The 144,179-nt window shown below is 44.0% G+C and overlaps 4 protein-coding genes across 5 annotated transcripts; 2 read left to right on the forward strand and 2 right to left on the reverse strand.

Moving 5' to 3' along the window:
- The first annotated feature begins 16,778 nt into the window (after positions 1 to 16,778).
- On the forward strand, positions 16,779 to 36,320 carry Alg5 (ALG5 dolichyl-phosphate beta-glucosyltransferase). 2 transcript variants are annotated; one of them, XM_028873366.2, is made up of 10 exons: positions 16,779 to 16,887; positions 20,016 to 20,187; positions 20,497 to 20,543; positions 22,100 to 22,168; positions 22,839 to 22,931; positions 26,035 to 26,148; positions 26,558 to 26,617; positions 31,837 to 31,988; positions 34,204 to 34,289; positions 36,007 to 36,320. In XM_028873366.2, exons 1-10 carry the CDS (start codon positions 16,807 to 16,809, stop codon positions 36,120 to 36,122), a joined length of 990 nt encoding a protein of 329 aa, XP_028729199.1. In that variant the 5' UTR covers positions 16,779 to 16,806; the 3' UTR covers positions 36,123 to 36,320. The 2 variants fall into 2 exon arrangements, with proteins under 2 accessions (XP_028729199.1, XP_037062496.1); XM_037206601.1 differs by lacking the exon at positions 16,779 to 16,887 and adding an exon at positions 19,629 to 19,755.
- Positions 36,321 to 40,982: 4,662 nt separating this feature from the next.
- On the forward strand, positions 40,983 to 87,405 carry Smad9 (SMAD family member 9). Its single transcript, XM_028873368.2, has 6 exons — positions 40,983 to 41,156; positions 68,920 to 69,537; positions 74,792 to 75,049; positions 77,629 to 77,850; positions 80,647 to 80,903; positions 86,858 to 87,405. The coding sequence occupies exons 2-6, from the start codon at positions 69,126 to 69,128 to the stop codon at positions 86,999 to 87,001; spliced, it is 1,293 nt and encodes a 430-aa protein (XP_028729201.1). The 5' UTR covers positions 40,983 to 41,156; positions 68,920 to 69,125; the 3' UTR covers positions 87,002 to 87,405.
- Positions 87,406 to 92,360: 4,955 nt separating this feature from the next.
- Positions 92,361 to 97,768, reverse strand: LOC114695874 (regulatory factor X associated protein). The gene is given in 4 exon segments (XM_028873369.1): positions 92,361 to 93,864; positions 94,613 to 94,720; positions 97,110 to 97,313; positions 97,316 to 97,768. Coding segments are annotated over 4 exon segments (621 nt in total). The 5' UTR covers positions 97,514 to 97,768; the 3' UTR covers positions 92,361 to 93,753.
- An 11,183-nt stretch (positions 97,769 to 108,951) lies between these two features.
- On the reverse strand, positions 108,952 to 110,255 carry LOC114695875 (ubiquitin carboxyl-terminal hydrolase 12). The gene has a single exon (XM_028873370.2). It carries the CDS (start codon positions 110,211 to 110,213, stop codon positions 109,101 to 109,103), a length of 1,113 nt encoding a protein of 370 aa, XP_028729203.1. The 5' UTR covers positions 110,214 to 110,255; the 3' UTR covers positions 108,952 to 109,100.
- Between the last annotated feature and the right edge of the window lie 33,924 nt (positions 110,256 to 144,179).

Below are 144,179 nucleotides of genomic sequence, written 5' to 3' on the forward strand. Positions count from 1 at the left end.
ACAAAAAGACAGATTCAGATGGAATAAACCTCTAAATGGTTTATGTTATGTATAAAAATACATATAGGCTTGGAAGAGAGAGGAAAAGGAAGCTAGACAGTTATATAAACAAATAGTTTTAAAAAAATAAAGTCTTTAAAGAGACAGTAAAAGTAATATAAAAAGTAAGCCATGTAAAAATGGAAATTACACAGTCTTGATTATATTGACCTTGGGATTTTTAACTGCAGAAAGACATTTGATTGTAAAGCCTGCTGAGTTAAGCTAATGTATATATATTCACATATATATTAAAGGTATCTTGACTTCAAAATTTGTGTCTAAGAATACATTGCTTTGGAAAAGCAGTTCTGCTTTTGTTTCCACAGAAGATGGGGACCTATGGATTGCTTCCAAGCTAATGTGGTTTGATCAAGGAAGACTCCCTGAGAGGTCTCCAAATGTTCCAACATCCAGAACAGTTTCAATGCAACTGGCTCAGACTATTCAGTCTCACAGACTACTCCAGTCAGAACTTGACCATAATTCTTAATTTTCTCAGGATTCCCATAAGATTGCCAGCACCCCCAACCAGCAGGAAGTAGTATGAGAAGCTACACCCAAATTCCCAAAATATTGTTTATAAATGTTTATTTTTATTTAAAGGGGGTTAATTATAAATACAATCTTTCTAAAAAAGAAAAGGAGCTAGTATAGATAGGATAAAAGCATAGATTATTGAACCTTTTAAAGAGCAAGAACTTGTTTAAAATGTTTTACATTGCTATGGATTTTAGTTTATTGATACAAATTTGAAGTTAATTTTGTTATCCTGTATGTATATTTCTACTCTTGTTTAAGGTATTATGTTTGTAGAGTTCATTTGAAATTGTAAAGTATAATTAAGAAATACAGATTAATAGTCATCCATGATAATCAAACATATAGTCATGTTAGTTAAGTTTTCTAGATATATGTAGATATATTTGAGTTAGGTAGGTAATCTTCAAACACTTCAAAGAGTTACAGAATATGGCATTTAAATGTTTTAAAAACTTAGACTTTCCTGGACAATGAGACACATCTGCTCCTGGAAGCACCAATTTACTTAAAAAGGAAGAGGGGCATCGAAGACACTCCATACGGAGTTTATCTTCTTGGCAGAACTGGCCATTTGGACAAGAAACTGTTCTTGCCTGGACTCATTGACAAAATGTTATATAGACTGAACATGCAGGACCTATGGAAAAATGACCACTAAATTTTGCCAAAACAAGGCAAGATGATTCTTCAGATTCCTGCTTCACAGAGGAGACTGACAGACATTCTACAGGACACAGGGAAAGCAACTAAAAAAGCTCTAGACCTATGGGCTGAAGATGGATGCCCCAACATTGCAGAGGAACTTTGGGTGACTGTCCAGGCAGCCAGCTGTCTCTGTCATTCTAGATTTTTGGAAGTTGCTTACAACACACTTCCTGTTTACTTGGGTAATATATCCTTCTGGGGTCTTTGATGTAGTTGAAGACTAAATAGTTATAGTTATAATTCTCCTTGGTTATGATAAAAGATAAATTAGACATGAAACTTTAGACTCACAAATATAGGATGATAGAATATTTTCTTTAATTTTTCCAAATACAAAGAGACTAGATAGTGTAACTGTAATTCTTGCTTGGTAACTATTTTATTATATGTAATATTACTATGTTAAAGCTAAAACCTTCCTTTTTGATTAGCTAGAAAAGGGAATAAATGCTGTGGCATGTCTTTCTGTACACTGTGAATATATGTTGTTCACATTGGTTAATAAATGAGCTGCTTTGGCCTATGGCAAGGCAGCTTAGAGGCAGGAGGAAATCCAAGGAGAGAGAAGGAAAGAAGAAGTGCAGAGGCAGAGAGACACAAGCCCGCTGCCAAAGGAGCAACAAGATGTCAGCAGACGGGTAACACCATGGCCACGTGGCAACATACAGATTTATAGAAATGGACTGATTTAAGATGAAAGAGCTAGCTGGCAAGCAGCTAAAGCAATAGGCCATACAGTTTGTAAATAATACAAGCCTCTGTGTGTTTACTTGAGTCCAAGCGGCTGCCAGACTGAGGGTGAGAGACATTTGTCTAGACCGTGGGGGCAGGGCAGGACCCAAGAAACTTCTGTCTATGTCCATACCTTATGATTATTTTGAAGCCTGTGTCACATGAGGAACACAGAGGAATCAAATAAAAGATGCTTCGTTACGTTACCATTCACTGTGACTGGTTTATGCTTGAACCCTTGTGTTGTAAGCATCAGAGGGACCTTTTGGCTTATCAGACTTCTATTATTCCTGTCTACTATCCTTCAAGAATAAATGTGATGAGGGAAACTACTCACACAGATTGAGAGGAATCCTGAGTGTAGAGTATAAAAGAACTCCCCTCTCTTTAAGATCGATGCCACAACAGGGACATTTTCGTTGTTCAAGTTCACTTCTGTCCCAGAATCCAACCTTTCTTTTAGGGCTCAGAATGCTCACATTTTGTCAGATGTTCTGAAGATACCTTCAGTGATTGGCCCCTTACACTAATAAAGGATAGTATGTCCTGAGAGAAGAAAGAGAAACACCTGTCACTCCACTGGCAACACAGAGCAGGATTTCCTTCTTCTCGAGAACCAGGCTAATGGTGTGCACAGGTAAAATGCCAGAGCTGACGTGGATGAAGAGGACCTGAACTGGTTTTGGTGTTTCTATCTCCTGTTGTACCCATCCCACCCTAATGTTAACCCTGAAACCTCAGGCAATGTTTATTTGTAATTGGATTTTCCACTACAGTAAAGTGATTTAATCCAACTTTTCCAAGTACACCGTTTGTGGCAAATAGCCCTCTTCTTACCTTCCTATTCCTAAGCCAATGATTTGATGCACACTTGTTTCTCCACTTGATGATAGAATTGAAGGGGTTATTTAGAAGCAGGATTTTGTCCTTAGGAAAGTCAGAGAAAAAAACATGTGAGACCTAGCAGAATTGCTGTGGGTAGATTGCCATCCTCACAAATGGCAGTCACATCATTTCCTAAGAGTTTTCCTGTCTTCACAACTGGTGAGGACATGCACACTTGGTCCTGGTGGGGCACAGAGCCCTTTTGGAACAACCAAGATATGAAAGGCCATCTTCTCTTAACGGTTGGCTCCTCTGTATCTAAAGAGATCACTACATGGAGTAGTTTAATTTATGCAACTTTTGTCAGAGATTTCTAATTGCATAAGGTACCTGTTGCAATGCATACAAAGAGGCTATCATTTCTGATATAAAATTCCCCACATTCTTAAAGTGGTTACTCATCGTGTTATATGTGTATGTATATTCTTCCCTATACTCTACATGGTTCATCATGGAGACCTGATCTGAGTGTTCTTCTATGGGAATTCTCACAACACAACGCTGTCTAACCCCCACATTACATCATGAGGTACTTGATACCTAGTTAACATGATTCGTGAGTTTTGTCCCATCAGAGGCCTTGGTGTCATACCCTTTTTCACAGCCACCCTCACTGGTATTCACATCAAGCAGTGTTCTTGTCCTCCAGTGTCAGAGTGAGGCTCTTCCCATTCCTAGCACTCTTGCTGAGCTTTCTTGGCATTTCTTAGCTTTCTTGCTGAGAAAAAAGAACTTCATTCCCTCTAAGATTGGCAATCTTTAACTCTGGTGTGTACATATGACCAAATAATCTCAATTATTTTTTACCATAGAAAATGTAAATTGTCTAGAGAGACTAAAAGTATAGCTCAAAACCATTGAGTTATGAGTTTCATTCACATGAACCTTAGACAAATATTCAAGAAAAATGTCCCTCTAAAATCTATCAGTATATCTTAGATGCTTCAGTTCTAAAAGGAGATTGTAAAATATGATTTGTAAATTTATCATAATCAAATGTTTTCTGTATATCTTTATATACACATTTGCACATATGTGGATCTCAAAAACAAAACTCAAGTTTAAGTCAAAGTAGCTTGAAAGTAACTTACAGGCATCCTTATCAGAAGTACTAGCTTCTTAATAACATCATTCACTGTCTTTTGATCTGTTGTTGTTACATATAAAGGCTATAAAAAGTGCAGAGAAAATGATATAAAATAACTTGAAAGCATATAATTAATAGAATTCATTATTGTCTAATCTTCACTTATAATCTATGGGTTGTAATGACAACTCTAATGTAGAATAAAATATTTTGTTTTCTTCCCTTTTTATACCATAACCCTAGAAGACTGTCAGTCTAACATTTATCTTCAATTTAAGTACTTTGGTTCTGAGTACTCAAACACAGCAGGTAACTGGTTGTGTGTGATAAAGGGAGACTGTGGAGCCATGGGTGCTGGAGCTCAGCATTCTGAATTTTCTTTCCTTATGGGGGGTTTAAAAGAGGGCTGAGACCTTTCAATATCATTGAAACAAGGCAAAAGGAAACAACTCCATAAGTCCCTTCTTTCAAGGCATTTTTATTTATTATCCTTTAACTGCTAGGCATAACCAACTAACTTGAGTGTGCATGCAGTGCTGAAGATTGACACGAGACCCTACCGTAATATGCCAGGTTAATTGATTTTTATGAACAAGGACATCTTACACTCACTGATTTCACATCTTACTTACCTTAGGCTAAAAATTACGGAAAAGCATCTCAAAATCTCTGGCCAGAAAGATAGAACAAGGCTAACAAAGCATCCATGATGGAAGGAACAAGACAACCAACTCCTGCAAGATTTCTTCTTATTTAACATTGGCATTTTAACACACATGCACACACTAGACCACCACACACACACACACACACACACACACACACACACACACACACACACAGAGAGAGAGAGAGAGAGAGAGAGAGAGAGAGAGAGAGAAATACCTTTAAAGAAAAGAAAAGCTTCTGATATTTTATTGAATGTGTGAAAATTCTTCTCTATAATTTTAAAACAGTGAAGTATATTTTATAGAAAAAAAAGTGTGATACGGTAATAGGGTTTTATTCATATGATTGTAAGATATTGTATTTTCAAAGCATTTGAAACATTTTAAGATCTAAATAATGATTGCAGGGATGTGTACATTCCCTCTTGATGGTGATTTTCTTCATAAAACAAATACATTTCAAGAGATAGTCTTTTTAAACAAAACATTTCTGAAAATAAGATTTATTAGAGAATTAAAAATGAAAATAACAGAGTTTTGCTGGATATGTTAAAATATTACTTGACATATAAAGAACCAGGGATATGTAAATAACTCAAGAGTGAAGACCAACCTCACAATAGCTCACACGTTGAAACTATGATGATTCAAAGAATTGTCAAACCTCAACAGGCCAAATTATAAATAGAAAATCAAAGAAAATCATCAAAGAAGTAGATAAAAATATGTATGAAGGACCATTGCTGACTACTCACTGGAAAACATGGAGAAAGAAAAATGATGGATGATATTGAAGAACTAAAAAAGTCAGGAGGATGTTCTATGTTCTGAGAATATGTCTCTAAGGATAAAAGGGAAATAAACACATTATCACAGAAAAAAACTGAAAGACATCTATAGACAATCACTGCACTACACAAAATTGTACTGGAAATTACTGCAGGATAAAATATAAAAGCAACAGAATCTTGGATGAAAATTGGTAGATAATTTTATTTTAAAGGAATTAGGTCTCAATTACAATGGTGTTTTAAGGTATCAGGGAGATTTCTTGTATACAATACTGAGCATTTGCCACAGATGAAATCCAGCAAGCCGGGCAAGAGAACATTTCCTTACTGGACAGTCTGCTCTTCTCTGTCCTGAAGACACATCTGGTTCAGCAAAGCTAGCTAGAGTGTTCTCATGATTTACATTACAGACTAGAAATTACTTTTATACAACATTTTTCTCCTTAAGGACTGTTGTGTATGATGGGGACCTGGTATGCAGAACCAATTGCTGCATGATCTAAAACTATCTTCATCAGACACACCTTGGTTACTCTAATTCAATTTTAACAGTGACATGTTAGAATATTGACTCTAAATGTGTTTTATATAAAAGTAAGAAAGGTGGTGATCCTTTCAGCTAGATTCCATCCTGTTCTATAGTAGAAAAGTTTTTTTCAATGCTCAGCATTCTACATAATAGCCAAATTGCTGATCTTCAATGAATACACTAGTGGAATGGGAACAAAATTAGAAAAATTAGAAAAACATTATATTAATAGATATGGTGTAATTCAATGACAGTACAACTGTCTAGTATGTATGAAGTCATGAGATTTATCCTAAGGACTATTTATACATATGATCTCTCTCTCTCTCTCTCTCTCTGTCTCTCTCTCTGTCTCTCTCTCTCTGTCTCTCTGTCTCTCTCTCTCTCTCTCTCTCTCTCTCTCTCTCTCTCTCTCACACACACACACACACACACACACACACAGAGCAATGTTAAGTGTCTAAAGGTGGATTCTAAACTGAAGTTACATGAAAGGATGTCCTTATGTCTTGAGATTCATATGATAATGTAGCTGTTCTTCAAAAGCAGTTCAGAGAATGCACAGTGAGAGACAAAGAGAAGGAGCAGGGGACGGGTTCATAGAGGTCAATTGTGATCAAGCAGGTGAGTATGGAGAGTGAGAGTGAATAAAGTTCTTGATAATATTTTGTTTAAAATTTGTTTATGATAATCCTCTATTATTAGAATTATTTATTAGACAAAATGTTTTAAAATAAATAAGGAATAGTAGAAATAACACATAAAGAAACATTACTAAAGCTTAAATCACACATCAAACGCCACACACTAGTAGTGGGAGACTTCAACACATCACTCTCACCAAAGGACAGATCTGCCAGACTGAAACTTAACAGAGAAATACAGGACCTAACAGATGTTATGACTCACATGGACTTAATAGATATATAAAGAACATTCCAGCCTAACACAAAAGAATATACCTTCTTCTCAGCACCCCATAGAACCTTCTCAAAAATTGACCACATGCTCGGTCACAAAGCAAATCTCAACAGATACAAAAACATTGAAATAACCTCCTGTATCTTATCGCACCACCATGCCTTAAAGTTAGATTTCAACAACAACAAAAACTATAGAAAGCCTACAATCTCATGGAAACTGAATAATGCCCACCTGATGCACCAATGGGTAAAGGAAGAAATAAAGAAATTAAATATTTCCCAGAATTCAATAAAAATGAAAGTACAACAGATCCAAACTTATGGGGCACTATGAAAACAGTGCTAAGAGGGAAATTTATAGCACTAAATGCACACATAAAGAAGTTGGAGAAATCTCATACCAATGACTTAACAGCACAACTGAAAGCTCTAGAACAAAAAAACAAACTCACCCAGGAGGAATAGACTCCAGAAAATAAATTGAGGGCCAAAATCAATGAAACAGAAACAAAGAGAACAATACAAAAAATCAATGAAACAAAGAGTTAGTTCTTTGAAAAAAATCAACAAGATAGACAAACTCCTAGTCAAATTAGCCAAAAAGCAAAGAGAGAGCATCCAAATTAACAAAATCAGAAATGAAAAAGGAAACATAACAAACAATGAGGAAATCCAGAGAATTATCAGGTCATACTTCAAAAACCTGTACTCCACAAAATTGGAAAATCTGGAAGAAATGGACAATTTTTTGGATACATACCACATACCAAAATTAAATCAAGACCAGATAAACTATTTAAATAGACGAATAACCCGTAAGGAAATAGAAACAGTCATTAAAAGTCTTCCAACCAAAAAAGCCCAGGACCAGATGGTTTCAGTGCAGAATTCTACCAGATTTTTAAGAGCTAATTCTAATACTCTTCAAAAATTTCCATACAATAGAAACAGAAGAAACATTACCAAACTCTTTTTTATGAGGCTACAGTTACCCTGATACCCAAACCACACAAAGATACAACAAAGAAAGAGAATTACAGACCAATCTCCCTCATGAGCATTGATGCAAAGATACTCAACAAAATATTGGCAAACTGAATCCAAGAATACATCAAAACAATTATCCACCATGACCAAGTAGGATTCATCCCAGGGATACAAGGATGGTTCAACATATGAAAATCTGTCAATGTAATACACCATATAAACAACCTGAAAGAAACAAAACACATGATCATCTCATTAGATGCCATTAGAAAAAGCCTTTGACAAAATACAACACACCTTCATGATAAAGGTTTTGGAGATATCAGGTATACAAGGAACATACCTAAACATAATAAAGGCAATTTACAGCAAGCCAACAGCCACCGTCAAATTAAACAGAGAGAAACTCAAAGTGATTCCACTAAAATCAGGAACAAGACAAGGCTGTCCACTCTCCCCATATTTATTTAAAATAGTACTTGAAGTTCTAGCTAGAGCAATAAAACAACAAAAGGAGATCAAAGGGATAGAAATTGGAAAGAAAGAAGTCAAACTTTCACTATTTGCAGACGATATGATAGTATAGATAAGTGACCCCAAAAATTCTACCAAGGAACACCTACAGCTGATAAACTCCTTCAGTAAAGTGGCAGGATATGAGATCAACTCAAAAAAATCAGTAGCCCTCATGTATACAAATGATAAAAGGGCTGAGAAAGAAATCAGAGAAACATCACCCTTTACAATAGCCACAAATTATATTAAATACCTTGGGATAACATTAACTAAACAAGTGAAGGACCTGTATGATAAGAACTTTAAGTCTCTAAAGAAAGAAATTGAAGAAGATATCAGAAAATGGAAAGATCTCCCATGCTCATGGATAGGTAGGATTAACATAATAAAAATGGCAATCTTACCAAAAGCAATCTATAGAGATTCAATGCAATCCCCATCAAAATCCCAACACAATTCTTCACAGACGTGGAAAGAACAATACTCAACTTCATATGGAAAAACAAAAAAACCCAGGATGGCTAAAAGAATCCTGTATAATAAAGCAACATCTGGAGGCATCACCATCCCAGACCTCGAGCTCTACTATAGAGCTATAGTAATAAAAACAGCTTGATACTGGCATAAAAACCAACATACGGACCAATGGAATTGAATTGAAGACCCTGACATTAATCCACACACATATGAACACCTGATTTTTTACAAAGAAGTCAACACAATACAATGGAAAAAGAAAGTATCTTCAACAAATGGTGCTGGCATAACTGGATGTCAACATGTAAAAGATTACAAATAGATCCATATCTGTCACCATGCACAAAACTCAAGTCCAAGTGGATCAAATACCTCAACATAAATCCAGCTACACTGAACTTGATAGAAGAGAAAGTAGGAAGTACTCTTGAATGCATGGGCACAGGAGATGACTTCCTAAATATAACACCAGTAGCACAGACACTGAGAGGAACAATTAATCAATGGGACCTCTTGAAACTGAGAAGCTTTTGTAGGGCAAAAGACATGGTCAATAAGACAAAAAGATAGCCTGCAGAATGGGAAAAGATCTTCACCAACCCCACATCTGACAGGGGACTGATCTCCAAAGTATATAAAAAACTCAAGAAACTAGACATTGAAATACCGAACAATCCAGTTAAAAAATGGGCTATAGAGCTAAACAGAGAATTCTCAAAACAAGAATCACAAATGGCTGAAAGACATTTAAAGAAATGCTCAACATCCTTAGTCATCAGAGAAGTGCAAATCAAAATGACTCTGAGATACCAGCTTACACCTGTCAGAATTGCTATAAACAAAAGTACTAATGACAGTCTATGTTGGAGAGGATGCAGAGCAAAGGAAGCACTCCTCCACTGTTGGTGGGAGTGCAAACTTGAACAACCACTGTGGAAATCAGTATGGCAGTTTCTCAGAAAATTGGGAATCGATCTACCTCAGGACCCAGCCATACTACTCTTGGGCATGTACCCAAGGAATGCTCAATCACACCACAAGGATACATGCTCAACTGTGTTCATAGCAGCATTGTTTGTAATAGCCAGAACCTGGAAACAACCTAGATGCCTGAAAACTGAAGAAGGGAATAAGAAAATGTGGTACATATACACAATGGAGTACTACTCAGCAGAGAAAAACAATGACATCATGAAATTTGCAGGCAAATGGATGGAACTAGAAAAAATCATCCTGAGTGAGGTAACCCAAACCCAGAAAGACAGTTATGGTATGTACTCACTCATAGGTGGATTCTAAATATAAAATAAAGAACAATCAGACCACAACCCATAGAACCATGGAGGCTATATATATAGCATGGAGGTCCCTAGGACGACTGTGGCTTATAATAAATTTCAGTTTTACTCAATTATTGAAAAAAAATAGCCAAATGAATGGAAACACATGAACTATGAACCAAAGGCTGAGGGGCCCCAGCTGGATCAGGCCCTCTGAATAGGTGAGACAGTTGATTGGCTTGATCAGTTTGGGAGACAACTAGGCAGTGGGACCAAGTCCTGTGCTCATTGCATGAGTTGGCTGTTTGAAACCTGGAGCTTATGCAGGGACACTTGGCTCAGAGGAAGGGACTGGACCTGCCTGGACTGAGTCTACCAGGTTGATTGCAGTTCTCGGGGGAGGACTTGTCCTGGAGGAGGTGGGAATGGAGGGTAGGCTGGGGGTAAGGGGAGGGGGTAAGATGGGGAGAATAGGGGAACCCATGGCTGATATGTAGAACTGAATGGTATTGTAAAATTTTAAATATATATATATATTTTAAAAAAAGATTAAGACATACCATTTTTAAGTATCTCTTCCTGAGAAGAATTAGCTATATTGATAAAATAAATAAGGATGTAAAAATTAAACCACAAATAATTGTATGCACATTTTTCTAAAATTGTTACCAATATCTTAATGGTTCAGTTAGCAGTTAGTTCAGAACCAATACTGTGGTATCATGTTTTCCTTGCATGACATCTAAGACTGCACAGAACATGTGTATAAGAAGGGGTCTGAGTCAAAGTCAATAATCCTAGAATTAGGCCAAAAGCAGAATTCAAAGTTTTATTTACTCTACTTTGGTACTAACACAGGTTTGTAAGGACCTATGAAAAGGAGAGAGGAAAATACTTTTAACTGTAGTTACTTTACAGCTGTTACATCTCAGTTTTGGGATTCTGACAGAACTCTTAAAGGCCCTGGATTCAATCCTCAGAATGGCAAAGAAAGTTAGAAAGCAATCAACTTTTGGGACGGTGAGTTTGTAGATACTTCCGTGGTCACTACTCTCATTTCCATACACTAAATACACTTTTCATCTCATAAAGGAGTGAAGTTACTCTGCAACAGTAATCTCTGTGACTCTACAGTCATACAAAGACATCTTCAGTATAGTTGGTTTTAGTGTATGTGCTGCCGAAATGAATATCATATAGGTTTTGTTTTGTGAGAGGAAAACTTTGCATACTTCTTTCACAATATTCATGTCTGAACTCTTTATGCAACATCCCTCTGGTTATATCATTTTTATTTACCAAATAATTTAAAGTTACTGGTTCCAAATTTTTATTGACTAATTTGTATTTTAAAGAAAATGAGTATATACTTTCTCTAGCATATAACAATATGTGATCCTTTGATATAACTTGCAGCAAATATTAGTTTATGGAATCTTTATATTCATTTTGGGACAATATTTTAAATTTTGATGGAATAAAAATATTTTTAATAATAAAATTATATTGGATAGAAATCTATGAATTAAAATAATAAAAGAATGTATTTCATATGATCACATATATAAATACTATATTTTCCTTACATGTAAAATGCATTACATTTGTCTATGGGTTTAATTTGTGTAAGTACAGGAACAACATTAAATATTTTCTTATGAATTTCATTAAAATCATTAGAAACACTTCAAAATTCATGAACATCAATAGAATAGCTGTGACCCCAAACAGGAAAACACTGACAGAAAACAGTATGTACACTTTGAAATTACTAAGAGATCAAACTGAATGAATAATAAGCAGTATATTTTTGACAAGGTAAAATAAGAATGAATATATTTCAAGATTATGAAACTATCAGAATACCTTCTATAATCTTGAGTCACATTGTGTGGCATTCAGACATAAAATAGATCCCGAAGTTGTGCTGAAGTTTCTTTCTGACCTCTCTGGCCTGTATGTAAAGCAATCATCTTCTCTTTTTTTCTTTTTTTTGTTAGAGTTCATGGCAAAGGAAATGACTGGCTTCATCATATTCCATCAAGTATGAAGTTTACCTGGATCATACTCACCTCCCATGTTTTGATCCTTGTGTGTGTGTATGTGTGTGTGTGTGTGTGTCTATAAATGTGGTAAAGGTATGGTTACATTTTTCTGTAGTATCCTTTATTTGACTGAAGGAAATTCCTTCAAGGTTGATTCCACTGTTCCAGACCCTTCCCTGGGGGTTTCTTCATATAACCCAAGGAAGCTACTCACTGAGACAAGAATAAGCTGAAAAGTGTCACTATGCCTAGACAGACTTTTCATATCTACTTGTGAAACTCAGAATAGCAGGAGGGCTTTACAGGACAGGGATCTTAGCTCTCAGAAAAAATGTCCCCACCTTCTCATATGCCAGGGGAAATTTAACCAAGTGCTTGTCTTCACCTGGGTCCATTAATGTTCTCTAACAATGATCTGTTATCTCTGGAAGTGGCCTACACCCTTCTTTGCCCTGCTGTCTTTAAACAGGGTTGATATATGTCTGATTTCATTCTTTTCTGACTAACCATTACCTCTGCTTCCCGTGTGTTTTGAATGCTAATCATTAGTATCCTTTTGTCCTGTTCAACCTTTTCAGCACACTGGAACACTAGGAGAGAAGGAAATAAATCTCTCTTTCCTCTAAAAGAGGAAAATAACACAAATTTCTTAAAATATCAAGTCACTAATATAATTAATTATCTATATCTATTCTCAATTAACTCTCTCACATTTGGCATGATACATGCATTCTCTCTTTTGAGGATACATTGACACTCTTGCCAGAAAGGTATTTTATTCTTGAGTTCATGGCTTATCCTCTTTCATATATATGAAGAATTGTGTGGTCTCTGTTTTGTTAAATAAAAGGTTCACTTTTATGTCATTTTTATCACTTGTAAATATCAAGGATCTGATATTTACCTATGTATTTCACGTGGCTTACAAAAAATTACATTGTTTATATAGTATGTTTTTGCAAGAAATTTCACTAATGCAATGGCTTATTCTACTGCTATAGCAAGGATAATAATTTCTAATCAATTCTCAACAAATGACTTGTAAGTCTGTAATATTTATTTTTTAATTATATGTATATATGTGTGTGCATGTGAGTATGTGCAGTGAGTGATGGTGCCCTTGAAGGACAGAACAACTTGGGGAGGAGACGGTGAAAAGAGAATGGAAGAACTAGATGGGTAAGACCTGGATAAAATGGGCTGGAGAGATGGCTCAGCGGTTAAGAGCACTGACTGCTCTTCCAGAGGTCCTGAGTTCAATTCCCAGCAACCACATGGTGGCTCACAACCATCTGTAATGAGATCTGGTGTCCTCTTCTGGCCTGCAGTCATACATGCTGTATACACAATAAATAAATCTTTAAAAAAAAAAAAAAGAACTGGAGAAGAATGAACTGAGATAGTGAAGAACTAGACTGAAGGGCTAGAAGAGAGCACTAGAGGAACGAGATGGAAGATGGGGAAGAGCCAGGTGGGGAAGAACAAGACGAGAAAGGAGATGGGAGGAGCTGAGATGGGAAAGAACTAGATGGATGAGAACCTAGATGGGGCAGAACTAAGATGAGAGAATTAAGTTTGACAATAGAGGGAAGAGCAGATAAATGTAGAGAGAAATCAGGCAAGAAAGGAGTGAGGCATGAGAACAGAATAGAAGCTGTGTAGAGAGAGAACTGACTCAGAAGAATAAAGAAGTGTGTGGACTAAGGAGTTTCCTGTACATCGTTTCATTTCTTTTCGTCAAAGATTAAATTATCAGCTGGTTGAAGATTCCTCCCAGACCCTGGGAGGGGACTATCAAGGGACTGGATCCCATAGTCCTCGTTACCACCCCACCCCAAAAACAGCTATGTGACTTGTCCTACAACCTTAGAAGTGTGTTCCTCATTTGTTGGGCCCTGTTATTCCTGTGCATTGTCAGAAGGATGACTTCTTCCAATACTGTGCAATTCTGGTGAGTAAAAACAAGCCCTCATAGTTCAAGCCTTTGTTCCACAAAATGGCGAGAAACTTTGAAGCCTGTTTTCCATATTTAGCTAAGCTGACAGGGCAAGTTAGCCAGACTAAGTATCTCTGTGTAAGGATCCCAAGTCAGACTTTTACAGATATTATTCAAGGACAAAAGTACAGATGTCTCAAAGTCTTTTGGGCACAAAAGCAACCTAAATTGCCCTAATTTCCCCAACCAGTTCCAGCTGATAATACACGGACTGGCATCTGGTGGAATTCCCTAAGCAATTAACACTTTGCACATACTTCTAACCTGTTTATGGTACAAGATTTTAAACTCAGTTAATTGTTTAAGTCCTGGATTTTATGTGGCTAGCAGGTAATTAACCAGTTAATCAATTAACCAAGTCCAGAGAGAATCAGCTTTGTGCCCAGTTCCTGTGGGAGAGGCTCCACAAATCAGAACTGCAGAGAATGATCTGGTCCCATAGACCTGAATAAAAGTTCCAACTGTCCCCTCTTGTGCTCTGGGCTGTATGCAGGATGAGAAAAGATATCTTTAGACTTGAGATGTTTTTAGTGCCAGCCAGCTTTCGTCAAAAGTGCTGATAAAACTTGGCACTGTTCGCTTGCTTTATGCGGGTTGCCGTGGTTACTCATAGTTCCCTGGTGCTTTTACATTTTGCTGAATACAAAATGTTGTCCTGTAATGCTAATTTCACTGTAGAAATGCAGGTTTGTGCATGATTCCTTTACTCCTTCCTTGATTCCCTATGGTTCAACCTTTCTCCTTTGTAACTCTTATAGCTGTCTCCTTAAGAGATACTGTTACAAGGTAAACTTTTTCAACCACAGCTGCAGCTGTCCCTTATCGCTTACAAAGGCATTCACCTTGACCCTGAGAAGCTTTTGTAACCTTCTTTATCCCTAGAATTTGCTGTTGTATGTGTATATAAGCTATGGAAAGTTGAAGCTAGAGCAGAAGAATAAGAGAGCATGACAAACAGTTTGTGTGTGAATTTATTATGGATAAGAAATTTTCCCAGTTCCCTCTACTCTGAAAACCATTCTTTTCTGCTACGCTGCATGCAGACCTGACAGCTGGTCTTTCAGGCTGCAATGGCCTCTGGAACTTTTCACAGGTTCAGGTCAAACGGTATTACTACTTGATGTCTCAATTTCTTTTCTTCTGTCCCCCAATTTGAACTAACCACATTTAGATAACTACAAAGCTGGTGCAATGATAAAAATCTCTTAATATCTTTAAATGCCTTAGGCAGAGTAGAACTGACTGGAAAAAAGTGGCACACAGGATGTGGGGGAGGGTTGTCGCACCAGCTGAAATGAAGTGTGTCTTCACCTATGTTGACAGTTGTGGTTCTGAATTCACCAAGTTCTCTTCCATGGGGATGGCAGTTTTCTTCCTAAATGTTTATAAGGATACAGATTACGAGTGTATTTCACTTATGAAGGAGAAAACACATTAAGCTCTAATTTAATGAATTGAAAAACTATGCCTTGAAGCATGGCATTTTTATCAAAAACCCTTTACTAACCAGAAACCACCTGTGGTTCCACAGTTCTCAAACATGTTAAAAATGTGTTAAAGTCAGTGCATCCTAGAGCATGAACCCAGAACCCAGAGTGTGGTGCCGAGACAATAATCTCCACACTCTAAGGTTTTAATCATATTTATAAAAAGGGCGGTGGTGGCGCACGCCTTTAATCCCAGCACTCAGGAGGCAGAGGCAGGCGGATCTCTGTGAGTTCGAGGCCAGCCTGGTCTACAGAGTGAGCTCCAGGAAAGGCGCAAAGCTACACAGAGAAACCCTGTCTCGAAAAACCAAAAAAAAAGGGGGGGGCTTACAGCAACAACCAGTCTCCATCGGGTCACTTAACTGCGCCCTAGTCAAGAGGACTGGAGTCCAAGGCCCTTGACACACTCAGAAGAGGATGAGTTTGGGTGTCAGTCACGTGACTCTAGTTCTGAAGCAGGCAATGCAGCATCTGAAGTCATGGCACGCGCCACACCCGCGCCTCCGTGCGCGCCGCCACTCACTTGAACCCGGCCGCCATCTTCCCGCCCGCGCCGCGCCTGCGCAGCCCGCCGCGCCTGCGCCCTTCCCTCTGCAGGCGTGTCTCCAGCCCGGGGGACTTGGAGGAGTCCTGGGTGAGAGAAGCTCCTCCTTCCGTGGAGGCTGCGCGTTCCCGGGTACGGGGCGTGAACTCCAGCTCCGGCGAGCTCGAGAGACCCACGAGCAGCTGCTTAGGACCAGGCCTGTTGGGGACAGCCGGGTCGGTGCGGCTCAGAACCCCCACGGGCCTGTGCGCACGTGCACACACGCACACACACACGCGCGCGAAATAAACGGGGAGGCTGTAGCAGTCCATGGTTCCCGGCATCATTAGATGGCATGGGTGTGAGGCTGGGAGCGCTGTCAGTTTGCAGATGTCCCGCGCGTTGCACTCAGGGGCCGGCTGTGCAATCCTCCGTGAAGCCGCGCGAGGGCGCTGTGGGTGGCGTCGGGTACCTGCCGTGGCGGGGCGCGGCCGCGAGGTGGCGCTGTGGGCGGCGGCCTTGGGCCAGCAAGGCCTCTCCTGTGGGGCGGGGCGGGGCGGAACGGGGCGCGGCGTCGCGGGCCGCTTCCGCGAATGTGGAGCTGCGGGATGGCTTCGCTGCTGCTGCAGCTGGCGGGGCTCGGCGTGGCGCTGGCGGCCGCCGGGCTCATTTTGGTGAGACCGTGGTGGATTCCCGTGCTCCGGGCTTCCTTATCCGCACTTCCCACTCGTTTTCGGGCCTCTGGCACCCAGATCCTCTGCAATGCTTGACCGTTTCCCCTTCGGAACCTTGTCTAAGTGACCAGTCTCCACCCAGCTTCCCCGGCCCCCTGCTCGTGGACCCTCGCCGACCTAGCCTTCATCCCCCAGCCTTCATACTGGGCCTCCAGACTGCAGTTCTGACCCTCCTGGTGTGCCATGTGCTGCAGCCAGGAAGAGAGCTGGGGACCCAGTGGACTAGGGACTGTGAGTGAGCAAGAGACAGGCCCAGACCTTGTTCTTGTCCTTTCGGCCAGGGGTCGTTTTGTCCCAGAATCAAGCACCTTAGCATTGCCTTTGCCATTCTTATAGAAACGTTGCAGACCCTTGCTGGTATGTAGAAGTGGGCAGATTTGCCTACCGAACTCTGCCACACAGTACTGAAATAACCTGCCACTCATTCAGTAAACGGAGATTCTGAAAAGCTTCCTTGGTGTTAGACAGTTGGCCAGGAAGGCCTTTGCCGCCTTGCCATGCATGTATACTCACAGTCTAGGAATGGTATAGCCTGATGACTTTGTTGCTGTGTGTCTGGGTGAGCCAGGAGCCCTCTTCCTAAAATGCCTGCCTTAAAGGCTTGAGACAGATCTGGATTTTGTTGGCACAGTTCTGAGTTGAGGCTGCCTTACTTTGAATGTGCTGCGCAGATTTAGATGGGTGGGTGCACGGTGGGGTTGTGTGGACTGTATTAGATGCCACTGGCTGGGAGTGGAAGAGGTCCCCTTTATTTCACTGCATGCGTGCTGCACTTGGCATGCAGTGAGCTGCATCTTGAAACACATTGTCCGTCCACTTGCTGTCATCCTTTCTCTCCACGGTGTCCCACTTCTTGAAGTCATTTAAAAACAAATCCAAATAACATTTCAGCTGTAACTCATTTGCATTCATTTCTGTCAGGACCCTCTTTTAAAACTGTGACTGCAACAAGGTAATTCCAACCGTCTTTAAAAACCTAACTATTTCTGAGGTTCTAAAGACCCTGTCAATTTAAACACTCTGGGTTTGCCAGTGTGGATTTCACAGATTGCCTCCCCAAGCGTCTTTAACTTGGTCTGCCCTCCAAATTTCTTGTAGGATCTGGAGATTTCATTACATGCACGTGTGAGTCTTTTGTGGGGGTGTCCCCAGGTTTCTAGTGAAACACCTTTTATATCCGGAAGGTCAAGTCTTTAAGATGCTGAGATGTTTCCCTGGTGTCTTAAAACGGTGGCCAGCTTTTATTCTTGTATTATTAGAGACTCCAGGTTTCCTACATGTTTCCAGCCACTGCAGTGATTATTCATGTGATACTGCCATTCCTACCTCACAGGCCCGAGAAGCACGAATAGATTTTGCTTTCTGTATAACATGCTGTGTTAACATACACCTCCCCAGCCCGGATCTGAGTTAATTGTCTCTTAGGAACATTGATTGCTTGCTGGGAAAACTGCATTCAGAAGTCACAACCTGGACAATAGTGTGCACAGCCAGACTCTTCATTTTTTTTTTTTAAGATTTTTTTTTAAGTGTGTGTGTGTGTGTGTGTGCCTGCACATGAGTGCAGAAGTCAGAGACTGTGGGTCCCTGGAGCTGTACTTACAAGCAGTTAGTTGCGAGTCTCCACATGGGTGCTGGGAACTGAACCGGGTTCCCTGCGAGAGCAGCCAGTGCCCTCCACCCCTGGCTCAGAGGACCCCTAGCTGTCATCGTGGCTGCTGCCCCTGTGCTCACACTCGTCAGTGCACACAGTGGGATACTCGAGGTAGTCGTCCAAGTAGAATACAAACGTGTAGCTTCTCTTCAAACAAAGTTCTCCAGTGAACACGGTGATACCAATTATGGCTCATCTCCAAAGCCAGCTGCCCGAGTGCTTGTAAAAGGCACTCATGAGTTTGTATGTAATATTTATTTTTATTTTGTGTGTATGAGTGCTTTGCCTGAAGGTATGTATGTATGTATGTATGTATGTATGTATGTATGTGCAGTGGGTGCATGCCTGGTGTCCTCAGATGCTAGAAAAGGCTGCCAGATCCCTTGGAACTGGGGTTACGGATGGTTGTGAGCAGCCTGTGCGGGTGCTGGGAACCAAACCTGGATTCCTTGCAAGAACAGCCAGTGCTCTTAACTGCTTCAGCCCCAGGAGCCTACAAGTCTTACACTTTACTCCAGAAGATGCTGTGTTCTCAATTCAAATTAAGGATAAGTATCAGGATACATTCTTAAGTGTTAGGGTCTCTGCTGTGGGGCTCCAAGGAACTTTCCTTCACAGGCTGAATCAGTTGGGACCTTCGTGTTACAGCTGCCATATGGATTTGTCCTCTCACATACATGCTCAGGCAGGAAATGGTACCTTACTGTCCATTTCTTGTTGTTGTTGTTGTTGTTTTTTTTAAAGATTTATTTATTTATTTATTTTATTTTTTTTTCTGAGACAGGGTTTCTCTGTGTAGCTTTGCGCCTTTCCTGGAACTCACTTGGTAGCCCAGGTAGCACAGAGATCCGCCTGGCTCTGCCTCCCGAGTGCTGGGATTAAAGGCGTGCGCCACCATCGCCCCGGCTAAAGATTTATTTATTATGTATACAGTGTTCTGCCTGCATGCCAGAGAGGGTGCCAGGTCTCATTACAGATGTTTGGAAACCACCATGTGGTTGCTGGGAATTGAACCTAGGTCCTCTGCAAGAACAGCCTATGCTCTTACCCGCTGAGCCATCTCTCCAGCCCCCTTTCTGTCCGTTTGTAAGAGTGGGCTGGACGTCCTGTGTTGACTCTTGGATCTGGCATAGAAGAGGCCTGAGGAATGAGAGGTAGAAACAAGACCTCCTAAAGCATTTAACACATTACTAATGGGGTCAAGGACAGTCATCAGTTCATAAGGGGCTGATTAGGGGCTTGCTGCCATGTGGCAGCACAACCACCTCCAGAACACTGTTAAAGAGTCAAACCTGAGACTGCATATTCTCCCAAACAACGAAATGAAAATAAAAAAAAAAATTGTGCAAATGATGTTTAGCACAACAAATATTCAAAGAGATCAAAGTAACCTGCTTTTCATGTCTTCCTTTAGGTTTCTGTCATTGCATTTATAACTGCTACAAAAATGCCACCATGTCGCCAACATGAAGAAGAGAAATTCTTCCTCAATGCCAAAGGCCAAAAGGAAACTTTACCCAGCATCTGGGACTCACCTACCAAACAGCTGTCTGTTGTGGTGCCTTCCTACAATGAAGAGAAACGGTGTAAGTTCTGCTTGAGTTCCTTCCCTAATGGGTCCTTAGGGAAGAAAAGGAACCATGCAGTGTTCACACTCACTGAGAGGAGTGTGTGGTTGGCAGCTGGGGTTGGGAAGAGGGAAAGTGAGATGGCAGGATTGAGGTTTTCTAGAGAAGTCCTAGGATGAGAACAAGAGATGTTCTGGGTGAGAATGGCCGGAGTGACGTCCCAGAGGCTCTTGGTAGGTGACAGGCACACCTTCCCTATGTGAATGGAGTATGCTGGGCTAGCTAACTCATTTTCAAAAGCAATCTCTAAAATATTTTTCCCTTTAGTGCCTGTGATGATGGATGAAGCCCTGAACTACCTAGAAAAGAGACAGGTATCACACTTCTCTTTCAATGTCACACCTCCAGTTAAAACTAAAGCAGGTCACCAATTGTAGACCCTGAGCTAGGAGCACTGTGGGAGGCAGGCCCAGCATGCAGCATGCTCCCTCCAGAGGCAGACAAACCAGGAAGCTGGTATTTCTCTGATGTACCCTCCCCCACCTCCTAATTCTCTCTTGCCTGGTGATATATTATAGAATGTGTGCCAGTGAATGTGTGCGGGCTCACTTCTGTGACATCTTTAAAAAGATACATATGTGTGTGCATATATTCATGTGTAGAGATCCATTGGAGTCTTTATGGCATAGTCTGTAGAACTTTGTTTCTCAAATGAATTCACATTGATTATATGATACAAAGGTACAGTCTTAAATTTTTTAATTATAAACTAATCACACAAAAATAAAATATTATAATACAACCTTCCCTCAGAAACAATCCCAATATTGGGCTTATTTGCATCTAAACATGCATGCAGGCACTCAAACATCCTAGGCAGGCATGCTACAGGGGCTGTATATCCAACCCTAAAAGATGTCTGTTTTTTAATGCTTGCACTTTTTATATTCAGAAGCACAGTAATTCATATCTTTCTTTGGAGTCATCTTGGCATAGTTAAAGATGGAGTGAGCTTTATACCTCATCTGTTTCTATCTCTGTCTAGAACTTTCCTTATATTGCTGTGCTTTGCTTTGTGTTTTAAGACAGATTTCTTGACTGAAAAGGACTATTACAGACTTGAACTTGTGTGAGGTAAAGCAGAGGTGAACTGGGCTCCTCCTGTAAGGCTGAGGATTGGCGCACACATTGAGTCTCCCTCTGCCCTAGACCTCAGGGACTTCTTTCTCATACATGGCTCTCCTCCCTGGCCTGCCTTAGCATCACAGACACATGCTGCCTCCACTCATGTGTTACAGGGCAGATGTCTACCCATCATCTGTCCTGTTCCTTCTGAGCCTTTCGTATTTCATGTGATTTATTGCTACTATTTATATTTGTCCCTAGCAACACTACAACACCTGATGCTTAAATTATAACCTTGTTAGGACTGGGACGATGTCTTAGCAGGTGAAGTGCTTGCTGAAAAGTCTGATGGCCTGTGTTCATTCTGAGACCCACAGTGGACGGAGAGAAGTGATTCCTGCAAGTTGTGCTCTGACCTCCATGCATGTGCACACCCACGTGTGTGAGTGTGCACACACACACACACACACACACACACACACGTACAATATTAAAATTAATTTGAAAGAAAAGTGTTTTTTAAATTACAGTTTTACAGGCTGGCAAGGTGGCTCACTGGGTAAAGACCCCTGCTGCCAAGCCTGATCATCTGAGTCTGATCCCTGTGAGTCACATGGTAGGAGAGAGCCGACCCCCACAAGTTGTCCTCTGACCTGCGTATGTGCACCATGATTATCCCCCCACACACACATACACACGTATACATCCACACAAATGTTAAAGACAATTTTTAAAAATAGTTGGAATTTTATTAATCTCTATCATAATCTTTCCAGTTATGAATTGTTACTTTTGCTTCTTGTAGGAACAGGACCCTAGGTTCACTTACGAGGTGATAGTAGTTGACGATGGCAGTGGAGACCAGACTTCAAAGGTAAATGTGTGCTTTTAGAACGGCTGGTCGATAGGAAACTTGGAGTCGTTTAGGACGTGTGGCTATTTCCACTTGCTGGAGGAACCCAAAGCTGTGCTCATTACTTCCTGTCCTATTTTCACGTCTGTTGTTAATAAAATGCCCTGACCAAAGAAGCAACTTCAGGGAGAAGGGGTTCATCACAGCAGGGAAGTCACAGAGGCAGGAGCGTGAGTCAGCTGGTCACATCACATCCACAGTCGAGAGCAGAGAGGAATAGGTGCCCCCACACTGCCTGCCTGCTTGCTAACTTCCTTCAGTCATACAGTGTTCAGGCCTAGAGAATGGTGCCACCCTCAGTGGGCTGTGTCTTCCAATGTCAGTTAACGCTCAACACAGTCCCCCCATTGAAATGCCAAGGCCACTCCATCACAAGAAGAGTGAGCTGCAGAGGTGGTGTCTGTGCCCAAATGAAAACCCCCAAGTCTGTTTGATTGTGGAATCTGAGTTATTGCTCACCTTTCTGTTTATATTGATGATGTGCACCATGACTGACAGATGGTAACTGTACATGTGTATGGGGCACAATGTGGCATTTCGGTACATGCATGTAACATGTTCTGATCACATCGGGATAGCGCATATCCGGTTCTCCAAGCTAACTGTATTCTGACTTTCATGTCACCAACAGGTCGCTTTAAAATACTGCCAGAAATACGGAAGTGACAAAGTGCGAGTGATAACGCTGGTACGGAATCGTGGGAAAGGTGGCGCTGTGAGGATGGTAATAATTCTCATTTTTGTGTAAAATATAACGTGTTCTGATCACCTCCTTTTCAGCCTGTGATGCCTCGCATCGATAGCAGTGTTTGAAGTGATCAACAACTTTAATAATTCCATATTTGATTTGATAAAGTGTAAGCTTCATGCTCTGTCTGTAATACACCAGATGACACAGAGAACGTTTGTGTTTGTGTGGAGTGTCATTGTCAGCTCTGCCGAGGCCAGAGTGGCAGCTCACAGAGGACGGCGCTCTCGTGTGTTGCGCTTTCCTGCGGAGGCACCACAGAGCCTGGAAAAGTCAGGTGACTCCGGGTCTGCTGACGTGGAGCCCTGTGCAGCAGGGAAGACAGGCCTCTGCACAGTGGAGTGGAGATGGGTAGCCGGAGGAGAGGCTCCTGGGGGGAGCCTACAAGGCCCGAGCTCAGGGCCAAGGCCTGTGAGGTAGAAAACGAGTTAAACGGAAAAATGGACAAAGATCCAGTGTGTGTGGAAGGAAATCCAGACAACACCCTGAGATGACTTAGGGTTTCCCCCAAAAGAATCCCCGAGCCAGCAGTACGGACTCTCCTCAGCTCTCCAGGTTGTCAGCAGAGGCCCCGGCTCTCACCTTTCACTTCCCTTTCCTCCGGAACACAAAGTGACTCTGGGAGCGCTTCTGTCACCTCCACATCCTATACAGAAGGGGAAAGGTGCTGCTGGCTGCTTTGCCCCTATAAAGTACTTTCCAAACCCCCCTCCTGATCACTTGTTATATCTCAGGGGCCAGGAAAGTGCCACAGGCCATCCCACTTCCCAGAGAGAGCAAGGACTGTTTTCTTCATTTCCAGTTTTTCTTTTTCTTTCCTGGTTTACTGTTGTTAGCTGGCCATGAACTCAGAGCAATTCTTCTGTCTCAGCCTCCCTAGTGCTGAGATTGCAAGTTTGTGTCACCATGCCTGGTGCGAATTTTTGTTGTTCTCTTATCATTTTCATTCTTGAGAAAATTTTTGTTTTCTTTCTTTTTTTTTTTTTAAAGATTTATTTATGTATTATGTATACAGTGTTCTGCCTGCTTGTATCCCTGCCCAGCAGAAGAGGGCACCAGATCTCATTACAGGTGGTTGTGAGCCACCACGTGGGTGCTGGGAATTGAACTCAGAACCTCTGGAAGAGCAGCCAGTGCTCCTAACCTGAGCCATCTCTCCTGCCCTAAAACTGGGCTACTTTTTGAAAGGAGGAGGTCTTGAGGTGTGATGTGAAGTTCTTGTAGGTGACTGAGCAGGGTCGGCCTACAGGAGGACTATGAGGGCCTGGGATTGCAGATCATGAACTTTGAGCCAGAGAGCATGCCTGCTTGTTGTATTTATTTATTTGTTTGTTTATTTTTTCTGTTTAAATAAAATATTAAACCTGGAGAGATGGCCAGGGAGCGAGCTTGGTTGCTTGTTTGGTTGCTTGCTTGATTTTTGCTGTTTATAGTTTTTTTTTTTTTTTTTTTTTTTTTTTTTTTTTTTTTTAAAGATTTATTTATTATGTATACAGTGTTCTGCCTGCATGTACGCCTGCAGGCCAGAAGAGAGCACCAGATCTCATTACAGATGGTTGTGAGCCACCATGTGGTTGCTGGGAATTGAACTCAGGACCTCTAGAAGAGCAGCCAGTGCTCCTAACCGCTGAGCCATCTCTCCAGCCCCGATTTTTGCTGTTTAAATAAAACATTAAACCTGGAGAAATGACCCAGCAGTTAAGAGCACTGCCTGTTCTTGCAGAGGACCTAGCTTTGGTCCTAAACACTCACATGATGACTTACAACCATCTGTACCTCCAGTTCCAGGGGATATAGTGTCCTCTCTGGCCTCTGCAAGTACTGTGTATGCATGGTACATGTACATACATGCAGGCAAAGCACTTAAACAGGTAAAATAAAATTAAATCTTTTTGACAATCAATAGCATATGTTGTAGAATATAATGTGTTTCATTTTCTTACATGGAGATGATGCAGAATCTCCTTCACACCCCACTGTCCCCTCTTGTCCTCCTTACACTGTTCTCTGGGTGTCTTTAGACTTAACGCAGAGTAAGACTTGAGAAGAGGCATTCCTCCTCCAGGGTAGTGTTTATATTGGCTTTGGTTTATATGCACAGTGGGGGTGAGAAGACAGAGGAGGGGAGGATGCAGGGCAGATGCCACAGGCAGTTGAGCTGGGTCTGAGGGAGATGGAGGCATCCTGAGGAGGGCCCAGCCCTCGCCAAGGGTCGATGATGAGAGTCTGTGCAGATGTGGATGAGAGTCTGCAGACGTGGATGAGAGTCTGTGCAGATGTGGATGAGAGTCTGTGCAGACGTGGATGAGAGTCTGTGCAGACGTGGATGAGAGTCTGTGCAGACGTGGATGAGTCATTTACGCAGTCAGGGTTGGGTGCTAACAAAGGCCCTGGATCACTCCGGCACACACGGAAATTAATGTCCTTGTAAATATATGCATGTGTAGTTACGGTTTGTACTAAGGACCAAACTGATTTTACCGAGTGTCACAAGGACAGTAGCGGACAGTGTAGGACCTGAAGTTAGTGACACCACTTTTGCCCTGTTCAGCAACTCATTTAAAACACTAAAGGCACCATTATAAAGGAATCTCAAGTTTCACTGTGCACTTCTCAAGAATATGAGGCCTCAGACTGGAAATCCTCCTGCTTCCACCTCCTGAGTGGGGATTACAGATGCAGAGCCACACCCAGAGCATTTGTTATTTCTGTTTGGGGACAGGTTCTTTCCTGTGTTGCTCAAGTTGCCTTGAGTCACGTGAGCACTGTGACTCACTAACATGGGGCACTTAGATGGTGTGACGTGTGTCCTGCTTTCTGTGTTAGTGCTGAGGACTTCCTTTCTTCCTCCTAGTTGCCTGTATTCAGACTTGATACTTTCTAGGGTATGAAGAGGAGGAGTCTGAAACATGCAACAATGGAATGGACAGTAGATACATGTGGGGACTTCCTATCTGCTTAGCTGTGAACTTTGGCCTCCTTCTGCCATATTATTCCTAATACTTCACTCTTGGATGTCTTAGAACAGAGTGAACTTAGTTCTAAGCAACTCTCTTTCTCCTGGAATTTGTGAATACAGGGTGTATTCAGTTCTCGAGGAGAGAAGATCCTCATGGCTGATGCTGATGGAGCCACAAAGTTTCCAGATGTTGAGAAACTAGAAAAGGGGCTGAATGATCTCCGGCCATGGCCTGTAAGTATAAGAACTCACTGCATGTGATAGTCAGGAGCACAGGGCTCAAAAGTGAAGTCAGAATTTACCTAAAGTTGAACTTTCTCTTTGTTTAGAAACAGGTTCTCACTATGTAGAGCAGGCTGGCCTTGAACCCACAGAGATCCACCTGCCTCTGCCTCCCAAGCACTGGGATTAAAGGTGTGCGCCACCGCACCCAGCAGAGTCCTCTTAATAAGCTTGACTAGCTGTCTGCAAGCTATGCATATTCTAAACCCCTCAATAGGCTTTACAAATACTATAGTAACATATTTGTAAATATTATTATTTTCAAAGTGTTTCTAAAGGTGAGACATTTGCATTGAAAATGGATGTATTGATGTGTGATAGTTAAATATTAAAAAGAATGATGGTGTTGCTTTTTCCCCAGGATCAAATGGCCATCGCTTGTGGGTCTCGTGCTCATCTGGAGAAAGAATCGATTGCTCAGGTGAGGCTTCCCCGAGCTGCCATGGACAGTAGCTTGTTACCCTTCAACCCCCTGTTACATGCACATCTTGTCAGATACGGTCCCCACATGTGTCTACTGTCCATTCCATTGTTGCAAATGTTTCAGACTTCTCCTCCTCATACCCTAGAAAGTATCAAGTCTGAATACAGGCAACTAGGAGGAAGAAAGGAAGTCCTCAGCACTAACACAGTTCCTGTGTTTTCTCCCAAAAATGAGCTTCCCTTCAACTTCATTGAATTTGTGGAAGATTAGCTTAAGTGTACACAGGACGAGTGAGGCCTTACCTTACAATGTAAGTGTTCTCAGAATTGTTTCTAAGATGCGGAAATGATCATTTGATCAAGACAGACTTTTCTAAAGAAAAATTGATTTTTGAAGATTCTTTCTCTCTCTGTCTCTGTCTCTGTCTCTGTCTCTCTCTCTCTCTGTGTGTGTGTGTGTGTGTGTGTGTGTGTGTGTGTGTGTGTGTGTGTGTGTGTGTGTATAGGTACCCACAAAGGCTAGAAGAGAATGTCAGATCCCCTGGAGCTGAAATTACAGGCAGTTGTGAGCTGCCCAAGTTGGTGCTGGGATCTGAACTCAGGTCCTACAGAAGAGCACTGAGTCATCCCTCTAGCTCTGTGTCTGTTTTTAGCTTGCCCGATTGCCCTCAGTGTTTCCTATACTGGTGCACATCAGTGACCACTGTGTTGAGCACTCCTGATCCAAAATCCAAAATTTTGAAGGCCAACATGATGCCATGAAGGGAAATGTATCCCATATGTAGATTACTTTAAAAATAACCTTCTGTATATTTGCCCAAGGTTGAAATGAAACATGAATCTCACAGTTAGACTTTCCCTTTCCCCTGTCTCGTGTGTGTGTGTGTGTGTGTGTGTGTGTGTGTGTGTGTGTGTGTGTGTGTATTTGTGTGTGCATGTATAAAATATTCTAAATTATGAAAAAAGTACAAACTCTGAAATATTCCTAGTCCCAAACGTTTAGGGACTAGGAATAAGCTCTATTCAGAGTCTATTTTGAGTTTTGTTCAGAGTTTAAATATTTCTCATTTCATGTCTCTAAAGAAACCATTTAACTGAAGATTGTCAGACTCATGACATGTCCTTTTAGAAAGATACATGTCACCAAAGACTGCAGCTCAAGGCTGCTCTTTTGTAGATCATACTAAAAAACGCCAGAGCAACTCAAGGATTAAACATTTCAATGAGGATCTCTCTCTCTCTCTCTCTCTCTCTGTGTGTGTGTGTGTGTGTGTGTGTGTGTGTGTGTGTGTTAGAAGTCACAGTCAGGGTTTTCTCTTTCAAATGGAGATCTTGAGTGTGAAGTCCAGTAACCGTCATGTTCGCAGTGGTTCTTCACTGAGAGCAGAGAAGAGCCAGTGTCAGTGTGTGGCTGAATTACCTGGGGAGGGATTTATAGTGGGTAACTGCAGCCAGTCCATCACTGAGTCACACTCCAGGATGAGACCAGGGCCTGCCTTTGCAGCAGGCCACAGGCCACTTTTGTACACTTTTCTTCTCCAACTATTAAAATAAAATTGAATATCTCCCTCCATGATTCTGAAATGAGGTAGGAGGAGAGTTTAAACTCTATCAAGACAGGGACAGCAAAGTTGCAAACCTTCACAAAAGTGGAAACCAGACTCCTTTGTTGAAGGGCAAGGCAGCAGACTTCACTGGGAAGCAGAGAGACAGCTCTTGCAGCTAGAAGGGGACTCCAGCATGAGTTTCCCCAGACACTCGTTTTTTACGATTTTTTTATTTTTTTTTTTTTGTATATGAACTTTCTGCCTGCATGTATGTCTATATACTGTATGCATGACTGGTTCTTACAAAGGAGGGCACTAGATCCCTGGAGCTGGAGTTACAGATATTTGTGAATCATAGTGTGATTCTGGGAACCGAACCAGTAACCTCTGATAAAACAGCCAGTGCTCTTAATTACTGAGCCATCTCTCCAGCTCCAAAGTAAACAATTTTAATATCTACTTAGTATTCTATGTCCAGTGCACTTCTCAGTAGTGTTTGAAAAGATTAATCGGTTAAGCATGGAGAATGTCACTATCCTAGATATTTAACATAGAAAGCTGAGAGATTGGTAAGTCCAACTTGACCAACATGTTTATACGTGGAAGAAAGAAAGAAAAAAGTATGTGTCCAGGAGGGATAGCACATTGCTGAGGTGCTGAATTCAGCAATGGGAAATGTAACTACATCCCATCAAGAAAATAATCCCAGCCAGTACTGACTGATAATGCAGACTGTCATGAGGGTGTGTGTGAATTATTACATTGTATGACATGAACATGATGCTCTGAACACAGCATAATTATCAAACTTTCTTTGCAAATGAACAGGCTGATGTTAATATAAAGAATTTGTGAGTAAATTTTTTCCCTTTTCAAACTATGAAGCATGGGGCTAGAGAGATGGCTCTGTGGTTCTGAGCATTGGCTGCTCTTATAGAGGACCTGGAATCAGTTCCCAGTTCCCACATGGTAGCTCACAACACCCACAACTCCTGTTCCAGGGGATCCAGCAGATTTTTCTGGAACTGTATGTGTGTGGTACAACAGGCAAACATGCAGACAAAGTACTCATGCACATACAATTAAATCTGGTTTTGTTTTTGTTTTTAATATGAAGCACCGTGGGGCAGGGCTAGTCTGCTTGGTGAAGGAAAATAGAGAATGGGACAGGAGGAATCAGGAGCTACTGGAGTCATCTATGGAAGAAAGAGGAGGCCTCTGCATGCTGCTGGACTGTGTGTTTGGACTGACCCTTGTCTTCCTGCAGTACTGAGGCTCAAAGCCAGGGCCTTGTGTGCTCTAGGCCAGTGCTTCACCACTGAGCTCTGTCCTCAGCCCTTGGGTTTTGTTTTGAAGGATGTAAACTCTCTTTCCTTAGAACTTCCATCAGTTGAAGCTGGGGTAGGGCTCCCAGCACTCTGGAGGCTGAGACGCAATTAGCACTCTCCCAGGTCTACATATACATAATTTATAATGGTCTGTATTCATGTCTTCACCTCTCAACCTAGGGGTTGATTCGGGGCTTCAGGCCCATCATGCACAGGATGGCCTGATCCGCTCATTGTGGAGTAGGAGTCGCCTGCTGCCTTGCTGCTTGTAACTGCCACCCAGTGGGAGTGCTGTCCAGATCATTAGAGAGCTACACCTGCCTTACGGAAAGCTGTCTCCAGGAGACCGGAGGCATCTAGTGACAGCATGATCTTCTATTTCCCTCCCACACTACACATAGCATACGCCACGGGGACCAGTCCCAGGACAGTGACAGATCATCAAAGAATTAAGATGCCCAATAGCGGGTTGAGTGGCTTACAGAATAGTGTCTGGACGCAGCCTGTCTGTGTTCACTGTGTCCTCAGCATCATCCCGTCTGTTGCTGCTCTCCCTGAAGGCAGACAAGGCACGGATAGAACACTTGGGTTTCTTTGTTGGTGTCTGTGGAGTTTATCATTTAGTAGCGTTCAGGAGTGGAATCCTTTGCCATTTATTTAATGCCTGTATTTTTTTTTAACAAAATGAAATTACCAGTAAGCTTTATATTTCTCCTGACTTCTGTACTTTATGAACCTTGGGGTACTGTAATTAATTCAGAGACAGTGTCTCTCCTAATATTTTAAACACCCATTTTTGAAGCTTACAGACTGTTTCTTTTTTAGCGTCACCTACTGAAGTCTGTCTCAAAATGTATTTTAGGTATCTTCTAAATTTTGAGTTTCAAAAACTAAAGCAAGATTTTCTTTGTAGTTTATCTAGAGTATTATGCTTTTTTCTCCTTTATTTTTGTTTAATGTGTATGTGTGTTCTGCCTGTGTGTATATGCACCACACGTGTGAAGTACTTTTTAGGCCAGAAGAGTGTATCAGGATGCCCTGGAACTGGAGTTAGAGATGGTTGTGAGCCAACATGTGGTGCTGGGACCTGAACCCTGGTCTTCTGCAAGAGCTCTTAGTTGCTGAGCCATCTCTCCAGCCCTTCTTATGCTTTCATATGTGTTAGAAATCAGATAAATGAGGCTGGGTGGTGCTGGCTCACGCCTTTAATCCCAGAACTCTGGAGGCAGAGGCAGGCAGATCTCTGTGAGTTTGAAGCCAGCCTGGTCTACAGAGTTAGTTCCAAGACAGCCAGGGCTACACAGAGAAACCCTGTCTCAAAAAACAAAATGAAGTGCATTAAGCTTTTCTTGTAAATACCTCGCCTTCTGCTTTTTAGTAAACAGTTGTATTCTAAAATAAGACAAAGCTCTGTTCCCACCCAGCTAAGCAGCCGGGAATATTTTTCCATGCCCGTGCAATTCACATTGAAAACTGTTCAAGCAGAAGTTTTCATGTGTCTTTTCTCCTTTTAATTTTCATTTTCCTATCTTTCAGTTTCTGTTTGCCCCTTCCTTAGCATAATTGCTCTTTGGGGAGTTTAGTCAGTCTTCCCGTGTTTATTGGAAGTATTTTATGTGGAAGACACTGAGCAGCAGATCTGAGCTTCCCAAAGTGTCCTGAGATGAGATTTCCCCACCCCCACCTGCTTAGGGAGGTAAGAGCCATCTGCGTCAGACCTTGACCGGTGGTGACAGGTAACCGAGGAGGAGGACTTGACATCCTTCATGGACGGGGCTCTGAAGTCCCTCCCGACCAATCACAGTGGAGCTGTGGTGAGAATAAAACCCTCAGCCTTTTTCATAAAACGGTTCTGAGTTCCTGTCACCCTCTGGCCAGGCACAGGGCTTACAGCCTCGACACAGTCTATTTCGCTCTCCCACTCACTCTGTAAGGTAGATGCCTTTCCCTCCCATACGGAGGAAACAGAGCTGCTGCCATTTTCTCCAGGCCAGCCTGCTATCAGCGGGAGCCAGGACTCCGGTCCGTTCAGAGCACGCCTCTCCTTTGTATTTGTCGTCACGCCGCCGTGTGATGACGATTTACAATAAAAAACAAACAGGTCGGTGCAGCGCTGGCCCTCGGGTCCTGAGCTTATGCTGTCGGACTCAGGCCCCAGGACCCCCTGGCTTCTCCCATGATGCTCTGCTCTTGAAGCGGCGTGCTGCTCACTGTACCCCGAAGCCCCGCTGTGGGAACTGGAGGTGCACCCGTCAGCAGCGTGTTGAAGTGCCCGTCTTCAGGCAGCTGCTTTCAGTGTCTCCCGGAATGGAACAAGCATTTCTCCTTTGCTTTTGTTTCAGCGTTCCTACTTCCGTACCCTTCTTATGTACGGGTTCCACTTCCTGGTGTGGTTCCTCTGTGTCAAAGGAATCAGGGACACGCAGTGCGGCTTCAAATTACTCACCCGAGCAGCAGCGGCCCGGACCTTCTCGTCTCTGCACATTGAACGATGGTAGGTTTCCGACTGGGACGTCTTGTGCCTGCCTTCCTTCCTTCCGGGCATCCAGATAATAGGACACGGCCCTGCTGTCCCATGACACACATCCAGAGGGAGCCAGACTGACACGTGTGTTATGTGTTCACCTAAGCAGAGGCAGTGTCAGCTGTGTGGCGGGAGTACACCCTGTCTCCTCAGGCCTCCCTCCTCCCTCCCACACTCCTTGCGGTTGGTGGGTCTCTCTCCTCAGCCTGGCTCTTGGTTGGCTGAGCTCTCTCTCCAGCCAACTTGAACGCTGGCCTTTTCCATTTCTTTTCCCGTGTGTGGTCATCCTTTCCTCCTTAGCTCATCTTCCTTCCAACCCTGTCCGGTGACCCTGCCGGTGTCCTGAGCTCCAGCCCTGTTTGCTCCAGCCACAGCCTTTTATGGAAAGGGAGCCCTGCGGTGGCTGCCTTCATCTTTCCCCATCCTGTCCCTCCTACCTCACATGCTTGTCCTTGCTGCCTGCTGAACGAGCCCTGACATTCGTTCAGCCCCTGCATGTGTCCAGCCGTGGCCGCAGCCTGTTGGTTTCTCTGCGTCTCCACCACCATGCAGCCCCAGGGATCTTGGTAGTCACACTCACACTGCTGCTTCCAATCTGCAGTGGTTTCCCATGACCTTTAGAGGTCATTGCAAAGCTGCCCCTGCCTGTGTCCCCTCTTCCCACCATGCACTGTGACAGTCGTCACCCCTGTCTGCCTGTGTCCCCTCTTCCCACCATGCACTGTGACAGTCGTCACCCCTGTCTGCCTGTGTCCCCTCTTCCCATCATGCACTGTGACAGTCGTCACCCCTGTCTGCCCTGCCTGTGTCCCCTCTTCCCACCATGCACCGTGACAGTTGTCACCCCTGTCTGCCTGTGTCCCCTCTTCCCACCATGCACTGTGACAGTCGTCACCGCTGACATTCTCTCTCCCCTGGGGCCATTGCTTTAGTCTGATTTCTGTCCTCCGAGCATAGGCTCTTGAGGGGCTGGGAATGTCCCTTAGTTGGAAGAGTGCTTGCATGCACAAGGCCCTGGGCTTGATCTCCAGCTCCAGGGGAAGAAGAAAGCTCTGGAAGAGAAGGAATCCTGCCTGACTTGATTACTAATCTACTCCACTACAAAGAGTGCTTGGCACCTTGTCAGTTGCCCGAGAAAATACCACTGCAAGGATCCTTGCTGGGTGTTAGTCACAGTTCTGTGTGACTTGTTCCCGATGGGTATCTGCATAATTGTCTAATATATGCCCAGGTTTGATGTCTCTACCACTTTTGTGTGTCTGTTTCTGAAGATCGGTCATCTTCCCTAGAAATAGGTTTCAGGTAAACTCCCCAAAATTCTCTTAAACTGTAGCATCAAAATTTAAATTATCATATATATGTTTTTAAATTATATATATATACATATATATGTATATATTTAGTTTTTAAAGTCTTTAACTTCCTAGATTAAAACAGGTGAAGTGTAAAGTAGGTGGTCTTCGGGTACAGGTGTCTGTTTTTGTTCTGTGGTCAGCGTCCTATGCTAATTATTCTTGCTTCCCAAAGGCTTCCCCAGCATTCCCAACCCTGTCCCTGGCTGTGGCTCTTGCTGCCTGGTTTCACTTTCATGATGAAAACAGTGTATCTGCAGATGTAGTTTGTGTGAAGGAAGGATCCAAGCTAGCATGGCCATAAACATGTGTTTAGACAGAGTAACCCTGTGGATGTGCCTGTCACCACCAGAGCCTTCCAGACTAGGTTGGCTTCAGTGGCTGCCAGGACCCACCCTATCCAAGACAGCCCAGGGAAGGGCAGGGCCCCTGGCTGAGAGGACAGAGTAGAGAAGCGGCTGCGGGTGACTGCAGTGGCCCTTTCAGGAGCCTGGCACTTCTGTGTGGTGAGCTGGGTAAGGCTGAGACTGAAAGCGTCTGTCTTGCAGACTCCTGGGATTAGAGTCTCTCGGAGCACACAAGGCCGGTTTCCTCTGAGGGTTTTTGAGCTGTGACTGAAGTTCAGCACTTCTCATTTAAATGTTACATATTTGTTCTCCATGAAGCTTCCGATCCACTCAGTGTTCACTTATTTGACCCTCTGTGGGTCTGGCCTTCAGTTTTACATAGAAGTTTCACATCTGCCCTGTGAGCTTTCAAACCTGTGCTGGTTGACATCTGATTGATGACCCCACTTGTCCTCTGTAAAATAAACAATATATTTTCTGTTTCAGGGCATTTGATGTAGAACTCCTGTACATAGCACAATTTCTTAAAATTCCAATAGCAGAAGTTGCTGTCAACTGGACTGAAATTGAGGGTGAGTGTACTGTGGTTTTTTTTTTTGTTTGTTTGTTTTTACAGTTGGTACTTAGCCGGGCGATGCAGTTGTCTGCGAGAATCTGCTGGCTCCCATTCCCTTTTCTCCTTCACCAGGGCCTCCCCAGCTCTCTCCACAGAACTCTCTGTGATCCATCATATTTCCTCCTGCTGTTTTTCCAGACTCTTATTAGAGTCTTTGGTGGGCTTCCTCCTGGTCCAGGTTTCCAGTAGACAAAGTCCTGGGGCTCAAGTGTTACTAGCTGTGCAGAGCTAAGGAGGCACCATGAGTGTTATAGCCATCCAGAACCCCATGCCCTTGCTTTTCACATGTGGTCTCATTGCATGGCCTAGACCAGTCTTGAACTCACAGACTCAAGCAGTCCCTATCTCAGCCTCGGAGGGTTAGCTGTGTCTGCACATAGATCCCCAAATGTAAAGGCCTCTGAAATCTTCATCCCTGTGAAATCTATATAAACCTGTGTCAGGCTCCTTTCCAACAGCGCTGTGCATGTGCAGTGTGAGCTCCTGCTTTCTCCTGCAGTTACCTTGGGACAAATCCAGACAGTTCACTGTGTGGGGCGGTAGGCAGGACCAGCTGGAGACCTTTGCAAAGTCTCCTCCCTGTGCACTTGGCCTCTGGCCCCTCTCTGGGAGTCCTGATGCAGTAGCGTGTGTGATGCCTGAGTTCAGGTGTCTGCAGTGTGTTTGTAGAAACTTCACAAGTCCACACCATTATTCTAGAATCAAAGAGGACAGTTGAGGGGGTTGGGGGTTAAAATCATTCTCAGGTGTGTGCCGTTGGCACCTTTTTATCTCAGAGGTAGTTGTGAAGATAGTTCCTAGTTTGTCCCCAATTAACACTAGAGAATGTCTCCAAAATGCTCTGCTGGCCGTGTTTCCAGAAGAAAGCTGTATGCAGGGTAGTAAGGCGGATCTGCTTTGATGGTGGAGTTTGGTTAGAAGTGATGAGTACTAGTAGTGTTCACTGACTGGTAGGTACCACACCAGTGACCTGGGGACCAGACATTCGGTTAGACTGCTATTCCCTTGTAGCCCGAGGCAGAGCTATGGACAGCTGCTGTCTGGACACGGCCATCATTGTCACTGTTGAGGCTGGTCATTGCTGGGTGTGGTGGTGCACACCTGTGACCCCAGGCCTCTGGAGGTTGAGGCAAGGATGGGTCACAAGTTCAGAGCCAGGTTGGAATACTAGTGAGTCCAAGGCTCACTTTGGCTGAGCTTTTGTTGGGAAGAAGAGAGAGAGAGGCTCATTTGTAGCCTTCTGTGTGCGGGTTTACAGCACTCTGCAGAATGATTACTTTTCCTGAGTTGCCACCCAGTTCCCAGTACTTTCTCCCTGCACAGACCCTTCCCTCCCTGCACAGACCCTTCCCTCCTTGGCGTCTGAAACTTTCACAATTGAGAGTCACCCAAGTTTCCTTGCACTCACAGACTTAGCTCTGAGAGGAGAGTCACTTCAGCTTTATAATTAAAAAAAAAGATTTAAATAAAATTAAGATGCTTACAAAGGTCATTGACTTCTGGAGTGTGTGTGTGTGTGTGTGTGTGTGTGTGTGTGTGTGTGTACGTATATTCCCAGAGATTCACATATGTAGAAAGCTGCTCTCTACCTCCCAGCCCCAGCCACTTTTAGGATACAATTTTAAATCGCTGTATATTTCTCCTAATTTAATTTAATTTATTTTTAATTGCAGGTTCTAAGTTAGTTCCATTTTGGAGCTGGTTACAAATGGGCAAAGACCTGCTTTTTATCCGACTGCGGTATCTGACAGGTGCCTGGAAGCTTGAACGAACAAGGAAAATGAGTTAGTTTGCTGTCGGGACTGGACTGCATTTTTACCGACCAGTGTCATGCAATTTCACTTGAAATCAGGATTTTTCAATAAAGCTGCGATGGGCCCATCTCACTATCCGCCTTTGTACGTCCTTAAGAATTACCTGCCACTAGGAAACCATGAGATGTCTTTTGGGACAAATAAATTTTTATGTATTTGTGTCATAAATTAGATTTTCTTGTATTTAGCAGTCGTTGTTTTGGCTCCTGTCACTAAGATTCTGAGAAGGACACTTTGAGACTGAAGACCAAAGCAGTTTCTTAAAGGTGCTTGCACAGCTTTTACAATCATGATTCAATCCAACCCTGGACAGTCATTGAAAGATGAGGTTGGCTGTAAGTTTAAATACGGGTTTACCTGCGTCATGGTAACTTTATTTAACACTAAGAATGGCAGGAATTTGTAACAGGTGTGACTGTGTCTCCGTGCTGAAGGTACCCACTTCCTTGCTGTTCTGTTCATCGCCCTCACTTGGCCTGTACTGCGCTGTGACATCTCACCCCGACAGCCCTCCCCTCTGGGATTTGTGTGATGTGGACATTCTGTTGGCTTTCTGTCCATTGCTGGCTTCAGACATTCTTGGGCAATCCAGGCAATCCTAAGCTGTATCTCAACCCTCGGAAATCCTTTATCAAAAAAGTTTTTAAATAATGATCATTTCTGACATCATGGAGAAACTAAGAATAATAAAAGCTGTGATAGTTTCCATTTGAAATGCATGCTGAATGCATGTGTTGGTGGCTTGCTTGGTCCCAGCATCTCACTGTTTGGAAGAATGGAACGTTTAGGAGGTGGCACTTAGAACAAGTTAGGGCACTGGGGCTGTACCCTTAAAGGGGAGAGTAAGTAGTGTGTGTGTGTCCACATTTACCGCTATAAACGCAGAATCACCCAAGCTAAGAGTATAGAATATCATCTGCGGTACTGTGAGAAAAGGGCAATTTGATATACAGAACCTGCTAACATGGGTTGTAATAACCCTGCCTCAAACAAGGTGGAAAGGTGAGGGCATGCCTGAGACTGTCCGTGTGAGCCCACCCCACCCTCCAAAGATGGAAAACAGTAAGTCTTGTTCTGTAAGCAGTTTTCTCTGGCGTTGCCCTGGAAGGGGTGTCTGGCTGATCACAGCTGCATCGTGTTCACAGGTGGCACCCACAGCCTTCTCTCTGGCCATTAGGGCTGGGGCTTGGTATATGTGACGTGGAGGGTTTGAGAGCTCACATCCAGAGGTCAGAGGACAGCGCTCCAGTGTGATGAAACTAGGGATGAGACTCGGGCATCAATTCCGTGCAGCAAGGGCTTTTCCCAGCTGAGCCATCTTTCCAGAAAATGCTAGATGTTATCTTTTGCAGACATACCCCAGTTGTCCCAGGACAGCAGCAGGCTGAGGCTGTCACCTCCTGCTCCCTGTAGAAGGGATGTGAATGTACACCTCCCCCATGTGGCAGATGAGCAAGTGAGGACACGTGAGCCTCCCTGCCTGATGTGGGAACATCTGGTGCCACCTTTGTTTCCACGTGAACTCCGGAAGGGCCATGAGAGGTGTGTGCCTCGGCTCTGCACTTAGGCTGACAGGAGACTGAATTGTGCCAGTCACTTTGTGTCCCAGGAGCTTCAGCTGTAAAACAGAAACGATAACCTCGCCTTGTAAGATGTGAGGGTGAAAGTAGAGTATCTGCCACGCTCACCAAATCCTGTGCCAGGGAACTTTTACAGTAAACCCTCATCTCTCTGCCATTGCTAAATGGAGATCATCTGCCCTTCCCCTCGCCTCCATCCCTTAGGTTAGCAGTGAACTCTCAGGAGGTATTCTTTTTCTTATGTATGCAGCTAGGTTAACGGTTGAGGTTTCTATGCTCAAAACCTTTGTAGGTTCTACACATAGTAGGCTGCTCAAAACCTCAGAAGGTTCTACACATGGTAGGCATCCTGGCATGTCTTGATGACCTGTATCACAATGCCTTGGAAGGGGGACATTTTGTCACCAGGCCAGTCCCTATGGGGCAGCACCCAAAGAGACAGGGTGGAGACAGTAAGCCCAGGATGTAGGCTTTCATACTTCTCAAGGTGGCTGGAATTTCCATCTCTGTCAAAGCCACCTCTCCATGTCCTTGCCCTACTGTGACATCTGTGCTTGTGTGCTGGTCTTGAAGGTGATGTGTTTCTCTCATCAGATGGAGCTCTCTGTGTCCGCATGCATAGTCTAGGTACCGGGTGCTCAGGAAGCAAGCAATACGAATTATGGAGTAAGCCAGTAAGCAGCATTCCTCCATGGCCTCTGCTTTAGTTCCTGCTCTGACTGCCTTTTGTGATGGACTGTAAGCTGTGAGATGAACTCAACAATTTCATTCCTGGTTTAGTTTGGATCTGTGTTTTATCTTTTTTTTGTTTTGTTTTGTTTTTTTTTGTTTTTCCAGACAGGGTTTCTCTGTGTTGCTTTGAGCCTTTCCTGGAACTCGCTTTGGAGACCAGGCTGGCCTCAAACTCACAGAGATCTGCCTGCCTCTGCCTCCCGAGTGCTGGGATTAAAGGCGTGCGCCACCACTGCCCGACTCTGTGTTTTATCTTAACAGCAGAAAGTACCTAGAGCAGGATGCTTTGAAATTTTGGGGAAAATAGGATGTAGTTGTCAGATGTACCATAGTGGGGCTGAACGTTCTAGGCCATTCATCTTCCTGCCAAGGAAGTAAAACCTCCGGCTCCCACTGCGCAGGTACAAGCTGCTCCCACTACGACGGACTGCACGCACCCTCTCGGATCAGGAGTGGAAATAAATCTTTCCTCCCTGACGTCACTGCTTTCAGGCTTTTGGTCACAGTGTATAAAAGTAATGCAGAGAGGTGGAAGGATGGGCAGGCTACAGTTACAGCTGTGAGCAGAAACACTCCAAAGCTGGTTCAGATACAAGGTGTGAGAGATGTACAGCGCCGAGGCTGAGCATCTGCAGATGACCATGCCGACTGTAATTTCCATTACCGTGACAGAATACCCCTGACAACTGAAGCAGTGGAAAGCCTTGTTTTGGCTCCTGGTTTCTGAGGGTTTGGCTCCATTTATTTGGGCCTATGATCAGAGCATGTGACAAAGAAGAGTTGTTCACTTCATGACCATCTGGAAAAAGAGCCAGGGTACCTATATCCTCTTCGGTTTTATGCTGCCAATAAATTCTTCTAATTAAGCCGCTCTGCTTCCCAACAGTGCTACATACTGGGGGCCAGGCTTTTCATACATAGACTTGGGGGATGCTTCAGAGCCCAGCTCTGGCACTGTGCATGTGACAGATGTGGGCAGAGGGGCCGATGGCTGAGGGAGCTCACAGTCTGTCCAATAGCTGCACTCTCCCACAGAAGGGATAGTTGAGCTGTGGTTTTCAGGTCCCTAACCAAAACTGTAAGGGGATTGCCACACAATTGCTGACATTCTGGTCTCCTGTGCATTTCCCTGGCATAATGCTTTGGTGGAAGAGAATTATGTTTCTATTAAATGATCCAAAAAAAAAAAAACGGCAGAAGAAAGACGGATCAGAGATGAGAATTCTCATAACTAGGGCAGTTAAAAGAATCAGCCAGCATGAGTGTTCTCCAGGGTCGGTGTTCGCTCTTTCTTGAACCCCCATCAAATTTTACTGTTTTATCTCCCTAACCTTTTAGAGAGTAAAGTCCAGAAAAGGCAGAGTACACACACTCAGAGGGCTGCCCCATTCCTACCCCCGGCCCCCAGAGAATTCTGTGACTTTACAACCTCCGTGGCAGAAACAAGAGCCAGCCCTTCAACACTTTGTGCTCCCATGGAAGGAGGAACCTGATTGAATCATTTCTTTCTTTAATATCATTTCTGGGGAAGGGGGCAGGGTGGTGCTGAGAACCTAATTAGTTTACTGGCCTCAAAGTGCACACAAAACACAGCCCTCATTCAGGCCATGACTTTCCGTGGTCCCCACCACGGGACAGTATTTCTTCTGGGTTTCTTTCTCTCCCAACACCTGGCCTGCAGCAGGGTGTATGGGCCAGCTTCCAGTCTGGTTAAAGTAGCATTTAAACTTCTGCAACGTATTTTAAGCAAAGCCCTCTTCGGCTACCTTGGATGATGATGCAAAAGCAGCATGTTCCAGAAAGTGGTGGGTTTAGGATTAAGAAAAGAAGTTCAACCGAAGGCTTTCGTTTTACATGTCCAAGGTGCCTTGGCCTCTTGGAGGATGTGTGCAGTGGACTAACTGAGGTGGCCCTGAGCCACCCTCTGTCATTTGAAAACCTGTAGGGTTTGGTGGGGAATCAAAGGCCTGCAGCACACCAGTGCGGCTTCCCAAGTGGCATTTTAGAGGCAGGCAACCTAGGGAACAGCCAGGCCGCTGGGCGGGAAGGTTCCTTGTGCTCATGATATGTATCTTGAATAGATTAGATAGTATGTATTATACACTGGGTAAGAAATCACAGCCCACCCCATTACAGGACCACTTTGAATCTCCACTCTCTACTCAGCTCAGTCAGATTTTCTTGGGCCAGTGCCAAGCAAGTCATGCCTCGGATACAGAGATAAGGAACCGCCAGCCAGTAAGTGTAGCCTCCAGGGACCAGGACTCAGCGGCTCAGGAGACACACACGGTTGGTGGTCCAGTCTGCCTCTCCGGGGGACGGCCCCCTCCCTCCGCTGCCTGGGGTCCAGGTGGGGAGGACACTTCTGGGGGTGACCTGGAGACCCCGCTGGCCCTGAAAGCCATCTGCAGGCGCGATGCGCAGGGCGGGCGGGCGGGCGGGCACGCGGCTCGGCGGGGCGGGGAGCGCGGCTCAGCACAGCGCGGCCAGGGCGCACGGCCCCTCCTGGCTGGGGCTGCGCGCACGGCCGCCTGGCGCCCTTCCAGCGCGGCGCACTCACGCGGGCGGCCGAGGAGGAGGCTCCAGCCTGACTGACGCCTCTGGAGCCGCTGTCTCGGTCCCGCCGCCGCCCGCCCGGGCCCTGCAGCTACCGCGCAGCCCGAGTGCGCGGGGGCACGCGTGGCACCACACGGACAGGTAAGCGCTGTCATGCCGCGAGCGTGGGCACTCGGGAGGTCCCTGAGGTCCTGGGGCGCGGGGGCTTGGCTCTCGGTGGAGCCTGGGTGGCGTGTGTACTGTGCAGAGGGCTCCGCAGGCAGCCTGGCACCTGGGACCCATCCCGGGGGGGACTCGTAGTCCGGGGCGTGGGCAAGGATGCGGGATGCGCGTGGGCCGAGTGCAGAAGGATGCACACTGTCCTGCACCCAGGGACAGGCGCCCTGGAACCCAGCTCGGGGAAGTAGCCCTTTGCTGGGGAGTGGGGACAGTAGAGGAGCGAGTGTGAGTGTGTGCAAGGTAGTCTGGGGGAGATTTTAAAACTCGAGGACGTATTTGGCCACGAAGGCTTATTTCATACTCCTTTTCTTCTCTGCTTACCTTTGAGTCACACGCAGTAAGAGAGAGAGAAAAAAAGTTAGGAATGTTAAGTGTCTGCAGCGAACGCTTGGGTTGTGTTTGTCTTTTCCTAGGCCTACCATTGGGTGCCAGCGCTGCGCAGACGGGAGGGGGCGAGGTGGGGACAGATGCAGGCGACTGACTGACGCCGGCCTTGGGATGGGGAGGAGGAGCGTGGGGAGCCTTCGTATGGGTGGTTAATCGCCACACGTCTTCTTACGCCTTTTCCTCCCTCTCTCCCCCGACCATGGCAATTGAAAATGATAGTTTTGAGGTCCCCCGTTGGGGTATTTCTTGGCTAGAACCGGTAATCTTGAGAAATAACCTACAAATGATGTGGATCTCGTTTTGGAAGCAAATTGTATGTAATTCGGTTGAACGCACGCCACGGAACACTAGGAATTACTTTTAGTGGATCCAGTTTACAGTGACCGCGCGGTGGCTTGCTGGGTTCCTGTAAAAAATGTGGCTAGCAGGGAGAGCAGAGAATAACGGAAAGGTCTTTGGCCCCTAATGATGGCCCTTCCTAGGCAGTTCCTTGGGAATATTTGTGGTTGTGAAATGTGCTAGCATGCCTGTCAATGAGAGGGAATGCCCTCGGATGTTTACATTTAGAAACTACTCATCTATATTTAAAAGGGAAGTAAAAATACAGCCCAAACACACTCTCCAGCAGCAAATGACCAGGATTCAATGCTCTGCTTATAGGAAGTCGGGAACACGATTTTGAATCACTTTCAAGTCTGTGGTTGGTAATCCAAGGACATCACAGATAAGAAACCGGTGTGGTAGTTTATAAACAAGGAACATTTAAAGTATGATAAGATGAACAAAGCGTCAAGTAATATTTCTGAAAATAGTTTCTAGTGGTAGGTAAGGCTCCTTGATGGCAAGTCAGCTTCCTGCAAGCCCTGGGTCTGTCCTGACACTGCCAGAGTGCGCCGCCCCTCCCCGCCCCCCCGCCCCCCCGCGCCCCTTTTATGGTTGAGTGGCTGGCTTTGTCAGGGTGCTTCCCTGCCCCCGCCAGGTTTGAGCTTAGGAGAATGCCCACAGAGTCTGGACCCAGCCAGCTCACTCACCAGCAGTGTTTTCTAAAAATCAAAGACAAATTAAGGTTAACCCCTTAGGCACTTGTCAAGTCTTTTAAGCATGAGATACTTGATGTTTTCTTTATCAAATGCTTTTTCCTCTTATTTTACATATTCCCCAGATAATGAGCAAATCAGAAGATATTCACCAGTATCAGCTACCGTGTCTCTGATAACCTAAGATGTAGGAAGGAAAAGAGGCATTTGCGTTCCATTTTGTAGGAAACTTCACCAGAGATATACAAGCACTGAATGAATGTTAAATTCGGGTATCCTTTCTGATCATGTGGTCCAATTGGAGGAGAAAAAAATTCCAAGAAATTATTCTTTTACCTAAATAAAACTACTCGGTATCAGTTTTTTTTTTTTTTTTTTTTTTAACCAATAATTGAATTCTGACGAATGAGAGTGCAATGCACTTTGCCAAGTTGGAGAGAGATGGTCACTGCATCATTAAGACAGCTGATGATATCTGACCTTCCCTCTCGACTACAAGAAAACAATTTTATCATGGTCTGCTTTAATATGCCCTAAATCATACTTCTCCAGGGGTGTGCTCCAGTAGTGGGAAGGTCAGGGTTATGATCAATGAATGTTCTGGGTTTTTATTTTTTGAAACATATGACATTGAAACCTAACATTTTAACAATGCTTTGCACAGACTCATGTTTATTTTTGTGAGCGCTTAGGAATTCAGAAACAGGGGCGTATCCAGAATAAACCAGTAAACGGGCTGTTTGTTGAAAGCATAAATCTCTTCAAGTTGTTGTAAACTCTGGACTGTTGGGTTTTTACCCCCTTTATCACCGTTGTTGTGAATTGGGAAACTGTCCTAAATCAAGGGTGGCACACGCGTACATCCTTGTTTTGATGGCGAGAGCAGAGGCAGTGGTGTGCTGTTAACCTGATGCGTATTTGTGTAAGAATAGGGGCATAGTTAAAAATAAGCAAATATTCCCTGTCCATGAACTAGCCCTTAAAGCAAATATTCCTCTAAATTATGTCTGTGCCAACTAAAATCATTAGGATTTACAGGTAATTGCCGGCATCTGATGTCATCAGGGCTGTGAAAACTGGGTGCCTGGCAACAGTTGGACCTCAGACCTCCTTGTCTGCCTCACACGGGGTGTCCTCTGCCAGGTTTATTTTCCCATGTGTCTCACTGCAGATACAAGGTGGGTTTCAGCTTTCCATGCATCCCCAGGCTTTCTTGAACTTAAGCTCAGGCCCAGGATGCGCCCCCCTCCTCACCTCTCACCACAACTTCTCATTTTGTAGACTCTGCCCGTGTGCGACCTCCAGGGAAGTTTCTCAGATCCCCTTGGTGGCAGGTGCGTCTTTTTCTCAGGCCTTAGCATCTCTTGTGTTGCTTAGCATTAGGTTGGCCGAGCCGAGTGCTCAGTTATTTCTTCCCCTGAGGTGATCCTTACAGGAGGGGCCTGTGTTTCATCTACCGTCCGTATTCCTTCACTGCTGACTGCAGCGCTCAGCTCAACATTCAGTCAATAAATAATAATTAAATGAAAAACTCTCCTTATTGAACCCGTGGTCCCCTCTGAAATAAAATCTATAAAAGCATTTCACCCAAAAACTAGGTCTTAAAAGTCCATCTTCAGGAAGCAGGTGTTGAAGGGAGCTGAGGACTTGTGGAGAAATGGTGAGGGTCAGCCCAGAGGGGGAAGCATTCTGAGCTCAACCCATCCCAGGTGGACCCCCACATCCCCCCCTCCACACACACACACCAGACTACTGTAGCTGAGTGTTATAGTCAGGAAAGCTCTGTGATAACTCTTTTGTATTATCAGTTTTCCATATCAGATTCCCTAAAAATACAATGGAAGATTTTTTTAGGAAAGTCCAGGTTTTAATATAATACAGCCACCACACTAAAACTCTGATAGGATTTTAACAAAAAATTACTAACAAAATCCACTGATGGCCCCTCCCTCTGAAGTCATATCGAAATTGATGATGTTTTAGTGTGTATGTTCAAACTCCTGATTTGAGCTTTTACCTTGTATTCTTGTCAGATGCTTTAATATGCACCAAGTTCTGTTCACCAAACTCAAATAGAGTTAATGCATGGCAGTGTGAAAACTAGAATCCACATAAATGTCAGGCCTAGAAGATACATCTGATTGTACCGTTTTGATTGGAAAGCTCTAATTAACTCCCCATCGACTTCACAAAAATCCAAGAGGCTACATTTTAAAATTTAAAGCCAGTTTGGTGTAAAACAAAGTTCATGAATATGAAGAGATGGGTTGTAAATGTGCACAGGTAAGAACTGCAGCCCTTCGGAGGTCACGATACTGAAAGCTGGATGCTTCTTTGCTCTTCTTCTGAAGTCCATATTTAATGTAAAGGGAACAAGTGCAGCCCATGAAATTAATGCCCAGGAGGTTTACATAGATCGGTTGTTTTTTCTAATCAACGTTTGAGTTGACCATACAAAAGTGCTAAATATGAAGTCCTCTCTCTGCCTCACTGCTGGCCTCCACTCCAGTTCACTGTATTTCTTCTTTTGCCTGTTTCTCTGCCTCACTCTTTCTGCCTTTCTTTTCTCTCTTGACTGTGTCTCTCTGTCTTTGTTTATGTCTCTCTCTCTCTGCCCCCTGTGCCCCCATCCCTTCTTCCCTCCCCTTCTCTCCCTTAGTTCTTAGTTTCGAGAATTTCATAAATGTGATTTAATCATATTCATCCCTCCTCCAACTCCCCTCAGGTCCACCCTGACCTCTCTGGCCACCCAACTCTGTCCTCTTTGTTTTTTGAACCATCATATCAGTTTGTGCTGCCCATATACCCTTGGATGTGTGGCCTTCTACTTGAGTGCATTGACCTATGGAGGGCCACACCTTTAAGAAAAACTGACTGGCCCTCTCCTGAAGCTGTGTATCAATGGTCAATTAATATCTCCTCAGTTAGGGATGGGACTTCATGCCCACCTCTCCTTTCCATGCTGGATTTTTTTTTTCCAGGTAGGGTCTTGCTGTGTATCCCAGGCTGGCCTTACATTTACAGTGATCTGTAACACAAATCTTAAATGGTCTTATTAATAAAAAATTTAAAAAAAAAACTTGAGAGCCAGGTATTGGGGTGAATTCTGAAAGATCAGAGAAGCAGAACAAGCCACAGCTAGCCTCACCTCAATAACTCCTTATTGGATCCTGTTTCCACAAATCTTCAGACTGAATGTTCCTGAGTCCTCACCCGAATGGATCTGAGCTGAACTGCTGCTAAAAGCCTCAAAGCTTAAAAGCCTCTAGTTCCTGGTCCTCATGCCTTGTATACCTTTCTGCTTCCTGCCATCACTTTCTGGGATTAAAGGTGTGTGTCACCATGCCTGGCGGTTTCCAGTGTGGCATTGAACTCAGAGATCCAGGTGGATCTCTGCCTCCCAAGTGATAGGATTAAGGGTGTGTGCCACCATTTTCTGGCCTCTGTGTCTATCTAGTTCTGTTCTCTGATCCCAGATAAGTTTATTAGGGTGCACAATGTATTGGGGGATACAATATCACCACAGTGATCCTCTTGCCTCAGCTTCTCGAGTGTGGGATAATAGTCATGTGCCACCAAGCACAGCTGAAATGTGGTTAATATCTGACCACTTACAAGACTGTAAATTCAAGTGACGGCTTACAGAGGTCTGGAGATGGTGGACACAGGAACACTTGGGGAACCGGAGGTTAAACTCCCTGATTCAGAAAGGGCTTTCTAGAGAGAGGGGATCTTTTGCCTTCAAACCCAGCTTTAATCTGTAGACTATCTTCCTCTATGTGGCTCAGTGCTTTTCACTTCAATCCCTCCGAAGCCTGTTGGGGCTGAGTGTGCGTATGTGTTTCATGTGCTATGGAAAGTACAGGGCAAATGTGCAGGACTTTCTTAGGCACGCTTGATGTGTGATGAATGTTCAACTGAAGTATTGGTTTTTTGGTTTTGTTTTGTTTTTGTTGTTGTTGTTGTTTTGTTTTTCGAGACAGGGTTTCTCTGTGTAGCACTGCACCTTTCCTGGAACTCTCTCTGTAGCTCAGGCTGGCCTTGAACTCACAGAGATCCGCCTGGCTCTGCCTTCCGAGTGCTGGGATTAAAGGCGTGCGCCACCACGAAGCATTAGTTTTTAAACTTCTGGAGCTAATATTGTCTGCTTTCAGAAAACGATGACAACCCAGGAAAGGATTCAGAGTCTACCTATTTTCTGCTTTGTGGTAGGGTGTTTGACCTCTCCCGTTCACACTGCCTTACATATTAATGAGCTCATCTTTTTGTTTTCTGAGAATCAGAGAGAGCTGGCATTTGGGAGGAGCAGGGAAAGGGCAGGCAATTTTAAAGCTAGGACATTAGTACAGCTGGGACAGTGTGCGGCTTAAAATGATAGGGAGGTGAGAGCCTCGCAGAAGGCGGATTGGCAGATGCCCCCAGGAGGCAGCATCTTTTTGGCCTGGCACTAGCAGAGTACTAGGTCCCCACATCACGAGAGGGTCTTAGCAGACTGGCCGAGGAAATACCTCAGCAACCATCTTGCCTGTGGGAAATGAGTCACAGAACACACTTGTAAAGCGAGACCCCCCCAGTGACGGGTGACCTCCAGGAGTGATGGTTGACAATGGCAGGGGAGACCGCGCAAAGCCAAAGACAGTGGCGGTAAACAAGACGGTGAGAAAATATGCCGCGTGAGGAAGGTTGTAGGTGCAACGAGCCTTTCTCCTGACGCGTTTGCTTGCTTGTTTGCTTTTCAATCGTCCTTCTCTGTTCTCTGCCAGCAGTTGAGTTTCCTTCTCAGGACTGTGAGTGGGATCAGAAGCTTTGTGCACATGCGTGCTTCCCAATGGCTTATTGACTAATTCTGTGTTTACACAGGTTGGCCATTCGGTGCTGGCTGTTTGTAAACAGTGACAGCTGGTGAATTGATGTTATTTCAGAGACACGTCCTTCTCTTTGCTTTCTATTGTGATTACAGCTAAACCACGGGTAAAATACACTGTATAAACAGTTTTCTGGTTTTCCATGTGTTGATTTTTAAATGTGAGGATATTGTAGATGCAGCTTCAGAATATAAGTATGTGGGGTGATGGATGGTATTTATTCTTTTCACCTTTATTTACCCTATAACTACTGCTTATCCGAATTGCTTATGAGACCCCACCCCCCAACCAGGCTGGAGATGGGGACATGCCACAAAATAAGAAACAACATAAAAATAAAATCCTGGACTCTACAGACAAGTTGACAGAGAGTGAAGGAGAACGGAAAGCCAGATGTCAAGATGGTATCCCAGGGAAGCTGTGGACCCAGAGTGGAGAACAGTCCTGAGCTAGGCCTGATCAGAGAAGCTTTATTATCTACCTACCTACCTACCTACCTACCTACCTACCTACCTATCTATCTATCTATCTATCTATCTATCTATCTACCTACCTATCCATCCATCCATCATCCATCTCTCTATATCTATCTATCTATCTATCTATCTATCTATCTATCTATCTATCTATTAGCTATCTAGCTATCTGTCTGTCTGTCTATATTTGTATCTATCATCTGTCATCTATCTATATCTATTTTGTATCTCTCTATCTATCTATCTAGTGTGTGTGTGTGTGTGTGTGTGTGTGTGTGTAGTGGGCAGCCATCAATGTAGAGATACATGAGTTATCAAAGTACTGAGAATAAGAGACTGGGGCCTCAACTGTCTGCTTGGGTTTCTGACTGTTGTTCTTGGGTAGAACGTCATTGCTCTGTATATGAGTTCTCAGCCACTCGAGGTTCAAGAATACAAATATGAGTGAACTAGAAGTCTGAGAAGAAGAGAGATTTTTTTTTTTTTGTAGAAATCCCTGTGAGAATGTCAGGACACTGAGGCAGGGGGATGGTGTGGTTTACTGCACCTGTCTGGAGGTCACTATTGTTTGTTCCAGTGACCTCCACTGTCTCCAGAGTGAGTCTGACTCTCCTACAAGGAAAGTCAAAGCGTACCACCCCAGTCATCAGGCCAGGCATCCCTGCAGACAGCTGAATAAAGTCCTTTGGTCTCTGCCCAGTGATGCCTCCTGGTTGGCCTCCTTGGGAGGACTGACAGACGTAGAGATTAGGCATTGCAGCTCATCTTGAGCCACTCAGCCCTAGCACAGGCCCAGGCCATCCTGGATTGCCCAGGTTCAGGTTCTGCCTTCATCTCCCCTTGTCCTCTTCCCCAGTAGCTTGTGGGGGTTGTGGACCGTAGTGAAGAGATGGGTACAGGGGTCAGGGCTAATCCTTAGACAGGGGAGAACTGTGTAGTTTGAAACTGTGGCCAAACGAGAACTTTCAAAGGGTTGGAATAGGAGGGCTGCATAAAGTTGGGGGGACGGACGGACAAGGAAGACAGTTTGAAGGGGTGTCACGTGTCTAATGGCCATATTGACACCAGCAGATCGGGTCTTGTGGTACTGACGCACCATCACTTCTGAGCTTCCCCGATAGCCACCATAACATGGCTTCCTAGTGAATTGTTTGATTCAACATGTCACTATGGTGCCAGGCTGGCCTTGCAATCACTGTCTTCCTGTCTCAGCCTCCCAAGTGCTAGGGTTATAGGCACATGCTATCCCACATGAGTTATTAGTGATTCCTCCGCCCCTCGGGCAGCCAGGAAACTCAGGCACCCTCAATACACACACATACACATCTGTTTAAAAACATTAAAATCTTATTTATAGCCATGTAAGCCTTTACAAGGATTCACATTCAAGTTAGTATTCCGTATAACACCACTTGAAGCAGATAAACTATTAAATGTCCAGAAGGAGTTGTATGTATTGTATAGTCCGCCTTTTAAAGAAATTCATTGTATGACATTAGCAAAGCCATGAATTTTAGAGCAAAGGCTAGACTGATCACATGAGGTTTAATAAAGCAATGGTTTCTGTCATTGATAAAGCTGGACTTGGACCTTTGCTCACTCTACATTTGTTGATGGCGCCCTGCATCTGGAGGCATGGTGCTGGCTTTGAGGAGACTCTCAGCCTTTTTTCAACAAACATAGGGATGAAGATGCCTGTTTGATGCTGTGGGAGCCCAGTGGGCAGGAGAGAAGCTCCCTGCTGCTGCCTGGAGGCCACTAGGGAGGGTTTCCAGGAAGTCGGCTTCCTGAAGGAGGAGCAGAGGGAGTCTTGAGGCTGGAAATCCAGGTTAGGAGGCCAGAAGAGCATCAGTGAACGCTCCACTCCACTGTTTGTTAAAAAAATATATATATAAACTAGATAGTTCAGAGTAAAAAACGAGGGTGGGGGGTTGGGGGGTGGCAATCCGTGCCAATGTAGCACTTTTAATCCCAACCTACAGAAACAACGGTGTTCCCATTGTGTTACAAGTCACAGCAAAGTGTCCCATGGTCCGTAGCTGGATCTGCTGTGGACTCATGGAACCCGCTGAGGGATCCAGATGGGAGAAGGATGCAGGAGCAGTTGCATGGGACATCATCGGGATTTGGCGCCCTCCTGAATGTGGGGTTGAGGAAAAGAAGACAATGTGGTTTGCCCACGAGTTACCAGGAGTCGAGCTGGCTCCACATTCCAGCTGAGCAGCTGGCAAAGGGTGGCCAAGCTCCAGCAGCAGCACACTTCATGCCCTGGCACCTGCAAGGGAATCACCGCTTCCTCTCCTAGTCTGCTGGTCAGAAAGCTTAGTGGTCACTGAAGAACTGAGCGTTAAAATAATCGCAATCTCTGTATGAGTAAAAACAAATAAAAATTTTAAGTATGTTTTAATTTTATTTATTTATTTATTTATTTATTTATTTTGGTTTTTTTCGAGACAGGGTTTCTCTGTGGTATTTTGGTGCCTGTCCTGGATCTTGCTTTGTAGACCAGGCTGGCCTTGAACTTACAGACATCTGCCTGGCTCTGTCTCCCAAGTGCTGGGATCAAAGGCGTGCGCCACCACCGCCTGGCTCTTAAGTGTGTTTTTAAATGAACTTCAAATATTCTTGTGCTTAATTGTGTAGTATAATGTAAAATGGTTGAACCCATAATATTTTCAGGTGGTCAGCCCTGTTGTACTCCTATTTCAGGAGGGATCATAGTCAGTTTTATAGTTCAGACTGAGTGGATCTTCCCATGATGTCTTGGAGGTTCTGAAATATTGGCTGCTGTAAACATCAGACTGTTACTCCCTGAGAAGAAATGTGTATTTCTGCTCCCTCCTACCCCCCAAATACTTATAGTTTGTTGTTGTCTTGGGAATCTTTGTAATATGTTATTTCAGCTGGAGAACGTTTTTAAAAGATTTATTTTGTGTGTGTGCATGACTGTTTGCCTGCATGTATGTCTGTGCACCACATGCATGCAGTACTTATGGAGGCCAGAAGAGGGCATTGGCTCCCCTGGAACTGGAGTTATGGATGATTTGAGCTGTCATGTGGGTGCTGGGAATTGAACCTAAGTCCTCTGGGGAATTGAACCTAAGTGCTCTGCCAGAGTCATCTCTCCAACCCTGGTTGAAGAACTTTTAGAGTTTACATCATAAGACAAACTGATCCAGAGAAAATAAAGCTGAGCAGTATTGATTAAAGCTGTATAAAGTTGCTGTCGGTTGGTTCTGAGGTAGAAAGCAGATCTCATTAAAAAATTAATCTCTCTGGGGTTTAGCCTCTAATTCCTCCTTCCCTCGGTGTTGAAGCAAATGTTATTTTTAAAATGGTACTTTGCTCTAAACCCCAAACCACCGCCATCAGAGGAAATTGATATGTTTACATGATTCTGCATTTAGTGGGAGGGAGGGATCTGAAGGGCAGGCAGAGAGCCAGGGCTCACAGAGCTGGGGTGTCCTTCACAGAGCAGCTCTGAAAGGGATTAGCCTTCTGGTTATCTAGAAGATTCCTCAGCATTTTACTTCATCAGCTGTTCGGATTTCTACGAAACCATGACACATTATTTTAAAGAATTAATATTGATTAAAAGCATTTCTATTTCTGGCAGAGAGAGAAAGTAAAAGCCCTTGAAGGATAACAGAGCACATCATTTGACACTTGGAATGGACTCTTGCTTTTACATGATAAAAAATAAACGTTAACCATTTAACCATTTTTGAATTTAAACTTGATGGCATTGTGCATGCTCATACAGTGAGCCCATAGCCACTGCCCATCTTCAGGACATTTCTTCTCAAACTAAACTTAGATGCCCTCTGACCAGTGGTCCCTGTCCTCCTTCCATCCCCTCAGGTCATCTCCATTCCATGTACTGTCTTTATGACCCCATAGAGATTCCACACAGGACGAGTCCTCATCATCTGTCCTCTGTGTCTGTTTTACATAACTCAGCAGTGTTTCTAAGGTTCATCCACTTTGCACAAGATGCCTTTTCTCTGCTTGTGGCTGGAAAACAGATACGTCCAGTGTGTGTCTCATCCTCCCAAATACCAGAGTTATAGGAGGGAGGTAACACGACTGATGTTTTTCCCCTTTGTAATCGTTTCGCTGTTGTTGAATTATAGGATTTTATTCTTGATGGTGATTCTATGACAGATATACGAATTGTGTAGAATCTGGTACATTCTAAACAAATTTCATATCTCCCCCACTCATGTATTACATATATGATATGTCTAATATATATCCTCACTCAAGCATGTTACTTCTATAGAATTTAATAGCAAATGACGTGTAAATGAAAAATTCAATTATTAAAATTTTTTCCTGCTTCTAACTGCGATCAGTCTTTAGGCAGATTGTGGCTAGGTTAAAAGGCATGTACCCCACATAATAGGTGGTGGTCACTGTGGCTCAACACTGGTAATGTAGTTTCTGCTCTTTAGGTGGCAATGGGGATGGCCATTTGGCTTTCATAGTTATGGGAACTTTTGTTAGTGAGGATAGAAAACTGTCTTCTCTAGAGTCCTTGCTTTCCCCCCAAATCTTTTCCCTTCTTGTTTAAAATTACCTTAAAGCATTTTAAAGCAGGCCAATTAGTAGCAAGAATTTTTAAAACCTGGTTTCGTTTCTGCTTTTGAAGTATTGATATATTGGATAATTTTTCTCTTTTTTAAAAGATTTATTTTTTTAATATGCATACAATATTCTGTTTTTCATGTATCCCCGCAGGCCAGAAGAGGCAGCCAGATCTCATTACAGATGGTTGTGAGCCACCATGTGGGTGCTGGGAATTGAACTCAGGACCTCTGGAAGAACAGCCAGTGTTCTTAACCTCTGACCTATCTCTCCAGCCAGGATAATTTTATGAAAGTCCAACTGAAAACACCCCAAGCCCCAAGAGAATCAAAAATAAGTATCAGACATATTAGATAGGACCATTAGCAGAGATAAAGATTTTTAAAGTATAGGTTAAAATGGGGGGAGTAACAGGAATAAGGCTGAGCCTCCTGCTGTTGAAGAATAAGTCTCCATGAGGGCGTCCTCAACTCGACTCTGTTGCCTGTCAGATCCAGACCACTCCTGTCGAAGGGCTGTTCTCTGCGTCATAGGACATTTAATGGTACCCCTGGCTTCTAGCCAGTAGGTCCCAGTGACGTCTCCCTTCCCTAGTTGTGACAACTAAGATGTCTTCAGATGTTGCCTACTGTCCCCTCAGAGGAAAAACAAAACAAAAACAAAAAACAAAACTGTTGCCTTCCCTCCTTAGGAACCCAGGTACTTGTGGTCAGAGGAGCTGGCTTCTCATAGCAGGTGGCAACAAAGGTGTTAAAACAAGGGGCTTCTGGGTAAAGGATCTGCTGGAGTCAGTAGTTGATATTTGTAAGCATCTGTTGTGTCCTGATACCAGCAGTTGGTCCTATCATCGCATCCCTGATGATACACATTGGTTGAATGCTCCAGAGATGAGAAAGAGACTCACCACCCGTAAAAGCTTTGCCTTTCCATAAAGAAGTGGCATCAGAATGTGTACAAGATACACAACATTTGGGGATGCCACAAAGGCTTGTGATATCTGAGCCAGCTTTGAAGGATGTCGCTGGCAGTGGGTTTTGCAGACACTCACTGACACTTAGCTGCTGAAAGGAAGATCAGACTTTAAGGGAAGCTCTGTGCACAAGGGACTCAGTCTCTGGCTGAACTTAAAGCCGAGGTGATTGTATAGGGCGATTATACATCTCCCTGAGGCTTGAGTAGAGTGATTAGGGCCTGGTAATCCCAGAACAATGGAATTTTAGAGACTGTTGGTATACTTCATGTATTGTTTGAAATCATCACCATGGTTGTGAGGTGCAGAGCAAACTCCCATCACCATCCGATTGCTGTCTGTTTATATTGACAGCATATTATTGATTTGGAAAGTTGTGCAGTAAGAGACACATTTGCATCCTCTGGTTAGCAGCTCCTTTATTGACCCGAAGTAGCTGTGTTGTAATGGAACCTAGAAACAGATGGGACCATATGGCTCCATTTGTGGGGTGGCAATAGATTGCTTAATGTCATAGCAGCAATATTTGCTGTTATAAAAAAAACCCTGCAATTATTCAGTGGCAGTTTATATAAAATATATGAACTATAGTGATACATGTCATACTGCCAAAATTATTTACATTTGAAATCCTCTGCCCTGAAAAATACATGCATAACAATTGCAAATGAATGTATTACAGTGCACCACAGGCAAACACAGCCCTTCCTAACTGGAGTCTGTTCTTTTGAGCAACAAAGTTCAGCCCGGCTGATGTCACTGACTGGTTATTTAAAATTCGACGAAAACTGATGAAAGTGTTTGAAGATTTTGTTCAGAATTTCCCCCCAAAGGTCATGATAGTCCGTGTGTGTTTTCTGATATGACTGTGCAAGCATATTCACTTGTCAAATGGATTTTTTCCTTTTTATTTATTTATTCTTGCAGCTCCATCTCAATCATTTCCCCATCCTTTCGTAGCCACCCTCTGCCCTTGCAATGCCCCCAAATAAAATAAAATTTAAGAGAAAAAAAAAAGAGAAGGAAAAAAATCAGTTTCATCATGGAAGTTGCAGTGTGGCACAGTGAGTCATGAAGTAAACTATTTCATCCATAGGTCTTTACTTGCAAGTGTGCGTTGCAGAGAGTCACTGGTCGGGTTCGAGGCCTCTGGTTTCTGCCACACTATGGATGCTGGGCCCTCACTAGGACTCCTCTTGGATATCCTGTTGTTGCCCTGTGTTGTGGAGATCCTGCAGCTTTGGTCTGCAGGACCGGTCCCCTCGAGTGCTCCAGCAGATGGCAGATGGGGTGGACGTTTCTATAAACTAAAAGTTGTGACCACTCTCAAAGATTAGAAGCAAACTGGAGTTTCCCAGCTTAGAGAAAACAATGAACCGTTCTCTATTCTGCTTCACCGTATTATTTTATTATTCTTATTTGTGTAGATGTGGGGGGGAGGGATGGGCATGTGAGTGCAGGTGCCCAAAGAGGCCAGATGCGTCAGATCCCTTGGAGCTGGAGTTACAGACAGTTGTGACCCAGCTGTTGTGGGTGATGGGAACCAAACTCTGGAAGCTGATCGCTGAGCATCTTTCCAGCCCTGTTGCACCATGCTTGATCGTCATGGTAACTGTAAGGTTGGGGTGCTGAGGACTTAGCTGCCTGCAGGAATAGCAGCTGTGGCTTTCTCCCTCTATCATGTGACTTTGAAAGCGTTCCTTGGCACTAGAACCCAAAGCCTTGACTCCCGGGCCCTCCTGCCACCAGAGCGCCCTCCCAGCCAGTACTTGCTCCATCAGGGTGTTCTCTTCTATGTCTCTTACCGTTTCACCCTCACCTCATCTCAGCTGTAGATGAATTATGTTCCCAGAGCCCATTCATTCAACAAAGGGTAAACACCCAATGTTGGACACCTAGATGCCAAGGTGCAAAATTGCCAAAGATCCATGTCCTAATTGAGCTTGTATCACGGTGGGAAATAAACAGTAAACAATTATTTTTAAAAAGAAAAAAAGAACATAACATAATCTTGAAAACAAACATAGAAGATTCATAATGTTCCAATTCTAAAACTTCATGGGAATTTACAGTCATCAAAATAATGCATCGTTGGCCTAAGCACTGACAGAGACCAAAGACATGCAGTTGAAAGTTCACATGCTAAGCTGAACATTTATTTTCAACTCTTGTTTTACAAGAATTTCAAGACCATGCAGGGAGGAAAGCGAATAGTGGTGGGATAACAAGACAGCCATATACAAAAGGATGAAGTTGGACCCTATCTCACAGATGTCTACTTAGCTGTATATGATATGTATCTATATATCCACACACACACATACCACATATACACACACATCCACACAAACATATACCATATATATCCACACACACACATATATACCACATGTACACACACATCCACACAAACATATACCATATATATCCACACACACATATATACCACATATACACACACACACAAACATATACCACATATATACATACACACATATATACCACATACACACACATATACCACATATACACACATATATACCACATATACACACATATATATACCACATAGACATACACATACACACAAACATATACCACATATATACATACACACATATATACATACACACATATATACCACGTACACACACATATATACCACATATACACACATATACCACATATACACATACATCCACACAAACATATGCCATATATACACACACACACACACACACACACATATATACCACATATACACACACGCCGCAAAACATCCCCCCACACCACACCACACACATGCACACCACAAAACACCCCCCCCACACACACCCCAATACTGCCATCATCATCATCAACAAAACCATTCCCAGCCTGCCTTGCGCCCTGTCTTTCTTGGTGTGCTCGCCCGGCTTGAGGATGTGCAGAGCATACTTACTGCAGCACAGACTCTCTGCTTCATTTGGTTTTGTTTTGCTTTTCAATTTCTGGAATTCTTTAGCACAGGAGAGAGTGTCAGGAAGAGGTTGTTTGTGTGGCAGGAATGTGGTGGGCGAAGGGAAGAGCAGGCAAGGATGAACTTAGCAGGCAGAAGCATGAGGAGAGCAGTTGGTGCCCTCTTAGCCACATTGTTACCCCGTGTCCAGAGAGATCTGCTTGGAGAAAAGTGGCAGCCTAGAGGTACTCATCTTCATACCGCAGGATCCCAGCTCGGGTCTGGGGAGTCAGAAAAGCTGTCCTTTGGGTGCCAATGATAGACCGTGGGTCTCCACCGGCTGAGAACAGTGAGGAAAAGCCATTGCTACTGAGCTGGCACAGAGGCCTAGACCTGCAGTTAGTCAGATTCTCCTCAGTGTGATATAACACCTGACAGAACTATAGGGAAGGAATGGTTAGTAGGCTGGTGGTGGCTGGGGCTCCGGTCCATGGTGGCAGAAAGAGCTGGTGGTGGCTGAGGCTCTGGTCCATGGAGGCAGAAAGAGCTGGTGGTGGCTGGGGCTCTGGTCCATGGAGGCAGAAAGAGAACAGCATCACAACCCCTCACATCGTTGTTCTCAGGAACCAGAGAGACAGGGCCTCAGCTAGAGAGCCCCTCTTTTCTCTCCTTTAATTCCATCTGTGCCACAACATAGAATGGTGCCACCCACTCAGTGTGGGCATCCCTTGCTTTGCCAATCTGCTCTGGAAACACCCTCCCAAGACATGCCGAGACATGCGCTTTACTAATATTCCAAGCACTTCTCAGTCCATTCAAGTTGGGAATCAAGATTAGTCACCTCAGACTCTCTTTATTGTTACCTGTATATCAAATAAAAAATAAAGGTTAAGCCAAATAACATAACCCTTCTCCCCCAGTAAACCACTTAAGAAGGCCGGAAGTGGACCCCTGATGTCTGGGATTACATTCTAATGTATGTTAATGGCTTCGGAGTTTTACTGTATAGGAGATGAAGCAGATACCTGGTGCTCAATGGGCTTTCTGTGACTGAATCAAAGAATGAATGAAGTGCTAGAAATTACTTCAAAAGGCTTCAGAGACTATTTTAAGAGATTTTAATAAATAATAGTATATGTATGCATATGTATATTGCTTTTTTAAAAAATATTTATTTTTTACAATGTTCTGTCTGCATATATGCCTGCAGGCCAGAACAGGGCACCAGATCCCATTATAGATGGTTGTGAGCCACCATATGGTTGCTGGGAATTGAACCCAGGACCTTTGGAAGAGCAGCCAGTGCTCTTAACCACTGAGCCATCTCTCCAGTCCTGTATATTGCTTTTAAAGAATATGTGTATGAGTGTTTACCTACATGCATGTATGTGTAACATATGCCTGCAGTGCCCACAGAGGCCAGAAGAGGGCATCAGATCCTATGGAACTGGAATTACAGATGGTTGTGAGCTGACATGTGGGTGCTGGGAATTAAAACTGTGTCCTCTGCAAGAGCAGCAAGTGCTCTGAACTGCTGAGCATCTCTCCAGCCTCAGTAACATACTTGATGGTACCATGCCAGGCAAAACAGCCACTCATTCTTTGAGGTACTTACATTTTCTCAGAAGACCAAAGTGGGGAAAAAAAACGGAGAAAGTAAAATTTTAACATGTTTATATAACTTCTGTTTTGAGAAAAAAAGAGATGCTGAATTAAAAAAAAAGTTTATTTTATTTTATTATTTAAAATCTCTGTTCTTTGTATCCTTTTCTCTATTCTTTGTGGGACCACTATCCATGTTTGGGCTGAACCACAGTGAGAAGGGGAGTCGGATGGTGGAGAGAGAAAACATTGACAGACATGTTTGCATTAGAGGGGAGCTCAGTTGTTTCTAAACACTCATCAAGGTTGCAGAAACAGAATCCAAGCTGTCTGGACAGACCCGCAGTGAGGAGAAAGTTGAGTTAAGGCCTGTAAAACCAGCCTTAATATCTACTAACAGAGAGTGATAAATATCCGTTTTCATGTCTGAGATAAGATACTCTACATGGGTGTCGTCTGATACATAGACTAACACAGCTTGTCTTGTTTCTGAAGGGCTGTGCTAGCAGCATGCTTTACAAGGGGCTCATTGACTTCACAGTAAAACAACACTGCCTGCTCACGCAAAAGCTGGAACAGTTGTACAGTTCTCAAAGTCGAAGGCTGGCGGTGTTTTGATGGGCAAAGAGTCTATAATCTAGAGTGTCCTCCACACTGATTTGATTTGTTCTACAGCTTGCTGACAATGGTCCTTCAGGGCCCAAGAACAATATCCAGGCCATAAGGTAGACACTTGTGTATTTTTAAGGTTAAAATTATACTTTGGAAGTAAAATGAGATCTCTTAATTCTGCTCACGGGCCTGCATTGGTACCAAACCAAGAATTTAATACACCTTTGGTAGTTAATTGTATGAAGTCTATTGCTAACTCAGATGGCAGTCTGGAAAGGCCTTGGTAAACATTTGTTGAATAGAAGGCTATTTATCTCTCAAAAAGCTGAATGTGAAGCAGGTTTTGGGAGATAGAATCATACTTTTACACTCATTATGACTCACTTCGTAAGATAATCTTTCCCGAGTTTATATTTGTGGTAAGCCCAGATTTTCATGGGTTAGATTTGCTTGGAGTCAAGACACCTTCTGTTGCATAAGATCTAGTTTATTCTTTTTGGGGTTGCTAAGGTCCAGAATTTTTTCTAGGGCAATAGTTATTCACAAGTTTATAAACAATGCAGTAAAAATAGATTTCTAAGGACCTCAAATTTGCAATTCATCGATCATTCATGTAGAAATACTTGGCCTGACTGCTTACTGCCCTTGAGAATGTGGGATGTTTTCTAAACACGCTAAGAGTTATGGATATGCCAGGGGAGACAAGGACCTGCATTGTCAAGAATGTGAAGCTATAAATCCACGTGCATGTGAAAGTTCCATCAACATACTCTATTATAAATCAAGAAGCACTTTTGAGTCGGGTCTGAGTTAAGAGGCCCTGTCTGGATTCTGCTATGAGTTAAAGGCATTATATTATTCTTCTGTTGAGTTTGGGCTATTTCACTAAAAATTTAGTGTGTGTGTGTGTGTGTGTGTGTGTGTGTGTGTGTGTGTGTGTGTGTGTGCTCACACACATAGAAGCCAGAGGTCTAATTTGGTGCCCACCTTATTTTTCTTTTTTAAATTTTATATGTATGAGTGTTCTGCGTTCATGTCTGTGAATGCCTCATGTGAGTGAATAGTGCCTGTGGAAGCCAAAAGAGGGCATCACATACCCTGGAACTGGAGTTACAGATGGCTGTGAGCCTCTATGGAGGTCCTGGGAACTGAACCTGGAGCCTTCGTAAGAGCAATGGGTGCTTTTAACTGCTGGCCCACCTCTCCAGCTTCTATGTTTTCTCACTGAACCTGGAGCTCACTGATTCGGCTGGGCTGGCAAGTATGCCAGTCTGATGATTTTTATGTACTCTCTGGGGATCAGATGCTTCAGGTCTAGCACTTCACCACTGAGCCATGTGCCTGGGCCATGTTTCACTCCTGAGAAATGAGCTGTCTCTGTGTAAGATGTTCACTACCCACTATGGTCTTCACAGTTCTTATCTTGGGAAGGAAATAAGCATGAAGTTACACTTCTGGGACAATAGAATATATTTTTAGGGATTTGAGAAATCTAGGCTTACAGGTTTCTCTTTGGTGTATGTCTGTACGTCTCTGTGTGTATGTACCTGTGTGGGCAAGTGTGTGTGTGTGTGTGTGTGTGTGTGTGTGTGTGTGTGTGTGTGTGTGTGTGTTTGTGAAAGCTACAGGTGGACATCAGATATCTTCCTTGATTGCTTTTTTGAGATAGGGTTTTTCGCTGGGCAGTGGTGATGAATGCCTATAATCCCAGCACTTGGAAGGCAGAGGCAGGTGGATTTCTGTGAGTCTTGGTCTACAAAGCAAGTTCCAGGACAGCTAGAACTGTTACACAGAGAAACCTCATCTTGAAAAACAAAAAACAAACAATCAAAAATAAACAAAAACAAAACAAAAAGAGACAGGGTTTCTCAGTGAACCTGGACACCCCAGACTGGCTAGACTGGGCAGTGGGCCCCAAATACCCTCCTGCTCCTGCTCCCCTAGCGTGGGGATCACAGGTTCACACCACCCTTCCAGCTTTTATATAGGTGGTGAGGATTGGTCTGAGGTAGGTCCTCATGCTTGCTAGGCAAGCACTTCCTGACTGAGCGCTCTCTCCACTGCCCACTCCTCTTGACCCATGCTGGGGATCCAATCTAGGGCCATCCCCAAGCATAGTCAGTGTCTTCCTACCTGTTCTGCTGAGCTGTGCCCTCCCTCTCCTCTGCAGTCTTAACAAGAGCTGGATTAAGATCGGGGGGCACCCCAGAGTGTCTAATCAGATGCCACCACTTCAGGAAGTTCATGGGAGGGGCGGGGCAGGAATCAACATTGATTAATAAAAAGCCTATTCAGGAAGAGGTTCAAGGATGGATTTTCTTCGGAAGCTCAGTTGGCACTTTGAGAGCCAAGGGCAAAGCACTCCCCACCTTTCCCACCTCATTTTCTGTCGGGCCTTTTTCCAAGCTGGGAGATACATTCCAGCCAATAGAAAATGCAGGATGTAAAGTCTCCCACCTATAAAGTCGTCCACCCTTCTTCCCCAGCCTTCTTTCCCCTGCCCAAGGCTCAGGATGCAGTTGCGTTTTGGTATGTCCCCAGCCCCGCTCTCCAGCTGTTCTATTAACATGGTGCCCTATTGCCCTTCCTGACTTCTTCAGGGGGCTTAATGTACACATGCTGAGTGGTGGGCTCATCACAAAAAAAAAAAAAAAAATATTCAAGTGTTGTGTTTTTCTTTCCCCCTTGAGAGCCTTGCCTGCTTTATGAGGAAAGGTGGCTGGTTTATATTTCGATAGCCAACTGCAGGGATGTGAGACTCCTAAGAGCTGAGTACCAGCCTGAATATAGGGCTTCTTTATAGTCCCAGACCCCCAGCCTCCCCAACCCAACCCCCCAGCCCCCCAGTTCCCAGCCTCCCCAGCCCCCAACTCTCCAGCCCCTCTAGTTCCCAGTCCCCACAACCCCCAACTCCCCAGCCCCCCAGTTCCCAGCCTCCCTAGCCTTCTGAGCCCCCAGGTCCCCCAAACTCCCCAGCCTCCCCAACCTTGAGCCATAAAGAGGAGGAGCCACTCATGCGGGGCCCAGATGTGAGAGCAGGCATTCTAAACTAAGAGAACTTGGTTTTCTCTGACAGTAAAGCTTTTTGGTGGGGGGAGTATATACCTCACAGTGCTTTTTGTGTGTGTGTGTGTCCTCATCTATATGGATGAGGGGCCCATGCAGGAGTCTCCCTTCAGAATATGCTCTGCTCTTCTGACTCTTCCCAGTTCCCCACCTTTTCCATTCCTCTCAAATTTCTCACCCCTCCCCTCCCAGTTTCGCTCACCTCATTGTGACCTTAGCGTCTTCCAGTGGCCAGCTGAGTAAGCCTGCTGTCTTAGCCAGGGTCACAGCTGCTGGGATGAACACCATGACTGAAGCAGCTTGGGGAAAAGGGTTTGTTTCACTCACAGCTCCATACACACAGTTCATCACCAAAAGCAGTGAGGGCGGGAACTCACACAGGGCAGGAACCTGGAGCCAGGAGCTGATACCACTTGCTGGCTTGCTTCTCATAGCTTGCTCAGCCTGCTTTCTTCCTTTCTTTCTTTCTTTCTTTCTTCCTTCCTTCCTTCCTTCCTTCCTTCCTTCCTTCCTTCCTTCCTTCCTTCCTTCCTTCCTTCCTTTCTTTCTCTCTTTTTCTTTCTTTCTTCCTTTCTTTTTCTTTCTCTCTCTCTCTCTCTCCCTCCCTTTCTTTCTTTTTTTGTTTTTTTGGTTTTTCAAGACAGGGTTTCTCTGTGTAGCTTTGCATCTTTCCTGGAACTCACTTGGTAGCCCAGGCTGGCCTCGAACTCATAGAGATCTGCCTGGCTCTGCCTCCCGAGTGCTGGGATTAAAGGTGTGCGCCACCACCGCCCAGCCAGCCTGCTTTCTTATAGAACCCAGGACCACCCGCCCAGGGAAGGCACCACCCACAATGAGCTGGGCCCTCTCCCATCAATCACTAATTAAGAAAATACCTTACAACTGGGCCTTTCGGAGGCAATTTCTCAATTGAGGCTCCCTCCTCTGATAACTCTAGTTTGTCTCAAGTGGACATAAAACTCCCCTCTGCTCCCTCTCCTCCTCTCTTCATTTTGCAAAATGTACCACTCCATTTGTTTTTTGAGAACACGGTCTCATATAGCTAAAGGCTGGCCTCAAACTTGCTATGGATCCAAGAATGGCCTTGAACGCCCGAGTTTCCTGCCTCCATCTACTAGAGGCTGATAATACATAAAACCACAGCTAGTTTTATGAAGCACTCCTCTCTACTGTTATTCCTCCATGTCCGTAGGATGCCCTATTAAAGTTCCTTTCTTGAAGAAAAACAAGGCACAGCACATGGATCCTGCTGGCTGCTGCCACCCTGCTGAGCCCTCCAAGCCTTCCTCTGCAGCTCTGCTGGTCACTCTCTGCTTCTGTCACATCCTATGCATCTTCACATCAGCGTCCAGTGGGACCACTCAAACCGAAGTCCAGCCATTTATCTTCTCTGCTTTTTAGACCCATTCAGCAGTCCTTCACGCTTAGAGTAAGCCGATTTTCTACAAGTTGCCTTCACGCTCCAGCCTAGGATGTCTCCAGCCACCCCCTTGCCCACTCTTCAGGCTTTCCTTCATCTACGAAGTGGCCCAAGTCCCCACACCCCTGTGCTACATCCTTGGCCCTCCAGCCTCCAGGGCTTATCTTATCCCTTTGGCTTGGTTGCGGTCAGTGTGTATCAGCGGGGCCACACAGGTTCCTGGCTCCTTTCTCAACACCACTGTGCTTTCCTGCACAGTCCTCCATGGTCTGACAACATCATCCAATGGTCAAGCAAATGTCTAAGCTCCAGAAGGCCAAGGGCCGTTCTTCTGGGCATTCAGTAGACTTTCAGAGTAGAGGGTATGTTGAGACAAATGAGGGACTGAATGGGGGTTGACAAACAGCGTCTCTGGCTTGTTACTGCTTCATTTGTTCATTCACACTCTATTTATTTTTTTATTCTTCTCTCATGCATTACATCCTGCCCACAGTTTCCCCTCCCCCCACTCCTCCCAGTCCCCTCTTGGGCCCCATGTGCCTTTTAGAATCACAGCTTATGGGGACTGAGGGCGTCATCGAGCCTTTGGAGGGCTTCTGCTTTCCTTCCTTCAGCCAGATCCTTTCTCCTTCATCTTCTGTGTCAGTCTATCTCTGGCTCAGACCTGGGTGCCCGTCTCCTGCCCTCTGTCTCAGGCATTAGTACATCCTCAGCACGGGCCATGAGTAGAGAATCAAAACTGGTGTGTTTAAACTTCCTTTGAAATGAAACTGATGCCCTGGAGTGACAGTCTGTGTGGGCTGTGTCTTTGAGGAAGAATTTCTCAAGGGTTCCACTTACATTGGAATGTACTTTGGAATGATCTGGAGCAGCAGTCTGGCAGATCTGTCTCAGGATTTTGAGATCTTATCTCTTCAGAGTTAAAAGACAGACTCTTCCAAGGTGGCCAGATTAGGGGAAATAAAAGTCAGTAATTGGCCAGGTGTGGTGGCGCACGTCTTTAATCCCAGCACTTAGGAAGCAGAGGCAGGTGGATCTCTTTGAATTCGATGCCAGCCTGGTCTACATAGCAAGTTCCAGGACAGCCAGAACCACATAGTGAGACCAGGGACTGAGCCTTTGAGGAGCTGTCCTGGCTTCCGTCCAGCAGTGACATCTCCTCTTTTCCATCCTCATCGGTGTCGGAGTGCTTACTCTAGAAAGATTCCAGCAACAAATCTAAACTGTGCTTCATTAGTTTCTGTGTTCTTTACACTTTGTAAAGATGTCGTAGCTACAAGAATACTACTTACTCTTCCACTGTTATAATTTGTATAAATGACCTTTGCAGTTTCTTCACGACCCCAGAGGATGCTCTATTCAGTTGTATGGCAGGGCACTGGTACCATCAGAAGGTCATGTGGGCTGGAGGCCATGGTCAGTGGACATTTGGATTCTCCAATAGTGGAAAGCTATAGGGAGTCAGGCTGACGCTGTTGAACTCACGGGGGCACCTATGTGATGCACTGTGGATGCTCCTGATAAACAAGGGTCCCTTTGTTCCTCCTGTGTCTGAAATGCCTTAGGAAAGGTGACAGAGTCACTTAACAGACTCCTTCTGGGCAAATACAAACTATCGATAGATAAGAACATCCACGTTCAAGAAATTCTAAGCTTGATTAATTTTTTTTTTTTTTTTCGAGACAGGGTTTCTCTGTGTAGCTTTGCGCCTTTCCTGGAACTCACTTGGTAGCCCAGGCTGGCCTCGAACTCACTGAGATCCGCCTGCCTCTGCCTCCTGAGTGCTGGGATTAAAGGCGTGCGCCACCACCGCCCGGCCGCTTGATTAATTTTTAACACATTTCTTAGTAACAAGACATCAGGCATATAGACAAGCAGAGAGGATAATGTTTGAACATCTGTGTACCGTCCAGTCAGTCTGTCTTAAATTTCAACTTCAGACAATTTCCATTTTTCCTCTTTCTCTCTCAGGAGGTCACAGTCATGAATCTGGTATTTATCACTGTGAGTTTCTGTATTTAACACTTCAGCCTCTCCCTTCATGCAAGAGTCTCTGCTTATTGGGATAGAAGCTCCCTTACAGCCTTAAAATCTTCCATGGGGGCCCTGTGCCGCTTCTGGGATTTTAGAAATGCACAGTGAGGTCAGACTTGAAGAGTCAAGGCGTTTGGGCCCTGTAGTTCATCAATGAAGGACGACAGTATCATTCAAGGTACACTTCAGACAGTCTGAGGAAACATATGGTTTAGAAGCAATACTTCACAAGCTCTTTGATTGTAAAGCATAATAAAAAAATACCAAGTTTATATTGTCGATGTGTCCAGCTCCCAGACACATACCTAAGAATACAAGGTTTTGATCATCCTTCACACTATGGAGCTGACTTTATCTGTGTTAGCTGCCTTACAATAGTCTCTTTTCTTTTCTTTTTTTTTTCCTACAAGTTACTTTGCTCCAATAACTATGTTACCAGAAATCACCACAGCCAAACCACGTGAAGTGCCATCAGTAAATACCATATGGGCCTGAGGAATAGGAGTCATCTGTATTATCTCGGTAAATATAACAGGATGCAATATAAAAAATTGACACACATCATTGGAGGGGTAGTGAGTATTAAACCGACCCTGCATGGAGCATGTCAATATGGTCCAATCATTATCATTAGCTTGTAACCATGATATTTGAGACTGGGTGTATGGGGTCACCACAATATCTGGCTCCTTACCAAAAGTTTGAACACTGATCTTGATACCCTTAAGTATAATCTGAGCAACAGCCTGTGGATAAGGAGTAATGGTTTTTGCTGGAGAAGCTGGGGAATATACCCATAGAATAGGACCTGTTTGCCAAAACACTCCGGTAGGTGAATGAGTAAAACAAAATATCAAATACAATAAGGGAGAAGAAAGATCTATATACTGCACGTGGGCCTGTTCCAGGGCCTCTTGTACTCATTGTAGGGCTACACGCCCTTCAGCTGTTAATTTACGGGGAGATAAAGGGTCAGGGTCGCCCTTTACAAACCAATTCCATTGAAGAGAACTGCTAGTTGTTCCTTGAAGCAGAGAGTTTCTCTCTCTCTTTTTAAAAGTGTATTTAGTTGAATTCTGCTGAACATATTTATGAAAGGCTTTTCTTTACCACTGAACTTAGAGTAAAGATTTATGCCATAACTTACTAATAACAAATTCCACATAAACTAACAGCTCTTGGGCTCATGTTCTTCTTCGTCATGCTCCATCTCCTCCTGAAAACTCCTGACCACGCCGACCTTTGCTGCAAGGCAGGCTGTCTAGACTGAGTAAACATAACTCCTGCATGATGACTTAACTATACTTTATAAATTCACAATTGTTAAGCTACAAAAATCAACCTTTCAAAAGAAAATGGAGAGTAAGTCAAACTACTGAGTGAAAAAGAGCAGCTTTGGAGACTCCCACTGGCCTCTTCAGCACAGTTTGCCTGGGACCATCCTAAATAAGGTCCTCGTGAGGAATGGAGCGTGTAAGCACTGCGTTCCATGCACTGGGTGTCATCAGCTCTGCCTAAACAGGCTGCCTTAGTGCTTTTTGGAGGTGCTAATCCTGGCCACGGGAGCAGGGGGATCAAAGAGCACCTTTGTTCCAAAGAAATTTAAGGTTCAGAGTGCAGCTCAGTAGTGGCATACTAGCCTAGCACTTGCAGAATAAAAACATTTATCTAAGGAGACCTAGAAAGCTGTACCTTCCCCCAGGGACGCCAAGGAGAAAACGGCACTTAAAGTGAGTGTTCTTGGCTCTTAAACAAGCAACTGCAGGAGATTTTTGAGCTATGCTGATTGTAAGAGACTCAGATGAGTCAGTTTGTTCTACAGAGATGTGACCAGTAGCTTCACTACACATGGATGAGGAAGCGGCTTTCTAAAATATGGGGGAAGGTTTTGTTTAGTCCCCCACCGTTTCTAAGAAGAGCAAATGCAGCTGTAGCTCAGGAATTTTTTTCTTTTCTTTTCTTTCTTTCCTTTTTTTTTGTTTTTTGTTTTTGTTTTTGTTTTTTGAGTCAGGGTTTCTCTGTGTAGCTTTGGAGGCTGTCCTGGAACTCGCTTTTAGACCAGGCTGGCCTTGAGCTCACAGAGATCCGTCTGTCTCTGCCTCCCAAGTGCTGGGATTAAAGGCGTGCGCCACCACTGCCTGGGTAGGAAATCTGAATATGTCGTTTTAGGATCACAGAAGGAATGTATCCTTTGGGTGAGAGCATCAGGGAGATGTAGTTGATTTGGGGACAGAATAACAAACGTGGCAGTGGTGTCATTTGGTGTTCACAGTTACCTGTGTGACAGACACTGTGACTGTTAGAAAAGCTGCTCTCAAACTTTTTGGTCCATGGTTCCTGTCCACTTAAAAATCATGGAGAAACTTTAGCGTTTTTGTGTGGGTTACATCTGTCAATTTTCTCCCATTTTGGAAAGTAAACACAATTTTGACAAAGTTATTGATTTGCAGGCCAGCAACGTGGTGCAGTGGGAAATGACGCTTACCATAAAGTCTGAAGACCTGAGTTCAACCCAGGTCCCACATAGTGGAAGAAGAGATGTGACTCAAAAATTGTTCTCTGACCTCTGTAGGTCACACACACACACACACACACACACACACACACACACACACACACACACACACACACACCGAACAAACAAGTAAATGTAATTTTAAAGTTACTGATTTATCAATATAAGCACATCTTTTATGGAGACAATCTTTTTTTACTTTCTATTGGTGTTTTGCCTTGTGTGTATGCCTGGGTACCACATGTGTGTAGTGCCCAAAGAGGCCAGAAGAGGGCAGCAGATTGCAGCTCCCTGGGCCTAGAGTTAAAAGATTGTGAGCTCATGTCTTCTGCAAGAGCAGCAAGTACTTTTAACTGCTGAGCCATCTCTCCAGCCTCAAGGCAAACATTTTAAAACTAAAGACTATGTTTAAAAGATTGGCAAGAAAAGGGCATTGTATATCTATACAAATCTCTTGAATGCTGGTGTAACGGATGGCATCCGTGTTCTCATTTTCACCCCCCCATACAACCTGCTACAATCTGCTGTTTCGGCTGATGTGTGCAAAAAGAATATAGTTCACAGAGATGTGGATTTCGAAGAGAGAGGACCTCGCAGCCTGGAAGGGGTCTCAGGGAGCTGCAGTGGTTCCTGGGAACACACTCTGAGTACAGCTGTTCTGGAACGCTGTGCAGCGAAGTCTGACCAGTGATGGTTGGAGATCTCAGTGTCTTCCTTTTTGATTACATTGGTTTGCACACATTTCCCACACAGAGGGTGGATTATTTGTGCAACTGGGAAATAAAGAAAGGGCACATGTGCAGAGGGAGGGACTGGGAATCCTGAAAACCCAGGCAGAGCCTACATTTGGTAGCTGAAGGAGCCACACCATTTCTTACACAGGAGAGTGATTTGATGGGAATTGTGTTTGGGAGGAAAAGAAATTGGTGTGGGAGAGAGTGAGAGGGAGAGAAGCCATATTGGGGCCACAGCCATTGGGACAGGCTGTGCTCCGTGCTGGGGAAAATGGAGAGGAAGAGAGAAACTGCAGGAGGGATTTGGAAGGCTGTGGCCAAGAGCCGGCTGGGAGGGGAAGAGGGGGATCAACAAGGACTTTGAGGAGTTTTCAAGTTAAAATGTTGGGAGGGTGATTTGTCCTTTCTGCCCTTCCTCACGAAGGCTTGTCCTGTCTTTCAGAGTCGGACCGCTCATCCACCCAAGCGCTTTGGAAGAAGTCAGCCCGTCTCCCAACTTAAATCAGTCCCCACCGCTTCCAGAAGAAAAGGCAAGCTCGTTCCTATGACACCCGTGGACAAGTGCTTGGTGCTGACCTGCCCAGGGCCCTGCAAGCCTTGACAGGCCTCATCCTCTTCCCGTGTGCAGGAGCCGGAGGTCTGCCTCCTATGCACCCCAGCACCCCCATCAGCTCCCTCTTCTCCTTCACCAGCCCTGCAGTGAAGCGGCTGCTGGGCTGGAAGCAGGGAGATGAAGAGGAGAAGTGGGCAGAGAAGGCCGTGGACTCTTTGGTGAAGAAGCTAAAGAAGAAGAAAGGAGCCATGGACGAACTGGAGAGGGCGCTGAGCTGCCCAGGCCAGCCTAGCAAGTGCGTCACCATCCCCAGGTCCCTGGATGGACGCCTGCAGGTGTCCCACCGCAAGGGGCTGCCCCATGTCATCTACTGCCGTGTGTGGCGCTGGCCAGACCTGCAGTCCCATCATGAGCTGAAGCCTCTGGAGTGCTGTGAGTTCCCCTTCGGCTCCAAGCAGAAGGAGGTCTGCATCAACCCGTACCATTACCGCCGAGTGGAGACGCCAGGTGGGTGCTTCCGTGGGTCCCAGCATGCTTGGAGGTCAAGATCATCACAGACAGGTTCTCTGGGTAGTGGAGCGTCCACACGAAATGACCTCTGTATGTGGTGGGGCAGTGGGGGCAGGGGGGAGCACTGAAGAAATGGCTCCAAAATCCTGCAATTGGAAAATTATGACAGTCTTATACTAAAAGGCTTGTAAGCTTGGTCGGACTTTGGAAAATGGAGTTTTATTTGGGTGGACTTAAGAGATTCAAGCCCTTCTTAGTTCTTTCTTTCTTTCTTTCTTTCTTTCTTTCTTTCTTTCTTTCTTTCTTTCTTTCTTTCTTTCTTTCTTCCTTCCTTCCTTCCTTCCTTCCTTTCTTTCCTTTCTTTCTTTTCTCTCCTCCTCCTCCTCCTCCTTCTCCTTCTTCTCTCCCTCCTTCCCCTCCTCCTCCTTCTAGTTTTTTTCAAGACAGGGTTTCTTTGTGTAGCCCTGGCTGTCCTGGAACTCGCTCTGTAGACCAAGCTGGCCTTGAACTCAAACTCACGGAGATTGGCCTGCCTCTGCCTCCCACATGCTTGTATTAAAGGTGTGTGCCATCATGCTCAGCTATCCTTCTTAGTTCTTAAGAGAGTGGATGCCTTAATGGTGATTAATTGTAAAAAAAAAAAAAAAAAAAAAAAAAGATATAGTAAACATCCTCCCTTCTCCCACCCCAGGCAGCCTGAAAGCAATGACTATTAGAGTGAACTGAAGAGTGGGCATGGGCTCCATTTTGCTAATCTGGTACATGGAAGGCATCCCATCTGGGTCTGAAACAGCCAGGGGGGATGGCTGAAGGAGTCTGGGACTGAGAGAAGGTGACCATTGTTCTTAAATATGGATTGGTTGGGTTGTCATCCATGGCATCATACATGCTAGGTAATGCTCTTTCACTCACCACCACCTCAGGCCCCTTCCTCCTCTGTGTGAACCCAGGGCTTTGTATATCACACGGGAGCACTTGGCTGGCCGCTGTCCTGCCCTCCACTCCCAGCCTAAAAAATGCTGGAGATTTCATGTTTTAAATACAGAACATTACTTTTCCCAAACTCTTCACACACCAGCTTGCATATGTGTGCGTGTGCGTGTGCATGTGTGTGTGTGTGTGTGTGTGTGTGTGTGTGTGTGCATGTGTGTGTCCCTCCATATACCTCCCTACTTTGGAAGAAGTCACTCTTTATCCTCACTGGCTGTTTTACTAATGTTCTCTTTGGGATGAGTGTTCCTGTGGTCCTCCAGGGTGAATTAGTTTTTAATGGGCACCTTCTCCCTTTGGTTGGCTATCTGCCCAATTCCAGGAACATGGAGAGGTCACCCCATCCCACTGTGCTGTCTGGATAGAAGCCCAAGTATTCTCTTGGTGTCTTGTATTCACACCCAGCCCACATCAGAGGTCGCTTGGCAGACCACCCATTAAGTTCCTCAAACTTGTCATCTTGCTGTCAAGAACATGATCGCTCCGTGCGTTGAGTGGGGTCCTGTCTGGGAAGGTGACTGCAGCGGGGTCCTGTCTGGGAAGGTGACTGGAGCCGGGTCCTGTCTGGGAAGGTGACTGGAGTGGGGTCCTGTCTGTCTGGGAAGGTGACTGGAGCCGGGTCCTGTCTGGGAAGGTGACTGGAGTGGGGTCCTGTCTGTCTGGGAAGGTGACTGGAACGGGGTCCTGTCTGTCTGGGAAGGTGACTGGAGTGGGGTCCTGTCTGTCTGGGAAGGTGACTGGAGCAGGGTCCTGTCTGGGAAGGTGACTGGAGTGGGGTCCTGTCTGTCTGGGAAGGTGACTGGAGCAGGGTCCTGTCTGGGAAGGTGACTGGAGCGGGGTCCTGTCTGTCTGGGAAGGTGACTGGAGCAGGGTCCTGTCTGGGAAGGTGACTGGAGTGGGGTCCTGTCTGTCTGGGAAGGTGACTGGAGTGGGGTCCTGTCTGTCTGGGAAGGTGACTGGAGTGGGGTCCTGTCTGTCTGGGAAGGTGACTGGAGTGGGGTCCTGTCTGTCTGGGAAGGTGACTGGAGTGGGGTCCTGTCTGTCTGGGAAGGTGACTGGAGCAGGGTCCTGTCTGGGAAGGTGACTGGAGTGAGGTCCTGTCTGGGAAGGTGACTGGAGTGGGGTCCTGTCTGTCTGGGAAGGTGACTGGAGTGGGGTCCTGTCTGGGAAGGTGACTGGAGTGGGGTCCTGTCTGTCTGGGAAGGTGACTGGAGTGGGGTCCTGTCTGTCTGGGAAGGTGACTGGAGTGGGGTCCTGTCTGTCTGGGAAGGTGACTGGAGTGGGGTCCTGTCTGGGAAGGTGACTGGAGTGGGGTCCTGTCTGGGAAGGTGACTGACTGGAGCGGGGTCCTGTCTGTCTGGGAAGGTGACTGGAGTGGGGTCCTGTCTGGGAAGGTGACTGGAGTGAGGTCCTGTCTGGGAAGGTGACTGGAGTGGGGTCCTGTCTGTCTGGGAAGGTGACTGGAGTGGGGTCCTGTCTGTCTGGGAAGGTGACTGGAGTGGGGTCCTGTCTGGGAAGGTGACTGGAGTGGGGTCCTGTCTGGGAAGGTGACTGGAGTGGGGTCCTGTCTGTCTGGGAAGGTGACTGGAGTGGGGTCCTGTCTGGGAAGGTGACTGGAGTGGGGTCCTGTCTGGGAAGGTGACTGACTGGAGTGGGGTCCTGTCTGGGAAGGTGACTGGAAGGCCCCGTACTCTTAGCAAACCGCATGGGTTTGCTCTGAATGCTATTTGACTTCTTTCCTCCACAGTGCACTCTCTTTGCATATCGGGGATCTGAAAGGTCACATGGCCTGAATTCCAGCACTCGAGGACAGCCGAGGCCACATAACGTGATTCTGAACAAAACAAAACCCCACTAATAATATCTGAGATTATTTTAAAAGTGGCTCGAAAATCTGGGTTATACTAGACCTCCAAAACACATATCTAAATGGGAAAATGTTCATTAAGAAATTCTTTTTGGTCGCGTGGTGGTGGCGCACACCTTTAATCCCAGCACTCGGAAGGCAGAGGCAGGGGGATCTCTGTGAGTTCGAGGCCAGCCTGGTCTACAGAGTTAGTTTCAAGACAACCAGGGCTACACAGAGAAACTTTGTCTCCAAACTACCCCCTCCCCAAAAAAGAAAGAAATTCTTTCTGGACTGGAGAGATGCTCAGCTGTTAAGAGCACACATTGCTCTTGCAGAGGACCCCTCGGTTCCCAGCACCAGTATTGGGTGTAACTCCAGATCTAGGGGACCGTTTTCCTTTTAGATACTCAAAAGGCCAATTTTTAAGAATTTTTTTTTGCGTTCCCATTTTTCATTTCAGTTTAGGTTTCTCTTAAGATGACAATCTAAATATTTTATATATGTAGATAGTTTTTACGTCCTTAGTTTTAGGTTTAAATTTCTAAAGAGATGGGCCGAGATTATATTAATTTGAAATAGTCTACTTGGAGGAGGTGGGAATGGGGGTGGGTTGGGGGAAGGCTGGGGGGGGTGGGAGGAGGGAGGACAGGAATCTGTGGTTGATATGTAAAATAAATAGAAAAATCCCTTAATAAAAACATTAATTTTAGATAATATTTAAGTTATATTTTTTTTTCTTTTTATTTCCACTCCTAACACCTTTTTAATAGAATGAAGTGTGATTTTCCTTATAGGAATTGAGCTGGAACTGGCCTGGAAGCCTCTTTCCTGGGGGCTGGTTCTCAGTATCTGAAGGTGCTATTAAGCTTCTAAGGGAGAAGAGTGCGTCTACACAGCAGCAAAGCTGTGAACCATGACAATGAGCAGCCGGCATGATAGCCCCAAGGGTACCATGGTGGCACTTACATCTTAGCCATTTGGACAGTCCACTGAAACCTCAAGTTGTTGCTATGGTCCCAACTCCGCCCTCAGCATATTCAGGATCCTGCCTGGTTCTCACATGTTACCAGGAAAACTGAGGTTCCTTCTTTGGGGTTCCTGATCTAATTAATAAAAATAATTTAGGAAGGGACTTGGAAGAAATCTCAAGGCCAGTTGTCTTAGACCAAGTCTGAGTGACAAGCAGCGGAGTAGGTAGTCCGTCAGTTTTGGCAGCTGCAGAGAGCGGGGAGGTAGAAAGCAAGAGAGAGAAGCCCTGCCCTTGGGGTCCAGAAAGGAAACAGAAAAGCTGCACTTTTCTGAGTAGTTCAGAAAGGCAGGCAGCTCCATAAGCAGCTGCCACTCGTGTTCATTTTAAAGAGTGGAACCCAGGCTGGCACAGGGCTGTAACCTGACCTACTTGGGGGCCAAGGCAAGAGGATGGAAGCTCAGTGCCTGCCTAGGATACACACTAGGTTGAAGGCCAGCCTGGGGAAATGAGTGAGACCCCTTCTTAAAGGAGAAGAGGGCTCCGTGGTAGAGCGCTTGCTTAACCTGTGTGCAGCCTGTGGGTTCCATCTCCAGTACTGGGGAGATGGGGGAGGCCAGAAGGGACCCACTAACCCGAGCAGATTTAACTGGTAGAATTTTTTCATGCTGCCTCTGATCTTTTACTTCGTTTCTTTGCTTATCACTTGTATTTTACTTGATAGCTTTTGGTCATTTGCTTTTAGATCATTGTGGTAAAGACATAGAATATTTCATCAGCAGCACAGAGCCTGAAATTGAGGCTGATCATCTAAATAATTCAATGTGGTCTCTAATGGAAAATATTCTGGGCTTCACCTGGGCTTTGGTTGCAAGCATTTGGAACTAACTATGTCTCTTTTAAAGAGGACTTTATTGGCAGAGTTGAAGAAGGCTACAAGCAGATGGGTTTCCATAAAGCCAACATGAGGCCATTACCAAGGGGGGCATGCCTGGAAGCCTCTTGAACTTGGTCCCCAACTGTGACGGTCTGCTTAAGATGCATGTGGCAAGAAGGAGGGCTGGTGACTGAGTGTAGCTCACATGCTCCTGGATAGAGATGGGACCCCCATGCAGAGTTTCCCATGAGCACCATGTGTGGAGATATGGCTGGTGGAAGAAAACATCACATGCCGGGCGGTGGTGGCGCACGCCTTTAATCCCAGCACTCGGGAGGCAGAGGCAGGCGGATCTCTGTGAGTTCGAGGCCAGCCTGGTCTCCAAAGCGAGTTCCAGGAAAGGCGCAAAGCTACACAGAGAAACCCTGTCTCGAAAAACCAAAAAAAAAAAAAAAAAAAAAAAAAGAAAAAGAAAACATCACAAATGGCCAAGGGAAAGCATTTGCTGCCCCACTCCATCCTGATGGGCCAAGCTCAGGGTGCCCTGTCTCTCTCTCTTTGTTCCCAGTTCTGCCTCCGGTGCTGGTACCAAGACACAGCGAGTACAACCCCCAGCTCAGCCTCCTGGCCAAGTTCCGAAGTGCCTCCCTGCACAGTGAGCCCCTCATGCCGCACAACGCCACCTACCCAGACTCTTTCCAGCAGTCTCTCTGTCCTGCACCACCCTCCTCTCCAGGCCATGGGTTCCCGCAGTCTCCGTGCCCAACCACTTACCCACACTCCCCAGGAAGTCCTTCTGAGTCAGACAGTCCGTTTCAACATTCAGGTCAGTCTGTGGGAAATGGGATCCAGGTGGATGATCATTAAGTGTGGTTGTTGCATCTAGCATGTCTATGGTGCCTTTGGGTTTACAGGGACATCTGTGGGCCTGGGCCATCTAACCCACCACCCTCCAGAATGACCAGGATCGGACCCATTTTGGAGTAGAACTGGAGATACATATTTTTGAATCCAGTCCTCTTTCAGAAACTAAATAGAACTTAGCACCATCCCTGGAAATTTACAGCATGTAAGATTATTGTTTGTTTTGAAACATGGTCTGCTTTTAGCATAGGCTAGTCCCAAACCCACCATTCTCTTGCTGCTGTCCCAATGCTGGAGTTACAGGCATATGCCGCTTTGCTGAATGTAGACGTAAGATTGACATATTGATGGATGACAAATTAAAAATTTAAATACTAAAAGCAAGGACAGGCTAGACAGCTCAGCAGGTCTACATAGGCACTGCTACATAAGCCTGCCAACCTGAGTCACATCCCCAGAACTTCTGGACAGGGAGAAAGAGACAAAGGACTCCACAAAATTGTCCCCTGACCTCCAAACACATATCATGCAGACACAATAATAACCAACTAACTACATAGATAAATGAGATTTGGCCAGAGAGCAGGCATAAGGGGACCAAGGTTAGGCTTTTGTTTGCTTGCCTCTTTGGACAACCAAAAGGCAGGTCTTTTGCTCCAAACGTCATGTATGTGACCTCGGTGACCTGCAGAGCTAGGCCCCAACACCAGCTGGTACATTCTCTCTCCTCTGAAGCCAAGACAGCAGCAGAAGGTAGTGCTCCCCCGGGAGCTTCATGCTGGATTCAGACATATGCAAGAGGGAGGGACACCCTAGTGCGTCTCCATGATGTGTGGGCTGTGACGGCTGTGAAGTTGGTCAAAGAGAGAGACATGAAGGAGAGATATATGGGACCCTCTTAAGTGTGAGGCTAATAATATCTGCATAAATACAGCTGGAACGCACAGTTACAATCTGCCTCCCTCTTGTTCATAAGTCCTCTTACTTAATGCATATTTATTAAGTCTCACTAAGTAAACAAATAATAAAGCCTTGCCCTAGGTTGCTGAGAAAGAAGAGATTAACAAAAATTGTCTTTACTCTCAAAGAACATATAAGATGTGGTAAGATGAGAAGAGATATCCTCAGTGTCATACCTTAACAAGATCCTTACACACCCATGTTCACATGTATCACCTTGTATTACGTCATTGCTTTCCTCTGTCTCCAGCAGAGAGCCTGAAATGCCTGCTCATGCATTACTTATTGCATAGAGAATTCCCCTGCATGTGTTTGAAACTTAGTATTAGGGCCAGTGGTTAAAGGACAGGATAATTATAAGATACATATTTGCCCAACACACACACGTGCTATAAAAGATTGCCTGTACTGACTGCATTCTGCCCAGTTACCCTTTGACCTCCTCCCATCTACGGACAGACCCTAGAAAAGCTGAGAAGCCATCTCTCCTTAAAATACATATATCATATTTATATCATATGTAAATAGATATCTGTGTGTTTCATAGAGGAGAATGTGAGCCTGTCTATATAGATTTTTTTTCTTCAATAGAATTTATTCAGTGCTTTCCATTTGGTTTGTTATCATATCCAAACTATTGGTGTTTTTTTAAAAAATCATTATTGTAGAATTACACCTTTTGACATAGGGATTCGGTTCAGTTCTGTAACAACAGGATACTGTTCTTCTCTGGCAAAGATGAGGTGGCCTGCCACCTAGCTCCTGGCTGTGTTTACTCTGGGACTGGCAACATTTTACATCAGTCTGTCCATGCTGCCTTTTCCCTGGCCCCTCATTACACTACATCTGTAAACACTTGTGGAAAATTAACAAGGACCACGGCCTTAGACTCATGGGTACAATAAACTAATGAGCTGGGTCCAAACAGCTTCCGTCAAACACGCGTGTTTGAAGGATTACAGAGGAAGGCGTACTCGGTCCTACGGCCAACTTTCTGGTTTAAAGTGTTCATCTCTGCTTCCTGTTAGAATCATGAGCTTGAGAGCCCAAAGGTGACAGTGATATGGTGCCTTTGTTATGTCCAAAGGCATATTGCAGGGACCCTCAAAAGACCACCATGGAGACCGAATCCTGCATATAAAAGCAAAGAACCTTTATTTTCAAGCTCCGAGCTTGGTCTCTCTGTCTGTCCAACACAGTGATGAGAGCAGAGAGCCCTGAGCCCAGGCAGGGTAGGGTTTTTATCATAGCAGAGGTTGGAGTGAGGGGATTTTCAGGGTTCAGGACCCTGATTGGCTGACATTTGTCTAGGGGTATCTGTAAAACAAAAACAGGTGTGTGCTAGACTCAGGAACATCCTGCCACCTTATCTAATGGTTGGACTCTTTGGGATGTTAGGTACTTTCCCATCCCTGGGTGGATCCCGGGGTAGTGTCAGCTTATGGCTTTTCCTGGATCTGGGTGCTGCCTGCCAGTAAACCTGTCACAGAAGCTGTGTCTGGGCCCCTAAGCCTGTCATGGTGGCTGTGTGGTCAAACTGTTTGGGGGCCCCTCCACACCTTTTCTCTTGTTTTCTTTCAGACTTCCGGCCGGTTTGCTACGAGGAACCCCAGCATTGGTGCTCTGTTGCCTACTATGAACTCAACAACCGGGTTGGAGAGACTTTCCAGGCGTCCTCCCGGAGCGTTCTCATCGATGGCTTCACCGACCCTTCCAATAACAGGAATAGGTTCTGTCTCGGGCTACTTTCAAACGTGAACAGAAACTCAACCATAGAAAACACCAGGAGGCACATTGGAAAGGGTGAGAGCCAAGGCAGCAAGTCTCCAATTCTGCTTCTGAGCTCAAATGCTGGGTTAGAAATCAGCGTTGGCCCTGTAGCCCGCGGGAAGACCCCGAAGCATGGTGTCACCACGGGAGAGGGACGTGTTCTCTCTGCCTCTAAAATCAGTAGACCGTCTTCAGGGTGGCATGGGAGAGTGCTGTGAGGACAAGACATAATAAAGGGCCAGATGTGTTGACACAGGCCTGTGATGCCAGCACTGGTTCCCCAGGGGGAAGCAGGACAGGGTTAATCCCTACCGAAATATAAAACGCTCCCTTCATTAGGCTGTGGCTGAGTGAACCGTGTGTTTGAAAGCCCCTCGGTCCCACCAAGTGACTCCTGTGCAGGCTCCACCTTGAGAACAGATCTGCCCTGAGGTGATCTTGACACAGACGTAGGCTTCAAAGCCTGCTACTATATTGGCCTCCATGATGAGCCACATGAAATCCCATGAGTCCATGACTCCTTCTGGAGATGCTGTGGTCTCTAGTCAGAGGCCAGCCTGCTACTGGCTGAGCATTCTGTCCTCACGTGACATTCAGTGCAGGCTCACATGTTCAACCTTGGGCTCGGCTTCTTCCTCAAGGGACTCACCTTCCCATTCTCTCCTCTGCCAACTTGTGCCGGGTTTGCAGATAAGGCTTTTCCGTGGACAAGAACCACCCCCTAAATACAAACAGAGCCAGGCTCAGATGACAAAAATCTTAGCTATCATATGCAATAGGTTCCGGAAGGATTATGTGCTTGAAGGTCATTCAGTTAGAATACCCACTAAGCCTGCAGTAGCCACCCCCCACACACACACCCATACACACCTGGCTGTGACCACCAGCTTTCAGGTCTGTGGGGTCAAGGTGCAAGTGGACCTCTGTAGCCCCCTTCTGCGGTGGCAGATAGCATACACTGAAGAGGAACTGTCAACAGGCAGAGAGGCTCCATAGTGCAGGGGACACCCGGGGAAGTGCCATGTACAAGGCAGAGCTCAGAGCCCCCTGCTGGCTCTCCACTGCCCTGTGAAGTAAGTCCTCACCCGTGGACACAGCCCCCCTCCCCCGGGAGCTTGCACTTGACTTTGCCCTGGCCTCCATTGCCTTCTCTTCTGCAGAGCTTTTAAAGGTTGGCTAATTGTCAAGAGTGTCCGGAGCTCTGGACAGGGCTGCAGGGACTGCTTTGAGCTCAGCTGTACCACGGAATGTCCCCTCGCTGTCAGCCACCCCCAACCCCCTGTGCACAGGCGTGGCCAAGGCGGGCAGCACTAGCTTTGCTCGGTGGGAGTCCAGGGCAGTCCCCTGTTTCAGCGGGTCAGAGCCATCCTTCCATTTCCTCATGGTCACCAGTGCCTGAATTGTGGGTGTCAGGAGAGGGACAGGGCGGGGTGTGTGTGTGTGTGTGTGTGTGTGTGTGTGTGTGTGTGTGGTGTGGTGTGTGTGTGTAAGGAGTGGTGGTGATGGATGGTGGTGGTGGTGGTCGGTGGATTTTGTTTGAGTCTGGCCTATTTCTAGTCATCTCCAGTTCCATCCATTTTATAATTTCACGCTTTACAGCTGAACAAAATTCCATTGTGTGTCTGTACCGCGCTCTATTTATCGAGGATGTCCCTTTTGAAATGTAACTCCAGGAATGTTAGATAAATTGAGATAAGCTGCATGTTGCTTGTGTTTTTATGTGACTGTGTGTGTGGAAGTGTGGTTGGAACGTTCCTGTTCTCAGGAGCATGTGTGTGGTTTCTAGGATTGAGTGACAGCCCTGAGCTGAAGTATTTTAGTTTTGAGTCAGGGTCTCACTGTGCAGCCCTGGCTAGCCTGAACACTATGTAGGCTAGGCTGGTCTCAAACTCACCTGCCTCTGCTTCCCGAGTGCTGGGATTGAAGGGGTGTGCCGCCACACTGGGCTTCGAAGACATAGACTTATAACTGTTAGTAAGATTCAAGTTCTGGAGTAGGTTTAGTGTGTGGATTTCAGTAGCATTTGCATGGTGTTAGCTGGGCTTCCTGTGATAGCTTTTTGTTTATATGTGGGTGTGAAGGACTTCGTGGGGTTTTGTTTTGCATGATGTGTTTCTTTTGTCTAGGGTCATGGACACTTTTTTTTTTTTGTTTTGACAGGGTTCTCTGTGTACTTTACTTTTGAATCATTGAGGTGTGAATCAAAATATGCTCTCGAGTGGATCGTGCACCACCCCTGAATTTTTGAAGTGAGTGAGATCAAAAGTGGTGTGAGAATAAGTGAGAGACAACGGACTCATCTTTGAGAATGTCCATTTATGTGGGTTGGGCTTCAAATTCTTTTTCTTGGGGCTGGAGAGATGGCTCAGTGGATAACAGCATTCACTGATCTTCTAGAGGACCTAAGTTCAATTCCCAGCAGCCACATGGCAGCTCACACTTATCTGTAACTCCAGTTCCAGGGCCTCTGACACCCTCACACAGACATACATGCAGGCAAAACACCAATGAACATCAAATAAAAGTAAATTAAAAAGTGTTTTTCTTTATTTTATGTGTATGGGTGTTTTGTCTGTCTGTATGTATGGATACATACCATGTGTGTGCAGTGCCCATAGAGGCCAGAAGAGGGCGTCAGACTCTCCAGAACCAGTTCATTGCAGATGGTTGTGAGCTGTCTCTGCAGCCCTCAGAGTTGAACTTTTTAATGGATTTATAGGAAAAGTCCAAGGAAACAAGTGGGTATTTGGGGCCCACCTGACTGCAGGGGGTGCTAGGAGTCACTGAGAAGGGAGCGGATCGGAAAGAGTGTGGTTTCTGTGTCCACAGGCGTGCATCTGTACTACGTCGGGGGCGAGGTGTACGCCGAGTGTGTGAGCGACAGCAGCATCTTTGTTCAGAGCCGGAACTGCAACTATCAGCACGGCTTTCACCCTGCCACGGTCTGCAAGATCCCCAGCGGCTGCAGCCTCAAGGTCTTCAACAACCAGCTCTTCGCCCAGCTGCTCGCCCAGTCCGTGCACCACGGCTTCGAAGTTGTGTACGAGCTAACGAAGATGTGCACGATTCGGATGAGTTTTGTGAAGGTAAGGATGCCGGCCTTGGGATTATAAAGTGGAAAGTGGGAAGAAAGCTCAAAATGGTCTCAGCTGGACGTGGCATTTGCTCAGCCAACTTAGGTGGATAACAACTTTGATTTTTTCTTCTAAAAAAAAAAAAAGTATTGATTCTTGGCCTCTTTTTTTTTTTTTTTTAATTATCTAGTCCAACTTCTGCTGCCCATATATTCCTTGGTATGGGACCACCCAAAGGAAATAGTGTGGTTGAGGTCAATCCACCAGGGGCCTCAGCCTTAAAGATAACTGACTCCCCCTAAAAGCCATCAAGTGTCTTCAGTTATGAGTGAGGGATTCATGAACTTTCCTGCTCCATACTAGAATATTGACACACTTGCTCTGTCTCTGTCTCTGTTTCTCTCTGTCTCTCATCTGTCTCTCATCTCTCATCTCTCTCTGTCTCTCTTGATATATATATATCAGTTCTGTATCATGCCCCAAATACCCACTTGTTTTCTTGGACTTTTCCTACAAATCCATTACAAAGTTCAACTCTGAGGGCTGCAGAGACAGCTCACAACCATCTGCAATGAACTGGTTCTGGAGAATCTGATGCCCTCTTCTGGCCTCTATGGGCACTGCACACACATGGTATACATACATACATACATACATACATACATACATACATACATACAGGCAAAACAAAATATTCCAGGATAGTTCTGACTGCCCTGGAACTCACTTTATAGACCAGGTTAGCTAGAAACTCAGAGACCCACCCTCCCCTGCATTCTACAGCAAGCAATAACGACCCTTTTGGGGAAATGTTATTAACAGTTCATAGGAAAGTGGAAGTATACTGACTTATTTCGCAATTATCTGAAAATTTTGCACTTTAGGAAGAAACCTCAACTTAAGTAGCAGTGTGACGGTTTGGATGTGAAGATCCAAGGATGGTAGTGATGGGCAGGATAGAATGCTGCCGAGATTTCCCCATCCCTACTTTCGGGGCACTGTCATCACCCAGTCAATGAGGAAGGTCTTCCTCTCAGCTGGGAAAGCTGACAGACAGATGGAGGGGATAAATTTATAGATAAAATACAAAGAGAACTGTCTCTACTCCAAGACAGCAGTGCTCGGTGTCGGTACGAACCAAGTGGGATAGAAACATTAAGGCAGAGGTGAATAATTCAGGAAATCCTTCAGATATTTAAGAACCTAGACTTGTTCATCAGACTATGTGGTGTATATAGCAGTTTTCACAGTGGCACATACCCCATCTAGGGAAGGAGCTCGGCTGCCTTTTTAATTTATTTTTATTTTATGTGTCTGGGTGTTTTACTTGCATGAATGTCTGTGCACCACATGCATGCAGTACCCAAGAAGGCCAGAAGAGGGCCTCAGACCCCCCTGAACTGGAGTTATAGGTGGTTGTGAACTGTCTTGTGGGCACTGGGAATTGAACCCAGGTCCTCAGCAAGAGCAGCCAGTGCTCTTAGCCACTAAGCCATCTCTCCAGGCCACATTTGCCTTTTAAAAGCAGTCCTGGGAATGGAACCCAGGGCTACTCTACTGAGCTACAGTCCCAGCCTTAAAATAAGTTTTATTATCCTTTTAAAGTTAGTTACTGATAGCCAGGTGGTGGTGGTGCATGCCTTTAGTCCCAGCACTTGGACTGTGAGTTTGAGGCCAGCTTGGTCTAGAAAGTGAGTTCCAGAACAGCCAGAGCTGTTATACAGAGAAAGCTTGTCTTGAAAATCCAAAGGGGGTAAAAAAGTCTTTTTAAAGGAACCTCTTATGAGGACAAACCAGCTTTATTCATCAAAGGAAAGAGCCCCCTGGAAAATTTCCAGTACACTGTCACTTTGGAGCCAGCAGGGGGCATTAACTCACCGTTAGTGAACTAGCCCTTGAATGGGACAGTTATTTTCCCTGTGTTTTAATGAGGATGAGCTGTGGGTACCTCATAGGTAATTACCGTAATACAAGCATAGAAATGTGATCATTTCCCAACATCAACTAAATGTTTCTTAGGTACGCAACAAATTTATAGAGCTACAAAATGTAATTCATAGCAAACACACTGCTACTGCTGTTATGGGCCCCACCCCCTACCCCGAACCCCCTCCCTCCTCCCTTCTCCCTGCGATGATGAGGGAAAAAACCCAGGCTAGGCAATCACTTGAGCACTGAGATTCATCGCTAGCCCTGCAAGGACTTAAACAAAATAAAAACTGTCAATGATTAGTTTAAAATTTTCCAGGTGACTAGACACAGGGGGCGATCATTGCAGGTGAAGGAGCAGACCATCTTGAAAGTTTTTTTTTTTTTTTTTCAGCTCTGACTTTACTGGCCATAGCTCTCCTTCAGGCAGCCAGTCAACAACTATTCATTGAGCAGCGCCAGTGGCGGGCCAGATGCTGCCCCGGGCCTTGGGATGATGCATTGTTGGTTATTCACAGGCCTCTGCCTTGTGGGACCAGTGTACTGGTAGCGAGCACTAGGTGAATGAATCAGATAAAAGGGAGATAGAGAGGTTACAGGCGGGAGGCATCACGGAAGCGGTGTGTGCCAGCAGAGGCCAGAAGGTCCTGCAAGGAAAGCCATAGAGGCCTGGGGAAAAGCAAGTTCAGAAGCCCATGGCCACTACGAGCCTCCTCGGTAGGGGCGGGAAGCAGGGCTGGGTGACTGCAGCCTTGTGCAGGAGGGAGGAGAGGGGGTGCAAATGAGATGGGAGCACTTCCTGTCAGCTGAGCAGAGTTTAGCCCTTTGTGGTGCTGGGAGTCTTCGGACAGAGGGGTTCATGGTCTGACTTGTCATTTTGTCTGGTTGGGTACACGGTCGTTCAGTGTAACCCAAGCTGGCCTTGGACTCAGAAGCTTCCCGATTCATTCCCTCCCCTGCTAGGGTTGCAGGCATGAATCACCACACCCAGGTGGTCTGTCTTGAAGGGGCCATTGTGACTGCTAAGTGGAGAAAAGGTGTGCCGCAGTGAGGTGGAAAGGAAGAGGCTGCTAAAGCCATTGTGGCGCCTGGAGAGATTGGCCAGGGGTTAAGAGCACTGGCTGCTTTTTTTTTTTTTTTTTACTTTTTGTTTTGTTTTATTTGTTGTTGAAGTGGCCATATGGTTTCAAGGAACACATCTGAGCATAGAATTGATTATAAAATAAAAATAACAATTTCATGAGACAAAGATTAATTTTTATGTCTGTAATGGAATAATCTGGAACACCTTTTCTACACCCCAGTTTAAATGAAGTCCAATACTATTTGTAGCATTTTTGGACATTAAAATAGTACAGACAGATGCATTTTAGCACACATAAATATCAATATTTTAATCATCTTTTTTTTCTGACATTTTGGTCTCACTCAAAATTTTCTAGGTTGCTTTACATTAGACAAAATAAAAAAGAGAATAACCAAATATCAACAGTTGTAGGGAAAATGAGTCTTCATACTGAAATAGACAATTTGGCATTACATAAGCGTAATTAAGGCAAAGTCTTTTTCCTGGTTTTGTTTTGTTTTCATTTGCTATGAACCAGGACAGAAGTAGGCCATAAGGGGAACAGGTATGACAGCTGGTCAGCAAGGTGAGCCTCCGAATGTTGACAGAGGGCAGCTGCTCCGGTCTGAACAGGTATTTTGTGAGGGATGGTAGCAGGAGGTGAGCAAGGTGTGCAAATAAGGCTGGGTGTTCACTGTCAGTTACAGCAACTGTTGAGATCAGCCAGTCACATTCACACCAAGATGCTGAGGTGACAGACAGACTGAAGAGTCTGGAGGGAGCAGTCAGAGCTGGAGTTGTAAATTGGGAACGTCCTTATTTGCATGGTATCTAACTCCATGTGTTTGGATGGGACCACAGGTTTGAATTTAAACACAGAGGACTGGGATTCCAGAACTGAGCCCCAGACTCAATATTAGAGTGAAGGAAGAGAGAAGTAGCCACCAAACAAGCCTGAGAAAGGCCAGGCAGCATAAAGGCCCATGGGTGGTACCAGTGGACATGCTACACATTTAGAAAGACAGATAGATAATCTATTGCTGTGAAAGTGGGTACAGGTTGTAGGAGGTCAGCTCCCACTTTTTGAAGGTTTTTTTTTTTTTTTTTTTTGAGATTTATTTATTTATTATGTATACAGCATGTTTGCCTGCAAGCCAGAAGAGGGCGCCAGATCTCATTACAGATGGTTGTGAGCCACCATGTGGTTGCTGGGAATTGAACTCAGGACCTCTGGAAGAGCAGTCAGTGCTCTTAACCGCTGAGCCATCTCTCCAGCCCTTGAAGGGTTCTTATGAGGAGAGAGGGATAAGAAAATATCAGGTAGAGAGACCTAACCAACAAGAAGAAAGACACACAGGATAGCTTCAGGAGGGCCTGGGTCACTACCCAACAGCTGCTTCATTTATTCAAAAGGGCTTTTTATAACAATGCCAAGGGGCAGGGCAAAAGACCTCCCCATTACAAGATCAAAGCACACCGCACAGCCAAGTGTAGACCCTTCCAAACACCTGGTAACCACGCCCCGTGGTCAAATCATCCCTTTATGCAGCCCTGCTGGGTAAAGCAAGCTCAGATTCTCGGACCCTGAGTAAGTGCTCACTAGGAAATCTCTGTGGGTCTTCAGAGCAGGTATGGATGAAATTTTATGTCTCTGATAGTTTCATTTTTTTTCCCCCACAAAAATCGTGGGTGGTAGAGGAGTTAGGTGCAGGCATGTCTAACCCACAGCCTCTTGGCTGTGTGTAAGCTGGGGAGAGCTATGAGTATGGTTTACTTAAAATATTATAAGATTTCACTGAGAACTTCCGTGGTTCAATTGTGCAGTTCTCACGTGTAAACTTTGTTGGTGACAAGGCCATGTTGAACGTCAGAGGGTTTCTGGGAAAATCAGAAATGGAAGAATCAGAAAGGCAGGAGATGTGGGGAACAGGCAACTGCTGGGTGGTCCCACAAACCCACAGAGGGTGGTGATCATGAGTGACCAGGCTGTGTGGTCAAGCTGAATACTGATAAGAAAAAGACACGGTCTTTATGTGTATGACTGTTTGCCTGCATGCGTATCTGTTCTATGAGCCTCGGGGCCCTCTGAGCCAGAAGAGGGCGCTGGATCCCCTGGAACTGGAGTTATGGGTGGTTGTGAGCTGCTTTGTGGGTACTGGGAACCAAGTCCTGGTTCTCTGCAAGAGAATCCAGTACTCTTAACCACTGGGGCCTCTCTCCAGCGCCTGTGCTAAAATTTTTAAACAACTCTGGAGAATTATGGTTGTCAATAACAAATATAATCTGAAATCCCTCAAATTAAATAACTTTCTATTGATAAATAACAGATAAACATGAACATCTACCATCTATAGATCCATAATCTATCTATCTATCTATGTATCTATCTATGTATCTATCTATGTATCTATCTATGTATCTATCTATCTATCTATCTATCTACCTATCTATCTATCTCTATCATCTATATTTATCTATCTCTATCTATCCATCTGTCATTTTCATACCTGTCTCTCCTATTAATGGAGATAAATGGGAAGTTTCTGAGTGAGCCTGGGATAGAAGAGAAATAAGGTCTAAGCTCTGACATTCCATTCCCCAAATCAAGAGTTACTGATCTTTGCAACTTTCAGATTCAATCTCTGATCTTCAGTGAATAGCAGTTTTGTGCAGACCCAGGCTTCCACATGAAGAGTGGAATATGATGTTAAGCGCCTTTACTCGTAAAGAGGAGATGGCTTGGCAGCCCTCCCATGTGATGTGCAGATCCCAGACTACCACTAACTAGGTGTCTAGCTGTAAGTGAGCTAACAGAGAACGCCCTGACTGACCTGGGCCCCCCTGAGGTATCTGCCCCATGGAGGCATCCACTTCTCACAGGAAGCCTGTGGGCCCTGCATCCCCTGCGCTCTGCCTGGTGGCCTCTGGCAAAGGGGCACAGTTCAGTCTGGGCTCTTTTCTTGCTTTTCAGGGCTGGGGAGCCGAGTATCATCGCCAGGATGTGACCAGCACCCCCTGCTGGATTGAGATTCATCTTCATGGACCACTGCAGTGGTTGGACAAGGTTCTAACTCAGATGGGCTCCCCACATAACCCCATTTCCTCAGTGTCTTAACAGTCATGTCGTCAGCTGCGTTTCCACGGAAGAGAAGAGATGCAGGCGGTGGCTTCTGTCCTGACCACCTGCAGCTAATGGAAGGTTTTGGATGCAGATGTAAATACATATAATGTATATAATATTATTCACATTTTTACCACCATTTGTTCCGTGCTACCTAGCTAACCCGGGGCTAGTACTGTGGCTGAAGAAGAGTGCTTTCCAGGCCAGTGCCAGAGTTAGAAGTCAGAATCGGAGGCCACTTCAGCTTGTCACTGTGCAGAATGTTGTGCCCCCTAATGACAACACAAAGCTGCTTACATTAAGGAAAGGCCCAGGGTTTAGGAGCACTAGAGTAAAACCCAATCAAATCCACGTAGTTTAAAAGATCTCATGTTCAATGTGAAAGGCAAGAAAAAAAATCAAGCCTGTTCCGTGATCTGTTAGGTAAACCTCAGAAACTTCATCTCTGAAGTCGGAACGCGCACAGCTGGGCTGTGTGCTGACGTCAACGGTACGTGTAAGCAGACTGAAACTGTGATTGGAAAGGGAGAGACGGTGCAGCTTAGAGTCGTGCCGCCACTGCCTAGCAGTAACAGAGGCGAAGAAGGAGAAACAGCCCGAGAGGAGCTACAGTCCTCAGTGATGGGCTAGTCCAGAATTCAGTCCCGGGAGCACAGGGGACTCCCCCTCCCACTCTGGAAGTCGGGTTCCAGTCTTGCAGTTCTGTCAGGTGACCGTGTGGTTGGCTGTGTCTGCCTGGGTACACTGTGTGCCAGCCCTTTGCAGAGACGGACCTGTCGACTGGAAGGTTGGGAGGAGCATCATGTGGCAACATGCTCATATGGAAGCCTCCAAGGCAGGGCATCCCTTCACCACATCCTTCTTCTTGGTGACAAATATCAATCAGTTATAATGATTAAAACAACAGCAAAGCCTTGGGGGCAATCTAGAGGCATCTTTGGATCATATTTATGTATTACTTAGCCTGGTACCTGTGTTGATTAAATTATTAGCTGGTTACATCTGGCAGCCTCTTCTAAAGCTATGGAATACTTGGATATAACTTCCCAAGTGAAGTGTGAAAGTTTCATATGCCCTACATTTTTGAGGAAACGCTGGTAGTGAATAATAAGCATCTTTAGAAATATCTTATGTATATACATGCATATGTTAGTGTGCATGTATTATTAGAGCCTGTTATTTCCTTCTTTGGATGATAAAGGGAAATTTCCTCCAGATTTCATGGTATGTGCCTCTCGATGATCACTGCATTGCTTGTAAGTTTACTTCATGCCCTTTGGAAAGCACATTCTTTAAGATGGCATTTGTGCTTGTAAGGATGGAGTTTCCATAAGCCGAGTTTCCTTCGTTTAATCCAATCTACCTAGCATCAAGACACATGCATTTGTTGTTCCCCATTCAATTGTATTTAAGATAGATATGATGTGACAAGTCACACTCACAATGCCTACTGTATCTATAACACCTATCATGTATCATGAATATACATGATACACATATCAAAAGATACTCGTTTATGTCTCGCACTAAGGCCCGGGAGCCCACTTAGAGTGTAGAAAAGTCCAAGCTTGTTGACTCATTAAGTTTGTCCTGCAGATTTGTGTGTACCAGGGACATTGTCAGGTGCTGCGGAATCAAATGTTCATTAGAGATAGTCCTCACCTCCATGGAGCTGCAGATCTAACAGTAAGCCATTGCAGACACTAGGTCTCAGAACTTCTAAAACCCACACATGTGAATTTTCTTTGGCTTGAAAAAAAAAATGTAACCAACTTCTCCATTATTACTATATTGAAATTTTATGTCTCTTCGGAACAATTAGGTAATTTATCTTTGTGCAAGTGCCACTTTTATTCCTAGCCATCCCGCCTCCTTGCATCCCCATATTTCTGGTAATTCTCCCAGCTTCTTCCTTGGAAAAGTCATTTGTATGGCAGATCTTCTCTGAGTGCCCATTCAAGGACACAAAGTATTTGTCCCAGATTTTCTGACAGTCCTTTCGATCTCTTCACAAAGGGTCAAACATCCTCTGGCAATATGTAACTTTATCAAACTGTTCAGAGGTAGAAGCTTCCAGATGTGGCGGTGCTCACCTTTAATTTCAGCACTGAGGAGGCAGAGGCAGGCGGATCTCTGTGAAGTTAAGGCCAACCTGGCCTACATAATGAGTTCCAGGACAGTCAAAGCTATACAGTGAGACTCTGTTTCAAAACCAAAGTAGAAGCTTAGAAACAAAACTAAAAAACAAAATAAGCTACTTGGATTTCCTTGCAACATTAAGAAAGTAGACAAAATATCAAAGTGTGCCTGATTTCTCCGAGAAAGGAATCATGACACAGGTGCATATGTATCAGAGAATTTAGCATTAAAGAGATGTTAGCCTTCTGCTCCTGTAACACAGTTACATTTTAATCAGTTTTTTCCTTTGGCTGCTAAGAGATCTAAAAAAATAATAATGTAATACTTGACTTTAGACTCCTTTGACCATTTGGCATGCATTCCATGAAACAGACAAGCAAAACTATGCTGTGTAGTGTGGTTTCACAGGCTGAAGAGGAAAGTGGGCAGGCCAAGTCTTCACATACTGCTTGCTGCGTGGCTCTGGTTGCCCTTGGCAGGGTCATGAGACAGAACTGCATGGGTTTGGCCTGCCCACATGGTGCTGGATGGTTATCACCATGTCCAAGTTGGTATTTGTGTGAGTCTTAAGGAAAATAAGACATGTTAGTTTGTTTCAGCTAGTTGCTAATGTTAACAGCTGCTTCAGGACTAAGAAGCCGCCACCTTTTAGCATACACACTTGAGCGTTTTTGTATGGTCAGCAAAAGTGGCAAGCTCCCTGGCATTTAGAATCCTCTTTTCATTGTCCCCCATAATGACAACAGAAAGAACAATAACAAAAGCATTTTGTAAACATTGGCTGCTGGATGTCAAGCTCCTGCTTAACTCTGAATGTGTTCCAGATATTCCGTGTATATATTTAATAAAGCAAAATGTACTGTGCATTCCACATTGTCTTACCTACTTACCTACTAGCTGAACTATACAAGGGTAGGTAACCCAAGAGATGCCTTTGATCCAGCAGCCTAGCTTTCTGTCCTGAAATGCCATACACCATCATCTGGTGGTTTATGATAGACATTGCTGTAGAGACACCTTTGGGCTCCTTTTTCTTTTAAGCTTTAGGTAACAATTCTACATGTGTGATCTATGGTTCCTCCTTAAGATGCTTAATCATAAACTGTCCTATTTGAAAAATAGGATTTTTAAGAATTCTTCATGCTGTAAAAAAAAGTGCCACATTGGTGGCACTTTTTTTAACATCTTGGAATAATTGGCATTATATATGTAATTTTAAGGATACTTTGCAGAAATTTTAGAGGTGGTTGAAACTTCTCCCTAGCTTACTGCCAGGCCACAACTAAATAAACCCTTTGTATGGTGAAGTAAAAAGTGAATTTAACCCACATCATCAGTTGAGCATCCTACCTTAGCAAGCCAGCACCATGCATGTTCGGCAAGGAACACGTATATACTAAGAGCATTAACAGGTGATGCTTAAAACATCTGGATATGTAAGGAAAACTTTCACTAAAAATCATGTATTTTTCATATGCCATGAAATACCTAATTAATTAAAATGCTTTCAAAGAGAAGCTTGTGACATTGCAAATGACTATGAAGAGCTTGCAAGATGCTTGGTTCCCCTGGCCCAAGTTGTCCCACTGATTCTAAGCTTTACAACTGTGAGCTGGTTGGGGTTCAGAAAGCCTTGGTAAGGGGCAGAGGCTACACAGTGTACACTCAGTACTGTCTGTTTTAGAATACTAGGGAATGCCTTTTAGACTGAGTAATCTACACTTTTACAGTTAAAAGTATTTTTTGCTCGTGTTTTAGTGGTTTGGTATACAAGCTAATGTTCTCTCAGAGAAAAACCAAGCATTTCTAGGCAGGTTGTACATGGAGCCTGATATGTTGAGTCCTCCCTCCTTGTTGCTGTTAAAAAAAAAAAAAATACCACAAGACAGTATTATTTCAGAGTTCTGAAAGCCACAAGTCTGAAATCAGTCTCTCTGTGCCAGTGTCAAGGTGCTGGCAGGGCTGATTCTGGAAGCACTGGAGGAAAATACATTGTCTTTTTCTAGATCATGGGGACTGGGTCCATTTCCCTTTTCTTGAGGCTTCTGGCATCCTGCTCCCATCCATCATCACATCTACTTCTTTCGGGGTAAGAGCTTACTATGTAGTCTTCACTGTTGGAGTTCACTAATTTTAAAATAACAACTAAGTGTACCAGTTACTCATTAACATAAATATTGACTAGACCACCCTGAACCCTATGGCCTTCAATCCTAAGCCTTCAGTAACTGCTTACCATTGACAGATCCACAGGGTGGTTTCATACATCTAAGCAAGGCTTAGCTGGCCTAGGCTGGATAGAGATAGGGGATGGAGAGCTGATGTCTCACTGACATGTGTCAGGCTGTCAGATGGTACAACAGAGATCAGACCACAGACCTTTGATTTAACTCAGATTTATTGTGCAGGTTAGGGCTTGTTACCATGGAACTGGGTAAGAGTCTAAAAATATAAATGCAAATATTCAAAACCTTCAGAAGTTGTCTAGAGGCTGGCATGTCATTATTTCTTCTGCTCTATACTGGCCAAAACAAGTCTCATGCCAGTGAATCCTGCATTGAGGAATAGGTAAATAAAACCTGTTGGTGGAGGAAGCTATAGCCACATGCCAAAACTCATGGGTGTATAGAATGTGGGACTGTGGATGAGCTGCAACACATCTACTCTAAAGCAAAAACCTTACTAAGGATAACTTACTTTATCCTCACACTGGATAAAAATTTCCAATATGACAGGTAATAATTAAGTTGTATTGGAAATTATCCTAATTCCTATCTAAATTCATGAATGGGAGTCTACTTTACTCTTAATACCTTAGAGAAAGACTCCAAGCCCCTTGATGACAAGTATTTAAACCATCTCCAAGCTCTTAAAACATGAATCTAATCCCTTCGTTTATCTCTATTAATGTCACATTTTCCTACTTACTCTAGAATTGAAGAAGCATAACCTGGGTTATTTTGCTACAAAAGTTAACGAGTTCTGACAGGATACGCAACCCTTTGATAGGGCAATATGACACTGTCGCTACAACTGTGTTGGGCAGATTCATAGCTGTCCTGGGATGCGTGTGGTCCATGGGCTGCAGAATGGACAGACCTGGACGTCTAGAGAAACAATAAAGCTCCCAATACTGTAAGCACGGTACCAAATAGTAAATGATCTCCTCTATAGCCAGTGTGAAGCAACTAAAGAAATGAGTACAACAGACAAATCAAAGGTCAACAACTGCACTTTAATGAATAATTTTGGCAAAAGGTTTTTTTTTTTTTCCAGATATACAAGTACACAAGACAGAATGAAGAAAAACATCCTTTCCCCTGTGTTTTTGTGGTGGTGATGCGGGGGATTGAACCAACGGCCTTGCACATGCTAGGCAAGTGCTTGAAGGCCAAGCTGCATCCCCAGCCCTTTGAGTACTTATTGGAATAGCTTTAAGTTTAACATCATGTCCACTTCAGAACTTAGGAATCCAGCAACGAACACATTTCTGCAGAGCTCATCTTGAGACACATTATTAACCCACCCCTGGATACACTCTTGACATTTCATTCTTTATCTTATGTTTTTTGCCTTTTTCAAGTTTTCTTAGGAGAAAGTACAAAACAAAATACAAACAAAACCAAAAAACCAACACCCAGATAATCCATGACTCCTTTACCAGTCGTTAGGACTAAGTGTTAGAGTAGTTCAGTTTTGAAAACCACTGAGGAAATGTGGAGTGTTCCTCTATCTTCAGAATCTCTTTTATGGAGAGCATTAAGAATGAATAGAAGAACAACAGTTCTGCCCTGGCCTTGGTGGGCTGAGTACATCTAAACTGTTCACAACTTCAGTAGAGATGATCTGCAGCGGAGGTGCCCACTTTAATGGGTTCTTCTCTAGTTTATATGAGAAGAGATCAGCAACTGCTTCCTCCACAGTATAAACACACTTAGCTCTCACAGCTCCTGTCTTAACCATAAAGAAAGGTTATTACAAGAACCTGGCCTTGGTGCTCCGCCCTCAGGCTCTCACGGCAGCTGAGGCGCATTAATGGCGAGGTAACATTTAGCTGTGGGAATATCACAGACACTGAAGAACATTCGGTATTCCTGGCCCCTCACTCCAGCCTAGCTATGTTTAATGTCGCTAGGACAACCCAAAACACACCGCTCCTTTCCCATGCCTCCTGATGAGTCATGGTGCTAGATGAATTGAGATTACCATTAACCATGACTTCCACAGAAAGTAACTGCCTCACGAGCTTCAATTGGAACAACTGAAGAAAAACATTAAAAACTATAAAGGTGATTTTTTTTTTTCAAACTCATAGTGATCTGAAAGGATTAGATGCAAAAATGCAATACTTATTTATCCCCCAATGCACACGCACATTTACAGGAAAATGTTTTTTCTAACAGCCTTTCTCTGCTTCTATTTTTTTTTTTTTTTTTGAGAAAGGAGCTTGCTGTGTAGCCCAGGCTGACTTCAGCTCAGGTTGGCTCCGTCTCCCAGTGCCGGGAGTCCACCAATGGAATCCTGACTATCAGGGCATCACCTTTGGTATAAAAGTCCGCTCATCCATTACAGTAAGATAAGTCACACACAGTTCCCGAGCCCCTCACTCACACTGGTGCTCCTGGAGACTGCTGCTGTCTTTGCTCCAAAACTTGTTGATTTAATAGCTGCTGCTGTTTCTGTAAAAACTGGACAACTTCTGGACTTCTTAGTAATGACTTAAAGAGAAAAGAGGGAAAAGGATTATTAGCAGAATTATATTTTTGTTTGTTTGTTTGTTTGTTTGAGGTCAGGTCTCACCCTATAGCCAGAATGGCTGTGAACTCAAGGCAACACCCTGGCCTGAGTCTTTCAAGTGTCGGGATGTTATAACAAAGTATCAAACACACTGCCCAGTCTTTTATAATCTGTTGCTCCTATTTTTTCCTATGTCATTTTGTAGTTTAATTTTTAGCATTGTCCTTGTCTACATTTTTATATTGTCAAGTTTAAATCTTTTCTTCGTGATTCTTCAATATTATAAACCTCATTGTGAAATCTTGAGATAAAAATCCAAATTCATTTTTTAAAAAATTTAGTAGTCTACCAAAAAATATATAGTAAATGAGTTAAATTATTTCTTTCCTTCAAATTATTACCAAATATTCCAATATTTATCAAGTGCTCCTTTCCTGATTGACTTCTGATCATTTTTCTATCAGTTTTATATCAGAGACCCTTATTAAATATTAGTAATTATATCTCAATACCATTACAGTACTATTCCATATATTTAGAGTCTGTTTTAAATCTCATCTTGCTCAAGGTGTTCCTTCTGTTGCAGTCCTGGGGGAGCGGGGGCATCTCCAGTGTGACCAGTGACGAGGCACTACATAGTTCTGATGGCCAGTGAACAGCTTTTAAAGTCTTCCAAAGGGAAAACAGTTCCACTGCAAACCAGCAGCCACTTGACGAGAAAACACTTACCAGTCTCTTCTGATTTAACACTTGTTCTAGAAGAGTAGGCCTTGCAGGGCGGTCCCCAAAAGATCCCGTCCTTTGTTTGACAATGGAGAGTATGCTGTCTGTACTTTCCTGGGATCAGGGAAAGAACATTTAACATAGTACCGTAATCCCCAACAGCAGGCATTTCAGTGAGAATGAACATGTCTTTGATTTTCCTCCTTTTGTTCGGTTTCTGAGAAACTTTAGGAAAGCCTTTTGGTAAGTCACAGGCAGAGTGCTGGCAATTAATTCAAAGTAAAACTCCTCCTCCCTGCAGGCTTTCCAATCTGGGTTCTTTAGTCTCCTGTAAGGTCTTAAATTGAAGATATTGGGCAGAGGGGAAGTTACCTGTCAGCTGTTTTCAGTATTACAGAAGAATGCCAAGTGAAACCAAATTCTCTTCATACAGAACAATCTAAGTCAAAACAGTCTGCCTGCACCAAGATCATGATGGGGAAACCTACAGAGACAACCAAACCAAACTAGTGAGATCTCATGAACTTTAGATCAACAGTTGTGGAGCCTGCATAGACTAGGCCCTCTGCATAGCAAGACCTGTGTAGCTGACCTGCTTAAGGGGCCCCCTGACAGTAGGATCAGAATCCATCCCTGGTGCATGAGCTGGCTTTTTGGAGCCCACTACCTATGATGGGACACCTTGCACAGCCTTGAGGCAGGGGAAGGGGCTTGGACCTGCCTCTACTAAATGCACCTCCCCATGGGAGGCCTTACCTGCTTGTAGGAAGGAATGGGGGGGGGGTTGGGAGGAGGAGGCTGGAGGGGTGGGAGGAGGAAAGAGGAGAATCTTTGATTGGTATGTAAAGTGAATAAAAAATTTTAATTAAAAATAGAAAACAAAAAAAATAGTCTGCCTGCTTTTGGACAATATAAATGAATTTGGAGGCAATCTATCGCTAATGAGATACTGGATTCACACCTGATTCACACCCCCATGAAAGGAGAGGCAGTAAAATACTGCGTATAGAAGCAAACTATGCAGCTTTCTGAGTAAACTGGCTGGAAAGGACTAAAAATCACAGGTATGAAATCACCAGTACAGAGCAAGCAGGCAAGTTCTGCAACAGCAACCTTTCCGAGACATCAAATCCCATCAAAGATTAGCAGTGCTCACTCCCAAATATGAAAGGATCTAAGTATTTAGCTTTTCCTCGAACAAAAGGATGTTGCTGAAGTTAAGTGAAATGTTCTGCTGTCTATAAAACCACAATATGACAATGAAAACTGGGAGAAACTTGACTAATGGTTGAATCTAGGGCCTTGCACATGCAAAGAACTTGCTGTACTTAAACAAAAATGCTTTACCATGAGGCCAGGCATCACATGGATTTAGTAGTGTTATCTTTATCTTGGATATTATCTTTCTTTCTTTTCTTTTTTTTTTTCTTTTGGTTTTCGACTTGGTCCACTGACTCCTGAGTTATCTATTAAAATATCCCATTCCCTCTTCATTATGAGATATTTAGCAAACTTCAGTTATAAAAATCTTCCACACATAGATGTTTTAGGTGTTCAAGCATTAAAAGCTATAGAAGAAGATTCTAATATCACAGACAGCAAAGACAATTTCTTCTTCTAACTCTTCCCAGAGTTACTCTTATTTATAGAACTGTTTGGTTCATGTTCACAATACATGGAACATGGAATGCTATATACAACTGACTTGACCCCAGACTTTGCATTTTGTGGGTTTAGGATGTTAATACCACAAAATTAAAGACACCTGTAGTAGAAGTAATTTTGAGTCATCTAGGTGAAACTTCCACAAATGTTAGGATTCCCCTTTCAAAAGGAATTTTTATGGTAAGGAGTCTTCCTACTTTTTGTGCGGATTCTTTTTTGTTTTCAACAGCTCAAACATTGAGGTGGATTTTGCTGAGTTTGAGCTGAAATGCACTCCAATTACAATTTTCACCTAACCAAAATAAATCTGAAGAAACACTGACTGGGCATTGTTGTAAGGCCCACAGACGAAGGGAGCCGAAACTTAAGCGAGGTGACTTAAGCGAGGTAAGTAACGGGCCCAAGTCCACACAGCTAGGAGCAGAATCTCAATTGCAGAGCACACTTGGCTTTTTACCTTCCCATGCAATTCAGACCAAGCAACCCCAAAGTGCTCTGTGACTCACCACTCCACTTACAATCCAACCTTTCTGGGGGGCAGGGGGAGGGCGGGACGTGGTGGCTAAGCAAAGGACAGGGGCACTAAAGTTACAGACAACCAAGAATGGACTAAGTAAACATGCAGGATGCCACAGGGTAGAGCCTAGGAAGGGGTTACTGACAAGTGGGGCAGGCACCTCCAAAGTGCCAATCTCAGCGGAGGTTCTCGCTGTCTGCTCACTTACCACCCGAGTGGAAGATGAGCCCACCCCACCTTGGGAGCAGGTTGGGGAGCCCCCGCATTGGTGTAGAATGAGGCTGCACCCACCTGCCCTGGCCCGGGGCCCGAGGCGCCTACCTCCAGCTTGACGTTGCCTGAGCTGGCCGCCGAGGCGCCGCCGGAGCCCTGGGCCTGGTCGCTCTTCTTCTTCTTGTACTTGTCCTTGTACATCTTGTTGCGGTGCTTCTTGCACATCCAGGGCTTGCGCTGCTTGGCCACCTGGCTGGTGGTCTCGCGGCAGCCCTCGTAGGTGCAGGTCTTGGAGCCCCGCCTGCGCGCCGCGCGCCGCCGCCCTCGGCACCCTCGTCCTCCAGCTCCTCGGGGCTGGCCGCACTCTCGCCGCCGCCCGCCGGGTCCGATGTGTCCAGCAGGTCGGCGTCGTCATCCCCTGCCTCGTCCTCGGGGTCCGCCGCCGCCGCCGCCTCGCTCCCCGCCGGGCCGGGCCTTAGCGCGCCGTCCGCGGCGGCCTCGTCCTGCCGCATCACTAGCACTGTCACCGGAGGGGCCGTCCCGGGACAAGCGGCGCCGGGCCCCGAGCCCTCGGACACAGCCTGAGCCTCCGTGCTGCCGCCAGAGTCCCGGGTCCGCCGCCGCGGCCCGTCAGCACCGGAGGAAGACAAACGCACCTCCCCAGCCACCTGCTAGAGACACCCTGGGGCCGGAGTCGCCGGCCCCCCACTGCGCCTGCGCGGCGAGGGTCTGCAAACCGGAGGCTTCCGGGCTCCGTGGGCGGGGCTGAGCAGCTGCAAGACCCCACCCACCCACCATCACCGACTGCGCCTGCGCGGTGGCGTCCTCTCAAGAGCCGTAGGACGCCAATGGCTCGACTAAGCGACCTGGTGGACACCCACTGCGCCTGCGCGGTGGCCGTCCGCTAGAGGGCGCAAGGCTCCGGCAGAGAAGAACCCGCAGGCTCCTGGGCGGGGCTGAGCGGATGGATGCCAGAAGCACCGAGTGCGCCTGCGCAGCCATCGTAAGCTAGTGAATGGTCCGCGGACTGAGTAGCTAGCGGGCTCCTAGGAGGACCGCGCCTGCGCAGCTGCGGACAGCTCGCCGCAGGGGCTCGGAGGACTGTGCTGACCCTCAGGATGGAGCACGTGCGGCTCCCGAAGGCGGGAGACTGAGGTGCCGGGAGGCACTTTCTGCCTGGCACCCACCCTCGCTAAAGGGTTCCAAGAACTTCTCTCCTGGAGCGTCTCTGGGTAAATGAAGAAGGTCCCGGAGAGACCCGAGGAGGAGTTTGAGAAACAGCTGGAGGAGAAGATGATTTGGGTCACACATCCCAGTCCAGCCCCATCCTGGAAGCAAGTCAGGAACATGGAGGAAAGCTTCCTGCCGGGCTCCTGTTCAGCCAGCTTTCCTATCTAGTCCTGACCCTCCTGCTTTTGTGACACATTCCCAGTAGTGGCATTGCTGGATCATGTGACAGTTCTATGTTTCTTTTCCCCACAAGTTCCACGCTGACTTCCATTGTGGATGCACAGATTGGTGTTCACACTAGCAGTGTGCGAGGGGTCCCTTTTCTCCACATCTTCACCACTGTAGGGTAAAAGGGCCAGCCAAAGAAAACCCACCCTGGCTCTGAAACCAGAGCTGGTGAAAGAAACCCACCTTGACCCTGAAACCAGAGCTAGTGAAAGAAGCACACATTGACCCTGAAACCAGAGGCAAATCTGCCTCTGACCAACTAAGCAGAAAACCAGCCAATCCCTGAGCAGGAAAACGAACTAATAATCCCTGAGCAGAAAACCAGCCAATCCCTGAGCACCCGATATCTAGCCAATCTGAGCTCAAGAACTGAAATCTGACCAATCCTCACCCTGTAGCAGGAATCTTAAAAGTTCTTATTAATAAAATCAAACCTGAGGCCAGTTATTGGGGTGAATACTGGAAGGTCAGAGAGACAGAATAAGCCACAGCTATCTCACCTTGCAAATTCCTTAGCTGGTCTTGTCTCCTCAGACTGGAGGCCTCTGAGTCCTCATCCGGAATGGGTCTCAGCTGAATTGCTGCTGGAAAGCCTGAAGCTTAACCAGCCACATGCTTAACCAGCCCAAAAACTTCTAGCCAAATGCCTCTAGTTTCTCGTCCTCACGCCTTATATATCTTCCTGCTTTCTACCACCACTCCCTGGGATTAAAGGCTGGCTTTCTGGGATTAAAGGCGTGTCACCATGCTTGGCTATTTCCAATGTGGCCTTGAACTCACAGAGATCCAGAGGGATTTCTATCTCTGGAATGCTAGGATTAAAGGTGTGAGTGTCACCATTTTCTAGCCTTTGTATCTAGTGGCTGTCTGTTCTCTGACCCCAGATAAATTTATTAGAGTACACAATATTTTGGAAAACACAATACCACCACATTTCCTCTCTTTTTGTCTAAAATTAAAAAAAGCTTATAACTAATACAAGAAAAACTATCTTCAATAAGTATATCCAATATACAGTCAAGATTACATTAACAATGTCTAGTCCATTAACATTTGACAGATCCAGACAAAAAACTCCATTATATATATTAACAATGTCCAGTCCAGTAACATCTGATAAACTCAGACCAAAAAATTTTCATTACTTATCTTATTTAAAACAAGTAGTTCCTTTTTAAAATTAGATTCCATAATCTCCCTTTTTATCTTATCATATCCATATTTTCTCTTTTTTCTTTTCATAATAGATTCATTAGTCTACCTTTTGTCATTTTTATATCTTCCCCTTTTTCTTCAGTGTAGATTCAATGATCTACCTATTTATCCTATTATTTCTTTATCTTTTTTCTCAGAGTAGATTCAATGATCTATCTCATATCTATATTCTCTTTTTCTTTTTGCTTTCTAGGGGTGAAGATATCTTTAGGGAATCTTGAAAAGAAAATTTTGGGTTAATCATCAAGTCCTGTATCATTTGTCCAGTCTCTGCATAATAGGAAAGTTCAGGGCTTGTTTCAAGTCCTTGTTTGAGTAGTCTGTCAGGCTGGATCATCTCAACTAGTCCTCTCGAAATTGTTCTGACCAGTTTGTAATCCAAAGTCGATTTTTCCATGGTGTTAATCGGCTTAATGGCTTTATCATAGTCCATGTGGAATCATCGTTGTAGGATCCTGTCATCTTTTTGAAGATTTCAAAGTCACTGTTAGGCGTGGTCATGGTTTCCTGCGGATTTTTTTTTTTTTTTTTTTTTTTTTTTTTGCCTCCTCTGTGGTTTGGAGCAATCATAGTCTGATAAATGTCTGTCTCTCGGAACCATGAACATTCTTCCCTAGAACAGAAAATCTTCACAACAATTTCTCCCCACCACTTGTCTTGCCAAACTTTTCCAAACTGACCTTTGCCCATGCTTTCTTGTAACACGATGGTCCTGGCAATTCTTCTCTGAACCAGCAGCAGTAAACCCTTCATCCCAGGTAGCAGCATCACCGCAGTCACCAACATGATGAGAAGGAGCTGGCAACGTGGAGCAGTAGCCACTGCTTCCATGGTCCACCACTGTTTGTGGCTCAGTCTGGGCCAAAGCTTCTCCCAAGCCTCCTAGGCCGGCTCAAACTCGGGATCCTCCTGCCTCTGTCTCCTTCAGCAAATCCTACCAGCGTGTGCCACCACCACCGGCTGAGTGTAGCTTGGGCCTGAGCTGGAGCTCACAAGGCCACAGGCAAACAGCTTTTTCATGAATTCGTACCACGAACGTTGGGCGCCAGATGTAGTAGGAATCTTAAAAGTTCTTATTAATAAAATCAAACCTGAGGCCAGTTATTGGGGTGAATACTGGAAGGTCAGAGAGACAGAATAAGCCACAGCTATCTCACCTTGCAAATTCCTTAGCTGGTCTTGTCTCCTCAGACTGGAGGCCTCTGAGTCCTCATCCGGAATGGGTCTCAGCTGAATTGCTGCTGGAAAGCCTGAAGCTTAACCAGCCACATGCTTAACCAGCCCAAAAACTTCTAGCCAAATGCCTCTAGTTTCTCGTCCTCACGCCTTATATATCTTCCTGCTTTCTACCACCACTCCCTGGGATTAAAGGCTGGCTTTCTGGGATTAAAGGCGTGTCACCATGCTTGGCTATTTCCAATGTGGCCTTGAACTCACAGAGATCCAGAGGGATTTCTATCTCTGGAATGCTAGGATTAAAGGTGTGAGTGTCACCATTTTCTAGCCTTTGTATCTAGTGGCTGTCTGTTCTCTGACCCCAGATAAATTTATTAGAGTACACAATATTTTGGAAAACACAATACCACCACATTTCCTCTCTTTTTGTCTAAAATTAAAAAAGCTTATAACTAATACAAGAAAAACTATCTTCAATAAGTATATCCAATATACAGTCAAGATTACATTAACAATGTCTAGTCCATTAACATTTGACAGATCCAGACAAAAAACTCCATTATATATATTAACAATGTCCAGTCCAGTAACATCTGATAAACTCAGACCAAAAAATTTTCATTACTTATCTTATTTAAAACAAGTAGTTCCTTTTTAAAATTAGATTCCATAATCTCCCTTTTTATCTTATCATATCCATATTTTCTCTTTTTTCTTTTCATAATAGATTCATTAGTCTACCTTTTGTCATTTTTATATCTTCCCTTTTTCTTCAGTGTAGATTCAATGATCTACCTATTTATCCTATTATTTCTTTATCTTTTTTCTCAGAGTAGATTCAATGATCTATCTCATATCTATATTCTCTTTTTCTTTTTGCTTTCTAGGGGTGAAGATATCTTTAGGGAATCTTGAAAAGAAAATTTTGGGGTTAATCATCAAGTCCTGTATCATTTGTCCAGTCTCTGCATAATAGGAAAGTTCAGGGCTTGTTTCAAGTCCTTGTTTGAGTAGTCTGTCAGGCTGGATCATCTCAACTAGTCCTCTCGAAATTGTTCTGACCAGTTTGTAATCCAAAGTCGATTTTTCCATGGTGTTAATCGGCTTAATGGCTTTATCATAGTCCATGTGGAATCATCGTTGTAGGATCCTGTCATCTTTTTGAAGATTTCAAAGTCACTGTTAGGCGTGGTCATGGTTTCCTGTGGATTTTTTTTTTTTTTTTTTTTTTTTTTTGCCTCCTCTGTGGTTTGGAGCAATCATAGTCTGATAAATGTCTGTCTCTCGGAACCATGAACATTCTTCCCTAGAACAGAAAATCTTCACAACAATTTCTCCCCACCACTTGTCTTGCCAAACTTTTCCAAACTGACCTTTGCCCATGCTTTCTTGTAACACGATGGTCCTGGCAATTCTTCTCTGAACCAGCAGCAGTAAACCCTTCATCCCAGGTAGCAGCATCACCGTAGTCACCAACATGATGAGAAGGAGCTGGCAACGTGGAGCAGTAGCCACTGCTTCCATGGTCCCACCACTGTTTGTGGCTCAGTCTGGGCCAAAGCTTCTCCCAAGCCTCCTAGGCCGGCTCAAACTCGGGATCCTCCTGCCTCTGTCTCCTTCAGCAAATCCTACCAGCGTGTGCCACCACCACCGGCTGAGTGTAGCTTGGGCCTGAGCTGGAGCTCACAAGGCCACAGGCAAACAGCTTTTTCATGAATTCGTACCACGAACGTTGGGCGCCAGATGTAGTAGGAATCTTAAAAGTTCTTATTAATAAAATCAAACCTGAGGCCAGTTATTGGGGTGAATACTGGAAGGTCAGAGAGACAGAATAAGCCACAGCTATCTCACCTTGCAAATTCCTTAGCTGGTCTTGTCTCCTCAGACTGGAGGCCTCTGAGTCCTCATCCGGAATGGGTCTCAGCTGAATTGCTGCTGGAAAGCCTGAAGCTTAACCAGCCACATGCTTAACCAGCCCAAAAACTTCTAGCCAAATGCCTCTAGTTTCTCGTCCTCACGCCTTATATATCTTCCTGCTTTCTACCACCACTCCCTGGGATTAAAGGCTGGCTTTCTGGGATTAAAGGCGTGTCACCATGCTTGGCTATTTCCAATGTGGCCTTGAACTCACAGAGATCCAGAGGGATTTCTATCTCTGGAATGCTAGGATTAAAGGTGTGAGTGTCACCATTTTCTAGCCTTTGTATCTAGTGGCTGTCTGTTCTCTGACCCCAGATAAATTTATTAGAGTACACAATATTTTGGAAAACACAATACCACCACATCACCCTGAAAATCTTCTCCCGGAAAAACTTTGCCCCTATGAAGCCCTATATAATTCCTGAGCCTGCTCAGTCTGCTGCTGCCTTTTTCCCTGACAGAGGCAGTCACCCTCCTGGATCCTTCCCTCCCAATAAATCTCCTCAAGAGGTTTCGGTGACGACACCTCCCCTTCCCACTCCCCTCCTAACCCCCTCCATCCCACCCCACCCTGACCCCCAGCAGAGATGGAGCAGCGCTGTAACACTTTCACTGAGGAAATCTTCCTCCAGTGAAGCTGAGTTGTTACACTCTGGGAAAACGAGAGCAGAACTGTAACAACTTCGTTGAGGGACCCCTCCCCTGCCCCAGCAGAGCTGTTACATTGGGGAACCCTTTCCCTGGAGCAGGACTGTAAGCTGCTGTGCTTACCGTGACTTGTATTCCTTGGCTCCTGACTGCCAGAATACTTTTCCATCTGAGAGCTGTAACACTTTATCCCTTGGCTCTTGATTGCTAGAATCTTTTTCCATCCCGGCTGCAATGCTTCCAACCTCTGCCTGTTATCTTGTCTCTGATGATAATCACGGTTCCCACTGGGATGAGATAACACTGTGGTTTTGATTTGCACTTCCTTCAAGATTCCTTCAAGTGATGTATATTTTTACACACACCTATTGACCCTTTGTATGCTTCCCTTTATGGACTAATTATATTGCACATTTTAATTGGATTATTAGGTATTTTGTTTTTATTTTTACTTATATCTTTATTATATTTATTTGAATTCCTTAAATATTCTGAATGTTAATTACCATCAGATGTAGTTTGCAAGTATTTTCTCCCATTCTAGAGATTGCCTATATCTCAGCTGCAACTTCTTAGTTTGATATCCAGCCATTTGTCTTTTTTTTTTTCTCTCTCTTTATCTTCTCACTTCTTATGCTTTGGGGGTGTCTTAACGAAATAGATCTTTGCTCATTCCAGAGGCTGGAAACATCTACCCTATTTTTATTTCTAGTGGTTCACAGTTTTAGTTCTTGTATTTCAACCTTCAATCCCTTTTATGTTGATTTTTGTAAATAGTGTGGAGGGGGTTAGTTTAAGTCTTTTCTTTCTTTTTAATATCAACAAGCCAACAATGAACTTTATTTAAGAATGAACACAATGTAAACAGTATGCTTATATTATAAAAATATGTGCATTTGGCTTAAGTCTTTTGCATGCAGCTATCCAATTTCCCAGGCCTTCTTAATGAAATGTGTCCTTTGCCAGTGTGTCTTCGTAGCACCTTTGTTAAAGATTAGTTCTCTGTAAATTCATGGGTTTACTCCTAAGTTCTCTATTCTCTTCCACTGACCTATGTGCCTCTTTTTATGCCAATACCATATATTCATTAATCCCTCCTGCCCCCAGGATGTCTTTATGTTGCCCTGTCTTGCCCTAGAACTTTCTATGTAGATCAGGCTGGCTTTGAACTCACAGAGATCTGCTTGCCTCTGCCTCCAGAGTGATGAGATTAAAGGCATGCACCATCACAGCTGGTGATATAACTTGTTCTTTTGATTACCACAGCTTTATGCTTTGTTCCTTTAGGTCATGATGGCTTTGGTTATTTAGATTTTTTTGTGATGTTATTTAATTTTAGGATTTTCTTTTTCATTCATCAAATGTTGTTTTTAGTATTTTGATAAAGACTGTGTTGAATCTACAGTTTATTTTGGGCAGTGTGAACATTTAAATAATACTGGTTTTTGCAAGCCATGAATATGGGATGACTTCCCATTTGTGTGTGTTTGTGCCCCTTCCTAAATTTACTTCAGGTGTACTTACAGTTTTCATTGAAGAAATTGTTCATGCATACATTTTGTTTGATACCTATTATAATTTTTTTCTTGATTTATTTTTCAGATATTTTATTATTGGTATAGAACAACCCTACTGAGTTTGAATGTTGTATTCTGAAACTTTGCTGAATTTGTGTATTATCTTTAATAGTTTGGGGCTACTTTCTACATATAAATCTACATACCAGATCCCACCATCTGCAAATAGTGACTGTTTGGCTTCCTTCTTTACAATTTTATGCCTTTTGTTTTATTTTTTTCTCTTTCTTGATTACCCTGTTTAGGATTTTCAGTACTGTGTTTCACAAGTTGTGAAAGTGGGCATCCTTATCTTGTTTTAAATCTGCAAGCTTTGGCTTCCTCCCCACTAACCATGTTAGCTGCTTGTTTGCCATGACCTTTATTATGTTGAGGTTTCTTCATATTATACATTGGTTTAGAGTTTTTATCGTGAAGGCATATTGAATTTATCAAATACCCCTTCTGCATCTATTGATATAGTCTGTGTTTACTCTTCATTTGGACTGGTGATGTATCATATTTGTTGATTTTCATATGTTGAACCATATTTCTATCCCTTGGGTGAATCATAGCATTTTTTTTAGACAGATGCTTATGTAATTCAATCTGACTTTGAATTCACTATGTAATTGGGACTGGCCTTGAATTTCTGATCCTACCTTTCCCTCCAGACTGCTAGAATTATAGGCATATGCTACTACTCTTGACTTTGAATTAATATTTCTGATGTGTTACTAGATTCAGTTTGTTAATATTTAGTTATTTGTGTGTGTGTTTGTATGTGTGCATTTGCATGTATGTCTGAGTGCGAGTATGTATGCATGTATGTACACAAAGATGTGGAAGCCAGAGAACAACCTGGACTGTTGTTCCTCAGGTGCCATCTACTATTTTTTTATTTGTTTGTTTTTGTACTAGTACAGGGTTTCTCACTGTGCTAGAACTTGCCAAGTACCCTAGACTAGATAGCCGATGAGCCCCAGGAGTCTATTTGTATTTGCCTTCCCTGCACTGGGACACAAGTGCTTTGTTAACCCACACATTGTGTGTGGGTGTGTGTGGGTGTGGTGTGGAGGCCAGGGGTCAGTCTGGTGTCTTTCATTATTGCTTTCACTTATTTATTTATTTATTTGTTTGTTTTTGAGAGTGTCTCTCACTGGACTCAGAGCTCACTGATGAGTTAGGTAAACTGTTTGGCAAAGTATGGAAATCCAACCATTGAACCTGCTGCATTCTTAGGGTTACAGGGATGAATGGCCATTCCTGGCTTCCAAATGGTCCTCATTCTTGCAAGGCAGCACTTTATCCACTAAATTATTGCCCCATTTCTCAGCTTTTTTTTTTTTTTTTTTTTTTTTTTTTTTTTAATAGATAAGACTTTGTATTTATATAGCGCCTTCTTCAAGAACCTTAAATGCGTTACAGACAGGATCTCGAATTCATCCCCACAACAACCCTGTGAGGTAGGTATTACTCCCATTTACAGGAGGGAACTGAAGCACAGAGAGGGTAAGTGACTTGCCCAAGGTCACACAGTTGAGTTCACCGGAGAGCTAGGACTCCAGCACCTTGCCTCCCAGCTCCCAGCCACATCCCTCATGAAGAGAATCTTTAAGGAAAAGCATCTTTACAGAAAGTATCAGGAGGATTTGAAAGTGAGGTCTTCCTGTGGCCATCAAGTTAAGGAAACCCTCCACTGATGGCTGAGGCCATGAGGCCACTACAGCACATTTCCCTGCCCCCTTCCTAAGCCACGTGGCTCCTGTCTTCAGTGACCTTCTAAAGGTAAAATTCCTATGACAGAAGCCGCATGACTCAGAAGTGGGCTTAACTTAGAATATTTACTTTTAGTTACGATAATTCATAGAAACTTTTGTTCTAATATACAAAATTTGGGACAGCTGCCCCAGCAAACATGTACATAATTACACAGCAACTAGCCTTGTTCACACCTGCATCTGCCCTCATCATCATCATCGCAGGCAAAGAACGATCACCTTGAAACGTGTGCTGGGGGGGTCACCTTTTTCACTTCTTATACCTGATATTCCCAGTCCCCAACCCAAACCCTGTATGTTTTTAAAGTTTACTGCGTTTCTGATAAAATTCAAAATGTTTTACTTAGGTCCTTCTGCACTAAGAATAAAACAGAGTTAGAGCCAACAGCCAGTAAGTGGTCCTCGCCCGCAGACTGCCCCGCAGACCTGAGCAGGGCGTGGCTGGCTGTCGGGAGCTCAGCAACCTTGCTAGAACTTGCCACCATCCAGAACTTAACTAGGCCTTTTTCTGCATATGCCTTAAGTTCAAAAACTGTGTGCAAGCAAACAACACGGTACTTCAGGGCTGCACGGGGCAGCCTCGAGAACTCAGCCATACTTTATGCCTTTTCTTTGAACACAAAGCTGCAAAAACCGCAGTTCTGGATCCCAACACAATTTGGTTTAAGCCCTCAATATCATGTGCTCTCAATGGCCCTGACCCCCACGCTCCCACTTGTGTTCTCTGGGCAAAGCCTGCAGATCACAAACCCCAGCCAGGGTAAGGCCTCAGACACCATAAAATGAGTCTGTCAAAAGGTCATCTTCTTCTCCCAGCACATCTGTCTACGAAGCCCGATTAGCTAAGTGACCCTGTTACAAACCTGCTTATGGGACGGACAGATGAAGTCATTTCCTGAGCTAAAAAGTACAGAAAGTAAATGTTAATAATAGCAGCACAAAACATTTCTTTTTGCTGTTTGCTTCTCAGTCAACAGTTTTAGTAAAATAACCTTAGAAAATTAGGGGCTTATCAGCAGGCCACCACCACTGCATGAAGAATGCAGTGAGATGGACTATCCAGAGTCTGGCTGCTGTGACTTGGACTATAATCTTCAGTTGCTTTCTACACGTTACATTCAGCCACTGCCAAGCTACTTGATGCTCAGACATACAGGAGACCCCTGTCACAGCTTCCGAACACCGTTCTAACGGCTGTGCGGGTCAGGAGGGGAGGGGCTTCTTTTCTGGATTACTGGTCTACCTCCCCAAGTGTCATCTTCCAAAGGGCTCTAGCTGCTCCCTGCTGCTGGGATTCTGATGAATCTAGCAGTCCATCCCAAGGCTAGAGACTCAAAACAACACAGCTGTGAGGAGTTTGGGGGTTCTGGCCGACAACATGCCAGCATCACACGGGTTTCCTTTATCATTCTACCAACAGGGAATTTCTACTTTACTGAAATTAAAGCTTAAAAAAGCAAGTGACAAACTATGACAAAGAGCAAACATTCAGCCAGGGACAGCTCCTCCTGACCGCATCTGCCCGCTCACTGCAATCATCTCATGATTATCTTAGTGATTTCAGCTAGAATTTTCAGTTCACCTTAAAAACAGAAACAAACAACAGACTACTTTTGCCGACAAACTAATAAAATATGCTAAGATTTGCTGACAGAATCACCGGCACTTCATGTAATGCTCGGACTCCACCAGTTTAATAAAATAAATAAGGAAAATGATCATTACAAAGCCAGTCTTTCCCCTTGGGAACCAAGAAGCCACTTTCTGACCAACTGTTCCCTCCGTGTACACACACTGTACATTATCACACGCTTCTCCAGAGAAGCAGAGTATCTTTGACTTCCTGACACCGGGCTCCGTGTCTGCTAGTTCTGTGCGTCAGGAAGGCAACTGCGAGTGTTGGGCCCAAAGGTGCTTTCCGGTTTGTCTGAAGAGACCACTCGACCGCTCCCATCCAACGTGAGCATCCCGTGCGCGCACAGTGCGGCGTGCTCCTTCAACCTGACATATTCTAATCTTCCACCGCCCTCCCGAGGAACTCAAATCATCATTGTGTGGTTAACAGAGAACATGTGTGTCGGTAGCTGGCAGCTGCTTTACGAGAGGAGCTGGTATCTCTGATTTCACTTCCTTGTGTGGAACTGCACAGACAGCATGATTCCTGAGCAAAAAAATTCAACTACTGTGATCGGAAGGGCATGTTAATCCACAGTCTTTGCTTTATTGTATGCAAAGTGTGCTACTGCCCTGAGCGTCCTGAATCTCTCTCTCTTCTTGACCATCAGCTTGATCCTTCCTGAAACAACCAGAGAAGCATGCAGACGCTTGCTCCGCCGTGGCTCCTTTCAGTCCCGAGACTGATAGAAAAGGATGTACCCAGACTCCGAGTTCTTGGAGATATCAGACGTCAACCCGTAGAACTCTTCAATAGCTTGTGCATCTATTTTTTCTACAATGTCGTCATCAAACAACAACCAAAAATCGTGACTCTTAACTATTGCAATATAATGGCCTCGATTGGGACCACTTCCGCAGTGAACCACGACAGCCACAAGGTCGTACATCCTGTCGGGGTTGGTTGCATCTCCTGAAGTGTTAAACAGACGAAGTTCTAAGGGAAAAACGACCCGGTAAGAAAGCTTTGTGTATCGGTGAAGCTGGTCCATATACTTAAATCTTTTCAGGTGGAGAGCCAGAATCATGGGTAGTTTCTTAACTTTCATCCGTTTGTGTGCTTCCTGTTTGCTCCGGCACTCTTCACAGTAGTATTTATACTCACTGCACAGAGTTTCTGTGTTACTAAAACCTCTTAAGCAGTGAGTAATTGATGTGTTTTGTTCCACGTCAACAGAAAGGTCTAAAAAATCTTCATCTTTGCTGCTTATAGTTTCACAAGTAAGACACCTGGTTTCATTAGTTAATGTTCCCTGGAAAATCTCGTGGACCCACGTCGGGTCTGGTGTGCTGTTGTTCTCCTCAGCGTCCACGTCACTGTTCCGGACGCGGCCATTCTGCTTTTCCTGTTTCCTTTCTTCTTGTAGAATATCAGCAATTGTGTTGAGTAGATAGTTTAAGAACTCATGGGCATCTTGTTGCATGTAGTTATCAAACAGCTCGTTTTCTTTCCGCAATCGTGTGATGAACTTCTTGGGCGGGATGACGCCCACCTTCTTCTTCTGGGTGGCTATGCTATGGAAGAGGTCGGCCAGGCACGTGAGAAGGCTCTCCTTTTTTCTGGGCTGGCTCTTGTACGCGAGAACTTTTTCCCGAAATGGACGACAGAAATAAAGTGCTTGAAGAACTGAGTTGCAGTAGCAGGTATTCCCAAAATTGACTAATCCAAAATAGTGCTCGTTGACCGGAAATTGTTCTGGACCAATCTCTTTCTCTAATGCCGAGGCATTGGCGCCCATGGTACAGATGGAGGCGAATTTGGAGACTGTCATTAGGATTTCCATCCGCCCGGCGCCATCTTCCAGACAGTCGCGGCGGGCGGGGACGCGGGGAGCCGGGCCGCCCGCTCGCTCCGCAGCCCGCGGCCGCACCCGGAGCCGCCGTGGACCCACGCTCCTCGCCTGCTGGGCCGCCGCTGCTGCCGTCGTCGCCCTCAGCTTTTTTTTAAAGTGAGGTCTGGGGATCAAATTCAGGTCATCATGCTTGTAGAGTAAGCTCTTGACCAACTAAGCTACCTCTCCATCCTCTTGTCAAAGATTTTTGCTTTTGTCAAAGATAAAACTGTGTTTTATCCGTCATATTGGCCTCCATGCACCTAATTTACATTCTGGGTAATAGACTCATTCTAGTATTATTAAAAAATGTTACCTGCCGGATGGTGGTGGCGTATGTCTTTAATCCCAGCACTCGGGAGGCAGAGGCAGGTGGATCTTTGTGAGTTCGAGGCCAGCCTGGGCTACAGTGTGAGTTCCACCTGCCAAGACTAAAACAAAAACTTAATCCCTCCAAGTCCATATAGTTCTGGGAACGTCTCTAAATATACTAACCTTGCTCTTTAGCTTCTGTAGTTCCACTTCTGAAGTATGTGAACCCAGAATATGGCTTTTGTGCTTAAAAGCCCACCTTGAGAAAGGCTCAGTGTTACACTGGGATCCCAGACACCCAGTGTATTTGCCAGCTGGCTAATAAAAGTTTTTCCCATGTCAGAACAGTCTTCTCTGGTGAATATCCCACAATATTTTCATCTGGCTTTGATATCAGGGTAATTCTAGTCTTATGTCATTCAATTTTTAAGAATAATTGGTATTCATCATTCTTCAACTATTTTGTTGTTATTGTTGCTGATCAATCCCATCACTTTTTATTGCTCTGTAGGTTTCCCATTTGTTCATGAGTCAATCTTCATAAGATGTATATGTTTAGAAATGTGTCCATTTGCTATCTCTTTTATTTTCAGTTTGTTGACAGTTGTTCATAGTATTCTACAATGATCCCTTGTAATTCTTCTATGCCATTTCTAATGATTCTCTCATCTCTGATTTTAAGTTCCATTTTTTTAAACTCAGTGATAGTTGTCAATTTTGTTTAAACCTGTTGTTTTTAAAGTTTCATCTCCACAGCCATAAAGCACATTTATTGTAAATTTACACTGTAAAGAATCAATACATTTATAGGAGTACACAGCAAACCTTATAAAACGTTTTGGTTCGTTGGTTTTCCATACTGGAGATCCAGTTCAGGCTTTGTGAATGCTAAGCAAGTGCTCTACCACTGGAGTTCTGTCCCTAACCCTAAAAGATTCCTGTCAGCACATAGCATGGCTTCCTTGCCTCTCCTGAAGCAATCCTCATTCCTACTCCTAGCCCAGGAAGCCACTATCCTATTTTCAGTCTCGGGAGAGCTGCCTTTTTGTGGACATTTTTATCAATGTAGGCAAGAACTAGGATTCTGGGCTTTAGTGTCTCAGCAATGATGAAGTTGGCATACATTGCCTCCAAGCTTTTTCCTAAAGTTTGAATATAAATAGACTAGCTCGATCTCATGATGGTTTGCCTTAAGCTTTTTAAAATTTGGGATGATACACAAGTGAAATTTCATTCAAGAAAATATTATGCCCTGGATCTTTGAAGCTTTATTTCTGATGTTTCCTATGTCAAGCACAGCTTACATTCTATAAATTTGTTATGCTGTGCTTTGTTATAGAGGTGCTAGCCATGAACTTTGAAAAAGAGAAAAGAAAACAATTTAAAAGAATGATAAAAAATTTGGATAATTATGACACAGTATTCTGATAGAAGATCTTAGAGCTGGGCCAGATGGTGTGTGCCTATGATCTTAGCATGGAGGTGGGGCAAGAAAGTTGTAAGTTTAAGGCCATCCTGAGCTCTGTCTCAAAACAAATAATAAAAAAATAAACCTCTAAAGAACAACAAAAAAGAATATCTCAAGTTACATATTCTCCTAAAAAAATCCCACAATTTATTGATTCATACATATTTCAAGAACTTAAAAGCACATGAAGACTACTTTTGGATAAGTAACTGTGAATAAATAGTTTGGGGAAAATACATAGGTAAGAGGCTATGGGGTGATTTAGTTAGACCTCTGCAAATTGTGAATAGTTTAAATGCAAAAAGAATAAGTCACCAAAACCACACAGTGATACAACAGAAATTTTATAACATATGTTTTCTATAACACATAAATTGGAACAAATGCTTTTTGAAGTTCACTAAGATGTCTATTTCTTGTGTTGGTGATTTAATATTCTGCTACCAAGACTTTCAAAGTTAGTTTAAAGCCGTGTTTGTAATTGGAGAGGTTCATGACTTTGACAGAAACACACCCAAACCACTTTTATCTCTATACATCAGGAGATGCTGCTGGTGTGTATTTCCTTTTCAGACAAGTGAGTGGGAAAAGACTCAGCTGGATCTCAGATCTTCTTAATTGAGCTGATTATTTTTTCTTTACCCCAAAATTCTTTCTGAGATTAATTAACTTTTTTAGACTTAACTTCTGTTGAAAATGCTGGCAAACATGTCTCATATTTGTTTAAAAGCATCCAGTCTGTCAGTGTCAAATATTCACCATAACATCCAAATGGGGGCAGTATGTTTCTGCATCAGTTTTGCTCACTCTATCCTTATGTTAAATGCTAGCTAGATTCTGTCACAAAGCTGAAAAATCTGAAGCTCCTTGGTGAAGAAGCATTTTCCCCTACAGTTACCAATCTTAATGGGCTCCTCTCCAAAGTGACAGCATTAAGAGGTATGGGTGATGATCAGGTAATAAGGGCAGAGTTCTCATGACCACTACTAATGTCTGAAGAAAATATTTTCCAGGGCCTGGGGAGATGGTTCAGTTGATGAAGGGTCTGCAACACTCGCATGAGGGGCAGAGCTCATATCCTCAGCACTCCTGTTAAAAGCTGGGTTTGACATGTGTCTGTCAGCTCAGTGCTCAGAGTACAGAGGCAGAGAGGCAGATGGATTCCTGCAGTTCAATTGGCCAGCTAGCCTCGCCAAATTGATGAATTCCAGGTTCAGTGAGAGCCCCCTGGCCACCATGCACCCACACATACACCATGCACAGATATACACGCACACGAGAGAGAGAGAGAGAGAGAGAGAGAGAGAGAGAGAGAGAGAGAGAGAGAGAGAGAGAGAGCGGGAGGGAGGGGGGAACTGGCAGGTAGAGAAACGTAGGCCCGAGAGGAGAGGGAGAAGAAGAGAACGAGGAGAAAGAGAGGGGCACACTCAGGGCCAGCCAGGAAGCTGCCAGACAGACAGACAGACAGACAGACAGACAGACAGACAGACCTGAGAAGCAGTGCAAGTAAGATACACAGAAGAAGAAGAAAGGTAAAAAGCTCTGAGGCAAAAGTTAGCTAAAGAGAACTGGGCAGCGGTGGCGCACGCCTTTAATCCCAGCACTCGGGAGGCAGAGGCAGATGGATCTCTGTGAGTTCGAGGCCAGCCTGGGCTACAGAGTGAGTTTAAGGACAGGCTCCAAAGCTACACAGAGAAACCCTGTCTTGAAAAAAAAAAGTTGCTAAAGAGAAACAGTTTAATTTAAGTCAAAAGAGCTAGCTAGGAACAAGTCTAAGCTAGGCCAAGCATTCATAACTAATACGAAGTCTCCGTGTCATGATTTGGGAGCTGGTTGGTGGCCTAAAAGGAAAAAGGCCGCCCCTTTCCTTAAAACGCTAACAGAGTAAACATGCCTTTTCAATGGAGAGAAAGGGCTATCTCCTCATCATAGCCTTAGCAGGAGGAGAAAATGCAGACTCTGACCGAGAAATGTGAAACTGTATTAAGTTTGGACATTATACATGATGATGTGTGCTAAAAATGGGTAGTATGAATTTGATTAATTCTATAGAACTCATTTCCTGTGTACAAGGACACAGGGAGGAAAATACTAAACCACAGGATGTGGAAGCAATCAGAAAAATCTCAAATGTGGAAATTCTAAAACACAGATGGTATTAGATAATTATCCTGAATTTTCAAAGGTGTATTAATCATATTTGGTCATAGAAGAATTTGTCCTTAGATTTATAAGACTCATTATTGAGAATTTGAGTGTGAACTGGTATGATGACTACATTTGATTGAGATACTATAGCTAACAGGCACACACACACATATACAAACATACACACATATCAAGCAGTTATGATAAAAAATTTACAAGTGTTGAATATAGGCATATGGGTACTCATTGCCCTATTTTAAAAAACATTTTATGCATTTGAAAATATGTGTTAATAAGAGCATAGATTAAAATAAGTATTACTGTATTAAGAGGGAGGATTTTGTCAATAATTCTTGAAAGATATATTTTATCATCTTTGAATTTTTAAAATTTGATTCTTTTTCATTGATTACATTAAAAAAATCATACAAGTTCACAGTGTGAACCAAATTTCTTTTCATTTATTTAACTTTAAAGATTTATTTTTTAATTTTATGTGTATGAGTGTTTGCCTGAATGTATGTCTGTGCACCATGTATGTGTCTGGTGTCCGTAAAGGCCAAGGGGGAACCAGATCCCTGGGGCTGTAGTTACAGATGGTTGGGAGCCACCGTGTGGATGTGGGAAGCAAACCTGGGACCTCTGGAAGGGCAGCCAGTGCTCTCAACCTCGGAGCCATCTCTCCAGCCCCTGCAACATTTTTCAATAATAAAATGTAAAATAAATTTTAAAAGAAGAAATGAAAGTTTGTGCTCAGCCTACTTTTTCTTTTCATACAGCTCAGGATCCTGGCCCAGGAATGGTGCCTCTCACAGTGAATGGGCCTTCCCACCTCAATTACTATTATCAAGACAGTTCCTCTAGGCATATCTTGAGGCATCTCCCAGAGGATTCTAGATCCCATTGAGTTGACACTTCGGATTAACCATCACAGTTCTACCCACTGTCAACTGACATCCAAATACATCAGTCTAAACATTCTGTCTCCTCTCCCCAAAGTGTCACATTCTTACAATGCAAAATCCAATCCAATCCCAAAAGTCCTCATAGTCTTTAAAAATTCCAACAGTTTAAATGTACATGTGATTAATCTGAGATACAAGGGTGTATCTCAGCTGTGAATACCTACAAAAAAAGATCAAGTTATATGCTTCCAACATGAAATAGTTACAGAATAAACACCCCTGTTCCAAAATGGAAGGATTGAGGTGAAGCAAGGAATATTGGACCTAAGACCAGTGAAACACCAAATCCTACAGCTCTGTGTCCAGCATCTGGAGCTTGTGGTGAAGATGATTGGGCTCCAAGGCAGTGGATAGTCTTGTTTCTCAAGTTCTACTACCTGAAGTACATGTAGCCTCCCTTTAGTCCAGTTCCACTCCAGGCCTGCAACTTTCGTCTGTAGGTGGCCTATGGTTCAGTCATCTCCAAAGCCTGGGGTTTCTACTGCGACTTAAGCTTCACTTTTATACTTCCTTACAGGAACTTTGATTTTGACACACACTTCATAGTCTTAGCTGCTCTCTGAAACTGCGGAGCAGGACTCTGGACCCCATTACTCCACACATTTTGCAGCTTTCATGCCTATAAAACCAGCACCTTTGGAACAGTACTGGGAAGCTTAACTGACTGTTTGAGATGTGGCCTGGCTTACAATGGTTTCAGTTTCTGTGTGCTGAGCCTGGGGAAACACTCCTCTAGGCCGTCACCTCTGAGGAGCTGGGGAACCCTTCTGTTTAGGCTTGCTTCCTTCAAATGAATTTGGTTCTCCACAAGTGGAGCCTCTAATAGGTAGTGTTGTTTTCAGGACACCTCTTAGAGAGTTTAAAAACTCTACACAGGAAAATTGAGTTTGGAGTGTGTGAGTGTGCATATGTGTGTGTAGGCATGTATGTGTATATGCACGTGTGTGTGTGTGTGTGTGTGTGTGTGTGTACACAAGTGTTTATGTATGTGCATATACATTCTCTGTGTGTGTGTTTCTGAATAAGGAACTACTACAATCAGATTTGAGTTGTAGAAATGAATGAATTGAAGACTGGATGTGTAGCTTAGATGCCTACATGTGCAATCCCTATACCACAAAAATTAAAAAAAGAAAAGGAATGAATTATAGGGGCACAGGATGGGAGACATGACAATCCACTGTTTTCCCTGTAGATTCTCTTGATAATGCACTATTAATGCTTTTTTGGACCCGAGCCCTTTCTAGAACAACATTTTTATGTACTTGTCTTTTTCCTATCCAAATTCTTGAATAATTATGAATTTATTGATTCTCTACTTCTGATCTAGTATATCTAAACACAAAACATCTAAAACCCCTGCTAATGAGTTAGACTGTAAAACATTCTTTTGTTTTTTATGTCTTGAGGGCTTTACTTTCTTATTTTCATTTACTTTATCTTGAATATGTTTCCTAAGATTTAACCTAAGTTCTAAGAATATCAACATTTGTCTGGCTTACTTCTGCCTCTTTATTTCTAGTTTTCTTGTGCTTATGTTCTGACATTAACATTGATGGTTTTTCAAACCACTCCAGGGTTTCTGTGGTATTTTGAAAAAGCATGTTCCCTAGAAACGGTATTTTAAAATTATCACCTTTCAGGATTTTTTAAAATTACAGTTATTCAATGTGTGTTGGCAGGCGGGGGAGGGGGATCCTGGGAACCAAACCCACGTCCCCTGCAAGAACTAAATGCTCTTTATTTCTGAGCCAATGCTCCAGCAGTTCACCACTTCCTTATCTACTTCCTTATCTCCAAAGAGCACAATACCATACCATGAGGGTCGCCTTTAAGTGATGCTTCCTGCCACTATCCCTCCTGTAATTATGAATTGCTACTAACAGGTGTGGCCCACTCTGCATCTCCCCAAGGGCTTCAAGAGCTTAACACAGTCCACCCACCTGGCAAACTTGACATGAGAGTGGGGGCCTTAGGTGTTGAGAGATTGCAATACTTTCCATGCTGCTGAGATGGCTCTGCATTTAGAAAGAAAAAGAAAAGATGCAGCTGTGAGAAAAGACTTTTGCTCTAAACTTTGCAGAAGTTTAGATCCTATGTATCTGAGACAAACAACATTGCAGGATTTGAGTTGCATGAATGATTTGAATGTTATAGCAATGACCCTCAATTTGCTCATGTCTTCACACTCCTACAGAGTCTCCTCTTGTGTGGGCTTTGGCACTGAACATGTGGCTCTCTTTGTCTGCTAGCAGATGTGACACAATTGTAGACTTGAGCAGTGCTGGAGAATTTGGCTTTTCACACTGCTGGGAGCGTATTGCTAGGCTATGATGTAAAGGAAACAACAGTGAGTAAATAAGAGGAAGACGAGGATGTGTTGGGTACAGCTAACTGGGAAGAAGGGGAACAAATCTTGTCTTAATTCCAATATACAAGAGCATGCTGGAAGAGAGAGACAAGTGAATTAAAACTTCAAATGTTTGCCACCCTGTTACGTCTTTTCACATTTCTTTTTGAAAGATTCCCTTTGGAAGTTTCTCAGTGAGAGTAAGTTGACAGTTTCATTTGTTGATTCTCTAGAACCATCTTTGTTTTATTTTTGTGCCTAACAAATCATTATACACAAATGTTAGTATCTTTACCAGGAGCTAAATATGTAGTGCCTTAGGTGTATATTTTAGAATACCAGTTATTTTCTTTCAGAACATTGGGAGAACTAGTTCACTGTTTTTATTTGAATTCTGTTCTTGCTATTGGCAACCTCATTGTCCACCTGCGTATTCTTTAGTGAGCGTCTTTTTTTCTCCACTGTTAAGCTATAACTTTGTCCAAAGTTGTCTTTGGAGAACAGTGGCTTCCCCATGAAATATCTGGATATAAATTTTCTCAGATGCCTTGACCAAGAACCACTGTGCTTTCTAAACCTAAGGGTTATTGTTAATATTATTATTGTCTTAATCCTCTGTCAACTCTGCAGAAACATTAGCATTGTCCTACTTAACACTGTCAACTTGACACAGCCCTAGAGTCATCTGAGAGGAAAACCTCCAGTGAAGAATTGCCTAGATCAGATTGGCCTGTGGGCACGTCTATGGGGAATTGTCTTGATTATTGATTGATTTAGGAATGTCTGGCTCCCTGTGGGCAGCACCATCCCCTGGGCAGGGGCTCCAGGGTTGCATAAGAAAGCTAGCTCAGCATGACCCTGTGAGGTAGCAAGAGTGGGAGCTAGCAAGTAGAGTTACTCAGTGACTTCTGTATCCGGTTCTTGCCTGAATTCCTGCCCTGACTTCCATCAGTGATAGAGTGTGACTTGGTGTAAGCTAAATTAGTGTAAGCTAAATAAAACTTTTCCTCCCCAAGTTGCTTTTAATCAGGGTAGTCTATCAAAGCAATGCAAGGGGACAATGACATCACCATCCTGTTAAATACATACCTACCTCTTTTGATGTCATTTACAACTTCTGTCTTAACAATTCTTCAGGAATTTTACCGCTTTTCTGATATTGCTTCTTTTTCTCTCTCATCTTGTCTAGTTCATCCAATAGCACACTAAATAGATCTAATATACCATATTTTAGATTTCTTCTTTAGGTCAAACAAATTTGTTCTTTATCTCAGTCAAAGAATGTCATATAAACAACTTTAAATGCAAAACTGTACCATGGGCTAGAACTGACATAACCCAAGAATCTTCTATGACTTTGTTGCTACATCTACATTATGTACACAATTTGAGGTGCTAGCTACCATGTTTATCCTTAATTTTCAATTTGAGGTGCTAGCTACCATGTTTATCCTTAATTTTCCCCTAAAGCTGCTTTCCTGTGCTCTCCTAAGTGCAGGACAAAGGAAAACTCTCTAAATGGTGAGTAGTAACATGATAAGGAAAGAATACAGTACCTTCCAAAGTATGGTTTCCTCACTGCCCCCCACCAGTACCCATTAGATTAGGCCTTCCATAGTCAAGAACAGTCAATATCTATTGTGTTAATGAACAAACTATTCTTTTTTACTTTAAATTATAATTTAGCTCATATACTAAATAGATGTAAGAATACACATGTTTTCAATGATCAGTTAATATAATTTACAGTATGGAGATTATTTGGGCATCTTGGGTTGGGGAGAATGCATTATAATTTTCTCCATGAATGTTAATGAAAAGGGAAAGCCACAAACCACAAGAATAAGGTAGAGATGAGCACAAAGGAGAAACTGAGGCAAGCTCAGAACCAGTTATGAACAGAGAGACCAGAAGTGACCAGTGGAAAGATAACATAAAGACCTGACAGTGGCAAACATTTCTTAAAACATATGGCCCTGAGACAACTTTTCTTACAAGTTAGTCCCTTGCTCTCCAGCTTGGTCACAAGCAAATGAAAGAGATGATTTGGGGGCTGAAAGTTTGCTCAGTTGTTCTGGAGATGTTTCTTGCACATTCCTCTGGTCAGGAAAATCACCTTGTTCTAGAGTGGAGATAATCCAAAGTGTTCTTACTATTCTTGTGTCTACCTTTGATGTGCCTCTGTAGAATACTGGGTGTTCTTAGGAATTCATTCATGAACTCATTTATTTACAGGTATTGGTAATTGTCACATGCCCAGTTCTGCATTGGGTATTAAAGGTATAATAGTAAGCAACAGACATATCATCATAGAACTTAACAAAGAACATATGTAAGAATTTATGAAGAAATGTTAGATGAATAATGAGACTAACAATGCAATTAAAAATGGGCAAAATATTTGATCAGATACTTTGTATGATATATGCATTGCATCGGGCACATGTGCACAACATTACGACTCACCAGAAAATGCAAATTAAAATCCCAAGGGAAGTAGAGATATTACCCATCGAGATGGCTCCAGTTTTTATTTTATTTTATTTTATTTACAATACATTCAGTTTACATATCAGCACGGGTTCCCTATTCTCCCCTCCCCCCTTCCTTACCCTAGCCCCCCATTCCCACTCTCAGGGCAAATCCTCCTGAGGACTGCGATCAACCTGGTAGACTCAGTCCAGGCAGGTCCAGTCCCTTGATGGCTCCAGTTTTAAGGAGGCAGACAATAGCAGGGCTAATGAGATCTGAAGCAACTTGAGTGTCCACTCATCAACCATGGGCATTCAAGATGGCATAAGCACAACTGTCAGTAACTTCAGTTCTGGGGGATCCAGCATCCTCTTCTGGCCCCTGTTATGGAATGTTATTGTAAGGTGTGTTACTTTTGTTTATGTTGCATTTTTTTTTAACTCTGTGAAGCTGTGTTACTGCGCCTGTCTAAAACACCTGATGGTCTAATAAAGAGCTGAAAGGCCAATAGCAGGGCAGGAGAAAGGATAGGCGGGGCTGTCAGGCAGAGAGAAAAAACAGAAGGAGAAATCTGGGAGAGAGAATCTAGGAGCCAGAGAAGGAGGAGGAGGACACAAGAGACTAGCCACCCAGCTACATAACCAGCAGCAGAGTAAGAAAGAAAGGTACACAGACATAGAAAAGGAAAAAGCCCAGAAGCAAAAGATAGATGGGATAATTTAAAGTTAAGGAAAGCTGACAAGAATTTTTTACTTTTGGAGACAATGATAATCTAGAGTGTCTAATCCTTCCTGTTACTAGCCAGACTTGTGCCTTGGACAAGACAGGAATAAAAAATACAGTGTTGTAGATAACCGTAGTCATCATTTCACCCACTTTTGGAGAAACATTGTCCCCATTGGTGCCTTCAGAAAACATTGACTGAGGAGTGGAATCCAGACTTCGGATCCCTGGCCATGGCCAGTGTGCCGTGTACCAGATGATATACTGACACCCACCCTTGCAAAGGTCATGCATAACCATCCAGTTTTCACAGCCAATGACCTGTTCTCATGTCTGCTGTCCTCTGTCTGAAGCTGTGGTAAACAGAGGCGATCTCATAGGCAGGGCTCCTTCAGCTTCTAGAACTCTTGGTGGTGAAACTGCTAACCGAGTTGCTTCCCCTTCTCTTTGGTCAGCAAGAGTGGTTCTTTTACTGGACACAACGCACCCAAATCCAGCTTCTTCAAAAATGATATCAAGCATAGACCTTCATTTTCAGTCACCAAAATTGGAATCTTCAGACTGTTTCTAAGCTGGGTAGCTTTCAGACAACACCAACTGAAATCCTACATACCATAACAGGCTCTCTCCAACCCTCACCCCTTCCTTCACCACCATCAACAACAATCTTCTTGTTTTCCCCCAATTTCATTTTGTATTGATTCTTCGTGGATTTCACATCATGCATCTCAACCCCACTTATCTCCCCATCCCTTTGCATCCACCCTCTGCCCTTGCTACCCTCATCTGCCATACACGAGTGTGGAACACCAGTGTGGGAGATCTGGCCCCCCCACCCTTCATCTGCCATACGGTTGCATGAGCGAGGGGAGGCCCCGCTTTCAGTCCGTCACTGTTGTGGCAGGTGGGGGAGGTCATGAGAACAGGAGACCTGGCCCTGCACCTCACCGGCTGCAGCACTGGGAGAGCAGGCCCTGTACTTGGCCTGGGCAGCACAGTGGAGCTGACCCTGTTGACAGGATGTGTTTGAGCCTGCAGGGCAGGGTGTGAACTTTTCTTTAAAAAAAAAAAAAGAAAGAAAGAAAGAAAAAATCCCATCTGTAGCTGTGTGAGTTGCTACCTGAGTGTGTGGGTTCACACGGGTCCATGGAATGACGACACAGAGGCATTTTAAGTATGAATTTAGCCTATCATGGCTGCGGGGGTGGGGGGGAAGGGGAGGGGGATCCAGCCTTGAAAGCACTAACCCTTTGCCTAGGGCAGTTTTATTTCTCTCCAATACAGTTTAGCCAGCTAATTTCCATATGCTCAAAACAACCTGAAGGGGGCTCCCAACAATACAATGCCAAGTGCAAATTCCTTGGATTCTCAGGTACCATGGTTTTGCGGGTTTCCTGAGCCAAGTTTTGCCTAGGCCTTTGTATGCTTGGGAGACTCTGGGACAAGATTCACATAGAGGGCAACAAGAGAAACAAAGCGTGTCTGCTAAACAAAAGACGGATTAGGGCTGGGTGCTACTCTCTGGAGCCAGGCCAGGTGCAGCTCAGCAGGAAGGCCACCACAGCCATCCTTGAAGGTGTAGTATGACAGAGGGAGTCACACAGCATACCCTTTAGTCCATACATCTTTACTTGCAAGTTTTCTTTGCGATGAGTGGTTGATCTGGTTTGAGGCCTCTGGCTTCTGCTACACTATCAGTGCTGGGCCCTCACTGGGACTCCTCTTGGATGTCCTGTTGTTGCCCTGTGTTGTGGAGATCCTGCAGCTTTGGATCTGCAGGACCGGCCCCTTCACATGCTCCAACAGATCTTAGATGGGGTGGATGTTGGGAAGTGCCAACTTATAGCCCTGGTTCTGGGCCTGGGTGGTTACTGGGTTGGCCAGCCTGCCCGCTCTCCCTATCCTCACCACCAGGGGGAGCTCTCCAGCACTGCTCAAGGACTGGGAACTTCTCTAACCTCTGGGGTCAGCTTTTTAGACTCAATGAATTAAAAAGTTGGACACATTCAACTCCAGTTAATTCTACCTGTTTTGGAGAAACTTCTTGATATTTGAGAAAATAGAACAAGGTGTTTTCCATAGAATACAACGAGGCCTCCGATTCCTTCTAATTTACTTTTCTCGTGTGTACGATATATGAAAAGGCTAGAGACTGGGCAGACTGATGCACATCTGTAATCCCAATTCTTGTGGGGAGCCGGAAGGGGGACAATTACGTTGGAGGACAATCTGGGCTATGTAGTTAAGACATTATCTCAAAACCCAAACAGAACAGGACTAAGCCCTGACACATGGAAACATGACCAGGTCATTGTGGGACATCTCCAGGGCAGAAGGCAGTGAAGAAGAAACAGTGCAGGTTTCCAACCATTCGGGGACAGCACCCTCCGCATGCAGGGTCCTGCACCTGGCATGGGCAGCACAGCAGAGCTGACCCTGTTGGCAAGGGCTTGGGCAAGCTGGCCCTGAGGGCGTGAGAGTGGCCTGACATACCTCCTTGGTTTCAGTGCTAGGATTCCAGATATCCTTTCCTGGCCACCCCACCAAAAACAAACAAACAAAACAAACAATAACAACAAAAAACTCCACCTGTCCACAACCAGACAATGTCAAATGCCACAGAAAAATGAAAGACAGCCTGAAGCATACACATTGGATTTGGTAGTTAGAAATTATTAGTAATGTCAGCAAGATTAGTAGTGTCCGTGAGATGACGGGGTCAGCACATAAAGCAGAAACCTGAGAGGCATGAAGGAGAAGAGGAGATGGGCGTGCAGAAAACAGAAACTGCTCATAAGAAGGTTGCTGTGGTCTGCCCAGAGCGCTCTGCCCTGGGCAGGGAGGAGAAAACAACCTTCCCAGCGCCATCAAGACTGAGCAGGGAGAAGACCCACAGGGCCTGCCCAGGGCTCTCTTCCCTGCCCAGGGCTTTTACACCAGGGAGTCAGGCACTATGATGGTGAGCAAATGCATGGTATGGCATGGAAGAGAGAGAAGTGTAAGCGTTTACAATGAGGAAAATGCTTCCTTTTTCTAATTTACAAAAATGACAATAGTCATCATTTTAGACAGATTGGGTTGGCCAGCCTGCCAGCTCTCCCTATCCTCACCACCAGGGGGAGCTCTCCAGCACTGCACTAGCTAGCTCACTCTCTTCAGTAAGCAACAAGGGATGGAGCTGATTCTCCGGCTGTCACCCTTGGGGCTGGCTCACCCACTCCTACAGCACCAGGGCCCTGCAGCTGGTAAAGGGCGGGGCCAGCTCTTCCTCTCTCATGACCCAGGGGCCAGCTCTCCCTCCTACCACAGGCGGCAAGAGGAGGACAAGTGTGAGGCATCTCTTCCCTGCCCATGCCACCGCATGATAGTAGGGTAGTGGAGCCAGCTCTCCCATGCTCACACCCTGCCCTGGGGAGCTCAAACACATCTTGTCAACAGGGTCAGCTCCACTGTGCTGCCCAGGCCAAGTACAGGGCCTGATCTCCAAGTGCTGCAGCCGGTGAGGTGCAGGGACTGTTCCCTGTTCTCATGACCTCAGGGACAGCTCCCCCACCTGCTACAGCAGTGCGGGGCTGGAAGCAGGGGTCTCCCTCGCTCATGCAACTGTATGGCAGATGAAGAGTGGGGCCAGATCTCCCCACACTCGTGTTCCCAGGGCAACTCAACCACATCCCCGTCAGCAGGCTCAGCTCCACCGGTGCTGCCCAGCTGAGGTGCAGGGCCTGCTCTCCAAGGGCTGCGGTTGGCGAGGGGCTGGGTCAGCTCTCCCACCTGCTGCAGGTGGCAAGGGCACCATGGCAGATGAGGGAGGCAGGCAGGACCAGTTCTCCCACTCTCACGCCCTCAGGGCCAGCTTGCCCATGCCCTTGCCAACAGGGTCAGCTCTGCTGTGCCGCCCATGCCAGGTGCAGGACCCTGCATGCGGAGGGTGCTGTCCCCGAATGGTTGGAAACCTGCACTGTTTCTTCTTCACTGCCTTCTGCCCTGGAGATGTCCCACAATGACCTGGTCATGTTTCCATGTGTCAGGGCTACCTAGTCCTGTTCTGTTTGGGTTTTGAGATAACGTCTTAACTACATAGCCCAGATTGTCCTCCAACGTAATTGTCCCCCTTCCGGCTCCCCACAAGAGTTGGGATTACAGATGTGCATCAGTATGCCCAGTCTCTAGCCTTTTCATATATTGTACACATGAGAAAAATCAATTAGAAGGAATCGGAGGCCTCGTTGTATTCTATGGAAAACACCTTGTTCTGTTTTCTCAATATCAAGAAATTTCTCCAAAACAGGTAGAATTAACTGGAGTTGAATGTGTCCAACTTTTTAACTCTTTGAGTCTTAAAAACTTGACCCCAGAGGGTTAGAGTAGTTCCCAGTCCTTGAGCAGTGCAAACAATCTGCAATGAAAGGAAAAGACAGGGCTTCATGTTCTAAATGTGCACACAGTGTCAGGGATACATGTCAGCTCTAGATCTCTATGTTAGCCACAGAATAGGCATCGAGGTACTGCATAATCTTTACCTTTATATGCAGTGATCAACCCAACTTCTCTCTTTGTACATTGCCAAAGTACTCATCAAATGCAAGTACTCATCAGCAAAAAAACCATCACTCATAGTTCTTAAGGATGCAGTTAAGGATGCCATGGTAGTCTGAAACATAAACTTACCTCAAGATACCTGCATGATCATCTCTGGAAATTGTGACTGTTACCCTATTATTTATTTATTTTTATCTTTACAGATGTGATAAAACCAAAGATTTTGAGATGAGGTAATCCTAATTTATCCATGGAGTGCCATGAATGGAGTCATACATGTCCTTATAAGAGAGAATCTGAGGGAGTGTGGAAATGGATGTAAGAAGAGGGTGAAGACAGTGGCAGAGATCGGAATGATGTCGCTGTAAGCCCAGGGCAGTATGACTGCCACTAGAGGCTGGGGAAGTCTAGCCTTGTTGACACTGTGATTTGACATTTTTGGCTTTGAAAACTGTGAGATAACACATTTCTGTCAGGTTAAGCTGGTGTGTTTGTGTTAATTCGTTCTAGCACCCATGGGAAGTGAATGTAGATACGTTTAGGCTTTGTTTTTTACAGTATTGGTCAGCGCTTGTCGTATCACTAAGGCAGGCTGTATCAACGTATGGCTGTGTTGTTCAGAGTTCTGTTGCTGAGCCAAACCGTGACACAGACGATGCAGTTCAGAAGCAGTCTCTGTTTCTAAAAAATATATTCTTTTCTTAGGTGTTTGGTGCCTCCCTCCTCGTGTGCCTATGCAGATACAGGAGAGTGGTGTGAAATGTATGTTTAGCGTAAAGCACCAAGTAACCCAATAAGATTCTCCAAGAGGATAGATCTTATCATACACTCTAGTTTTTCCAGATAGATGGGAGCAGTGGGATTGTAATGGGTTCTAGGAATTTGGACTCCTACAGGATATACCGGGAGTGAAAAGAGCCAGCTCTAAGAGTCCTGGTCACAGGCCTCAGGAGAAGGCAAAATCTTTATATACAGATTCCCTGGCTTTCCTCCCACCTTTTCTGCAAGTCAGAACACCTTTGTGGGGGAGAGAGAGAGACATTGACGTCTCTCCCTCCCCAGTTTTGGTCCAAACTGTTTTACACACACACACACACACACACACACACACACACACACACACACACACACACACATACACACACTATGTTAAACTGAAGGGACACCTAGAAGCCACAGATGATCACACGACGAGGTAAGCTCCTTTTCATGATTTCAGGAAATCGTTAGGGTCTTCCTGCTGAATGGAAGTTTGTGCAACAGTCTTTCAGTTGAACTTGTGTGGAGAGGCAGGAAACATCTGTCCGTTAGCAGGTGGCAGTGGTGCTAGCCCCTGGGACTGTGAGGGGGACTTCAGTGTTGGACCTTGTTCCTGGGTAGAGGACAAGATGGAGCCTCTGCTGTGATGCAGGAAGGACAATGAGTTCATTTGCATAGATCAATTCCCCTTTCCTAAATCCCACACCTGGCTATTTGTTCAGTTTGCAAGTGCTGTTTCCTAAACCATGGCTTCTACTCACCACAGTTGGGGATTCTTTGGAATAAATTCCCTCCTTCTTAAAATAATTCCTGTAATACTGGAATAAAACAGCTTTGCATTAATGGAACTCTCACGTATGAAAAGGGAATTAAGTAGTAGTAGAAGAGGATATTTGTAAGGAATGAGTCACCAGTGGGAGGAAGAATGATGTGTGTAGGCTTTTCAGTCTGAAGGGTGTTTATATGTCTAATAGAGTTAAAAATAAATGTGCCGATTTCTCCTTGCCACAAATGGGTGTGGTTTTGGTCTATTCCTTGGAGATTTAAATGGGTTGCTAACAGATACCATAGAGTCTCTGCCCTGGCCCCACTGCTTCTATTTGGTGAAACGTCATTCATTTCTTCCATTTTCACAGTACCTGCAGTGCAGGAAATGCATGAAGGATGGAAGTGAGCAGTCAGGAGGACAGCTGTGGTGGAACACAGGCATCAGGAACTGAAATGAGTCAGGGCAGGGTTAACTCCATGGGGTAGAGGGTCTGGAGGAGGCTAACCTGGCCCTCCTGACTGGCTGGGGTCAGAAAGACCAGAAAGGCCTTAGCAGGAACATGCAGACATATTCTATAGGCTTTAAATGGAAAGAAGTAAGGGTCTGGAGCCAGTTCAGGCAGGTGCCCGATTTGTAAGCCCAAAGTCACAGTTTGCATTTGATTCGCATAACATCCTAAAGTATTTTAAGCAGCCAACAGAATTGAACTTATTATTATTATTATTATTATTATTATTATTATTATTATTATTATTGAGACAGGGTCTCTCTATGTAGTCCTGTCATTCCTCGAGCCACCATGTAGACCAGTCTGGCCTCAAACTGAGAGATCCATCCGCCTGCCTCTGGTTCCCAAGTGCTGGGATTGAAGTCATGCACCACCACACATCCCACCTCAAAAGTGTAGACTGTTGCCGCTCTAGTTGGCTGTGTAAACCTGGGAGAGTGAAGTCTAAAAATGAGGTAGACTAAAGTCTTGTGCAGTGGCCAACTTTATTCAGGGCATCAGACAATTTATACTCCGGGGGTATTTTGAGGGGTAGGCAGGGTCACATGAGTTTAGGCTGTGCAGTCACAAGGGCAACCCATGCTTGGAAACATCTTTGAATAGCAAAAGAGACCTATGTGTACTCTGAAGCAAACACACTCGATTTACTACATCTGGGGGTGGGGCAGGAAAGCACCTTCCAAGAACAAATCTGTCTTCTGGAGAACTGAGGTTACAAGACTCTTGTCTTGTTAATTGAGTTTTCTCACAAGCTCTCAGTAATCTCCTCACACAGCGTCATTCATGACCATGTTCCCCCAGTGGACTGACTGCAAGTCATCTAGTGCAGGTGGAGCAGGATGCAGCTCCCTCCCCTTAAAGAGCTCGGTGGAAAAGCATCTAAGCTTCAGCCTCTTATACCATTCATGCTCTGTAACTGCAGATTGTGTTAGGAACATCTATTAACATGATTTATCATTCCCTTCGAATCTATGTGTGATGAACACGTATTAACTGGAATGGTAATACACTTGCGTGTGATACCTCAGGACCCTCACGGAGCTCTTCCGGCCTTCCTTTATCTGGGTTCCCCTCTGTAATTCTTCAACCTCCAACAATTGTTATTCCATTGTTTGGGTTACTTTTTATTTTTAAAACTTCCACACAAAAACTCAGTCCTTTTCTTTCTATAATGGACACATTTTACTTAATATAATGTTAGTTAGGCCCATTCATATGACAAGATTTCATCCTCCTTTGTGGCTGAATAATATTCAACTATACATATATACCACATTTTATCATTCATCCATCATTGAGCACCTACATGGATTCCAGATCTTACCTATTATGAACAGTCACGTAAGCATGGACATGCAGGTATCCCTTTGATATACTGATTTTCTTTTTTCTTTTTTTTTTTTTAGCATAAGCCCAGAAGTGGTATCTATATTATATATACCATATATGATATGGTAGATCTAATCTTAGTTTGTGAAGAGCCTCCATATGTTTTTCTATAATAACTACTAATTTATATTCCTAGCATCAGTGTATAGGAATTCCTTCTTCCTCACATCCCCACTAGCATTTAACATTCACTACAATTCCTGAGGGACAGAATTTGATAACAATTGGCTAGCATATCAGCCTCTGCTGTGGAAAGAGAGTGCAAGCCATCTGTCACAGTCAGGGAAAGCGCCAGGAAACATTTGTAGATGTGGGGGATGGTACTTCATTTTAGTCTGAGCAATGATTCAGTATTTCCCTGGGAATAACTCATTTTCACATGAAACCCACCCATCACTAATAAAAATGACAAGCTGCAGAGATGGCTCAGTGGTTGAGCGCACTGCCTGCTCTCGCAGAGGAGCTGGGTTCTGTTCTCAGCACCTACATGACTGCTAATAACCACTTGAAACTCTAGTTCCAGAGGATGCAGCGCCCTCTTCTCCTCTCTTCAGATACTGCCTGCACATGCTGCACATACATACATGCAGGCAAAACACCATCCACAAAATCAATACTCTGCATTGTTTTTGAACAGTGGCTGGGAAGAGTCAGTAATTATGATAACAGAAGAAGAAAGGCTACTGCACTCTTTCTAGGGTTCCAAGCCCTGTGACTGCTTAAATGATGAGTCAATCAAAGGTGATGGGCTTGAGTGACCAACTAAGGACAAATCTAGCATTAGTTCTGCCCAAACCAAGGGCAATATTGACTTTCTTTTTTTTTTTTTAAAGTATTTTATTTGTAATTATGTACCTGTGTTTAATTATGAATATATGCATATGAGTACAGTTCCCTGGAGGCCAGAGGCATGGGATCTCCTGGAGCTGGAGTTACAGGTGGTTGTGAGACACCTGATGTGAGTGATGAGAGCTGAACTCAGGTTCTCTGCAAAAGCAGTACATGTTCTTAACCATTGAGCCATCTCTCCAGCCCCATAATGACTTTCTGCTGTATATGCTACTCAGTCTGGGGGATGATCTCTTTTTAAAAAACACTTGATTGAACACTAATAAGACATTCCCATTTTCTTTTATGTATAGCAATACATCTACTTTGGGCTCAATATTATGATATATGTTTGATATGGAAAGTAAAATTTTATTGACTTTTAGGATTTTGTTCAACTTATGAATTAGTACTGAAAAGAGTTGGGAGTGGGTACTAAAAATGAGTACAGAAAACAAATTCTGAAGCCATGAAGCAAGTCATGAAAATCATGGTAAATCTTCAGGTTATATAGATGAGTCTCTCACATGCCTTCTCTCTTCTTTCCTCTTAAAAAAAAATCTACATCCACTTTTTTTCTCCAGATTTTCCCTGCTTTCTTTCCCAGTCAGCTGAAGAGATCTGGGAGTCTAACCTTCATTTTCCATTTCCTATCGTGACTGATAGAGTTTGGCCTTAGGAACAAACACAATGATCTCTTTTCTGCTTGTGTAGACTTAAGTCAGCACAGATTTCCAGGATGGGGAAGGGGTGACGAAGAGACCAATGTGTTTAACTCTGTCATTCACTAACTTGCTAGTGCGAGCAAGGCATTCTAGTGAGATGGGACTGGATTCTGTTCATGGGCAACCACAGTCACTCACATGTCCTATTTTACCCTCTGAGATGCATGTAATGAATGCCTTACTTCGTTCCATACAAGTACTTATGACACACTTATGTGCCAGATCTGGTTGAAAAGTTCTGGGAGAAGAAAAGAGACGGGAAGGGGAGGGGAGGGGAGGCGAAGGGAAGGGGAGGGGAGGGGAGGAAAGGGAAGGGAAGGGAATCCCCTGATTCCAATAAGGCACTTTATAAGGAAGAGACTTGAAGATGTTGGAGTCCTAGCAAGCAGAGCTACTGACACCAACATTTTAAAAGTGAAATGCAACAGGGGCTTGAGAGAGGGATCAGTGGTTAAGAGTGCTTGCTGCTCTTGCAGAGGGCCTAGATTTGGTTCCCAGCACCTTGGTCCTTCTGTTTCTGACTTATCTCAGTCTGATGTCTTTAAGGTTCAGTAATGTTATTCATCGAGTCTTGGGATTTTCTTCCTTTTTCAAGTCGTAGAGTACCCTATTGTATGTGTATGTGCACCTTGACCGCCCTTTCACCTGGGGATGGACACTTGGATTGCTCTCCAGTTTTGCTACAGTGAATGGTACTTCTGTGAACACTGATGTTTTAGTATGAGTATCCAACCACACTCTGCTTTCAGCTCTAGAATTGCTGGAAATAAGGTAATTCTGTGCATAACATTTTGAGGAAGCATCACATTGTCTTGCCCATTGTGGCTTCACAGTTTTTTGTTTCTACCAGTAACACATGAAGGCTCTAGTTCCCTACATCTCCACATAATCCCTGTTACTAGCAGTTTACTTCTTTTAACTAACAGTCATCCGTATGTGTATGAAGTAACATCTCTGTGTAGTTTTGCTTTGTGTTTCCATAACTGCATTAGTGACATCAAACATCTGTTCACGAGTTAGGACATCTTTAGAGCTGTGTTCATCTTAGTCCTTTGGATATGTTTTAGGTGAAGCTGTAGTTTTCTGTTGCATTGCACATCACTGGGAGTTTTAAATTATATTAACCTCTAACTAGATGTCTGGCTTGCCAGTGTTCTCTACCATTTCCTAGGCTGCTTCTTCATTCTGTGAATAGTGTAAAATGTTTATAATTTTGATGAAGTCCAATTTATCTGTATTTTCTTTAGCTGTTTGTATCATATTTAATAACTTGTTGTCAAATAGCTCTGTATGATGATTGACATATATTTTATATATTCTAAATTATAAACTTGAATTATATACTAAATATAAGTAAATTAAAAAGTCTAACAGAATGAGGCAATATTATGTTATTTTACTTATTTGATTAAGTAAACCATGTTGGTTTTTAAAAATCTTAGTTTTAAGTTCTGGTTCTAAATTTTGTTTCTTTGCATAGATTTTTGTCCATGGTGGCCACCTCTCAACAGTGATTACATCCAAACCAAGTAAGCTCAAGTCTAGAGCAAGGATGGATATGCCTAAAATGAAGATGTCTTTGTTCAGTTCAAACATGCATATACCCAGTAAAAAGATAACGGTACTCAGTGCAAAGACCCGTCTTCCCAATATGAGTTGCCTAGGTCCAATGAAAAGATGCTTTTGTACTATACAAGAATGCTTATGTCCAATGCAAGACCACTTATGTCCAATGAAAAGATGCTTATGTACAATGTAAAGGTGCTAGTTTCCAAGTCAAGGATCTGCCATTTCCTGGTCTATATGCATCATAGGTTGTGCCTATTACAGGTTACTCTGGTCTTTAATTTCCACTTTATGGGTTATGCAAATGTTTTTTTAGTGAAAATTACTCACAGATGTCCATTGTCTCTTATGTCAGTCCACCAGTTATTTGTGTTAAGTCATCCAAATATTCTATATTTTATAAATTTTTACAAATTTGTTCAAACTTACTAAAATTCCACCAGTAAAAGACTTAAAAATAGACTTGAAATTTTTGTTTTTCAGTTCTAAAATTGTGAACAGAAGGGTCATCAGAGGTGGCACACTTCATTTTCATTTTCATGTTTGTATAATATTGGGATTAATTCCAAGCATACATTTTCTAAAATAATCTCCCCTTAGCATATTTCCTTTAAGAAGTAGCAATCTTTCATTCATTATTAATATGACAGCTTTATTCTGAAGGAAGTAATTAAAAGTACTTATGGGTTTTTTTTTTTTTTTTGAGTCATCTTTCATATCCTGACAGCTTCTTGTCATCACAGACAGACAGCAAATTTGGACATGATGTTTTGTATAATAAAGAAGCATAATGCCTTTTAAGTAAGTTTTCTAGGTATGTTGCCAAAATAGCCCTCGATGTCATTCAAAATCTAGGGCTGTTCCCACGCTATTGCAAAATTATAAAAGAGCCCATTATATTTCAGAATTCTTGTTTTTGTGGAAAGTAGCAACATTTTTCAAAAACCATTTCTAGCACTTAGCACATTCCTGGAACATGTTGACTGTGAATGATGTAAAATAGAATTTATTTGTGGAGCAGTCTCTTTGATTTTACCTCGGACTGTGTTTTATGACATTTAAAATAGCCTTTAAATTAAGAATATTATTTAAAAAGTAGTTCACTGGTTTTCTAAAAGCTGCTACAGAGAAAATAATTTTGTTTGGGGTGTTTTCTTTTAGTTGTGCACAAAATGAATTGTATTTCACTCCCTGGAGTCCAACTAGAGCGGGACTGTCACTGACCCCGGCTAGCCAGCCTCGCTCTTGCTTGTGCAGGAAACATTCCTGTTCTGTACACTCCATATGGCTTCAGCTGTGCGTTCAGAGAATTTTCATTTGCACTTGGTAATATATGATCATTTAGCTTATCTCCTCCATGTTGATTTATTTGAATTTCATAGTTTTATTTTCCCTGCACTATTGGAAGAATAAATATTTACCAGTTACCCAATCATGTCTGACTTTCTGTCTTTTTCATCTTTCAGTATTAAGTAAGAAGACCTCCAAAGAGGCTTTATAGTATTTTTGTTAATGGGATGGATTTTGTGAACACCGAGGATTGCAGGCTTGAGGTCAGCCCAAATGAGAACCATGTCTCAAACAAAACACTGTAGAAAATTGGGGTTTACCATAAGATGATTATGGACAAGCATGATGTGATAGGACTCGCCTGGCCAGCAGGAACTGGAGGAAACAACAGTAGATCTCTGGACAGGCAGAGATGCAGTGTACCTTAGCAAAAAGATTTCCAGGAAAAGTACAACTGTTATTCCTTCGGGTATTCTCAGGGTGTTGAGAGAGTGGAAAGGAGGGAGGTAACTAAGTCTAACCTTCTGGACCTTTCCATCGCTTCATGGGAAATGCAGCCTGTTCCCAGCCATGTGGGACATCTCCAAAGGCTGTATAGGACAACTGCCTTGGAGCAGCCAATCAGAGGGTGGATGGAAAGAGTTCATCTGCTGCCACTTCCTTCTGTAATCCTCTGCTGAACAAAACATATGCAAAGGCGCTGACTTCTTCATACTTCTGGATCGCATCACGCAGCACATTCTGGAAAGTTGGATTCGATGCTGTGTAGAGTGGTATTTGCTCTGAGTCTGGGTAGGAGGAGAAGGAGAAGCTAGTTGTCTCTAGGTGACAACTAGTGACCAGGTGTCAGCCTCAAGCTGCCGAAACTACACGAACTATATATCCCATCTAAGATTGGACACTGTAGCAATGGCAGAGGCAGAAACTGACCATGGCCCAACTGGCGGGGAGGCTGAGAGAATCTGAGGCAGAGCATGCCATTAATGCGAGAGTGAGTAGCCCATGCTGCTTCCCCAAGGGCAGAAGTACAAGGTCAAGGCAGTGATTGGGTGTGATTTTTATAAAACACTTAAGAAAACTTCATGAAATAGCTTCAGTCTCTGTACGGAGCTTGTCCAGCCTCTCTTAACATCTGTTCTGCATTTCCCTCGGCACCAGTCAGTTTTGCCTCGTGTAAGCTGGGCTCGTGGTGTGATGATGTGGAACTTCAAACAGCGTGAGTGCCCTGTACAGAATGGGTTGCTATTTTTGCATTTTCCCATCGCTGTTACCTGTGGACCTGGGAGTGCTGGGAGACCCAAAAAGTGCACTGGGTTTCACCATCTTCCTCTACAAACCCATCCTGTGCTCTAATACCAGTCCCTTAGCTAACATTAACGCGCTTCCCTGCCTCTGGGAATATTGACATACAGTCCCAAAGTGATCAGCTGATAGCCATAATTCTCAGTTTGATGGCTCTTGATACACACTGGCTTATGAGAACTAGGACCTCTAACTAAGTAGACCCTTCAGTCCCAGGAAGTAGACACAAGTACCACAAGTAAGGTACCCATGTTTTGATGGTGGGATGAGAGCATCTTCCCATGGTTCTGAGGCCCCTCAGGTCTCTATAATATCACTCCAGCTGTTGAGTTAGCCCATATATTAGTTATCAAAGACACAAGCCAAGCTTGTAAGATGTCTCACCCATAGTTTAGCTTTAATTAGGCTAGCCATGATTTATTGGGCTATCTGCGGGCACTGTAGTGATAATACTGCCCGTGGATCTCCTGGTTTTCAAACCTATTGTTTGCATTTCCTTTACTGTAGAAAAGATCCCTTGCTAAAGGGACATTATGTGATTAACACAGCAAAGGGGAAGACATTCTTTAAGTCTTTGGATAGTGGTGCTAAAAGAAGTAATGTAGTAGTAAAGGCAGCCATAAACGCGGGCTAATGGTCACAGTCCCCTACAGTGTACAAACGATCTTATATAACCACTAGGTACATGTTTGTCTAATACATCAAGGTATAGACCTGTCTTGAGGCACAGCTTCAGTCTCTGTTGTTGGTACCCTAGCTTCTCAGCTCCAGCTGGACTGGCCATGATGGCAATTGTGTCCAGGGGCCACTGTACAAGCACCGTTCGAACCATGTTTTAGAACAACCCACAGGTGGGCTGTGATACAGCGCTATCTATTGCCAGCCATGTGAAAGCAGATGCTGAGGCGACCATGAATCAAGCTTGTCATCTGTTTTCTGTGAGCTGGTCAAATAGAAGAGGCACTGATGCAGTAGAAGTACTTGGTATGGTAGTCAGGGCCAGTAGTTAGTGTTAGAATTCTGCCCTTACTCCAGCTGCGTGACCACACATGCGCAGTCCAGGAGTTAAGCAAAAAGTCTTACGTCATCAGTGTGCACTGGTGACTATGTGCGCATGGCGTGGTCATGCAATCAGCGCATGTGTGGTGTAGCTCCCTACTGTAAAAGCCGGATACAGACCCCACCCTCTCTCTCTCTCTGCTCTGCTCCCTCTCCCCCCACCCCACCATCTTTCTCTTTCCTCCCCAGGCCTGATCCTTTTATTTCTCCTCCCCTTCCTCCTAATAAAACTCTCTTTGCTATTAAGCAACCAGGTTCTGTCGTGACCATGACCTTTCCGCTGGTAACCAGCGCCACCACCAGTGCCGCTTATCATTCATTTCAGTTAGTGGTATCTACTTGTCACTTTGGACATTTTCCATGGTAGTCAGGGCCAGTAGTTAGTAGTATCTACTTGCCATTTTGGATCTTTTCCAGGTGCAGTTCAAATGATTCACTTTTGTGTGCGGTGTATTGCTATGTAACAGTATGACTTGGTGATTGTTGAACATGCTGTCCGATCAAGACACCATGCTTCCTTCCTTCTGCCCACAATGGTTGAGCATACAGAAACAGGTGTATCCTTGGGCAAGAACTCCTCCCACCATAGACTTAAGGTTAAAAAACAAAACAAAACAAAACAAAACAAAAACCAAACCCCTCTGCACTGGTCCTGCCAAACGTCTCTTAGAGCCACACTGAACTCTGAGATGCTCCAGTCCTTCTTTCCTTCCCACCCCCTTTGTCTACCCCCCTCTTTCTTTTCTCCCTCCCCCTTTCCTCCCTTTCTTCTCCCCTGCAGTAGGGATTGGATCTTTCTGGCATGCCTAGTCTCATCTTGGAGCTTGCTTCTTGCAGCTTTCTTAGGACTGGAAAGTGGTGATGCCAGAAGCTCCAGGCCTTGTCTTCAGACAGGAGCTCTCCAAGGGCAGGAATGGAGATCCTGGACGTGGCTGTGGGTGAGGCAGAACTGGCGGCAGAGGCAGAGGCAGAAAGGGTGCATACTATATTCAGTGCAAGAGGGGATTCAAACAGATTTATTTTCAAGTTTGGACAGATAAATAGAGATGAAATGAATGGGCTAAAAGAGAGCAAGTGTGGCAACAAGGAGGATGCTAGGTGGCCAGGTGCCAGGCAACGGACAGCGATTGTCTCCACCACAGCTGATGCTGGGAATGGAGAGAAGCAGACCTAGTGACTGAGCTTAGACGTGAGGTTCAGGATGGAGGCAAAGCCTATTTGGATTTATAGATGTGAAGGAAAGGAATTCGGGAGAAAACATTTTTCCCTTTTTGTCATAATAGAGTTTGAGATGTTAGAAAATCCAAGAGAGCTGAGGGATGCACAGGTTTTGAGGAGGGAGGAAGTATAAAACTAGGTATATTTGCGAATTCTCAGCTGAAAAGGAAGCTGTAGGTAAGAACGAAGCTGTCACAGAAGTATTCTCATGATGGGCTGTGGTGGTATTGTGTTCCCTAAAATATTGTGCACCCTAATAAACTTATCTGGGGTCAGAGAACAGAAGAGTCACTAGATACTTAGTTAGGCAATGGTAGCACACACCTTTAATCCTAGCATTCCAGAGGCAGAAATCCATCTGTTCAATGATACAGACAGGCATAGTGATTCATGCCTTTAATCCCAGGGAGTGGTGGCAGGTAACAGAAAGGCGTGAAGACCAGGAACTAGAAGCATTTGGCTGGTTAAGCTTTTAGGTTTTGAGCAGCACAGTTCAGCTGAGATTCATTCTGGATGAGAACTCAGAGGCCTCCAGTCTGAGGAAACAGGATCAGCTGAGGAACTGGCGAGAACTTTTAAGATTCATGCTGCAGTGGGCACCCGGGGCTCACGGAGTTCAGTGGGAGGACAGATAAGAGGAGACAGAGGAAGAGGATGGAGCAAGGTATAGTGGAACTGGATCCCAAGGCCAAGAGAGTAGAGGGGGCTAAGGACCCCGAAGAAGGGGCTCTGCTTATGGGGTTCAGGCAGGAAAGGCCAGATGAGGTAATGACTGAACCATGATCGTCATGATGCTCTTAGTGGTCTTAGGAGAGGCGTTTCACAATCCTGGCAGATATTGGACACAGTGGGGTCATAGTGACAGTGAAGCAGAAATGACAGACACAAGAACACAGCTTGCTGACTCTGAAGGGACAGAAGGAGAGACTTACTGCTAGACAGGCAGGCAGGATTCAGAGGACTTCACTGTTTCGGGTTACCCTTTTAAGACAGCAGAGACATGTATCTGTTCATAGGCTGATGGGAAGAGGGAGCAGAATGAGACAAGCTGTAGTTACCAGAGAGAAGGATGCAAAAACATGATTTAGAGAACGAGTTTCTATTGAGATAAAAAAAGAGAGGAAGCGGGGAGGTATTTCTTCTAATTGCCTTTTTGGTGTGAATAAATCAATATATTGATGTTAGACTCAGCTCCCAGAGGATCCTGTAAGATTCGCAAGTAACAAGAAAGCTGGGCTCAGATAAGCATGCAAAGCCTGCTGTACAGACTAATCAGGCTAAATCTGCATAACTCATCCAGAAAAAAATATCTGCAACCACCAGATTTTATTCCATCCGACTCTGAGTGTAGGCACTTTAAACACCTGAATATTTTATTAACCAGACAAAAAGTTTAATCTGAAAGCTTCCTGTAAGGAAAGCTTGAGTCTGATCTCTCCCGTGTCATATTTCATCATGACAGATGCTTCTCATTCTGAGTTCTTATTTACACAGAACACAGACATATTGTCATTATGGATAATTAGTCTTAAAAGCATTAGCTTTTAACACTCATTTTAAATTTCCCGTTCATCCATCAGCCTGTTAAGAAAAATATGCTCCCCATGAGGGTGTGGGTCTGATTGTATTTCTGCTCAGATGCTGAAGAATTCTGATGAATCCATCATTCCAGTTTTCTAAACTTTCTAACATCTTTTTTTCTGTGAAGATAATTGGATCATAAAATTCTATGAAAGGTCCCTGAAATATCAGACAACAGATTTGGGCCGGGGATGTTTTCTACATTGAATACAATGACTAACAAATGGAGGAATTTTAAAGTCAGGGGGAAGGTTTTCAGCTTACCTATGTCTTCAATGACAAGCATTTAAAAAATAAATGATTGCATATGGGTGGAAAATACGGCACATGGTAACCTTTCCGTAAAAGAACACACTGCAATAAGGGTCTCATTGAATCCATTGCACAGTATTTCTTTGATGTGTTTAAAGAAAGGCTTCAGTGTATTATGATAGTAAAATTGCTGTGCTAGGTTAGTACAGAGTTCTCTTCCAATTCCCTGGTTAGCTGCAATTTACCTGAAGGATACTTGTTGACTTAAATTTCTGCAGGTATGCCAATTACATACATTCATATCACATTTTTTCTCTGTAAGACAATAGTAACGATTTTGCTACACATGGATCTATGTTAAAAATGTTAGGAGGGGGTCAGGGTAGGGTGGCATATGCTTATAATCCCAGAACTCAAGAGGAAACTGTGGCAGGCCAATTGATGTGGGTTTGATGCTAACCTGGGCTACCCAGTAATTTCAAGACCAACCTGGAATGTATAGTGAACACTTGTCTCACAATGATCTAAAGCAGAATGATAGAAAGGGGAGATGAAAATGTGGAATAGACATTTTGGAGTCATTAGAGGAAAGACAAAGAAGACATTATTTGATGAGACAATGACCAGGGAGTTTGCAGAATTACTGAAGGACATGGCTACTTAGATTTTAGGGAAAAAAATGGAATTCCAAAGCACACAAAGTAAAATAACTCTACAGCTGTAGATAGATATCATGGAGACTTCAAGATCTTAAGATACGAAGGAATAGAGGCAAATTGACTACATGTTTGTTTAGGTCCTCAACTTCTAAGGAACTGTGGAGTCAACTGGAAAGCTAGTAAAGAAGAACACAGACATGACCTTTCCACTCCAAGACTGATTCAGATGTGACCCAGGGCAGGATTGGATCTCTGTTTCTAACTAACTCACAGATCACACTCCAGGGTGACACTCAATGTAAGGGAGACTTCTCAGAAAGGAGGATTTCAACAAAAGTACTTGCTTTCACATTGGACAAATAACTTTGGAGGAATAAAATGAATGGACTGAAAGCGAGAGCAAATGTAACAACAAGGAAAATTGGGGGCTACAAAGATGGGTCAGTGGCTAAGAGCACCTGCTGCTCTTGCAGAAGATCTGGGTTAGATTCCCAGAACCTATACAGCGGCTCCCAATGGAGATCCAGCTTAGAGGGATCGGACACCCTCTTCTGGCCTCTATGGGCACTACATGTAAGTGGTGGCTATACCTACATGCACGAAAATACACCAACATAAAATTTTCTACAAAGATACAACCACACCACTATATTAAAATGCATTAAATTTCAACACATTTTCATGTAAATGTCTTAGAAACAGAACAGAAGGGGATACCAATAATATGGCAAAATCTATCTACAAAAGTCTTACAGTCAACACTGTTGCTGACAACTCTTTAGGCAAGTGCTCCCCCATTGAGTGATGTCCACAGCCCTCTCACCTGAATTGTAAATACTGTGTTTCTGTGAATATATAGTGGGGTCTTTTTTTTGTACAACCTTCTATAACACTACCAAAAATCCCTTTGAAAGACGGCTGTACTTGGTATATGACTCAAAACTATCTGACAAAAAGAAAGCAGAAATAACGTAAACACCATGGTTACTATAGTAGTCAAGACCAGCAAAAAGATTAAGCATCTTCAAAGACATCTAACCAAGTGACATTTTGAACCCACTTGCGGGGCACACAGCACCAGCACACCCCTCCCCCTAACTAGCCCACTGTGACCTCTGGCAATGGGTTTCCTTTATTGTCTCTAAACTTTTCATAAGTTTTGGCACTTAGCCTATGAAGATTGGCATCCTAATACTTCAATTTCTTTATTAAACATGGTTTAGGGAGCAAGTTACATTCCTGCACCAGCTGCTAATGGGCAATTATTGGTTATAGAGTTTGTTTGATTTTTATAAGCTTTTCCATAGTTCTTTCAAGTAGATATTAAAATTTTATGAGTGACTTGTGAGATAAGGAATCACTTCCATTAATGTGAATTTGTGGATTATAATCGGAAACAAGAACAATATTAGTCCAGAAAAAGAGAAAACAAATTGACTTCCGTGCTTTTCTGCAAGTTTCCATGGAATTTTGAGGTTTTGCTGGAGGGGGTGGATCGGGTTCTGTGGTATTCTGTGCTAAGCCATCATGGCATTCAACATCCCAGCTGCCACACTGAAAGTGTGGATAAAGGCCATCTTCATTTGAAGTTAGTGTCCTGTGAGGCCTCATGGTCAAGGCCTGCAGGACTTCTTCAGTCACAGAAGTCGCTTGCCAGATTGGAGAGGTTGAGGGACAGATGAGCACTGAAGGTACAGAAATCCCAGACTGACGTGCAGTCCTGGCCTTGTCTGCCTGAGAATCTCCCTGGAAGAGGCCGTTATGGGAGAGGCCGGAAAGATTTTGACTTTTGGCCGAGACATCCCATCCTTGCTGTTGCTCTCTCGTGGCAACGTGGACTTCCAAATTCAACCCTGTTTATCTTATAGAACCAAAATAATGTAGCTTGCATTTCCTTTACTGAAAATCAGGCTATTTGCAAAGCAATTAAACAGTAGCATCCTGAGTAATTTATATAAACTGAGTGCCTGCGAGATTCTTTTCAAAGGAAATGAGAAATTATTACTCACTCTGATCAGTTTCCACTTCTGTTTCTTTTCTCATTTTCTCCTTAATTACCGAACTTCCTTTCTTGAAATCAGATCTCTAAAACAGACCTTCACCATCTACTTTTAACTAGAGAAATACATTATTTAAAGAACATTCGGGATCCAGAATAAATGTTCTTTTGTTGATATTTGAAAGTGTTAATCAGAAATATTTCTTCCAATGGTAATGTTTTATGCAAAAAAACAAAAACAAGCAAACAACAAAAAAAACCTCTTGCCCAAAAGACAAAACTGAAAAAAAAATAATTCAAGTAAGTCTGTAATAGAGGAAGTTTTTGAAATCTAGGCATATAATCCCCATAGCATAAATGATTAAATGAACACAATTAGACTAGAAATAGTCATTGCATTCATATAGCATCTATTTTCTCTCTCTCTCTCTCTCTCTGTGTGTGTGTGTGTGTGTGTGTGTGTGTGTGTGTGTGTGTGTGTGAGAGAGAGAGAGAGAGAGAGAGAGAGAGAGAGAGGATGTGTATGCACGTGTGTAGCATGTGAACACGTGTGTGTCTGAGGGCATATACACCAATTCAAAGGATGGCATTGGGTGTCTTATCCCATTGCACCCTGCCTTGTTTTCTTGAGGCAAGATTCTCTAATGAACCTACAGCCAAGCTGGCAGTCTGCGAGGTCCAGTGAGTCTAGTGTCTCCAGCTGCATAGTGCAGGCGTACTGTGATGCACGTGACCATGCTTGGCTGTTTACCTGGGTTCTGGCCATTTGAACTCGGGTCCTGATGCTCCCCCTAGCCCCAGCATGTATCTTCCAAGGTTCTCTCTCTCTCTCTCTCTCTCTCCTTTACATCTTAAATGATCCAGCTAAGTTCCTTTCAGCTTGACTTACCTTTTAAGAATCCACCAAACACACTTTACATTCTTCTTTAGAAATATTTTTTTTGTACAATGAACCTTTTGAAAAATAATAAAACCCAGAGCTCTTTCTATCTTAAGAAATAAAACTGTCATTTCCCCCTTTACTTCTCCGTAGTGTGTTTTCTCAGTCTGTCAAGGGAACTAAAAAAATGATCCTCATTGGAAGCCTTTAAAGGGACTAGAGAGCTGTATGTCTTGTTCTTGGCTTTAATGAGTTTCTACCCAAAGGGAAAGGATAGGCGATAGACAAAGTTGTCTTTGGAAAAGATGTGAAAAGACAGCGAGGAGTTGCTGTCTCTGGCGTTGCTGGTGCCTGTGTGGGAAGCATAGGCAGACAGAAATCAGAGTTAGATCCCGACAGTCAACAGAACTGGGAAGCAGAGCTCCACAGCATAGGGACAGTGCAATTCAAACACACACCGAGCTAGAAGAGGACGGAGGACACAGTGCAGGAGGGAGAGAAAGGAGTGCTTGAATGGGCGAGGACAACGGACCTGTGACAGCCTAGGAGGGGACGCTTCCGGTTGTAGCTTACTTATGGATTTGATGAGGAAATAAGGCCTGCTAACATCCAGTGTTTTACATGATTATTTTGTATTCAGATACTATCTGTTTAAGTTTTTAAAACATAGTTGACTTTTTTTTTTTTCAGTTTGGAAATTAGACTTCTAACTCTCAAGGAGGTTTATGTTGCAGAAAGATTTGTTTTTAACATCAAAAACAAAGTGATAAGTGATGGAGAAGGAACATTTTCACTAGTCATTAAAAATTTGCTTGGGCAGAATCTTTATAAACAGATGTCCTGTCCAAAACAAGTTTAATTGCTACTGGAAGCTTAGATAAAACAAAATTTGATTTTTTTTCAGGCATAGTGCATTAGTAAAATGTCAGTCAGTGTGATTTTCAGATGAGATGGGAAGCATATCTTTGCTCTCATTAAAAATTGCCCCTCATTAAGAGGAATCCAAACAAAACTGTATCCTTTCTTAGTATTTATTTCTGAATTTATGTATTTTGATGTTTGTTATTAGTTGGCTTTCTGTTGCTATGATGAACACCATGAACAAAAGCACCTTGTGGGAAAAAAGGCATATTTGACATACACTTCACTATGCCCATCACTAAGAGTCATTATGGCAGGAACCATACAGGAGCGGTCCTTACTGGCTTTCTCTGACTGGCTTGCTCACCTTGCTTTCTTAGGCATCTCAAGACCCTCCTGTGTAGGGATGACACCACCCACAGTGGCCTGGGCCCTCCTATATCAATTAGCAGTCAAGGCAATCTTGCCAATGGCCCAGTCTGATCTGGGCAATCCCCTAGTTGAAACTCAAGTGACTTTGGGCTGTGTCGTGTTGACATCTGTAGATAACTAAGGCAATGCCCTTATCAACTATGCTTATTTTTTCTGAATTATTATATAGAAGAGCTCAGTAACTTTATAGAAACAAACAGACTACAAATTAAACTTTACTGGTAGGCAAAATCCCATTACATTCTCTAGTAGCTCTTTCTCCTCTCTGAGTTAGCTGGGACCAACTGTATGTAGTAATTTGTGGTCTCCCCTCAAACACTCAGCACTGATAAAGAGGGGAAAGGCCAGTTCTGTCTTCAGTTGAGATCAGAGGTTGGCAGTAAGACAACACTGGGTTGGGTGGTTAAGGCTCAGCAGGAGGGTCACTGGACAGTTGTTCCTCTGTGTCTGGCCAGGGAAGGAAGGAAGGAAGTGAAGGAAGGATGGACACACACTTGAGGGTCTAGAAAACCCAGTGGGGTGAAAGTTGGAGTATTGAGGAGCTTTGCTACCAATTGCTTTTGTGCCGATGTCTCCAGTTTGAGAATGTAATAGCTCACAGTGGGAATGAGATTGGGTTACTACACAGAATAGAAGCAAAAATTCAGGTCAAGTTGAAGCTTGTGGGGGGTGGGGCATGCTCCTAGAATATTAACATGTTTAATCATGATAGGAGTTCTGGAAATCAGGGTTCTTATGAGTTACATGGCAAAATCTTTAATGGATAAAGACTGTGGTATGGAACAAAATTCTAGGTGTGTGTGTGTGTGTGTGTGTGTGTATACACACTTGTCTGCATGCATGTTTCTATCAAGATGGAAGGGA

The sequence above is a fragment of the Peromyscus leucopus genome, chromosome 6 (assembly GCF_004664715.2).
Source record: "Peromyscus leucopus breed LL Stock chromosome 6, UCI_PerLeu_2.1, whole genome shotgun sequence".
Lineage (NCBI taxonomy): Eukaryota > Metazoa > Chordata > Mammalia > Rodentia > Cricetidae > Peromyscus > Peromyscus leucopus.

Bases quoted from the DNA above. Each gene is read 5' to 3' on its own strand.
- LOC114695875 (XM_028873370.2), bottom strand. From the start codon at position 110,213: ATGGAAATCCTAATGACAGTCTCCAAATTCGCCTCCATCTGTACCATG.
- Smad9 (XM_028873368.2), top strand. From the start codon at position 69,126: ATGCACCCCAGCACCCCCATCAGCTCCCTCTTCTCCTTCACCAGCCCT. The intron at 77,851-80,646 runs GTGAGAGCCAAG...CTGTGTCCACAG, and splicing joins CAGGAGGCACATTGGAAAGG to GCGTGCATCTGTACTACGTC. The intron at 80,904-86,857 runs GTAAGGATGCCG...CTTGCTTTTCAG, and splicing joins TTCGGATGAGTTTTGTGAAG to GGCTGGGGAGCCGAGTATCA.
- Alg5 (XM_028873366.2), top strand. From the start codon at position 16,807: ATGTGGAGCTGCGGGATGGCTTCGCTGCTGCTGCAGCTGGCGGGGCTC. The intron at 20,188-20,496 runs GTAAGTTCTGCT...TTTTCCCTTTAG, and splicing joins CTACAATGAAGAGAAACGGT to TGCCTGTGATGATGGATGAA. The intron at 26,618-31,836 runs GTGAGGCTTCCC...CTTTTGTTTCAG, and splicing joins AGAAAGAATCGATTGCTCAG to CGTTCCTACTTCCGTACCCT.